Source organism: Bufo gargarizans, chromosome 4, assembly GCF_014858855.1.
Source record: "Bufo gargarizans isolate SCDJY-AF-19 chromosome 4, ASM1485885v1, whole genome shotgun sequence".
In the NCBI taxonomy this organism is placed as follows: domain Eukaryota; kingdom Metazoa; phylum Chordata; class Amphibia; order Anura; family Bufonidae; genus Bufo; species Bufo gargarizans.
This window is the reverse complement of record NC_058083.1, coordinates 83,447,037-83,591,215: the sequence shown is the minus strand read 5'-3', so window position 1 is coordinate 83,591,215 and position 144,179 is coordinate 83,447,037. Positions and strand designations below refer to the sequence as shown.

Here is a 144,179-nt window from a genome sequence, read left to right as displayed (position 1 = left end):
CAGAGGGCATTACTAATGTGAAGGGGGCACAATGGGCATTTCTACTATGGAGGGGGCACAGAGCCAGAGGGCATTAATACAATGAAAGGGGCACAGTGGGCATTATTACTGTGAAGGGGGCACAGTGGGCATTATTACTGTGAAGGGGGCACAATGGGTATTTCTACTATGAAGGGGGCACAATGGGAATTATTACTTTGAAGGGGGCACAATGGGGATTATTTCTGTGAAGGGGGCACAGTGGGGATTATTACTGTGAAGGGGGCACAGATAGGTTATTACAACTGTGAAAGGGGCACAGGGAGGGCATAACTACTGTGAGGGGGCACACATCTGTACAAAACTACTGTGAAGGTTGTACAATGAGAGCAATACTACAGTGAGGGGGTACAACTTTTTTTAAGTTTTGAGGGGGTGCCAGAGAAAGGACCCGCCCCGTGTGCCAAACACCATAGGCACGCCACTGAAGCAGGGAACTAATTGCTCCCCGCTCCACCATTGAGCCGCCAGTGCTCCACAGCAGCAGCACGATGTCCTCACCTCTGCTCCTCCTACACAGCAGCGTGAGGTGTCACAGTATCCTGCTGCTGATCATGATGGGGAGCGCAGATCATGGGAGGAGCCAGGTGACTGAGGCCAGGGGTATTTATTGTTTGTTTTTATCACTTTCTGTGAAGGGGGCACATCTGGGCATAACCACTGTGAAGGGGGAACTGGACACATATCTTGGCATATCCACCGTAAGAGGGCACATATCTTGGCATATCTACTGTGAAGGGGGCACACATTTTGGCATATCTACTGTGAAGGGGGCACATATCTTGGCATATCTACTGTGAGGGGGCACATACCTTGGCATATCTACTATGAAAGGGGCATATCTTGGCATATCTACTTTGAGGGGGCACATATCTTGGCATATCTACTGTGAGGGGGAACATATCTGTGAGGAGACCTGAGGGACTGAAACACTGGGTAGAAAATAAAAGTAGTCACATAAGGACTGATACACATATCTCCGCTCTGTAGCAGGCTCTGTGTAAGGTATTTAATCTATAATACATGCAGTTTCATTGCTGTAAGCGCCGTGCAAAATGCCACAAGGGGGCCCACTGAGACGTTATCACCCAAGGGCCCACATGAACCTGGAGGCGGCCCTGTAGGGGGGCATTTTTTGTACTGTCACATTATAAGAAGAATTATTACTACTGGGGTCTATGAGGAACATGATTACTAGTATGGTCACTATGGGAGCATAATTACTTCTGGGGCACAGTGGGGACATGTTGGGGCACTATTACTACCATGTGTTCTCTAGCAGAGCGTTATTACACTTGGTGGGACTTTCGGGAGCACTATTACTGTGGGGGCACCATGGCACAGTATCAGCTTACCACAATTATTTTTGGGGGACATTATGTTTACACTATTAGTGTCAGGGGCACTATTTGCTGGGTGCAGTTATTTTAGGGCACTGTGGGCCAATAATTATTCAAGGGGGCATTATCTGTGTGGTAATAGTATTATCAGGGGATTTATCTGTTTCTGCAGTATAAGAGGCACAGTATTGGGGGTGGTAGGATGATTTGTCCAGAAGATGAGAGGATGATGGAAAAGTAGTAAACAAAGATTTTTTTTTTGTCAAACTGCAGAGACGAGAAATGGCTGAAAAATGGTGTCTGGTCTGAAGGTCTGAAAGGAGAAGATGAGGAAAGAGAACAAAGGAGACGTCACTGGATGTCAGAGGTATGTGCGCTGTATTACCCTGTATGTTCTGTAGAGATGGGAGGGTGGATATAGAATTTGGCCCACACTGTAGCAGCCTGGCCCCAGACTTCAGGTCACACTGTACGTGTTCTGAATTCTGGGGGCTCACACCCATCTACTACATTATCTGTATTCAGAGTTATTACTGTGTTATCTGTGGTGTTACATAGGACTGCAGGTGACATGTACTGCATTAGCTGTACTCAGAGAGTTATCACTGTGTTATATGAGGTGTTACATAGGACTGCAGGTGAATCTACTACATTATCTGTACACAGAGAGTTATCACTGTGTTATCTGTCGTGTTACATAGGACTGCAGGTGATATCTACTACATTATCTGTAAAAAAAAAAAAAAAGGGGGGGGGTGGCCACAGGTTGGGGGGGCGTGGCCACAGGTTGGGGGGGGGGGCAATACTTGGCTTGCCCCGTGTGCTGGCAACCCACGCTACGCCACTGACGGAGGGGACAGGTTGTGGACGGCCAGATACATTTGCAGAACACAGGGAGACATCCATCAAACCCAAAAGTGCACTGCAAGTCATCACTGCCCATTAGGCCTCATGCACACGACCACGTGCCCGCTGTCTGCAGACGTGGACCCATTCACTTGAATCCGACGGTCCACACTCCTTTTTTTGCAGTGTGGAGCCATGGACAGAAAAACCACGGAAGCACACTGTAGTGTTTCCATGGGCTTCTGATTCGTGCCTCCGTTCCGCACCTTATCTTGTATATTGCGGTCCCCTGTTTGCAGGTCGCAATACATGCACGGGCTGCCTACGGTCGTCTGCATGAGGCCTTACTGTGCCGCCATATCATCAATAGTGGAAAGTTAATGAATTGCATTGATTTCCATCATGCACTTCATGACTTGAGAGAAGCAGCAGAGTATTATCTCACCAGGGTATGGTCAGATCTTCTAGGACAGTGATGGCTAACCTTGGCTCTCCAGCTGTGGTGAAACTACCACTCCCAGCATGCTCCATTTATTTCTATAGAGTTCTGAGAGCAGCCAAGCAAGCGGGGCATCTTGGGAGTTGTAGTTTTACCACAGCTGGAGTGCCAAGGTTAGCCATCACTGTTCTAGGACAAGCGACCTAGACAATGTAAACCCAAGGCTCCTGCCATAAGGGCCTGTAATGCAGCGCGAAGGGCCCTATTATAATACATAATAGGGCAGATGTTACTCTATCGCGGCGGGATAACGCAGGGCACTATTGGCTATGCTGCTTTCTTAGAATGTGCTGAGGGCTACAGCGGGATCAATGTAGAAATGACTACCTGAGGGTAGCGAGAAATCCTGGAACCCGCTGCTCCTGGTCATTAGCAGGTAATCTCCACAGAGGCATCATAGTCTTCATATTCTCATTAGTCACTGATGATTTTCACTTTGATGGGACCTGTCACGGCGCGCACATTTAGCATTATAAGGCGGCCTTCACACGCAGCAGATTTTGCATTCGCCTGAATGGAACTTGCAGAAATCCATGTGCTCCCTGCCAAAACAACCCCATTCAGATGAATGGAAACTGATTTTCAGTGGCAGAAATTTCTGCAACTAAATCTGCCGGCTGTGACAGCCCCCCGGGGGTCTGCCTGCCACACTACATATTGGCTTGTAAAAAACGCCTTGAAATTCATGATTTTTTTTTACACGACAATACCAGCTGTGTGAACCGTCTACAATTCTACATCCCTAAGACTATCGCGCATAGCTCAGTGTCTATTGCTTTCAAAGAAACTGATATATTGTAACCACCTGATGACACAGTCCAACCAGAGTCCCCTGTAGACACTCATGTAACACCACTGCCACCTTGTGGTGAAAAGTGCAGATACAATGCATTTTAGGGTCCATTCACACGTCCGTACTGTATTGCGGATCCGCAATACACCCAGCCGGCACCCCCATAGAACTGCCTATTCTTGTCCTCAATTCGCTCTCCCGAAATGGCTCCGGATTCGTTCTGCAACTTTGTGGAACGGATCCAGACCCATTCTATGGACGTGTGAATGGACCCTTAATGTGTGTTTTTCATTTGTTAAAGGCTACATGCACACAACCGTATGTGTTTTGCGGTCCGCAAAAAAAAAAAAAAACTATGACATCCGTATGCCATCCATTTTTATTTTTTTGGCGGATCCATTGTAACAATGCCTAAAACGGACAAGAATAGGACATGTTCTGTTTTTTTTGCGGGGCTACGGAACGGACATACTGATGAGGATAGCACACGGTGTGCTGTCTGCATTTTTTGCGGACCCATTGATATAAATAGGTCCGCATCCTATCCGCAAAAAAAACTGAATGAGGCCAAACCATGTAGTGATTTACACAGAATAGGGGTTTTTTTTCCCCCACCTGCAGTTTTAAAAACAACAGCATGAAAAAAAGTCCTTCTTGGTGCAGATTCCACACTGAAACAGGCAGAATTGAAAATAGCATCAAAAGTTAACCCAAAAACCACTCTGATTTTAAAAGCAGATTCTTTAAGCACAGAAGAAAACTGTGTGTGAACAGCCCTAGCCAGAAGAGGATCCAGCAGCAAGAAGTCCTTCCTTTATATTTCCAAATCCTTTTAAACACAACTTAAAAAACTGCCACAAAAACTGCATGTTTGATTCCAGCCTCTAAGCAATAATTTCTGCCAGGACAGCCTGGAGAGCCTTACAAGTCCACAAACACAGATTTTGTGGCAGACTGGAAATAATTTCCATTAATTTAAATGGGGCAGCGCACACACGCATTTCTGCAAGCCCCATTAAGGCTACATGCACACGATCGTATGTATTTTGCGGATCCATTGTAACAAAGGCTGGGGGCACATATCTGGGCATAATTACTGTGAGAGGGCACATATCTGGTATAACTACTGTGACGGGGCACATATCTACATATCTGGGCACAATTACTGTGAGGGGGCACATATCTGGCATAACTACTGTGAGAGGGCATGTATCTGGCCATAACTACTGTGAAGGGCACACAGTTTAGGCAATAACTACTGTGAGGGGCCCAATGTGGGCATAACTACTTTTGAGGGGCACAGTGTTGGCATAACTACTGTATGCTGGCAGAAAGGGGGAATAATTACTATGCTGGGGCGGATTGTAATATGCACTCTGTAAGTAATCAAAAAATACATCATGAGAGCCATCAACCAGGTCCATGTTTCAGTCCCTTGGGAACACTGGAGCAGTGGGGGGAGTAATGCTTAGGCAAGCGAATGGAGACTCCAAGCTGGCCTATAGGCCTAACATTGCCCCTGTAACAGGGAGGTCCCCCTTGATACTACTACTACTACTTATGGACTACATATTTGGAGTGTATATAGTTAAAAATGACTATGCTTTTCTGTGAGAACTGCCATACATGTGAGCCTCTTAGTGACTGCAACTACCAAGTATACTGTACCTTTAAAAGACTGTAAATATGTGGGTTATGTGTCCTACTACCGGCATCCATGGTGTGTGACCACCTTAAAGGTTCTCACTGCCAGCAGGGGGCTTTAAGTTCGCTGCATGTGCATCAAGCCCCTTGTGGCTGTAGGTGTCCACTGTGTAACCCAGGCTTATTTGAGTTGGTCTGGCCTGAATGTGATCTAAGGAGATGGGTGTCTGAGCAGTAGTCCCTCACCTGCAGAAAAGTCTGGATAGCTGTGGTTCCTGGTCACTCTGCTGACTGTAAGGCTCCATTCACACGTCCACAATGTGTTTTGCGGATACACGGAGCCACGGATCCGCAAAACATGGAAAGCGGCAATGTGCGTTCCGCATTTTGCGGACCGCACATTGCCGGCACTAATAGAATATGCCTGTTCTTGTCCGCAATTGCGGACAAGAATAGGACATGTTCTATTTTTTCGCGGAAACGGAAGCACGGATGCGGAAGTGCGGATCCGCAAATGTGGATGCGGACAGCACATTCCGGCCCCATTGAAAATGAATGGGTCTGCACCCGTTCCGCAAAATTGCGGAACGGATGCGGATCCATTTTGCGGACGTGTGAATGGACCCTTATGCTGTAGATTTTCAGAATATCTGTAGTTTTGTTTTTACAGTCTCTCTGGAGTAGCGGTCTTACAGATCAGTTGATGAGTCCTAGCTAAGACTCTCCTCTCCTGCCTGAAAATATGACCAGCCAACTCCTACCAAGAGGGGGGAATGGGTGGTTAGCGCCATTTGTGAGGCCAACCATACCTCCCCTGCTGGTGCACAGTGCAAATATGACATAACATTACAAACCAGACATTTGCAGATACCCCCTATACTGGGGCACTCTACATGCTGCTCACAACTTCACTCTTCTATGAGATACCTTCGTACTTCTTGCATCACACCAAGGAGGTGGCACTTTCCCCATCTCTGCTCTCTCTATAGAGCAGAGCACACCTTATATTTGGGATGCAACATCATCATCTAGTGGTTGAAACTCGGCACTAAAGTACTTATTCATAAATGAAGCCAGCACCGCCTCATGGCATATCATGTTGGAGTGGCTACACCACTTATTACTTTGGGGGAGATGGATGTGCTTCTCCAGTACCTTCTACCTGCATGGACAGCAGTGTGGTGGAGCGTGAGGGGAACCCTGTGTGTGTCAGCATGTCTTCTACAGACAGCATTGCCAAAGCCTCTCCTAATACACTAAGTCGTATTCGCATTACTCTCCCTGGGAGCAGCATGGAGCACCTCAGAACTCTGCATCGTTATTTGGTTATGATTTTTGCAGATAAATTAATCCCAGTATTTTAATAAAGCCGGATTTTATCTGTATGTCACCTCTGATGTGTTATAAAATGTGGTAGCCTGTAACTCAACTTAAAATGAGGCCCCTTTGAGGAGATATAGCCTCAGCCATATCTTGCAGAGAGATGATGACAGACAGCGGCACAAGGAGAGAGCAATGGTGGGAGGAGAGTGCCAGGTGGGATAAGCTGGATCCATGGGAAGAAGAGGCAGCAGGAGAACAGGTTAGTGCTGCCACGTCAAAGAGGACGTCCATGGCAAATACATCAGGCTGTGGGAGCATTGACTCGTAGGGGGTCGGTAGAAGTAAGGAGACTCCCTGTCCGTGCATGGAATATAGAGCGGGTGGAGCTTCAGGAGAGAGAAGGCCCCTGAGCTAAGGTGCTTGAGGCCTCGGGAACATCTGCATTAGGGTGGTCCCTCTTGGGACATATGGACATGACTGTATATACTTAGAAGGACTGTCCTTTTAAGAGACTGTAAATACATTGTGAGAAACCATTAAGCATGTGAACTGCAAATGTGTTATAGATGCAAAGTTCAAAGAGGTTCTTTGGTACTTAGATACTGATGACCTATCCTCAGGACAGGTCATCGATATCAGGTTGGCCTGACTTCCAGTACCCCCACCAGGAACTGCCAAGAGAAACTGTACAGTGGATGGAATGGGAAGCACAAGGTTCCATCCACTGTGTCGGGGGACTGCAACTCAGCTCCCAATCGGCATGCTATTAATGAGTAGTGTTGGGCGCGAATATTCAAATAGCAAATATTAATCGCGAATATCGGCACTTTGAGAATTTGCAAACAGGGCCGCCATCAGGGGGGTACAGCTGATACCCCAGTAAGGGGCCTGGACCCCTGGGGGGCCCGGCCAGTCCTGATTTTTTTTTATTTATTTTTTTGTCATTTGTCAAAATTGTCAGTGACTTTACTCATTTACTCACTTGATAGTCCGCGTCGCTACATAGTCTGCCCCGGTCGACAACCCCCCCCCCCCCGCTGATTCCCGAACTGCTGGCGGCGCTGCATTTCCCTTTAAAACGCTGGCGCTGCACATCAGCCGCTGGCCACTGCCTCATGCCGTCTTCAGATTAGCGCGTCGCCGCCTGCCACTGCCAAACAGTCAATTCTGGTTTGCAGGCTTGCAGCCAGGTGCGGCGGTGGGAACTTCTGGTCTCTGGAACATTTGTGGAAGCCTGCCCTAGTGCCCTCTTAGCCAGCCCAGGAAGGGGTCAGTGCCGGCTCCATGCTCCAGCCTCCACTGTCTCCATCACATGTTGGACGGTTCAGACCCCACTGATTTATTAAGGTGACAGTCCATTAGGTTGTTTCCATGATGTTATCATTACATTAGACAACATAAGGATCAATCTGAAAATAAATAATTTGGAGCCTTTGAAATAGCTCAGCTCAGTATGCCACCATTACCAGTAAAATGATAAGTTATCATCTTACTGTTAGTGGTGGCATACTGAGCTGAGCTATTTCAAAGGCTCCAAATTATTTATTTTCATATTGATCCTTATGTTGTCTAGGCAGCTCTATGTTGTGTGGTCTTTGCTCGGGGGTAAAAGGCAAAGCTGTTTTCTGGATTATTGGATTATCCCACAGGGCCATGATCCCCCATCACTTATTGTTATTAACCCCTCCCTTGCCAGCCCACCTATCCCCATTTAGCTGCGTGTTCTGCTTTGAAATAAAAAAAATTAGGTCATGAAGGGGTTAATTAAGTGTTGGATGGGGTGGGGGTGTTATTGTGCATATTGTGTTTGGGAGCCATTTAACAAGTTTGACCAGTTGGGTTTGAGAGTGGTTGAGTGTCATCCACAGATCCCCCATAAAAGTGTCATCCACAGATCCCCCATAAAAGTATCATCCACAGATGCCCACATACCAGTGTGTCATCCACAGATCCCCCATAACAGTGTGTCATCCACAGATCCCCCATAACAGTGTGTCATCCACAGATCCCCCATAACAGTGTCATCCACAGATCCCCCATAACAGTGTTCGTCATCCACAGATCCCCCATAACAGTGTGTCATCCACAGATCCCCCATAAAAGTGTCATCCACAGATCCCCCATAAAAGTATAATCCACAGATCCCCCATAAAAGTATCATCCACAGATGCCCACATACCAGTGTGTCATCCACAGATCCCCCATAACAGTGTCATCCACAGATCCCCCATAACAGTGTTCGTCATCCACAGATCCCCCATAACAGTGTGTCATCCACAGATCCCCCATAAAAGTGTCATCCACAGATCCCCCATAAAAGTATAATCCACAGATCCCCCATAAAAGTGTCATCCACAGATGCCCACATACCAGTGTGTCATCCACAGATCCCCCATAACACTGCGTCATCCACAGATACTCCCATACCAGTGTGTCATCCACAGATCCCCCATAACAGTGTGCGTCATTCACAGATCCCTCATAACAGTGTGTCATCCACAGATCTCCCATAACAGTGTCATCCACAGATCCCCCATAACAGTGTGTCATCCACAGATCCCCCATAACAGTGCGTCATCCACAGATACTCCCATACCAGTGTGTCATCCACAGATCCCCCATAACAGTGTTCGTCATTCACAGATCCCCCATAACAGTGCGTCATTCACAGATCCCCATAACAGTGTGTCATCCACAGATCCCCATAACAGTGTGTCATCCACAGATCCCCATAACAGTGTGTCATCCACAGATCCCCCATAACAGTGTGTCATCCACAGATCCCCCATAACAGTGTGTCATCCACAGATCCCCCATAACAGTGTGTCATCCACTGATCCCCCATAACAGTGTGTCATCCACAGATCCCCCATAACAGTGTGTCATCCACAGATCCCCCATACCAGTGTGTCATCCACAGATCCCTCATACCAGTGTGTCATCCACAGATCCCTCATAACAGTGTGTCATCCACAGATCCCCCATAACAGTGCGCCTGTGCACTGAGGAAGAGAGAGAAAGGAGGGGAAAGAATCCGCAAAAGCAAGCAGAGGACGGCACAGCAGACGACTGAATAGCTTCTTTTGTAAGTAAATTGCTTTATTATAAATGCAGTTTAATGTCTGTTTTTGACTTTTATTATATTCTGGCTTTTGCTTAAAGGGACAGTAAAAAAAGTTTTTTTTCAGTTATGTAAGATGTAGTTAGTGTAGGGTCCGTCTCAAAAGAGTACCTTGTGTATTGTAGGAGTTTTGTTTATTTCTTAGATGATTTGTTAGGGGAGATATAACAAAGAGTAAAAGAGTTAGGGCTGTTTTACACGAGCGGATGCCGTGCGTGACATCCGCTCCATGAATGACAGCCAAGACCCGATGCGGACAGCAGAAGCACGGAGCAGTAACATGACTGATAATGCTCCGTGCCTCTCTGTGACCTCTTTACTACGAAATCACAGTGAGATAAAGTTGTCACTGTGATTTCGTAGTAAAGAGATCACAGAGAGGCACGGAGCATTATCAGTCATGTTACTGGTCCGTGCCTCTGCAGTCTGCATCAGGTCTTGGCTGTCATTCACGGAGCAGATGTCAAGCACGGCATCCGCTCGTGTGAAACGGCCCTTAACCTTATGTTTTTAAAGTGTTTTTTCTTAAATGTGCAAGGGGAAATCAGTGATTATCACTTTTTACTGTCTTTGCAGTTGTAAAAAAAATAATGAAATTGGTGGTGGATCCTTGGGGGTGGAGGGGGGCCGGGAGGCGGAGTCAGGATGGATTCTAAAGGGACGGGGTAGGAGGGGGGCCAGGCCTTGAGCTGTGTAAGGGACCCCAAAATTTCTGATGGCAGCCCTGTTTGCAAATATTTTGAATATAGTGATATGTATTCGTATTTTCGAATATTCTAGATTATTTTTTCATCAGTAACCTCCCTTTTTGCTTGTGGGCCAATGAGAAGGCTGCAATGTCTATTTCTGAGCTTAGCAACATCCCTAGCAACCAATAGGAAAATTGCCTCACCCCTTACTATATAAGAACCGCCCCAGCAGCCATTTTCTGTAGTTTTATGAAGTTCTGAGAGAGAGACAGCAGTGTCATTGCTGTGCTCTGTGCTTTCCACACTACAGTAGATAGTTAGATAGCTTATATATATAATACAGATAGTGGGAGATAGTCAGTGTAGGTTATATCCTGATATAGTGTAGCTGTTGCAGTGCAGTGTTAGGTAGTGGGATAGGTTCTGCTGTCCATACATACAGGCAGACCTGCTAAAATGTGAAGTTTTTACGTATTGCGCCAAAATATTCACATCATTAGTGCTGATTAGTGCAATCGCGAATATATTGGAGCACTCTAACTACATATAAAGCCATTTTTTAATGTTCTGCCGTGCCAACCATTTTCTCCAGTCTCAGGAAACTTCTAGCAGCTTGGAAAATGTAGCAAAAGTGCCCCACGCCTGTATTGCGTGCGCTTTACGCGAATATTAAATATTGCCCCTGCCGCTAATCACTATTAATCAGGTTATAAATGGTTGTGTGAGGAATGTTCTGCCACACTAAATGCACTTGGGCACAGAAATCATCAAGATCCACTGCTGGCAGCTCCTTTTGAAATCACCAACCGATGAGGTCACAGATGGGCTTAACGGGAGACAAGTCCGGAGACGATGCAGGCCATGGTAGCACATATAGGCCATGCAGGCTGCTCAGAGTAGCACAAGCCTGCCATTGCCCTGTTGAAAAACAGCTCCTGAGACACTTTGGAGAAATGGCCATACCACTTGTTCCACCACCAAATCAATGTAACGTCGAGCTGTTAGTGTACATGAAATTAAGACTAGAGGGATCCAGCTACCATACATTATGCCACCCCACACCATAATCCCGGGAATAGGACCTTTTCATGGCGTTGTCCATGTGATCTCCAGACTAATCTCCGGCTATGATTGCATCCGAGACAAAAGCAGGAATCATTGCTGAAGAGGACAGAACTCCATTTTGTGTTCCATGACAGCCTTTGAGAGTGGTGGTATGAGGTCAGTGGAACACCTGTAGCTCGACATCTGAATTGTAGCCTAATCTCGTGCAAACGTCTTCTGGTGGCTTGTGTAGACACTGTTTGCCTCCCTAGGCTTGGGATGTGATGTCCAATTTCACTTGTAGTACATAATGAATCACTACATGCCATTCTTCTCAGATGGTCCATGTGTGCAGAGGTTCACCTCGGTGCCCCTCTTGCTGTCATTCCAGTTTGTTGCTCTCTCAAACACCGAACACACAATGTTGAACACTGCTGACATCTCAGCCTAGGAGCATAGCCATCGATGGAGTGATGAACCAAGGCCTCTCCGTTCAAAGATTCTGTCCCTCTCAGTTTGTGACAAGTGGTGATAACTGGTATGTCAATGATCAGGAGCAGGGGTGTAGCTAAAGTCTCATGGGCCCTGGTGCAAGAGTTCAGCTTAGGCCCCCCCCCCTCAACGCTGGTGCACCTAGCTTTTCTGCTGCTCAAGGCAAATATTGAAATGCCCCCCCCCCCCCTTCCCTCCAGTCCTACTGTTAAAAGGATTGTTCTCTTTGTACTACTGATGACCTGTCCTCTGGATAGGTCATAAATATAGATCAGCCGGGTCCTCCGGAACCCCCGACGATCAGCTGTTTTATAGAGAGGGCAGCGCTCATATGAGAGCTGCTTTCTCTGTTCTGTTCCCCTGCTCATTTATCTCTAGACCCCCTATCAGACCCGCATTAGACCCCCAGTCAGACCTCTCCAGACCCTCCAGTCAGACCTCCAGACCCCCCCCCCTCCCTGCATTAGACCACTTCAGACCCCCAGTCAGACCTCCAGACCCCCCCATAGACCACCCCCCCCCCCCCCCATTAGACCTCTCCAGACCCCCCCATTAGACCTCCATATCATACCTTAGATCAGACTGTAAAATAATAAAGTACCTTACCTCTCCTGTCGCCACTCTCCGTGTCCTGGCTGTCTTCTCTTCTCAGGGCCAGCGCTGCAGTCACCTGACCTCCTGCACTGTCAGGTCACAGTGCGCTCTGTACGTCCTAACGCTGCAGGCAGCCAGGACACAGCAGCGCGGGCCCTGAGAAGAGCGAGCAGGAGGAGGGGTAAGTACTGGACAGCGCTCACAGCTCTTCTCTCCCCCTCCTGAGCACTTCCATTATGGAAGCGCTCGCTAGTATTCCCTTTATAAAATGCACTGGCAAAGGGTGAAGGCAACCAAGACCCCATGCATATGGCCACCAAGTGTGGTACTCATTTCCTTGTACTGACTGTATACTTTGTAATTGTTTTTCATGACTGATAGCTGATTTGTATCTGCTAAGGTATAAATGATTACTGTGGATATTACATTTATCGCACCCTGCCTTATTCTCTTTTCTGATTACATGCGTTATCAGGGGCGTGCACATTGTAGTGGTGCCCGCCATAACGGTTACTTTGGTACTATGTAATATCACACAGTGTCTCCCGCCTGTTGTAATCGCATTACACAGTGTGAACCGCCGTGTTATCTGCTGCACGTAAAATTGTTTGTGACCTTGGAAGCAATATTGGCTTTAACAGTGACTTTTTGTGTCATCCATCAAAATCACATATAAAAAGTAACAAGACTCGGCCACGCGTTTCATTATCTAAGCATCTGGTCAGCAATTACATTAGAACGGCAGCGAAGATTGCGCGGTATCTTGTTACAATTATCTCAGAACAATAATGAAGCTAAATGGTCCTGCACCCGCCTCTATAGAACAAGATTTTACAGGAAATGGGTGCATTGATTTTCTGATAGATCGGCCCCAAAATTAATTAATATTCGCCATGTACATTATTATATTGTGTATTGATGGGATTTTCATTTAATGCACTTTTCAAAGAACCAGGGCCAATCTAAGGCCACATAGAAATGAGATCTTTTTTTTTTTTAATTAGAAGGAAAAGCAATATTTTAATACAATGGATGCAATGTAATGTTATTATGGCGGTACATTTCATTCATTTAGTAAAGAAAGCCTTTCAGAGGAGGATAAAAGGGAAGCGCCGCATTACTGTGTCACAACAGAGATTTATGACTCTTACAGTGATCATTCCTCCCATATTGTCCTCCTAAAGGAGAATGACTAAAAGCTGTTTCCCACGAACGATACGGATTGGCTCTGGATGCGTTCAGTGAAACTCGCACCACTTTGCACGCAAGTTCAGTCTGTTTTGTCTGCGATTGCGTTCAGTTTAGATTTTTCTGCGCGGGTACAATGTGTTTTGATGCATTTTTCATACGAAAAAAAAATTAAGGTTTGCAAACAATATCTCTTAGAAACCATCAGTGAAAAACGCATCGCACCCGGACTGCATCCAGGTTACATCCGGATGAGATGAGTTTTTCACTGAAGCCGCATTCACTTATAGGAGGCCAGGGCTGCGTGAAAAACGCAGAATATAGAACATGCTGCAATTCTCACGCAACGCAGAACTAATGTGTGCAGAAAACTCGCTCGTGTGAAAGGGGCCTTACTTACAACCACTTAAGGACTACAGGTGTATACCCCCCCTAGTGACCAGGCCCCCGGTTTATTGCTCGGTCATGCAACTTGGCACCAAAATGAATTTTACCTCCTTTTCTTCTCACAAATACAGCTTTCTTTTGGTGGTATTTGATTGCTGCTGAGATTTTTCATTTTTCCGATATTAATCAAAATAGACCGCAATTTTCTCCAAAAAATTGTATTTTTAACTTTCTCTGGTTAAATTGTTCAAATATAATTACATTTCTATACAAGTTTGTGTCAGAATTTATTGTGCTACATGTCTTTGATAAAAAAAAATCCAATAAGTGTATATTTATTGGTTTGCGCAAAAGTTATAGCGTTTACAAACTATGGTACAAAAATGTGAATTTCCGCATTTTGAAGCAGCTCTGACTTTCTGAGCACCTGTCATGTTTCTTGAGGTGCCAGAATGCCAGGATAGTATTAATACCCCCCAAATGACCCCATTTTGGAAAGAAGACACCCCAAAGTATTCGCGGAGGGGCATGGTGAGTTCATGTATGATTTAATTTTTTTTCACAAGTTAGCGGAAAATGACACTTTCTGAGAAAAATAAATAAAAAATAAAGTTTCCATTTCTGCTTACTTCTGGCAAAAAAAAAAAAATCTTCCACGGACTCACTATGCCCCTCAGTGAATACCTTGAGGTGTCTACTTTCCGAAATGGGGTCATCTGTGGGGTGTGTTTACTGTTCTGGCATTTTGGGCGGGGCTAAATTGTGAGCAACCCTGTAAATCCTAAAGGTACTCGTTGGACTTTCGGCCCCTTTACGCACCTAGGCTGCAAAAAAGTGTCACACATGTGGTATCGCCGTACTCAGAAGAAGTAGGGCAATGTGTTTTGGGGTGTAATTTTACATATACCCATGCTGGGTGAGAGAAATATTTCTGTAAATTGACAATTTTGTATAATTTTTTTTTTAAAGTTGTCATTTACAGAGATATTTCTCTCACCCAGCATGGGTATATGTAAAAATACACCCCAAAACACATTGCCCTACTTCTTCTGAGTACGGCGATACCACATGTGTGACACTTTTTTGCAGCCTCAAAAGTGATCTTTATAGCGGCGCAGCGATTTTACAGTGTTTTTGCAGTGATCAGAAAAAACAATTCTGTCACTGCGGTGGGGCGGACTGAACGCAAGTGTGCGCACAAGATCAGGCCTGATTGGGCGAACACAGCGTTTTTTGTAGAGCCTAAGGTGACCTTAATGTACTTATATAGATCTGATTGCGATCAGATCTTGATCACTTACAGATACTATATAGTACTATGCGATGACGCTAATCAGCGACTAATCAGTGACTGCGGTGCGGTGCGGTGCGGTGCGGTGGGCTGGGCGCTAACTACCTAGCAAGTAGCTAACTACCTGGCGGTGATGAGGGACCCTTACAGGGGGGTGATCAATGACAGGGGGTGATCAGGGAGTCTATATGGGGTGATCAGGGGTTAATAAGGGGTTAATAAGTGACAGGGGGGGGTGTAGTGTATGTGTGGTGATTGGTGCTACTTACAGAGCTACCTGTGTCCTCTGCAGAGGCGGCTCTTCCATTAGGCCACTTAGGCCGCCGCCTAAGGCCTCACGCTGGTGGGGGCCTCGCTCTGGCTCCCACCCGACACCGCCACAAGTACAAATTGTACTTGCGGCGGTGTCGGGTGGGAGCATCCTTAAGTCAAAACATTAAGTCAAAACATTCGGGGCTTGAGCTCCAGTGCCCCGAATGCTTTTCTTCTCCACCCCCCCCCCCCCCCCCCCGGTACTTGTCCACTGATCGGCCACTTCAGAGCGCTGCGCAACCCTCTGTCCTGCAGCGCATAATCCCGCGAGACCCGCTGCGGGAGGTCACAGGTCTCGCAGGATTACGCGCAGCAGGTTGCGCTCTAAAGTTTCACTTTAACGACTTGCAGACCACCGGATGACTTAAAACATCCAGCAGGTCCAGATGTATCTCTGCCATGTCCCTGGATGTTCCTGGATGTCCTTGCCAAGTACAAGGTGGGCGGCAAATTACATAATATGAGGCACTAGTGTGTGGGCAAATTTGTGAGGCAGTGTGGGGGGCAAATTGCATGATGGGGGCAATGTGGCGGACAAATTACTTAATGGGGGCAGTGTGGCGGACAAATTACTTAATGGGGCAGTGTGGCGGACAAATTACTTAATGGGGCAGTGTGGCGGACAAATTACTTAATGGGGCAGTGTGGCGGACAAATTACTTAATGGGGCAGTGTGGCGGACAAATTACTTAATGGGGGCAGTGTGGCGGACAAATTACTTAATGGGGGCAGTGTGGGGGGCAAATTACATGATGGGGGCAGTGTGGCGAACAAATTACTTAATTGGGGCAGTGTGGCGGACAAATTACTTAATGGGGGCAGTGTGGGGGGCAAATTACATGATGAGGGCAGACAGTGTGGGGGGAAAATTACTTAATGGGGGCAGTGTGGGGGGGGCAAATTACTTAATGGGGCAGTGTGGCGGACAAATTACTTAATGGGGCAGTGTGGCGGACAAATTACTTAATGGGGCAGTGTGGCGGACAAATTACTTAATGGGGCAGTGTGGCGGACAAATTACTTAATGGGGGCAGTGTGGGGGGCAAATTACATGATGGGGGCAGTGTGGCGAACAAATTACTTAATTGGGGCAGTGTGGCGGACAAATTACTTAATGGGGGCAGTGTGGGGGGCAAATTACATGATGAGGGCAGACAGTGTGGGGGGAAAATTACTTAATGGGGCAGTGTGGGGGGGCAAATTACTTAATGGGGGCAGTGTGGGGGCAAATTACTTAATGGGGGCAGTGTGGGGGCAAATTACTTAATGGGGGCAGTGTGGGGGCAAATTACTTAATGGGGGCAGTGTGGGGGCAAATTACTTAATGGGGGCAGTGTGGGGGCAAATTACTTAATGGGGGCAGTGTTGGAGGCAAATTACATGATGGGGCAGTGTTGGAGGCAAATTACTTAATGGGGGCAGTGTGGCGGACAAATTACTTAATGGGGCAGTGTGGGGGCAAATTACTTAATGGGGGCAGTGTGGGGGCAAATTACATGATGAGGGCAGTGTGGCGGACAAATTACTTAATGGGGACAGTGTGGGGGACAAATTACATGATGAGGGCAGACAGTGTGGGGGGCAAATGACAATGGGGGCAGTGTGGGGGGCAAATGACAATGGGGGCAGTGTGGGGGGCAAATGACTTAATGGGGGCAGTGTTGGAGGCAAATTACATGATGGGGCAGTGTTGGAGGCAAATTACTTAATGGGGGCAGTGTGGCGGACAAATTACTTAATAGGGCAGTGGGGGGGGGGGCAAATTACATGATGGGGCAGTGTGGGGGGCAAATTACTTAATGGGGGCAGTGTGGGGGGCAAATTACTTAATGGGGCAGTGTGGGGGGAAAATTACATGATGGGGCAGTGTGGCGGGCAACTTACTTAATGGGGGCAGTGTGGGGGGCAAATTACTTAATGGGGGCACTGTAGGGGGCAGTGTTACTAATGAGGGCATTCTAGAAGGGAATTACTATTGGTGGGACTATGAGGAGCACTATTACTATGGGAGCACTAATATTTCTTCAGGATAGTATTTGGGGGTATTGGGGGGCACAGCGAGCAGCAGGATAACACTGTGGGGACTCCAGGTTGGGGCATGATGATAGAAATGTGAGGAAGCTAAGATGTCTGTGTGTCACACTGTGCAGAGACGAGGCCGCTGAGAGAAGTGTCCGGACTGAATAGAGAAGATGATGACAGAGAAGATCTACATCAGAGGAGACGTCACCTGGGAGGCCCTGGATGTGACAGGTATGTGCTGCTGTATAGCGAGTACAGCAAAATGCGGTGTGTGGGGGGAGGGTCAATTTAGAGAACTGGGCCAGGGTTAATGCAAAGTGTTAATATGCACTGTGAATAGAAGCCCTGTACTGTGTTGTCACTGTGCATATTAACCCTTTACTGAGATGTCACTGCATATTAAAGGGGTACTCCGGGATAGGAAAATAAATCCCCTATTCAAAGGATAGGAGATAAGTGTCTGATCGGGGGGGGGGGGGGGGTCTGGCCGTTGGGATCCCCCACGATCTCCTCTATGGTACTCCGAATCTCCTTGTGACCGGAGCGGTGGTCAACACTCCCCCTCCATGTATCTATGGGAGAGCCGCAGATACAGCACTTGCGTATCTCCGAGTCTTCCATAGAGATACATGGAGGGGGAGTGCTGACCTCCCTCGTGGGGGCCTCATGTTTGAGTTTCGCCTAAGGCCTCACAAAGTCTAGAGCCGCCTCTGGTCCTCTGGTGGTCAATCCAAGCAAAGGGGACCACCAGAGGACCAGGTAGCAGGTATGTCAGACGCTATTTACAAAATAGCGTCTGACATACCTGTTTGATTGGATCTTTTAAAAATCTACAGCCTGCCAGCCAATGATCGCTGCCGGCAGGCTGTAGTTGAACTTCTGAACTGCGCGATCCTGTGAACGTGTGCTCCTGTGAGCACGCGTTCACAGGAAATCTCGGGTCTCACGAGATGACGCCTATTCGCGTCACTGAGATATTTCATGAATTTTTCGCATAATATTCACAGTAAATTTGCAAATTCTAGAATTCGTCATTATTTTCGCAATTGCACAAATTGGCACTAATGATGCGCATATTTTTGGCGAAATAGATGCAGCTTCACATTTTATCAGGTCTCAGTAGATATTACTGATTGGTGCACTAAGTTTTGTTGTAACATAACAGCACTATGTCTGTAGCTTATACAGTGCTGCCCATAATTATTCATACCCCTGGAAAATTTTGACTTAAAGTTACTTTTTTTCAACCAGCAAGTAATTTTTTGAAGGGAAATTACATAGGTGTCTTCCAAAAGATAAAAGACGTACAAGAGGCATTATTGTGGGGGGAAAAAAACACATTTCTCAGCTTTTATTTACATTTGAGCAAAAAGTGTCCAGTCCCAAATTATTCATACCCTTCTCAAACTGTCACAGTCTGTGGGAAAATTGCATGATTTTCCTATTCTATGACGTAAAGTCATGATTTTATTAAAGACACGGAGGCGAGTATTGCATAACTCTTTCTTTACTCAAAACCACAGCAGCAAAGAATTTACATAAAAAATTAAGGACAACCCCCCAGTAGAACCCCTCCCATTGGATAGTCCATAAATAGGCTCTCCTCATCCATATCATCCTCTTTCTTTGATGTGATCAGCCGAACCATACACGAACACTGGAACCAACTCCCACCATCACGGAACAAACTCCAAACCGGAACCACGAACCGGACTCTAGAACCCGAGCTCAACCGGAGCAGATGACAACCGAAAACGAAAAGGCATGGGAAGGACACCTCCAACCTAGAGTGCATTCAGGAACACCGGACCAGGAATCAACCTACGAGAAGAGAAAACAGGAGAGTACGGGTAATACATAGGACTCGAAAAACCATCAAAGTAGCTGAAAATAGGAAAGAACAAATTCAGCAAGCATAAATATTATCATATAATGCGGAAGCAACATATACAAATCAACATATATACTCTCGAGTACCTAGAACTGGTCAATAAAAGGGAGGGAGAAGAAAAAAGGGGGGGGCAATACTCGCCTCCGTGTCTTTAATAAAATCATGACTTTACGTCATAGAATAGGAAAATCATGCAATTTTATAACAAGACACGGAGGCTTCGTATTGCAAGTTTAAAGTGACGAAATAACTGAAGAAAAAGCATGACGGGGAGGTCTGAAATAAAACTCCCTAAAAGTGGAGGCTCTAGACCAATCAGCTAACCGCAGCACATCCTCCAGGCGGGCCCCTGCGACAGTCATGGAGGTAGCGGAAGCTCCCCTAACCGAATGCGCCGTGAATACCGAAGTATCCACACCGGCCAAGGACAGAACCCACTTCACCCAACGGGATAAGGTGACAGCAGCAACCGGAAGAAACGGCCTGCGGAAGGAAATGAACAATTGAAAAGCGGAACGCAGAGAGGACGTACGTTCCAAATATTCTTTCAAACATTCCACCGGGCAAAGAGCCGGATTATCTGGGAATGCTGGATAGGACACCGACCGGATACTAGTCTTCGTGCGGCGAGAGATGTTAAAGGACACACCATCTGGGGTAAAAGATAGTGCATCAAAATCCAAGGCTCGAACATCTGAAACCCTCTTGCAGGATATCAGACACAGCAAGGTGACCAGCTTAGCAGAAAGCTGGCGCAGAGACAAGTCCGAATTGCGAGGCCAACCAGAGAAAAACTGCAGAACCAAAAGCACGTCCCAAGTGCTAGTAAAACGGGGTCTCGGAGGACGAGACAAACGTGACCCCTTGAGAAGTCGACACACCAGGGGATGCTGGCCCGCTGGACAGCCCGCAAAACCCAAGTGACGAGAAGAGATGGCTGACCTAAAAAGGTTTATAGACCGATAAGCCTTGCCCTCATCAAACAGAGAGGACAAGAAATCGAGCAGGTCGTTCACAGGAGCCGAAAGGGGATCCAAACCCCGTCCCACGCACCAGTCAGCCCAACGTCGCCAGGCTGAAAGGTATGCTCTCCTGGTGCCGGGGGCCCATGCGCTCTCCAAGAGGACACGAGTCGTACACGATACGCCTGCGACATCCCAGCGTTCCCCGAGATTCTGCACGCCAATAGGCGGAGCGAACCGTCTGTTACCAGCGGATGACGCTGGCCCATTGGTCCGCCGAGGAGGTCCGGAAAAGTTGGAAGGAGACGGGGATCGTCCATAAGGAGTTCCAGAAGATGAGGGAACCATGATTGGGCTTGCCAAAACGGAACCACCAGAACCAACTCTGCCACCTGTAGGCGAACTTGAGACAGCACCCGAGGTATGAGTGAAAAAGGAGGAAAAGCATAGGCCAGCTGACCCGACCAATCCTGAAGTAGGGCGTCCACAGCCTCCGACAGAGGGTCCGGCCTCCAACTGTAAAAACGTGGAAGCTGGGCGTTCCAACGGGAGGCGAAGAGATCCATAGAGAGGGAACCCCAGATCGATGCGATGGAAGAGAAAACCGCCGGATCTAACTTCCAATCGCTGAAGTCCGAAGAGTGACGAGAACTCCAATCTGCGAATGTGTTGCGGAGGCCCGGAAGATATTCCGCAACCACCGTGAAACCCCTGTCCAAGCAGAAGGACCAAAACTCCTTCGCTAAGTGGGAGAGGACCGAAGAGTGAGTGCCGCCCATGGCATTGACATACCGCACGGCTGCCACATTGTCCATCCGGAGCTTGATACACGCCGATATCCTGTGGCTGGTGAAGCTGCGGATGGCGAAGGATCCTGCCAGTAATTCCAGGGCGTTTATGTGGAGATGAGATTCGCCGTCTGACCAGGGTCCTCCGGTGGAAATCCCGTCGCAGTAAGCGCCCCAACCGAGGAGGCTGGCATCCGACTCCACGATCAGGTCCGGTTGGGGTCCCACGATGGCCTTGCCATTCCATGCGTCGAGGTTGGCGATCCACCACAATATCTCGTCTCTCGTCTCGAGATCCAGATCCACCTCGTCCGCGTAGGACGCTCCCGCTTGAAGGTGTGCGATCTTCAACCGTTGCAACGCCCGATAATGAAGAGGTGCAGGAAAAATCGCTTGTATGGAGGAAGAGAGGAGACCGATGATGCGTGCCAGGTGACGCAAAGAAATCCGAGGGAGCCTCAGGACCTGACGCAACTCTTTGCGGATGGCTTTGATCTTGGAGCCCGGAAGGTACAGGGTCTGATCTATGGAGTTCACCACAAACCCCAGGAATTCCATCGATCTTGAAGGTTGAAGACATGACTTCTCGGCGTTGATGACAAACCCGAGCCCGGTAAGAAGGCACAACGCCGATCGCAGGTGGAGAAGAAGCTCCGACGGAGAGCGAGCCATGAAGAGGATATCGTCCAGATAGATCACCAGACGAATACCCTGGCAGCGAAGCCACGCTACTACGGGCCTCAACAACTTGGTAAAACACCAAGGGGCAGATGAGAGGCCAAACGGCAGGCACGTGAATTGCCAAAGATGGCCGTGCCAACGAAACTGGAGGAGGCGTCGGGACTGGGGAGCTACAGGCACCGTCAGGTAGGCATCCTTCAGGTCCAACTTTACCATCCAGTCCCCCGGGAGCAGAAGGTCTCGCAGTAAATGGATACCCTCCATTTTGAAATGACGGTATCGAACGAACCTGTTTAGGTTCCTCAAATTTATCACTGGTCGGAACTGGCCTCCTTTCTTTTCCACCAGGAATATGTTGCTGACCACTCCTAGTGAGAGTGGGGGGGCCCTCTCTATTGCCTCCTTGACCAAAAGGGACCGAAGTTCCAGGTTCATACAGGCCCGGGCAGGCCCTGACAGCACTAAGGGCGGGGCCTCCGGCAGGGATAGACGGGCGTCCGTCAGATCTATCTGAAAGCCTTGAACCGTGGCCAGCACCCACGGATCGGAGGTGACTCGATTCCAAGCAGGTAAAAAATGTCGGAGTCTGCCCCCTATGCAAAGGTTGGAAGAAGACAGTGGATTTATGAGACTTACCAAGGGGACGCCTAGATCCCGAGTTGCCTCTGAATCCCCTGGAGCGAAAAGGTGTGCCTCTGGACGGGAAGAAAGAGGACTGTTGTCTCTGGTCCTGGAACGAGGAGTGTTGATGAAAGGGACCTCGACCGTTTCCACGGGTCTGGAATTGGGCACGGCCGGACAGACGGCCCCTGAAGCTGCCGGCCCTAGAAGAGACACGCCCTCGGAACACTTTGCGCATCGATGTCTGGGCTTTGTCCAGCGCAGTAAAGGCTCCTACGAATTTGCCTAAATCCTTTATAAAACCGTCCCCAAAAAGGAGACCCTGGGCCTCTTTACCCATCTCAGTCAGCGCCATGTTTGACAGCTTGGGTTCTATTTTCATGAGGAGCGCCTTCCTCCGTTCGATAGAGAGGGAGGAATTGACATTCCCCACTAGGCAAATAGCGCGCTGGGCCCAGCCGCTGAGCTCCTCCGGGTCAATGGACGTGCCCTCCGTCCTGGCTGACTCAGCCAATTCAAAAATTTTTTTGTAAGAGGCCCCAGACTGTCTAACAGCTTGTCTTGACAAGCCCGTAGTGCGGAATCTAGGCCCTTGCGGGGGTTAAACCCCGTCTTAGATAAGAATTGCACCATCTTGGGGTCTACATTAGGCGTTTCACATACCTTATTTGGTATCAAGGGGCGGGGACATTCCGCCTTCAATTTGTTCCGGGTCTCTTTAGACAGTGGCTTCCTGACCCTATCCTCTAGATAGCGGGCCACATGCGGAATGGGGAGCCACTCAGCCGACCGAGGATGGTGCAGGCTGTCTGGGTCAAACAGGGGGTCGCCCTGTGGGTCAACAAGGGAGCTAGGTCCCGGGGCATTGGTCTCCTGAGCCGCAGAAGAAGCGGGTTGGGAGACCCCTTCCAACGCATCAGCTACTTGGATCCCATCCAGATCCACCTCTGAATCATAGTGACCCTCATCAAAAACCTCCTCATTAGACTCTATATCTGAGTCAGACCTGGGCTCGGGCTGAGCTCGAGCGGATTTCCAGGAGCGCGATTTTTCCGCCTGGCGCTGACAGGCTCTTTTGCGTGACCTTGGCACGCCGTCTTTTGATAGAACTATGCTATCCGCATTAAGTGTTCTGGAGGTATCAGAGACCGGAATTGCAGCCGGAGTAGTAACCGGGGCTTGCGCTCTGAGCGCTTGGGTGATAGACTGGCTAATCATAGATGACATATTGCCCATGGCATTAGCAATAGCCGTCGAGATTGACAGTTGCAGATCCCCAACCTGGGGCTCATTCAGGCATTGAGCAACAGGGACTGGAGCAGAACTAGTGGTGGGGTCAGAAGGGGCATCGCTAGGCAGGGACATAGTTGCAGGAGTAGTCACTCCAGAGCAAGCAGGGTCAGATCGGACTGAAAAACTGTAACTTAGCTGGGAAGCTGGCAGTCAGGTACCGCTGTCCGGCGAAGAGAAAAGGCGCCGACAGTGACCGGAAGGGGCGGGGCAAGCTAAGACGCCCCTCTCCCCAACAGGTGTACCAAGATGGCGCCCGAGATCCCAGTCTCAGGCGCTTACGTTCCCCGCATTAGAAAACAAAATGGCGCCCGAGATTCTCGCACCGGGCCGAAATCCCGCGAATCACGAGACTTCGGCCGGCACAGAGCGCGCGAAAACAGATAGGGGAAGACGCGAAGATGGCGCCGGTCTAAAGATAAGGTAAGGGGTAGGGAGAGAGCGGACCGGACGGAGGAGGGGGACGCAACCAATATAGGTATATAACAGGGACCGGGACAAACGCAGGCAGGCTGACTCAATGGCAAGGGACAATAGAATGAGTGACCCCAACAACGCGGAAAAATTAACAATTATAATAATATCTCAAGAACCGGTCAAAACGAAAGACATGCGAAAAAATAATATAAATATCGAATATTCATAAACTGGACAGTAATAAGCCCCACAAGGAAAATACTAATTGTACAAGAACACTGCACAATGTAAATACAAGTACTTATCTGCTGGGCAGCAGCAAAGAAAGAGGATGATATGGATGAGGAGAGCCTATTTATGGACTATCCAATGGGAGGGGTTCTACTGGGGGGTTGTCCTTAATTTTTTATGTAAATTCTTTGCTGCTGTGGTTTTGAGTAAAGAAAGAGTTATGCAATACGAAGCCTCCGTGTCTTGTTATAAAATCTAAAGTTCTATAGTCTATACCAGTGATGGTTAACCTTGGCACTCCAGCTGTGTTAAAACTACAACTCCCAAGATGCCCCCTTTGCTTGGCTGCTCTCATAACGCTATAGAAATACATGGAGCATGCTGGGAGTTGTAGTTTCACCACAGCTGGAGTGCCAAGATTAGCCATCACTGGTCTATACCATTCCAAATAGTCCAAGCTGTTTTAAAGCATCCTAATTACCCTGATTAATTGGGAACAGCTGTTTTAATCAACTCAACCGGTGAAAAACAGCAGCTCTCTGCAGTTGGTTTGTGGACAGTCATGACTAAGACAAAGGAGCTCAGTAAGGACCTGCGGCTGCGCATTGTGGCTGCTCACAAGTCAGGAAAGGGCTACAAGGCCATTTCTAAATGTTTTCAAGTTCCAGTGGCTACAGTGCAAAGTATTATTAAAAAATACAAGATGTCCCGCACTGTGGAAAATCTCAGAGGACGTGGTCGGAAGCCAAAAATGACACCTGTGCTGGCCAGGAGGATAGTTAGAGAGGTGAAAAATAATCCAAGTATCACCACCAAGGACATCCTGGTGAATCTGGGCTCTGCTGGTGGCACAGTCTCAAGGCAGACAATCCAACGGACATTGCACACTGCTGCGTTCCACGGATGCAGACCAAGGACGACGCCACTTCTCCAGACCAGGCACACAAAAGCTTGCTTGGTCTTTGCAAAAGTTCATCTGGACAAAAGAAGACGACTTCTGGCCTTCTGTGTTATGGTCAGATGAAACAAAAATGTTATTGTTTGGTCACAATGATGTTTCCTTCATTTGGTGTAAAAAGGGAGAAGCCTTCAACCCAAAGAACACCATCCCCACTGTCAAACATGGTGGTGGGAACCTAATGCTTTGGGGGTGTTTTTCAGCCAATGGACCAGGGAACCTAATTACAGTAAACGGCACAATGAAAAAAGAGCAATACATGAGGATTCTCAATGACAACATCAGGCAGTCTGCAGAGAAACTTGGCCTTGGGCACCAGTGGACATTTCAGCATGACAATGACCAAAACACACAGCAAAAGTGGTGAAGAAATGGTTAGCAGACAACAACATTAACGTTTTGGAGTGGCCCAGCCAGAGTCCAGACTTGAATCCAATTGAGAATCTGTGGAGGGAACTAAAGATCAGGGTGATGGCAAGAAGACCCTCCAACCTGAAAGATTTGGAGCTCATTGCTAAAGATGAATGGGCAAAAATACCTGTGGAGACATGCAAATATCTGGTCTGCAATTATAGGAAGCGTTTGATTGCCGTAATAGCCAATAAAGGCTTTTCTATTGATTATTGGGAAGGGTATGAATAATTTTGGACTGGACACTTTTTTGCTCAAATGTAAATAAAAGCTGAGAAATGATTTTTTTTCCCCCACAATAATGCCTCTTGTACATTGTCTTTTTATTTTTTGGGAGATACCTATGTCATTTCCCGTCAAAAAAATACTTGCTTGTTGAATAAAAGTAACTTTAAGGGTCCATTCACACGTCTGTGTGTTTTTTCTTTTTTGGATCCGCAAAACACTGACATTGCTGGCACTTAATTGAAAATACCTATTCTTGTCCGCAATTGCGGACAAGAATAGGACATGTTCTATTTTTTTCAGGAACAGAATTGCGGACCCAGAAGTGCGGGTCCACAACTCCGTATCCGGGCAGCACATAGTGCTGCCCTATAGAAATGAATGGGTCGGCAATTCTGTTCCGCAAAATGTGGAACGAAATTGCAGACGTGTGAATAGACCCTAAGTCAAAATTTGCCAGGGGTATGAATAATTATGGGCAGCACTGTATGTATGGACAGCAGAGAAACCGTAATTCCTATCACACTACCTAACACCCTGCACTGGAACCTATCAGCTACACTATATCACTATCTAACCTACAATGACTATCTCCCACTAAGTATCTGCATTATATATATGAGCTATCTATCTAATGTAATTGGATAAGGAATAGGATCCAGATGAAAGCACAGAACACAGCAATGACACTGCTCTCTCTCAGAACTGCAAAAAAACAGCAGAAAATGGCTGCTGGGGAGGTTCTTATATACAAACCGGATTCCAAAAAAGTTGGGACACTATATAAATCGTGAATAAATACTGAATGCAATGATGTGGAGGTGCCAACTTCTAATATTTTATTCAGAATAGAACATAAATCACGGAACAAAAGTTTAAACTGAGAAAATGTACCATTTTAAGGGAAAAATATGTTGAATCAGAATTTCATGGTGTCAACAAATCCCCAAAAAGTTGGGACAAGGCCATTTTCACCACTGTGTGGCATCTCCCCTTCTTCTTACAACACTCAACAGACGTCTGGGGACCGAGGAGACCAGTTTCTCAAGTTTAGAAATAGGAATGCTCTCCCATTCTTGTCTAATACAGGCCTCTAACGGTTCAATCGTCTCGGGCCTTCTTTGTTGCACCTTCCTCTTTATGATGCGCCAAATGTTCTCTATAGGTGAAAGATCTGGACTGCAGACTGGCCATTTCAGTACCCAGATCCTTCTCCTACGCAGCCATGATGTTGTGATTGATGCAGAATGTGGTCTGGCATTATCTTGTTGAAAAATGCAGGGTCTTTCCTGAAAGAGATGACGTCTGGATGAGAGCATATGTTGTTCTAGAACCTGAATATATTTTTCTGCATTGATGGTGCCTTTCCAGACATGCAAGCTGCCCATGCCACACGCACTCATGCAATCCCATACCATCAGAGATGCAGGCTTCTGAACTGAGCGTTGATAACAACTTGGGTTGTCCTTGTCCTCTTTGGTCCGGGTGACATGACGTCCCAGATTTCCAGAAAGAACTTCGAATCGTGACTCGTCTGACCACAGAACAGTCTTCCATTTTGCCACACTCCATTTTAAATGATCCCTGGCCCAGTGAAAACGCCTGAGCTTGTGGATCTTGCTTAGAAATGGCTTCTTCTTTGCACTGTAGAGTTTCAGCTGGCAACGGCGGATGGCACGGTGGATTGTGTTCACTGACAATGGTTTCTGGAAGTATTCCTGAGCCCATTCTGTGATTTCCTTTACAGTAGCATTCCTGTTTGTGTTGCAGTGTCGTTTAAGGGCCCGGAGATCACGGGCATCCAGTATGGTTTTACGGCCTTGACCCTTACGCACAGAGATTGTTCCAGATTCTCTGAATCTTCAGATGATGTTATGCACAGTTGATGATGATAGATGCAAAGTCTTTGCAATTTTTCGCTGGGTAACACCTTTCTGATATTGCTCCACTATCTTTCTGCGCAACATTGTGGGAATTGGTGATCCTCTACCCATCTTGGCTTCTGAGAGACACTGCCACTCTGAGAAGCTCTTTTTATACCCAATCATGTTGCCAATTGACCTAATTAGTGTTAATTGGTCTTCCAGCTCTTCGTTATGCTAAAATTGACTTTTTCCAGCCTCTTATTGCTACTTGTCCCAACTTTTTGGGGATTTGTTGACACCGTGAAAATTTGAATCAACGTATTTTTCCTTTTAAAATGATACATTTACTCGGATTAAACATTTGATCCGTCATCTACTTTCGATTACAAATAAAATATTGACATTTGCCATCTCCACATCATTGCATTCAGTTTTTATTCACAATTTGTTTAGTGTCCCAACTTTTTTGGAATCCGGTTTGTAGTAAGGGGTAGGCAACTTTCCTATTGGTTGCTAGGGATGTTGCTAAGCTCAGACAAAGTCATTGCAGCCTTCTCATTGGCCCACAAGCAAGAAGGGCACTGATGAAAAAATAAATCTAGAATATTCGCGATTATGAATATATAGCACTATATTCTACATCTTCGCGAATTCTGAAAGTGCCGATATTCGCGATAAAAAATTGCGATTAGAATATTTGCAATCAACATTAGTGTTATTCTAGCCTGTGCTTAGTACTGACACATCCTGAACTCAAATATATGGGCACGCCCCTACAGGGCAAGTGCCCCTTGTTTTGTTGATCATCTAGGTCATGATGGTTGGATCCCCACTGATCACAAAGTGCTGGTCTATATTAACCTCCTCAGGATCGCCGTACGCAGGATTGCGTCCTGGCGGCGGCCCTGCTATTCTGGGTGGACGCATATACGCGTCCTCTCGCGAGAGGCGAGATTTCCTGTGAACGCGTGCACACAGGCACGCACGTTCACAGGATCGGAAGGTAAGCGAGTGGATCTCCAGCCTGCCAGCGCCGATCGTTCGCTGGCAGGCTGGAGATGCGATTTTTTTTAACCCTTAACAGGTATATTAGACTCTGTTTTGATAACAGCGTCTAATATACCTGCTACCTGGTCCTCTGGTGGTCCCTTTTGTTTGGATCGACCACCAGAGGACACAGGTAGCTGTGTAAAGTAGCACCAACCACCACTACACTACACCCCCCCTGTCACTTATTAACCCCTTATTCACCCCTGATCACCCCCCTGTCATTGATCACCCCCCTGTAAGGCTCCATTCAGACGTCCGTATGTTTTTTACGGATACATGGATCGGATCCGCAAAACACATACGGACGTCTGAATGGAGCCTTACAGGGGGGTGATCAATGACAGGGGGGTGATCACCTCATATACACTCCCTGATCACCCCCTGTCATTGATCACCCCCCTGTAAGGCTCCATTCAGACGTCCGTATGATTTTTACGGATCCACGGATACATGGATCAGATCCGCAAAACACATACAGACGTCTGAATGGAGCCTTACAGGGGGGTGATCAATGACAGGGGGGTGATCACCTCATATACACTCCCTGATCACCCCCTGTCATTGATCACCCCCTGTCATTGATCACCCCCCTGTCATTGATCACCCCCCTGTAAGGCTCCATTCAGACGTCCGTATGATTTTTACAGATCCATGGATCGGATCCGCAAAACACATACGGACGTCTGAATGGAGCCTTGCAGGGGGGTAATCAATGACAGGGGGGTGATCAGGGAGTCTATATGGGGTGATCACCCCCCTGTAAGGCTCCATTCAGACGTCCATATGTGTTTTGTGGATCCGATCCATGTATCCGTGGATCCGTACAAATCATACGGACGTCTGAATGGAGCCTTACAGGGGGGTGATCAATGACAGGGGGGGGGGTGATCAGGGAGTCTATATGGGTGATCACCCCCCTGTAAGGCTCCATTCAGACGTCCGTATGATTTTTACGGATCCACGGATACATGGATCGGATCCACAAAACACATACGGACGTCTGAATGGAGCCTTACAGGGGGGTGATCACCAAGTTAGCGGGAATTTTTATATTTTTTATTTTTTCTTACAAAGTCTCATATTCCACTAACTTGTGTCAAAAATAAAATCTCACATGAACTCACCATACCCCTCACGGAATCCAAATGCGTAATTTTTTTTTGACATTTATATTCCAGACTTCTTCTCACGCTTTAGGGCCCCTAAAATGCCAGGGCAGTATAAATACCCCACATGTGACCTCATTTCGGAAAGAAGACACCCCAAGGTATTCCGTGAGGGGCATATTGAGTCCATGAAAGATTGAAATTTTTGTCCCAAGTTAGCGGAAAGGGAGACTTTGTGAGAAAATACAAAAAAAAATCAATTTCCGCTAACTTGTGCCAAAAAAAAAATATTCTATGAACTCGCCATGCCCCTCATTGAATACCTTGGGGTGTCTTCTTTCCAAAATGGGGTCACATGTGGGGTATTTATACTGCCCTGGCATTTTAGGGGCCCAAAAGCGTGAGAAGAAGTCTGGGATCCAAATGTCTAAAAATGCCCTCCTAAAAGGAATTTGGGCCGCTTTGCGCTTCTAGGCTGCAAAAAAGTGTCACGCGTGGTATCGCCGTACTCAGGAGAAGTTGGGGAATGTGTTTTGGGGTGTCATTTTACATATACCCATGCTGGGTGAGATAAATATCTTGGTCAAATGCCAACTTTGTATAAAAAAATGGGAAAAGTTGTCTTTTGCCAAGATATTTCTCTCACCCAGCATGGGTATATGTAAAATGACACCCCAAAACACATTCCCCAACTTCTCCTGAGTACGGCGATACCAGATGTGTGACACTTTTTTGCAGCCTAGGCGGGCAAAGGGGCACACATTCCAAAGAGCACCTTTCAGATTTCACCGGTCATTTTTTACAGATTTTGATTTTAAACTACTTCTCACGCATTTGGGCCCCTAAAATGCCAGGGCAGCATAACTACCCCACAAGTGACCCCATTATGGAAAGAAGACACCTCAAGGTATTTTGTGATGGGCATAGTGAGTTCATGGAAGTTTTTATTTTTTGTCACAAGTTAGTGTAATATAAGACTTTGTAAGAAAGAAAAAAAAAAAGAAAAAAATCATCATTTTCCGCTAACTTGTGACCAAAAATAAAAAGTTCTATGAACTCACTTTGCCCATCAGTGAATACCTTAGGGTGTCTTCTTTCCGAAATGGGGTCATTTGTGGGGTGTTTGTACTGTCTGGGCATTGTAGAACCTCAGGAAACATGACAGGTGCTCAGAAAGTCTGAGCTGCTTCAAAAAGCGGAAATTCACATTTTTGTACCATAGTTTGTAAACGCTATAACTTTTACCCAAACCATTTTTTTTTTTACCCAAACATTTTTTTTTTAATCAAAGACATGTAGAACAATAAATTTAGCGCTTTTTGAAGGAGTGGGAAAGCTGGGTGAACCCCTCCCCCTGCCTTTCCATGTTCTTATTATCTGCATTTATGCCTTGCAGGATAGCAGGAAATCTGAGTGACATTACATGATGTAATAGCACCCAGCTTTTCTGCTGTCCTGCATGGCACATGTGGAGCGACATGAGAATAGTCTGAGAAAGCTGAGTAACACAACTCCCACCTACCCTCATATCTTCTCCTGCCTCTGCACTTGTGCCATGCAGGACATCAGGAAAGCTGAGTCACATTACATAATAGCACCCAGCTTTCCCCCTGTTCTGAATGGCATATGTGCGGAGGAATAGCCTGGGAAAGCTGAGTGACAGACCCCCCCCCCCTCCTCCTCCACACACATACACCTCTGCACTGTACTCACGTCACTTACTTCTTTACTGGCAGGGTTGTGGCAATCCAGAGGAATCAGACATGATGGAGCTAACAGGCAGGAGGCGGAGTTAGCAGGCAGAAGGCGGGCCTAGGAGGCTGGAGGCGGAGCTAGCAGACGGGAAACAGTTAGGAAGATAGATGGGGGCGGGGACTCTGCTCCACTGTGGGCCCCCCTTCCTCACGGGCCCCATAGCAGCTGCGTGGTCTGCCTATATGGTAGGTACGCCACTGTTTGTGGTGCACCTTTTGCAGTGATTTATTACATAAAAACCAAATAAAATGCATTTAAGTTTGTGGGTGTAACGTGAAAAAACTTGGAAAAGTTCACGAGCTATGAATACTTTTTCAAGGCACTTTATATGGTTATATCAATTAACTATAATAAGACAAGGGTATTGAAGTACAATAAAGCATCCTTCTTCCAGTAAGCCCTTCCCTGTATTCCTAAGGTGCAGAAACATTGTTACACACCCCCCCCCCCCCCCCCCCCCCCCCCGATACCTAACGGCACATTACACTTTACAGAAGATCTCTTTATGGCCACATTACTTGTTAAATGATCAGGAAAGCACCCAGGAGAAGATATCAATTACCGGCAGAGACACAGATGGATCCTGGTTACTACTAAATTATATCAGTTTGATCCGCACGATTAAGAAACGTCCCCGGGGAAACCTTAACCCACAGCACCATTTCCATTTGATATAAACTTTAAATTACGGATGACACCTCCCAGCTGCAGGCTGACCTTCCCTTACAGTCCTCAGCCGAAGAGGACGCAGAAGCAAATGGGCCGTAATTAAGGAAAATACAAAGCAAGGAGACAACAGAAGCAGAACACCAGGTAATTATGAACAACCAGGCTGATTATGATGCAATTTAGAACCGCAAACAAAGGAAAGGATCTGGGAAAACAAAATCTGAAATTATGTGTATGTTATTGAAGGGAATTTCCACGTGTGGGCTCCCTACTACCCTCATCTCGGGCAGGGCCCACACTGTATGACATCCTTTGTGGTATCTTCTGTTGGGTCTCCATATGGGGACATACTGTTCCTAATAATAAGCCCCATAAACAGGAGCGTAGCTATAGTAGACGCAGGGGAAGCAGCTGCTATGGGGCCCAAACTCAGAAGGGGCCCATCCAGGAGGAGGACTGAAAGATTTTTTGGTCAGGGGCCCCCCAATAGTATTATACAATGACAGTATATACAGTGACATGACATACATTATATACGTGTAGGAAACAGACAGAGTGGCTTACCTGGGAGGAGAGGGTGGGGGAGGGTGGGGGGGGGTGCTGTTCAAAAATTTTCTATAGGGCCAAGTCAGTTTTAGTTACCCCACCACCCAGAGAGAATAGTGCCCGAATAACCGTGCCATAGGTAGACCAAATAGCAGTTTCTTAGGCCCCTTTTACACGGGCGAGTTTTCCGTGCGGGTGCGATGCGTGAGGTGAACGTATTGCACCCGCACTGAATCCTGACCAATTCATTTCTATGGGGCTGTGCACATGAGCAGTGATTTTCACGCATCACTTGTGCGTTGAGTGAAAATCGCAGCATGTTCTATATTCTGCGTTTTTCACGTAACGCAGGCCCCATAAAAATGAATGGGGTTGCGTGAAAATCGCGTAGCATCCGCAAGCAAGTGCGGATGCGGTGCGATTTTCACGCATGGTTGCTAGGTGACCGTCTATTCACTGTATTATTTGGTGACAGTCTATATTATTTGGTGACAGTCTATTCACTGTATAATGGAAGGAGGGACTAGAACAGTTCTGAAGGAAAGGTGTAGAGTAAAAAATATACATAAACCTCTCAAATGTATGTATACTAATGCCAGAAGCCTGACTAATAAAACTGGGGAGCTGGAATTAGTGATGTGTGAGGAGGACTATGACATAGTGAGAATAACTGAGACATGGCTGGATGATAGCTATGACTGGGCAGTTAATGTACAGAGTTATAGTATGTTTAGAAAGGATCGTCAAAACTGAAGAGGGGGAGGGGGCTGTCTGTTATGTAAAGTCCTGTCTAAAGCCCACACTCCGGGAAGATATAAGTGAGGGACATGAACATGTGGAGTCACTGTGGGTAGAGATACATGGCGCGAAAAACAATAATAAATTACTAATAGGAGTTTACTATAAACCACAGAAAATCTACTACTAAACGAGATAGACGAGGCGGCAAATCATAATGAGGTGGTTATTATGGGGGACTTCAACTACCCAGATATAGACTGGGAAACTGAAACTTGTATATCTCTTAAAGGAAACAGGTTCTTGGCAATAACCAAAGACAATTACCTCTCCCAACTGATTCAGGACCCAACTAGAGCGACGGCCATACTGGACTTGGTATTAACCAATAGGCCTGACAGAACAACAGACGTGCAGGTTGGGGGACACCTGGGAAATAGTGACCACAAAGTAATAACCTTCCAATTATCATTCAAAAGAGCGTTTCTACAGGGAAGAACAAAAATACCAAACTTCAAAAAAGCTAAATTTAGCCAACTAAGAGAGGCCATAGGCCTAACTAACTGGGACAAAGTCCTCACAAATAAAAATACAGCCACAAAATCTCATTGTGAGAGGTACATACCTTATGGGAATAAAAGGTTAAGGAACAAAAAGAAACCAATGTGAATAAACAGAACTGTAAAGAAAGCAATAATGGACAAAAAGAAAGCATATAAAACACTAAAACAGGAAGGTAGCACGGAAGCACTGAAAAACTATAAGGAAAAAATAGAACATGTAAAAAACAAATAAAAGCGGCCAAACTAGAGACCGAGAGATTAATTGCCAAAGAGAGTAAAACTAACCCTATAATGTTCTTCAATTATATAAATGTTAAAAAGTATAAATCTGAAGGTGTCGGCCCTTTAAAGAGTAATGAGGGGGGAGTCGCAGAGAGCGATGAGGAGAAAGCAAAGCTGTTAAATATTTTTTTCTCCAATGTATTCACTGAGGAAAATAAACTATCAGATGACATGCAGAATGTAAAAATAAATTCCCCATTAAAAGTGTCCTGTCTGACCCAGGAAGAAGTACAACAGCGACTTAAAAAGATTAAAATAGACAAATCGCCAGGACCGGATGGCATACACCCCCGTATCCTAAGGGAATTAAGTAATATCATAGCCAGACCCTTATTTCTGATATTTGCAGACTCTATACTGACAGGAAATGTCTCACAGGATTGGCGCATGGCAAATGTGGTGCCAATATTCAAAAAGGGTCCAAAAACAGAGCCTGGAAACTATAGGCCGGTAAGTTTAACATCTGTTGTGGGTAAACTGTTTGAAGGTTTTCTGAGGGATGCTATCTTAGAGCATCTGAACGGAAATAAGCAAATAACGCCATATCAGCATGGCTTTGTGAGGGATCGGTCATGTCAAACTAATTTAATCAGTTTCTATGAGGAGGTAAGTTCTAGACTTGACAGCGGCGAATCAATGGATGTCGTATATCTGGACTTCTCCAAAGCATTTGACACTGTACCACATAAAAGGTTAGTATATAAAATGAGAATGCTCGGACTGGGAGAAAACATCTGTATGTGGGTAAGTAACTGGCTCAGTGATAGAAAACAGAGGGTGGTTATTAACGGTACATACTCAGATTGGGTTACTGTCACTAGTGGGGTACCTCAGGGGTCAGTATTGGGCCCTATTCTCTTCAATATATTTATTAATGATCTTGTAGAAGGCTTGCATAGTAAAATATCAATTTTCGCAGATGACACTAAACTGTGTAAAGTAATTAACACTGAAGAGGACAGTATACTACTACAGAGCGATCTGGATAGATTGGAGGCTTGGGCAGATAAGTGGCAGATGAGGTTTAACACTGACAAATGTAAAGTTATGCACATGGGAAGGAATAATGCAAGTCACCCGTACTTATTAAATGGTAAAACACTCGGTAACACTGACATGGAAAAAGATCTAGGAATTTTAATAAACAGCAAACTAAGCTGCAAAAAACAGTGTCAGGCAGCTGCTGCCAAGGCCAATAAGATAATGGGCTGCATCAAAAGGGGCATAGATGCCTGTGATGAGAACATAGTCCTACCACTTTACAAATCATTAGTCAGACCACACATGGAGTACTGTGTACAGTTCTGGGCTCCTGTAAACAAGGCAGACATAGCAGAGCTGGAGAGGGTCCAGAGGAGGGCAACTAAAGTAATAACTGGAATGGGGCAACTACAGTACTCTGAAAGATTATCAAAATTAGGGTTATTCAATTTAGAAAAAAGACGACAGAGGAGATCTAATTAATATGTATAAATATATCAGGGGTCAGTACAGAGATCTATCCCATCATCTATTCATTCCCAGGACGGTGACTGTGACGAGGGGACATCCTCTGCGTCTGGAGGAAAGGTTTGTACACAAACATAGAAGAGGATTCTTTACGGTAAGAGCAGTGAGACTATGGAACTCTATGCCTGAGGAGGTGGTGATGGTGAGTACAATAAAGGAATTCAAGAGGGGCCTGGATGTATTTCTGTAGCGTAATAATATTACAGGCTATAGCTACTAGAGAGAGATCATTGATCCAGGGAGTTATTCTGATTGCCTGATTGGAGTCGGGAAGGAATTTTTATTCCCCTAAAGTGAGGAAAATTGGCTTCTACCTCACAGTTTTTTTTTGCCTTCCTCTGGATCAACTTGCAGGATGACAGGCCGAACTGGATGGACAAATGTCTTTTTTCGGCCTTATGTACTATGTTACTAACATGGTTATAAGGGAAAATAATAGCATTCTGAATACAGAATGCATAGTATAATAGTGCTGGAGGGGGTTAAAAAAAAAAAAAAGTTAACTCACCTTATCCTCTTGTTCGTTCCCGGTCTGTTCTTTGCTAGCTGTGGGCTTGGGCTAAAGGACCTGTGGTGACGTCAGATCACATGCTCCATCACCACGGTGATGGACCATGTGATTGGAGCATGTGATCTGACGTCACCACAGGTCATTTAGCCCACAGCTCCTCATTCAAGAAGTAAAGAAGAGACCGGGAACTAAGCGATCAAGAGGAGAAGGTGAGTTAACTTTTTTATTTATTTTTTAACCCCTCCAGCACTTTTATACTATACATTCTGTATTCAGAATGCTATTAATTTCCCTTATATCCATGTTATAAGGGAAAATAATACAATCTTCAGAACATCAATCCCAAGCCTGAACTTCTGTGAAGAAGTTCGGGTTTGGATACCAAACATGCGTGATTTTTGTTACGCGAGTGCAAAACGCATTACAATGTTTTGCACTCGCGCGGAAAAATCGTGCATTTTCCCGCAACGCACCCGCCTCTTATCCGGGCCAAAAATAAGACGCCCGTGTAAAAAGAGGCCTTAGAGTTGCATAAATAAAAATGCTATACCGTGTTGAAACCACCACGGACAGCAAAAACAATATACTGCCAGTGCCTACATAGCAGTGCCACAGAAGGTAAATAACACCATACAGCGCTAATATAAGACCGTCATACAGTGTTAGTACTGTATAATATTGCCACGCTGTGCGAAATTAATACCACCATACCCTGGCCACTATACAGTGCTAATATAAGACCATACAGCGCTAAAAAAATACCACCATACCAAGGAAATATAACATCACCATACAGCGGTAAAATAACACCATATAGTGCTAAAATAATACTACCAAACAGTATTAATATAAGACAATCATACAGTGATAATACTGTAGAATACCGCCACACTTTTTTAAATTAATACCACCATATCCTGACCTGATGACAAGCCCACACATAATAACAGCTAAAACAACTATACAACACAGCTAATACAGTATCTATAGAAAATTGCTGTATAATTATAGCTGAAATTCATGGTCGTCATAAGTCTTGGGGCATCTGCAGCACCCCCTTCATCAGGCGTTGCTGATGAGTGCTGTGTAACCTGCACAGAACATACACACCAAAGGCTGGTCCTGAAGTATCCGTAGTACCTTTGAGAAGGTGGAAACCCTATCAAAACAACCCTCAGTATGATACACCTCACAGCCCCAGCTCTATGAGGTTGTTTAAAATAGTATTTTTTAAAGCAGGGTATTTGATAGGAATGGTATGTACCCCAATTGCTGGGTATCTGTGCCCCAAGTAAAGGAAATGCGATATACAACCTGATTAAGGCCTCACACACAAGCGTGTCTGGGATCTGGATAACATGAATCCTAAAGATGGTGCATTTCATGCAGTGTCCCATCGCAAGCCAAACAACGGACCTAATTCTCCTCTAGAAGCAGTGAATTAATAATATAGGTGCATCTGTGCTTACTACCGGTGCGGAAGATGTAGCAGTGCCAGTCTCTGTAATGACGGCCATTTTGGATGGTACTTAGATTACTCAGAAACAGAGTAAAAGAAATCCTGAATAGAATTGGTAATAATCTGACCGATCATTTTTTCTAATATTATACAACCCCTATAACTCTTAAATTATTAATATAGAAAAAGGCTCTGAATGTATCAATAAATACCCCACAAGTGCCGGGTTTTGGCCTGATGCTCATTTTCCTTTTATATTACCTTTGAGTCAATTCCTCACCCTCATCTTAGTTAAAGGGATAGCTTATACAGTATGGGAATATTCTATGTATTTTTTAAAATAATTTTTTAGATATAATTTTTGAAGTCACTCCCTGTGTCCTACTTCCTGTCCTGGCTCTAACTTCCTCCCTTAGCACAGCAGACCGCCTCATTGACCTTCTCAGCCAGACCATTCGGGACTACATTACAGCATCACACTGATCAGTGCGGTGCTCTTCTGTAGACATCTTTATCTAGGCCTATGAAGAGAACATTACAGCTGTCATCCCAATTCCACAATCTACTATTGTACTAGTAGATAACATAATTCCCTCACAGCAATAGTAAACTGACCATGGGTTTATCTATATAGCAGCTTTATCTCAATACTTTGCGTTTAATTTTAAAAAGTTTGAATTGTATAGTACTGCCAAAATGAAAAAAAAGAACAGCTAAATATTCTTAGAAAAAATTGTTTTCTGTGAATATTGGTTGCGAGGTGCTGTAGTTCCATATTCTCCTTATGTTTCCATCTATTTTAAGGCTTATGCAGCAATCCACATCGAGCAACTTTGATTTAGCTGTGTGCACCGCTCAGGATCCATTGTTTGAGAAGTTTCTTAGTCTATAATTTTCTCCTCATCCATGAAATACAGTTATTTTGCACTTCAGCTCGCGAATTAACGTTAAATGCACATATATTACATTCATTAGGTGAATGTCAGCCATTTGGTATCTGCCGCCTGTTATTGTGTGAGCTCGGCTGCACATGCAGGGAGTAATTGTCCTGTCATGTCACCCTCACCTGAACACAATGCACAAGACACTGGACGCCGGCTTTCGTGTTAACGCTACCTTAATCCTAAATCGGAATCGCAGCCGGCAGCAGTCTGAGGCTTTGTGATTTCTCATTAAAAACGCAGTGGTAGCGATACATAAACTTTTACACCTTTGTTGGCCGCCGCCTGCTGTATGTCACAGTGGAAATATAATAATCTGCTGTTATATAATCAGCAAGCAATGGAGATGTGCGGTTTTAAAAATGTCATAGCATAGGTACTGTTGACATACAGCTCCCATTATACACCATGGACTGATATCACCATTCAAATCACTAGAAACTCAGAAAACTGAAAGGTGGTCCTACAAAATATTGACTCGGGGGGGGGGGGGGGCTGGGGAGATACAAATGCACGCCACACTTTTTTGATTTTTATTTACTACAAATTTCGAAAACCATGTATCATTTTTATTTCACTTCAAACATACTTGCTACTTTGTGTTGGTCTATCACATAAAATCCCAATTAAAGAGAACCCGTAATCAACTTTATGCTGACCGTACTGAGGGCAGTATAAAGTAGTAACAGAAATGCTGATCTCAGCGGTCTGTCACTCATGAGCTAAAAGTAGGTGGTTGCTGAGAACCAGCATCATAATCATTGCAGCCCAGGCCTTGAAAGCAGTCAAATCTACCGTAGAAGAGTCATGGTTATACATAGTCTCCTGCTCTTCTGCTGTTGATTGGCAGTTCTCTCCTAGAGAATAAGGGAGAAAACTAGGTAAAAGACTGTCAGTCATCAGCAGGTGGGCAGAAGAGCAGGACTTCATGAATAACCAGGACTCTTCTCAGGTACATTTGACTATTTTCAAGGCCTGGGCTGCAATGATTATGATGCTGGTTCTCAGCAACCACTTACTTTTAGCTCATGAGTGACAGACCGCTGAAATCAACATTTCTGTCACTACTTTATATTGGCCTCAGTGAGATCAGCATAAAGTTGATGACGGGTTCCCTTGAAATTCATGTAAGATTGTGGGTGTCACGTAAAAAAACATTGAAAAGTTCAAGGGGTATGAATACTTTTTCAAGATACTGTATATCCCCACAGATTATAGTTGAGGGTCCAAGCAGCAGGTCTTCCTGTGGCCACCTCATGGTTGGAGAACCCTTTGAAGAAAAAGTATTTGTCCAATGCAGAAAACCCTTTAAAGGGGTTATCCGAGACTAAATCAGATCTCCTGACATAGCCGACCCGCATTGGTGATGATACTCACCTGGTCTCCGACACTGGATTCAGTTTGTGTGGCTGCTGAACTGGCACTTGAGCTCCAGCTCTGCGCCAACATAGGGGGAAGTGACTGCTGCAACCAATCACAAGCCACAGTCTGGACCTGCTCCCCTTGGATCATGTGTGTCCCTCCATCGATAGAGTCCGATATCAGCGCAAAGGGGATTGGAAGCAGCAGTACCGGAGCCACACAGACTGAATCCAGTGGCGTAGATCAGGTATCACCACCACCGCGGGTTGGCTACGCCTGGAGGTCTGGTTTTGTCTTCGATAACCCCTTACACATAAGCTGACTTGTTTTTGTGTCAATTTCTATTCTGCTGTGTTAGCGCAAGTTTTTTTTTTGCCTTCCTCTGGATCAACTTGCAGGATGACAGGCCGAACTGGATGGACAAATGTCTTTTTTCGGCCTTATGTACTATGTTACTATGATATCTGCTTCTGCTCAGTTCTAGGTCTTAGTTGCCTTGAGTGACAACCTTCATCACCCAACTTTCAAAAACTTCTGAACTTGTATATTTCACTAACAGAGACATATCTCTAATGAGCTGCCAACCACTTAGACAAAGACATATATGACAACTACTATCAATAATAACTAATCGAACAAGTCAATGATCTGTAAGTTAATTTATAATAATATGGGCCTAAGTGACTGAATCCTTGTGTAGCTAATGTACAAATAAAATATCAAATGGAAGTGATGAAGCAGAGGCAGAGATAGCAAAAAAAATGTTTTAATCAAATGGAAACATTCTGATTCAGAGCAGTACAAAAATCACATACAATTATAAATCTTCTACACCAGAAACAGGGAGGTATCACTTATCGAAGCCCCAGACTTTGTCCGCAAAGAATTATTTCTGGAGGTGTCATCTGAAGACTGGTCGGCAACCTTACATCTACCCTAAATACCCAGACTTAAAAGTGCAAAGAACTGTAACATGGTGACGTCCTGTATACTGCTGCAGCTGGATGACACAAGAACATTGAGGCCACTGATAGACTGCAATGGTATACAGGAGGTCACAGCTGCAGCCACAACAACAAATCACTTGCTGCAGCCTGGGGAAAAAGAGGACAGGGTGGCGATGCTGGATCGGAGCAGCACAGGAAGTAAAAACACAACTCAGTAGACCCCCTTAACCTATCAGGAGTCCTCTGTTGGTTGATATACGATGGTATACTGCAAAAAAACTAAGTATGGAATGTCAGACTATGCTATCTTAGAGGCATTCCGTTATTCATCCTGTCATAATAGAAGTCTATGGCCTTCATAACAGATTCATCCCGTTTCCATAACGGAAACGGAAGAGGACTCCCCTGCATAATGGAAACAGGACGGATCCGTTTTGCAGCCTATAGACTTCTATTATGACAGAATAAATAAGGGATTGCCTCTAAAGGCTCTCCGTTATGCATTCAGTCATAGAATTGCGTTATGGTCTGTGGTAACGGAATCCATAACGCAATTCAGCTTTTACCACCAAACGAAGCGTGAACGAAAATATGAAATTCGCTCACCTCTAATCACAGGCCTCCGTCAGTGGTATACAGTAGTGTGCAAATGTTCTAGGCGTTTGTGGAACAGTTTTTAAGCAGGGAGGTTGTTCTAAACATCTTGGAGAAATAACTACAGATCTTCTGTGGATGTAGGCTTGCTCAAATTCTTCTGTCTCTTCATGTAATCCCAGTTAGACTTGATGATCTCAAGATCAGGGCTCTGTGGGGGTCATATCATCATTTTCAGGACCCCTTGTTCTTCTTTACGCTGAAGATAGTTCTTAATGACATTGTCTGTATATTTGGGGTTGCAATCCTGTTGCAGAATAAATTTGGAGACAATCAGACGTCTCCCTGATGGTACTGCATGATGGTTAAGTATATGCCTGTATTTGGGCCAAGGAAACTTCATGCAGCAGATGAAAGAGACAGCGTGCTTATTTCCCTTTGAAATCGTAAGCTGTCCAGCAGTGCCATCAGCTCACAGCTGTCAGAAACTAATGGGACCCAGGGACACCCATCTGCCTAGTAGTGGTCTTCAGGTAGAACTGTGGCCCAAAAGCCATACCTTTAATGTGGAAACAAGGCCAAGAGACACAACTATGCACAAAAACATGGGAACTAATGTGCAGAAAAGTGGCAGCAGGTGCTCTTGACTGAGGAGTCAAAAGGTGAAGTATGTGGCTGTAACAGAAAGCAGTTAGTTCTCCGAAGGGCTGAGCAGCCATACAACAATGAGTGTCTGCGGGCAATAGTGAGGCAAGGTGGAGGTTCCTTGCAAGTTTGGGGCTGCATTTCAGCAAATGGAATTGGGGATTTGGTCAAGATTAATGGTGTCCTCAATGCCCAGATACTTATCCATCACGCAATACCATCAGGAATCAGTCTGATTGGCTCCAAATTTATTCTGCAGCAGGACAACGATCCAAAACATACAGCCAACTATCTTCAGTGTAAAGAAGTACAAGGAGTCCTGGAAGTGAAGATATGGCTCCAGAGTGTCCTGATATCAACACTATCAAGTATGTCTGGGATTACATGAAGAGACAGAAGGATTTGATCTGTGGCTAGTTCTCCAAAATGTTTAGAACAACCTCCTTGCAGAGTTCCTTCAACAAATGTATGCAAGTGTACCTACCGTAGAAGAAGTTATGTTGTTCTGAAGGCAAAGGTGGTCACAGCAAATCTTGATTTGATTTACATTTCTCTTTTGTTCATTCACATTGCATTTTATTAATTGGTCAAAAATAAGCTATTAACATAACTGTTTTTGAAAGCAATCTTACTTTGAGCTTTTCTCAGCATATATGTGAAATGGAGGCCATTATTGTGATGTGAACAGAGCCTAATCGTTAGGCCATTTCCGCCCTGTAACGCGTTGTTCGCATGTTTCTACAATACAGAGTATCCCTGTATACCTACCTACTTCTGCCATATCTCTCCCCTGCATCAGGCAGTGCTGCCTATTCTATCACCGTATTTTCTAGATTGTCTACAGACCACTAAAAGCCATCTCTTTTACTACAGCTCACATTATTGGAAATGTTCACATTGCTTCTTGTACTGATACCCAATCCACGATAGCCACGTCTTGTATATAAGCAATAGGTACAGTACAGTGAATAGCGTGGGAGAGACACACATGATAAATTATGAACGGGCTTTTTAGAAAATTCATCAAATATTCTGAGTGAGTTACAAATGCAATATAAAATACATCATCTGAGATCATAAAAAAGGGTCTGCAATTCTCGTAAATAGGACTGAGCTGCACTACCAGACACAGCCCATGGTCACGAGTGGTAATGTAAAGCGTTCTTCTAATCCTGGACAACCCCTTTAAGTTCATGTATGTGGCCCCAATTAGACATGAGAATAAAATGAAAATATAGCGACTTACTGAAGATCTATATATACACACTCATACATACAGTATCCCTTTGGTGACCTCCTTACACTGCTTTTCCAGTATGGTGGAATTAGAAAAGACCATGACAATCCTAGACAATATATGGAATCCCTTTGTAAAAGGCTACAAAATCCTGGCCAAAAGTACAACATTTCTTCCAGTATGACAATGCCGAAAGCTACTTATATATAGTTATGCTTCATAGGGTGGAGACAGGAATTAGGGGACCCCAAAAATATGCATGAGAGCACAACCAAGGAATCCGCTTGGAACATCTGACATCATCCCTCAGAGTGACGCCCATTATCAGCATTCAATCTTACATTCTGGGGTCCATACTACTGAGCATCACTGACAACAGTGCTGAGGCCGCTCAGTCTTGACACTGGTGGTGACCAAGCTGCCAGATGTCCACCTCATTATTGAAGGCTATCTTGCCCTTTAAAACCAATTTATTTTACGGTTAAAGGGAATCTAAAACGAAAAAGAAGCATGTGTGCAAATAGTATTGATATAAAAGAAATTCTACCGTTTTGTGTCTACAGCTCCGATGCAGATCTTGGTGTCTCTGTGGTTATAAACTACCAGCAAACTCTGCTTAGTCCTATCCTGCAGTCTTGCTGCATTTCATCTGATCCCTAACTCTTAAGGTGCATTTACGCAGCCCGAGAATCGGCCAGATTTTCGGGAACGACCCTTCGTTCCCGACAACCTGCCCATGTGAATGTGCCGCCGATCACCTGATGAACGAACAAAACTCTTGTTCACCAGGTGATCCGGTCATTGATGCAGGCACCACCAATCATGGCTTGTGGGCAGAAGATTGTGCAGTCTAAACAGCAATCTGATGCTCAGAAACAATGATTCTGTATGAGGATGACGGATCGCAATAGCCCTCATCCTCATACAGTGAAGGAGATCGCTGCATATAAATGCGTGGTCTCCTTCACTCAACGAGCAGCCGACTGTCAAGAAGCAACACTTCCTTCCTGAAAATCAGCTGCTCAGTCGGCCCGTGTAAATCCAGCTTTAGACAGTAGTAGTGGATGGGTGGCGAGAATACTGCAGGAACCGACTACACAAGGTTTGTTTGTAGTCTGTTACCATGGTGACACAGATATGTAAACAGGAGTTGTAAATACAAAAATATATTTTTAATTAAGACTACATGCATAGATTGTTTCTTCAGTTTGTGTTTCAGATGCATTGAAGCAATAAAATAAATGCCTATGACGGTGGACACAGCGAATATTCTTCACATTTGATACCCTCACCATTAGGGCCCATATAACACAGAGCCGCAAAACACGGACACTGGCCACACCCTGCATCGCACTGCGGACCCATTGACTTCAATGGGTCAACGATCTGCATGTTGTAGACCCGGAAGCACACAGAAGCCCTTCATGTCCCCAACATGCGGATCATGGACCTATTACAGTCAATGGTTGCACACGGCTGCAAAATGGGCATGGTCATGTGAATGGACCCATAAGCTGCCTTTACATCTGCTTTGAACATACGGGAGGATATTTAATTTCCCTGCACATGTAGATAAAGGAGTTCATGTAAACACATTGTAACAGGTTTTAGTGGTTTAATTACTTAGTGGGTTCTGGGGAACAACTTTTGGTTTCCAACTATTTTTGGTTGTTTTTGTTTCCATCTTGTAGCATCTTTCAAACAAGGGTAAAAAAAAAAAAGACGGCAGTTTCCCCCAAGCAAAAAAATTGATAACCCAAAATATAAATACCCCAATACCACAAACCATTCAGCAGTTTCGCAGACATTCTGTAAAATCAATAAATGTAAAATTCCCAATAATCTCTCAATTTTTGTTTAAAAAAAATAGAAAAAAATCTTTTTGAGTCCATTTTCCTGCAGACATCTGTGAATCATAAATCATCATGGGGCTTGTGATCTGTAAAAACAAAAATATATAATATGAATATAAAATGTGACTGCAGTCTTTTACTTTATTGTAACCTAGGGAGACGTCACTGAATTGGCCGATGGGGTTGTGGCCAGGATCCCACTCGTGTTCCTGCTGCAGGATTTTCTCCTTTATTTTTACTGGTGTCCATTCTTTTCTCTCACCTTCATCTATTAATTCTCCTTTGCCAAATACAGTTACCTCGAAAATCCCTATGCATGCTGACATGCCAGGACGCAGTGCAGGGCTGGCACCAAGACACAGTGGTGGAGCCTACGCCTGGGGGTTGTATCTGGGGTCTGTATTAATTTGGGCCTGATCTGGGCATGTATAAATTTGTGGTCTGATCTGGGGTATGTATGAATTAGGAGGCTGATCTAGGCTCTGTATAAATTTGGAGTCTCTTCTGGGGGTCTGTATAAATTTCAGGGCTAATTCGGGGCTCTGTATAAATTTGGGGTCTGATCTGAGGTCTGTACAAATTTGGGGACTCACTTGGGGTTTAATCTGGCGTCTGTATGAATTTGTGGACTGATCTGAGGTCGGTATTAATTTTAGGGTCCGGGAGTCTGTATTAGTTTTGGGGTATCATCTTGGGTCTGCATTAGGAAGTGGTTGACCAGGCATGTGAAATTTATTTTTAAAAACTTGTTAGAATGCCACAAAAAAAAAAAAAAAGGACTAGGGGAGCTCTTGACGTTATTCCCGGTAGTGGCCGGCTGAGATGAAGGTCGGGCTGATGAGTGTGGTACACAAGTATTGTATCATATTTTAAATGCACGTCGCCCATAAACTGGAAATTGTTTCTATGTGTGCCCCATATTCCCAACAGAGTTTGAGAGCCCTGATGTAGCACATGGTCAGCCATTCATTTGAATACGCTGTAAAGTTTTGGTAGCAGCAGCTTTCCTCAATGATAATGGCTGGTCAACAGGAGTTTCTTACGCCAGACCCCAAAGTCGTCAGCATAGCAAAGCCCCCCCCCCCCTTTTTTTTCGTCTTCCCCCCTCCTTTTCTCTAACCCCCTTCCTCCCTTCTTCCCTCATTCTGAGGCTTTACTTCTCTTCTTCACTCTTCTTCTTTCCTCTTTCCTTCCTTCTTTTTTTCTTTTCTTTGGTCCATCTCCCCCATAATATAACATAACAATATTCTCAATATTTCCTCTCTCCCTTATCGTACATATTCCCTGTAACTCTAAAATATTTATTTCTTTATTATTATCAATACACCCAGCACCTCTAATTAATATACTTCCATTTAATATATTCACCAACAGTGGGGTCCCGTCACATCGCTTTACTATACACTTTAGCAGCGCCCATAGAGAAGGGCATAGTCTCTGCCCTTCTCTGTCCTCATATTATGCTATGCGCATGCGCCCGTTCTTAGACAATACAGACGCATGACATCAGATATCCCGTCCCTCAGTAATCGAATTGAACGATCGCGCGCTTGCGCATTGTCAGCTGACGTCAGACGTAGGCGCCACCTCATGTGAGACGCTACACTCTACATCGCTATATAATGGCCGCAATAGCGTACGGACACATACCTCCAGAGCAGACCGTTTATATCCAAAGTCACAGGTAAGGTCCCCCTGGTAGATCCTTGCTACATTAGCACATTAGTAACACCCCTGTAAACTTTGATGACCGTATCATTCCGGTTACTTTATACTTTCTTTACACTGTCTCTTCATCAACTCCTCTGGGTGCCATGTCATTGTACCCCTCGATATCCTAGCCTACTTTTTTGTATAATGATTCATTCTCCGTGTCTATCAAACCCCCCCCCCCCATACCCATTAATGCTCCCCACCTCCCAATATGGTCTCTTACTCCGTATATATGCTTCCTATAGCCATTACTAATACCTACTATCTAAATGCAATGTTTTTGAGTATTCATCTATGCATCAAGGTAATAACAGTGTGTTTCACATCCTAGCATTGTACAAGTTGCATATATTTGCTACTTTCCAGCTCTTTTACTCCTGTTCTGCAATGTTCATTTCCCTCATCTTTTTCCTTTCCGCCCTGGATCACTGAGCGGAAGCTGCTTGTAGACTCAGATTTCAATTCTTAAACTATAAGATGACACATCTCATAGCGATATATATTGTCTAGTTCATTCCTAACCTCTAGTGTTGCATCACTGTTCCGTCCGTAATACTTATCATTTTTACTATATATTCTTTACAGATCCCTTGATAAAGGTCGACACCGACCGAAACGTTGGGGTTGTATTACTTAACTAATTATATTGCTCGAACAAATTGCTCTGGATAAAACACAAAAATGATGTATAGAATACTATGAATTAAAAACGATTAATTGATGTAATGCATATGGTGTGCCGTGGATTTCTCCTGTGAATCTATTTGACGTCTGTCCTCTACGAGCACCCACCATCTAGGGTGTGCAGATCTCATATTTTTCCAGTGTTCCCTAGGCCAGTGACATCGGTCACGTGGTCTAGGAATAGCTTAGCCCCATTTAAGTGAATGAGGCTGAGCTGCGATACCAAGCACAGCTGCTATACAATATACAGTGCTGTGCTTGGTAAGCATGGAGAAAGCCGCGGCACTCACCGGTGCCTTGAAGAAAATGCTTAATATTTATGAGCAATAAAAAAATGATTTGATTTAAAAAAAATCTTGAAAAATAGGATTTTCTGTGCTTACCTGTAAAATCCTTTTCTCGCTGAGTTCATTAGGGGACACAGGAGACCATGGGTATAGTTACTGCTGCCACTAGGAGGCGACACTAAGCAAAAAAGTGTTAGGTCTTCCTCTCAGCTATATCCCTCCTGCAGACACTGAGCTAATCAGTTTGTACAAAAGCAGTAGGAGCAGCCAGGAGAAGCCAACAGAAACCAATTGTATGAAAGAGAGCTGGAGATGAGTCAGAACCAAAAACAGGTGGGACCCACCAAAAAGAACCAGCAATGAACTTACTGGGTGGGTGCTGTGTCTCTCACTGAACTCAGCAAGAAAAGGATTTTACAGGAAAGCGCAAAAAATCCTATTTTCTCGCTCATATCATTGGGGGACACAGAAGACCATAGGACGTTAAATAGAAGTACCATGGGGAGGGAACAAGAACACAACGAATCCAAGGCCGGTCATAATACCCCGCACAGAATTGCGGGGGAAGGACTTACCCGGAACCCTGAAAAGGGACAGGAAGAATCATTCCCAGGAAGGCCAGCCAGAGAGCGGCTGAACACGCAGAGGCTCCGGCTGGGCAGAAGAACAACAGTCCAGAGAATATAAGTCACGGTTTAGGAGACTGCAGAAGATACAGGAGAGAGAGACCTAGTCTGGATTCAGAAGACTTCTGAGGAAGTGATATCCATGGGTGGGAACCCCAGGAAAAAAACACGCTAGAGCCATCAACAGGCACAACTTGGTGTGAGAAGAAAAAAGGGAACCGCTCAATGGAAAACTGATTAGAAGAAGACAAACTAAAAATGGCCTCTGCATATTAAGGGACAGAGAAGTGCAGCTGTGACAAAAATTTTGCACCCCCGAAGAAAGGGTGCCAGAAGGCAAGCCCCAAAACCATAAGAGGCTACCAGAAGAGAAAACCACTCCAGCGGGACCTTGACAAACAAGGCAGGGCTAGAGAACTTGGATGACAGGCATGAAAATGTGAAGAAAGTCAATGGGACCAAGGCAGTGAAACTGACCCAAACCACAAAAAAGGAGGGGAGTAACCTGGCAGGAAAAAAAGTGTCCTCTGGAAGCAAAAACGTCCGCTTCAGACCTATGGCCAAGTGGTTTGCTGCATAAGAGTGTTCCCCAAGGGGAACGCCAAAGTGATAAGTAGAGGTAGGCAGAGGAGGAACTTAAATTCCAGAACAAGAGAGGAGAGAAGCCGTCAGATACGCCATGGAAAGCTGCCTGAACTGGCAGACCTAACAGGAAGCTGAAGAAAAAAAACACCTAGGCCAAAGGGACGAAAATAAGAAGGTTGTGTAAACTCATCAGACACTGTTGACCGCCACTGCGGAACAAGCCCGCCTAAAAAAGAAAAGAATGGGGTTATTCTAGGAATGCACAAAACGGGCTAAAAGGAACCAGAGATGGCATAAATACTGCGCCAGGAAGGGAGTGTCGACACCGAACTCCACAAGTCCCAGAAAAAAACTGGTAACAGAACCAATACCACCAGCGCAGGCACTCTACAGCAGAAAGGGGGCATACGAGAACTCAATGGCTATGGAAACTGGCCGAGCAGGCAGAAACAGCATCTGGAGAAAGTGCAACTACTCGCCCTGCGGAAGTGGAGAAGTAGAAGAGACTGATGCGGCTCAGTAGGGAACCAGATTTAGGGGTGACAACAAGGACAGTACGACCTCTCTACCCGGTGAGGGGAGCAATGCAGACAACTCACATAAGCAAAATGAATAAGTGCATACCCAAACTCCACCAGGAGGTAAGGCTGGTGCTGTCACCGTAGCAGATGGTAGAGACAATGCACTACATGTGAAGGGAACAAGGCGCTAAGCCAGCGCCATAGAAATCGGCAGGTTATACCAGGCACAGAAAACCGTACTGATACCCACAAGAAGTGAGCAAACAGGCTGTACAGTATCCAGTCCAAGTGCAATTACTCTGCCTATGTAAGGAGGGTAATGCTACAGGCTGTACAGTATCCAATGCAAGTGCAATTACTCCGCCTATGGAAGGAGGGTAATGCTACAGGCTGTACAGTATCCAGTGCAAGTGCAATTACTCCGCCTATGGAAGGAGGGTAATGCTACAGGCTGTACAGTATCCAGTGCAAGTGCAATTACTCCGCCTATGGAAGGAGGGTAATGCTACAGGCTGTACAGTATCCAGTGTAAGCGCACATATTCCGCCTAAGGAAGGAGAGGAATGTGACAGGACCTAAAGAATCCAGTAGTAGTGAAACGACTTTGCCTATGGAACTACATGGAATGCGGTATCCCACGGTAGTGCAAGACTGACGCTTATGGAAGGAAAGTAGCGCTACCAGACGTATGTATCCAGCGGTAGTGCGAGCATCCAGCTGTAGTAACTCTGACTACGGAATGGCGGTGGGAACTAGGTCCAGAACAGGACCAGATAGCTAGGTAATATATATAGTTTTTAATTACATACAGCTCAAATCTAAACCCCCAGCTGTCTCAAGTCCAGGAAGCATTTTGCCCAGCGCAGCAGTACTGAAGGCAAGGAAAGGGTTAAGCCCATGGGGCGGAGCTTATTGGCGACTGGTTGGGGCAGCAATGCAGGGAGGGAGCAGGAAGGCAAACCTGCGACATACCCCAGCCAGACATTATGTCGGCCTGGAGCTAAAGAAATGCCATGGGGAGCCAGATAGGGGGTAGGCCGCAGAGAAGCCGGGGCCTCGATTACCAGCGGCCCCGGCGGAAGACATGGACCGGAACGCTAGGAATAAGCAGAACATGACCTGACATAAAGTCTCCCCTCCCCCCAACCCTAACCCTCTCCCCCACCCCCTGCGCAGGGAAGGGACGCCTGCCAAAACTGAGGCCTCAGGGGAAGGTGAGCAGGCCTCGGTGGGGGATATTTACATGGAAAAACCTGAGAAGGGGGAGGGAGGAGGAATGGGCCTTGGGGACTGAAAGAATACTCACCCATATGGCGTTTTCTGCCCCCCTGGCTCCAGCCGGGTCACCAGGTTTGGTGTGTTACCCCTTGGTGAGGGTAGCTTCACCGGTAACAGAGTGGACTTAGCGGAGACCGTACCTGATGAACTCAAAGCTGGCGGAATACAGGGGCTTTAGGAACGTTTGGTCCTCCTTCCCGGAGACCGGGAACGAGCAGCGGGTTTGGGAACCCCCTGGACTCCAGTCTGTTGGGTGGGAACGCAGGCAGCTTGGAGTTTGCCAGCAGCCCAGCTAAAGCAAGAAAAAGAGAAAAAAAAAAATCAGCAGACCTGCAAAGCAGGGAGGTCTGCCTCCTACGGACACTAAGCTAAAACTGATTAACTCAGTGTCTGCAGGAGGGGTATAGCTGAGGTGAGGAGCTAACACTTTTTTTTGTCGCCTCCTAGTGGCAGCAGCTATACCCATGGTCTTCTGTGTCCCCCAATGGTACGAGTGAGAAAATTCTTCTATAATTCTTTAATAAAATATATTTAACCATTTTATTGCCATTTTACTAATAAGTCAAACACTGTTTCTCACTGGAAGGAAATCACGTCTTTGTGATTTTTAGGTGCTCGTGTCTTGGATGCCCTCTAACGTGGTTCCACGAGTGATACAATAATTGCCTTTCAGTCATTGTGGTCTCTATTTCTGAATGTACATATTATGTTGTGACTTTAAATGCTAACCGCAGGTAGACTATGAGGTCTAGAGGTTAGATTTTGGCATCATGTTATGTCCCAGGATCTTTCAAAAGATGCCATTGGCTCAATATTCAGGGCGCAGGGTGGGTGTGTGGGTCTGTAGGGGAGTGGTAGCAGGGGGAAAGCTGATATCAGGAAGAAAGAATGCAGCCTGTTACAGTCACCTCTCCCATCTGGTCTGGGATTTTTTACATTTACAATGAAGGTTTTTAGTTGTGTCAAGTGTGTTAAAATTGTCCTGGGAGTGAAAGGGTTAAAAGGGAAATCCAATGAAACCTTACGTTTTGACAGAAGATCACACGATTGACTACGTAGACGTATACATCTGCTGATTTCTAAAACTACTACCGTTTCTCTATGGTAGCAATGTCTGACCCAACAATTAAAACTAACCCAAAGGGTATGTCCATATGTACCAAAAACTGTAGCGGAAAAGTCTGCAGAAGTTTTTGCTACGGAAAGCCCAGAGGACTTCACGCTCCAAAGCAAAAGGTGAAATCCGCTGGGGAGAACCACAGCATAAAAGTCACATGCTGCCGATTTCAAATCTGCACCGCAGGTCAATTTACTCTGCATGTTTTGTACGCGGTGTGTAGATGAGATTTCTTAAAGGGGTTTTCTGAGATTTTTTGAACTGAAGACCCATCTCCTCTGATTAGATCATCAGTATCTGATCAGTGGGGGTCCGACACCCAGGACCATGCTGTTTGAGTAGGCAGCAGTGCTCACAGTAGCGTCACAGCCTTCTCCAGCTTTGCCTAGGCCAGTGACGTCACATTCATCAGTCACGGGGCCTAGACACAGCTCAGCCCCATTCAAGTGAATGGGGCTGAGCTGTGATACCAAACACAGTCGCTATACAATGTATGGTGCTGTGCTTGGTGAGCTGAGAGAAGGCCGTGATGCTCACAGGAATGCTGCTGTCTTCTCGAACCGCTGATCAGCAGGGGTCCCGGGTGTTGGAGCCCCACCGATCAGATACTGATGACCTTTGCATAGGTCATCAGTTAAATCGTGGAAAAGGCCTTTAAAATCTCATTCACTTTGCTGGTACTATACTACGCTGCGGATTTGTTGCTCAAAAATCCACAACAGCAAATCCGCAGCTATTCAGTCAAGTGTGAGCCCAGCCTGAAGGTCACATCAGTGATACTTAAATCTGGCACTGAATTGGTTACAGTAATGTTATCATCTGCCATATCTCTGCCATCAAATGTTCAATTTGGGATGGATTTCCCCATTAAAAACTAATTGTGCTCTACACAGGATACACTATTGTTTTTGGTGGCTATGTAATACAATTTTAGTCCTATAGAATGATCACACTGACATCCCACCATTGTCATAATCACTAAAATAGAAAAACTATTCAAAGGAGGAAATTAAAAATACATGATGCTACGCTTTCCTTTATAAATAACATACTATACAGCAAGTTACCTTGTGTATTTGGCTGCCTAATGACATCAGGCTGATCTTCTACAGTACCAGAAGTCACCTCCAGAATACGACTTTGCAGTCTCTTGATTTCTTGGTCGTAGTCTTGCCATTCTGGGACAATACGTACTGCAGCTTCTAACTTTGGCTCCTTGGTCTTTGGGTTGTTGCACTATAAATGAGAAGATATCATAAAATAGCTGAAGAAGCACCTAACCAATGTTGCGTACTTGGCACACAACGGAAAATCCACTCGCTAAGAGACCACGTCTTTAAACATCTAACATGAATCCACCTTCAATCCAGTCAAAATCCACTCACCAGGTCTATAGTCTTGGCTTTTTTCTTAGATGCCTCATCGCACCACGTCTCGCACCACAGCCACTCCTGTGGCAGCGATTTGATAGGCACTTGGTGAATCATATTATTTGGCAAATCCTGTAGAAAGAGAATAGAAATGGAACAAAAAAAAATGTACAAAAACGTGAACTTTGTTAAACTGCTTCATGTAGATATTTAAAACAGACAGCCCCTTTAATATGCGGTCCGGCTCTCAGCAAGCTAATTAGGCTGGAAAAGAAACAGCCAGACAGACATTTCCTCTGCTTCTTTCACATCTGCATTAGAGTTCTCTGGATCCGGGACAGCCGGATGTTACCACATGCCCGCCAGCCTCATTGACAATAATGGGATCCAGAGAGCTACAGCAGGCTGTTCTCTGCTGGAACAGCCTGCTGGAGATCTCTACTACGAGTGTGAAACTAGCCTAATACATGGACACGTCAAGTCTGCCAGAGTGAAACCTACTGCTTGCTCAGCTCATACAGGGGTGTCCTGACCCTGATGGGACAACCACTTTAAGATCTGTTTACTGTTGTTGGATAGGAACACTCATCTTTACATCCAAAGGCTGCAAACTTGTGTACACATTGTACTCATCCACAATTATATCCAGCCTAGACAATCCCCGAGATCTAACTACATCTCCTGCACAGATCTATCTACTCTACCAATTGTTTGCCATCAGTGACGGCACCAGGCACTTGGTGAATCATATTATTTGGAGAAACATGAGTAATAAAGAACAAACCTATGCAAAAAATAAAATATCCGAACCAAGGGAACACAACTCAACAAGGATCACAGTGTGCTGTGCAGATAACAGAATATACAAGACGAGTAGGTGCTGTATCCCCAACTGAAAGAGACAAGAAAGGGATTTTGCAGGTAACAAGAAATCCAATTTTCTCCTCCAGGTCATTGGGGTACACAGCAAAGAACCTGGGACGTTATAGGACAGTCCCTATGGGTGGGAAGACAAAGAAATAACTTGAGTAGCATGAGTGCTGTCGATGCACTGCCTCTTGTAGCATCCTGTGACCAAGAGTCGCATCGAAGGATGCAAAAGTATGCACCCTATAGAACTTCATGAAAGCTTGCAGGGAGGACCACGTAGCTGCCCTGCAAACTTGCAAAGGGGAGGTCCTGTGCCATACTGTTCAAGAGGCACCAACTGCTCTGGCGAAATGGGCTCTCACCCGAAGGGGCAGCGCTCTGTACTTGTAATGACAAGCCTTGCCGATGTACGACCTGATCCAACAACTGATAGTGAACTCGGCGGCCGCCAGAAATCTCAGTGGCTCATCAGGGACTTGCAAAAGGACACCGTCCTATTTAGATAGATCTTGGATTGCCCGGACCATGTCTAAGGGATGGGCTGGACAGAAGGACGGGAGGACTATCTCCTCATTCAAATGGAATGAGAAGACCACCTTCGGCAGAAAGGAGGAAATTAGTCTCAGGATGACTTTGTCCTGATGCAAAACCAGAAATGGGGATTTAGCAGAGAGTGCAACGAGGTCAGACACTCTCTGAGTCGACATGATGGCCACAAGAAAAGCGACTTTCCAAGAGAGCAGGTGGAGAGGAATCTAAATTCAAAAGAGGACAGCTGCAGAGCGTCCACAACTAAGTTGAGGTCGCATGGAGGGGTAGGCTGATGGTATGGGGATACCAGATACGTAACCCCCTGAATAAAGATATGGACTGCCAAGATGGAAGCCAAGGGGCATTGATGGAGAGGGCTGACAGCTGGCCTTTGAGTGAGCTGAGGGCCAACCCCAAATCGAGGCCTTCCTGGAGAAAAGTGACAATACTTGTAATGTATTGAAAGAAAGACCTCCATGTGCGATAGTATACCTTCGAGGACATCAGCTTCCTAGCCCTTAGAATTGTTTGGATCACCAGATCCAAAAACCCACAATCCTTTAAGATGGTGGTATCAACCACCATGCCGTCAAACTAAGAGTGTCTGAATGTGGGTGGAAGATCGGACCTTATAAGAGAAGATCTTCTCTGGGAGGTAGTGACTATGGTGTGTCCGCCAACAGAGCTACCAGATTGGCGTACCTACTGCCTGGGCCAATAAGTGCGATCATGATGATTGCCAGTATGCCTTCTGCTTTGAGCTTCTTGAGGACCCTGGGAAGTAGCGGCAGGAAGGGAAATATGTACAAGAGCTGTAACTTGTGCCAAGGATGCACCAGTGTGGCCATTGCTGCCGCTCGGGGGTTCCGGGATCGGGCTACGAAGTATGGCACCTTGTTGTTCAGCCTGGAAGCCATTAAGTCGGTGTCCAGTGTCTCCCATCTGGTGCAGAGTATATCAGGATGGGGGTCCATTCTCCAGGTCTACGCGTTCCCTGCTTAGGAAGACGGCTATCCAGTTGTCCACTCCTGGGATGTGGACTGCTGACAAAGCTGGAACCATCTTCTCCACCCACTTGAAGATCTTTGCTGTCTGCCATCGCTGCCAGTTCTTCCTTGGTGGTTTAGGTAGGCCACCACAGTTGCATTGTTGGATTGAAACCTGATTGGGAGGCTCATTACCATCCAAGTCCAGTGTCTGAGAGCTAGCAGAATCTCTCGGAGCAGCCCTGTCTCTAGGTGGGACCATCGGCTATGGACTATGTGGTTTAGGAAGACCACTCCATAGCCACTTAGCTTTGTGTCTGTGGTGAGGGCTGACAAATTGAGAGGAAGGAAGGATCTGCCTTTGGACAGGTTGGAGACACCAGTGGAGTGAGTGGCGAACTGCAGCTGAGAAAAACATGGGATGGTTCAGGGAGGCCACGGTTTTGTCCCAAAATCGGAGATTGCCACGTGAAGCGAGTGTGGAACTGTGTGAAGGGCACAACCTCCATCGATGCCACCATGAGGCCTAGAGTTCGCATACACTTGGGAATCAGGATTGCGTGGTGAGGTAGAAGTGCCTTGACTGCTTTCCGGAGGGATCGTTGTTTCTCCAGGGGAATAAGTATCTTTGCTGTCTGCGTGTCCACAGTCATCCCCAGAAAGGTGATCGAGGTGGATGGATGGAGAAACGACTTCTTGTGGTTGACAATCCAACCAAAGTGGGCTACATGTGCAACACAATTTGGGTGCTCTCCGAGTTGGCCTCCTGGGTGGGCGCCTTGATTAAGATATCATCGAGGTAAGGGGTTGGCCGTTATCCCCCTGGAATGGAGGATAGCCATGACTGGAACCTTCGTGAAGACCCTGGGAGTCGTCGCCAGGCCAAATGAGAATCTCACATACTCACCAAATTCCCGTTCACTGAAGGATGGTGCCTTGTCCGGCCTTGGCTTCAGCAGGGTCCTTCAGCTGCCCAAGTCGCTCACTTTGGTGGGGAGGAATGGTGCTAGGGGTAGTGAAGGCCCAAGGCTGGCGGGTGGTGGAGGATTTGGTGGTCCTCCAAGGCACTTTTTCTTCTGTCCTGGCTGCTGGGGAGGGTAGGGAGCATCCCGCTTTGCTGCCAGGTGGGTAACCGGGGGATAATTCCACCCTGGGCCCAAGTCAGTTTTTTTTTTTAAATGCATGATGCAGGGCAGACGTCTGCCTCCTACAGACACAAAGCTAAACGTGATTAAGTGATTAGCTCAGTGGCACAAGAGGGGTATAGTTGGTGGGAGGAGTTAACACTTTTTGCTTTGTGTCTGTCTCCTAGTGGCAGCAGCTATACCAAAGATCTTTGCTGTGTCCCCCAATGATACAGACGAGTAAAGAATTTTACAGGCGAGTCCCAAAAATTCTATTGTCTTTTGAGGCCCATATCATTGTATCATTGGGGGACACAGAAGAGCATGGGACATTCCAAAAGCAGTCCCAGGGGACATAAAGCTCTGCGATCTGCAGTGTTGCCTCCCACTGAAAAGAATGAGAGGGAAAAAGCATGTGGCCACCGGACAAATTTTAGTGCAGTGTCCAGACCAAAATTCCGCCAGAAAAAAACACTGTGTCAACGGCTTCTCAATGATTCAAGACTGACAGATACAGCAGGTAGTGATAATATAAGGATTCCGCCTAATAAGGGTGGAAAGGCAACAATCTGTGAAAATGACAGAGCTGTGCAGGATTGCCAGATAAGAGTGTCTTGCAACAGCACAATCACTCCAGCAAAATAAAGAAGAAATGCATCTGCCTGGTAGACCACAGAATTATATCATGTCAGATACAGAATTCGGAGGAAGTGTGAATTCTCCACAGGACTACGAAGGTCTGTCATATACAGGAGCTAGTGATAGTGCAAGTATTTCACTAACTCAAGGCAGCAAAGCTAATTGTCCAGTAAAATCAGAATTGTGCAGGCTTACAGAATCTAGTGATAGTGTGAGTACTGCACCTTTGAAGAGAGTAATAGACCTGACTGGAGTACCTCAGAGCTGCATCGGAGGTCCAGTACCACAGCAGGTGACAGTGCCAATGCTCAAGGGTGAGATAAGGCTGCCTGATATACAACAGAACTGCTAATGCATACCAAGTACGTCAGGAAGCAACAGAGCAAGGAGAGTAATGAGGACGTTTGGTATAATAAAGGTGGTAATGCAGGTACCCGGTGCACCATGAACTGCATAGCCTTGCCAAAGAATGGAGTGTGCTAATGCGTGGAGTATGCTTTTCCCAAGCAAAGAAAACATGCCATGAGGCTATGGTACCATAGGAAAACATGCCATGAGGCTATGGTACCATAGGAAAACATGCCATGAGGCTATGGTACCATAGGAAAACAAGAGGGCCTGGCCAGTACACAGAGCCCCTTGCCCTCATAGCTTTGAAGTGGTTAATTATGGCCCTAAGGTGAGGTAAAGTTGGGTTCAAAGTGGTGAGGGAGACACAGCAGTTGAGCTCCAGTACCAGACCAGTCACCACTGGTGGTACCACTGGACATGCGGCCTCGTAGGCCGCAGAAGAAGTGGGCTAAATTAAGACATCGGAAAAAGCACAGCCAAAATGCTGGCATCCTAGATGAGATCCCTCTGGCACACTGGAAGAATCCTGGTTGGAATGCTCTCCTCTACACCAGCTAGCTGCAGAGGTAGCCAAGAACTGGCCCCTACAATGGAGGAAAACAAAAGCTTTGTAACACAGAAGAAGCAGAGAGTGGTGCACTGGGGTGGCATTAGCCTTCTAAGTTGAGGCCTAGGCCAGGGCAAAGCAGGGGACTAAATTAGAGAGGATCCACTGAGCCCTCTGGTGAAAAAAAGAGAAGGATCTGGGAGGATGAATGGTTATTCTCCCCCAGAGTGGTGCAAAAAGGCCCGAACTGCACAAGACTGTGTCTGGGCAGGCAATCAAGAGGGGAGCCAGGGCCTGGAACAAGGTGGCAGGCCAGGACACTAGAGATTCCCCGGGTGTAGGGTCGAGATGAGCGGGGAGGCCAGAAGTAGAGGGAATTCCATCTTAGTACGCTGGAAGACTGTCCCGGGATTTGGCGAGAACTAGGGGAAAGTAGGGGTCACAGACCGGCTGTGGGGAACTAGCTCGCTGTATCCATAAAGGGATTAAACAATCAGTGACCCAACTATTGGGACAAGAAGGAGAAGGCACCAGTTCTGATCAGAGCACAGTGGACAGTTAGACAGTATCCATGGGAGAAATTAAGTTGTGGTGGGGAAAAACGAGATTTTTGTATAACTTACCAGTAAAATCTCTTTCTCGCTCTTTCCTTGGGGGACACAGAAGACCTTGGGTATAGCTCATCTCCATAGGAGGCGTGACACTAAGTGAAAACTGTTAAGCCCCTCCTCCACAGCTATACCCTCAGCCTGGAGAGAGAGGCTGCCAGTTGCGTGTCCAAGTAGTGAAAAAAAGGCAAAGTCCAAAAGTGGAACCAACAAGCCAACTACCCAACGGGTAAAACAACTCGGAAACCGTGTAGAGAAAAAACAAAGAATGGGTGGGTGCTGTGTCCCCCAAGGAAAGAGCGAGAAAGAGATTTTACTGGTAAGTTATACAAAAATCTCGTTTTCTCGCCCAGTTTCCTTGGGGGACACAGAAGACCTTGGGACGTTCAAAAGCAGTCCAAAAGGGGGAGGGACCACAGCACCAAGGCGAATCACCCGAAGGCATCAAGAAACCGCCGCCCGCAGACCAGGCGGCCCAAGGCAGCATCTGCCGAAGCCAGAGTATGCACCCTGTAGAACGCTGTAAGGCAGACCAGTGACCGCCGCGCACAGACGCATGGCCGAAACCAAACGCCACCGGCCCAGGAGGCACCGACCGCTCCGGTGAAACGAACGGTGACACCAAAAGCAGAACCCCGCCCTTGGTGCGGTAACCACAGCAACAACCACTGTGAGAAAGCGGAGGAAAGCCACCCCGGAGGCCACCAACCCGTTGCGCGGACCTCCTGGAAAACCAAGAGACCGAACGTCGACAAGAGTCGGAGATCTCCAAGTAAAAACCGCAAGGCCCAAACAACTCCCAAATCGGTGAAGTGTCCGTTCCCGGGGGTGGGAAGGGGAGGACGAAAGCCCCGTTAAAATGAAAGACAAACACCACCTTCAGAAGGAAGGAAGAGACGGGATGGAGAACAGCCCTGTCCCGAGGAAAGAGAAGGCTCGGAACAAGAAGGGCCGCCACCCAGGCACCCGCCAGAGACACGACGGCTACGGAAACATAACCGTACAGGACAGAAGGAGTAGAGAGAACTCCTGTAACGGCTCCAAGGGAAAGATTGGAGCGCCAAGAGCCCAGTATGCAATGCCCAGGGCGGTACCCAGGGGCAGTACGAGGGAACCCCAAAGCCGCTCCACGGAAAAGGGCCCTGACAGGCCCAGAGGGCCGGGGAACGCCGAAAGGGGAAGGACAGCGCTGACACTTGACACTTCAAGCAACAGAGTCCCAGTCCCAGATCCAGGTCGGACTGGAGAAAGACAGAACCATGGAGAGAGAAAGGCAGAGTGGGGGAACGCCCAGCTTCCCACAGAACCCCCGGTAAAACCCCTAAGTCCTACAACAGATCCTGGACAAAACACGGCCAGGAGCGAACACTAGCGAGCCCGCTAGAGTCGCCTGGGCAAGCGGGTGAAACCCAATGTGAACAGGCGCAGACCAGTAACACCGGCAGAACGGTCGGCAAAAACTGGTCCGGTCGGCCCCCGAGCAACGTAGTCCTGTAACCACCCGGAGTGGGGGAGCAGAAGGACAGACGGAAGGAACCGAAGGGTCCGCCCAGCAACCGCCAGGACAAGACAGGCTAAAGTCCATGCTGATGTAGCCACCACAGGAAGACGTCCTACAGTCCCGGTGTGGGAGATCTAATGACAATCTCGACCGAATGGGGGTCCTCCCAAGTTACAGCCAGAGTGAACAAGGGAGACAGCACGAGGCCAAGAGGAACATCAGAACCATCCACATGAACAACCAAGCTCTCCCCAGAGGGGAGGGCAGCGAAGGAACAGCCACTGAAGCGCGGCCGGGCAAAAGCCACATCGGAGGGAGCCGAGCCAAACCGAGTGGGAGCCAAGCAGAGCCGGCGAAAAAAGGCAGTCGAGACAGAGGCCGGCATAACACCCTACAACTGAAAGGAGGAGTGGGCAACAGGGAAGCCATAGGACAGCTCAAAGGCAGAACCCCGCTCACCGAGACGCCCGGTTCACTGCCACGCAGAAGGCGAGTACCCTGAAGAACCCAAGGTGGAGGTCCTACGGACCTGGGTAAGTGAGCACCCAAGAGCAGCTGGGTGACCATCCCGAGAAAAGCGGCCCGAACCCGGTAGCGGACCAGCCTAAAGCGCAGAGGGGGCGCCAAAAGAAAAAACTCATACTGCACGACACCCGAAGAGGAGGAAAAAACAGTAGCAGGCGAGGGAACAGCAGTCCCGCCAGAGCTAACGCAGAAATCGAGTGGCACTGCAAACGGCACTCTCGACCCAGTGACCACTTGCGCCGGGAAGCGAGTGCACGGGAGAACGAAAGGGTACGTATCAAAGAACCACGAACACTCCCCAGGTGGAAAGGCCAACGGACATGGTGGATGCCGAAACAACGGGACCACAATATACAGGCCAAACCAGAAAAAACGAGCACCACCCAGCTCGGCGAAGTAGAGAGCAAGTAGAGCCCATCTACTCATATCTAAAGAATACACCTTTGAATACAGCGGCATACTTGTAATGCTTGTATGACAGCACCCAAGGGTTATACAGGTGGACAGAATGATCTCTTTAGAGAAGAGTGCAAGGCCCGTGACAGCACCACATCCCAAGAGAAAAAAGGGTATGTCGCAGGAGGAAGTGAGGCATACGTACGAACAGCCCCGCAAGCAGTGAGAAGGCCAACCCACCTATGGGAGAAGGCATACACGGCCCAAACAACGGACAGAGCGCACCAGAAAATTCCGCTCACTGCAAAAAAATAGTCACCCAGTGAAGGGGATCAGCCACAGAGCCCAACAGTATCAACGGAAGTGCAAAGTGCAACCTGAAAGGGAGTGATGCACAAGACATCAGTATGGCATGCGATGGGAACGCAGGCAGGCCCCCCAGAAAAGGGGGAAATGCACCTGGCAACACTGCAGCTGGTAAGAATGCAAAGGCCCGTCCCAAAGGGGGGTTGCCCAAGGCCAGTAACAACTTCAGAGAAGTAGAACATACCATAGTTCGCCCAGAAGGTGACTAATCACATGGCCGCACAGTACCCAGCGGGAACGCAGGAGGTCCGCCCAGAGAAAGGGGGACATGCACGGGGTTATCTTACCATAAAGCGAGTGCGCAATAACCCACCTAACACCGAATACTGTGAGAGTGCAACTACTCCACAACGAAGGAGAACAAGCAAGAATCCCGCACAGCATTTCAAGGACAGCCATGGGTCACGTGAGGGTGCAAATTCTTGCCCATGGATGAGGTGGGCCGTGTATGGCCCGCAACATATCCGGCGAAAGAGCAGTATTCCACCCAGAAAGGGGCGGGTAATGCACACGGCCGTCATCGCATCCAGCAAAAATGCAAGCACCCCGCCAAGGATGCGGGACATGCACATGGCCAGCAACGCACTGGCGAGAAAACAACCACAGTCAGTGGCGTTGTGCATATGCCGCCTGAGGAAAGGATACATGCTCATTGCTGGCAGCGATTCCAGTGAGTGCAGCACACCACCCAAGGAAGGTGTCGTGCACATGGCCGGCAGCGAATCCAGTGATAGTGCAGCAAACCACCTATGGAAGGAGTTCATGCACATGGCCGGCAGCAGATCCAGAGAGAGTGCAGCAGTCCGCCTATGGACGGAGGTCATGCGTATGGCCGGCAGCGAATCCAGAAAGTGCAGCATTCCGCCTATGGAAGGAGGCAATGCACATGGCCGGCTCATGCATATGGCCGGCAGCGAATCCAGCGAGAGTGCAGCGTTCTGCCCATGGACGGAGGTCATGCATATGGCCGGCAGCGAATCCAGAGAGAGGGAGCGCAGCAGCCCTCCTTTGGACGGAGGTCATGCGTATGACCAGCAGCGAAGCCAGAGAGAGTGCAACATTCCACCTATGGAAGGAGGTCATGCATAAGGCCGTAGCGAACCCAGCGAGAGTACAGCATTCCGCCTATGGAAGGAGGTCATGCATATGGCCGTAGCGAACCCAGCGAGAGTGCAGCGTTCGGCCTATGGAAGGAGGTCATGCATATGGCCGTAGCGAATCCAGCGAGAGTGCAGCGTCCCGTCTATGGAAGGGGGTCACGCATATGGCCGTAGCAAACCCAGCGAGAGTGCAGCGTTCCGCCTATGGAAGGGGGTCGTGCACATGGTCAGCATCGTATGCGGTAAAAGGGCAGTATTCCGCCTACAGAAGGGGGTCATGCACAAGGCCAGCCCGCAGCCAGAGAGAGTGCAGTATGCCGCCTATAATGGGGGGTCATGCACATGGCCAGTACCGTGACTGGAGAAGGCGACTAATTCTGCCTATAGAAAAGGGCGGCCTGCACCTGGCCAGCGCCGTATCCCAGGAGAGGGCAAGGGTCCGCCTAGAAGGGGAACATGTATACCTGGCCAGTGCCACGGAGCGCAACATGCCGCCTATGGAATAGGGGCAGGCATACGGCCAGCGCTCTAAGGTCAGGCTGCAGCATCCTGCGCAGCCAACAAAAAAATACAGATACCTCATATATATATATATACACACATACTGTTAATTCTTTTTTTTTTTTTTTTTTTTTTTTTTTATTTATTTATTATTCTAAAACACAGCCTCTTTGAGGCAGGAAGGGGCCACCATATAAGGGCACAGCCTCTTTGAGAGGCTAGCCATCCTAGGGTCTCCTCCAGATGGGAGCCGTCGGCATCCAAGAGGTTAACAGGGATCCGACCTGAGAGCGGTGCAGCGATGCCCTGGGGGCGGGGGGACCTCCGGCGGGAAGAATTCGCGCCTGGAGAGTGCCCGCCCCCTCCAATCGAGGCCGGAAATTTGCGGCCTACTAGGCCGCGAAGCCGGGGCCTAAATTTTCGCGGCCGCGAAGCCGGGGCCTAAATTTTCGCGGTGCCCGGAGGTACCGGCAAGGACCTGGAGGGAGCGGAGCGGCGCGTGCATAATACCGGCCGCGGGAGCCCACCCCGCGGGCCGGAACAGTCAGGGGGCCCGAATCTTTCTGCGGCCCCCGGCCGACCGGAAAGACAGCCTCTGAGAGCAGCAGTGGTCGCCAGGGTCTGCTGGGACACCGCACCAGTCATGCCGGCCGCGGGTGCCCACCCCGCGGACCGGAAACAAGGGCCCTACGCTGCAGCCGTCAGGAGAGGGCCTCTGGCCCTGAGCAGCGCACCGGTAAGGCGATAGGGGGGGGGGGGGGGGGGGGAACCCTGTGACCGGGTGCCCGTATAGAGGCAGCTCCCTGGGCGGCATGATAGGGACGCCAGCATAACCCCTCAGTGGGCACCTATTGTGGAGGGGAGGAGAGGGAGCTAATAAAACAAGCTAGGATGGGGCCAGCCTAGGACCAGCAGGGACCAATATGGGGGTCAGTCACGCAGGAGACCTGGGTGGGGGGAGGGGGTCGTAGGGCTGGAGAAGCCACTCTCTCACCACAGCCGTCTTCACCCTCGGTCCGTTCCAGCAGGGTCGCCCCCTCAGCTACTGGCACCGTAGTGGCAGGACGCTGGAAGAGGGGCTTGGCGTGCGGGCGACCCTTGCGCTGGCGGGATGCAGGGGAGCTGGGCTGCCCTGGTCCACCTTGCCTTCTGTGGGGGAGGCAGCAGTGCGGATGACCGGCACTGGCGCAGCTCAACCCCGGGAGAAACAGAGAGGTCTAGTGCGACTCTGTTGTCCCGTAATGTCTGGAACAAAAAGAAAAGAAAAAGTAAAAATCAAAATTAAAAACAAAGGAGAAAACAGCCCTGCAGTAGCAGGGAGTGTCTTGCCTCCTTGGACACTAAGCAAAAACTGGCAGCCTCTCTCTCCAGGCTGAGGGTATAGCTGTGGAGGAGGGGCTTAACAGTTTTCACTTAGTGTCACGCCTCCTATGGAGATGAGCTATACCCAAGGTCTTCTGTGTCCCCCAAGGAAACTGGGCGAGAAAGCAATACTTACCTTTCGGCCTCTTTCTGTGCCTCTGTCATGTCCAGATGAGTAACCTTCGTCGACGTGCTGCCCCTTTGGGATGGAAGCTACTCTGGAAAAACTGGTGGACTTGACGGATAAGGTGACTCCATTGCTAGCGGATGCTGGTGGATTTGTGATCGACCATGCCTCGTTATCTTCCACAAGTAGGGAATGAGCAGCAGGCTTGGTGACCCGCTGGTCCCCCTCATTAAAGGGATTCTGTCACCTCCCCTAAGCCAAAAAACGATTTTAAAGCAGCCATGAAGCACAGCTTACCTGGATTAGGCTGTGCTCTTTGATCTTGAAATCCGTCCAGCAGTTACTGCAAAAAACGACTTTGATTGATATGTAAATGTGTCCTGAAGGTGCCCAGAGGGGCGTTTTTTTCTTCTTAGAGAGCCCAGTACCGCCCCTCTTTCAGTGCCCAGCCCGCCTTCCTTGTACTGTCTAACCGCCGCCTCCAGCCTGCCACAGCCTCTCCTCCCCCTCCCTCACGCCGAACGAACTTTCGCACAGGCGCAGTACCCACTGAGGGCTGCGCCTGTGCGATCAGCAGGAGACTGAGGGCAGGAGCTTCATCCTCGTCACTGGGCATGCGCTGAGCCCAGTGACGTCCGATGCTCGCTCTTCCCTGCTGACTGAGGGAAGAGCGAGCATCGGACGTCACTGGGCTCGGCGCATGCCCAGTGACGAAGATGAAGCTGCCGCCCTCAGTCTCCTGCTGATCGCACAGGCGCAGCCCTCAGTGGATACTGCGCCTGTGCGAGAGTTCGTTCGGCGTGAGGGAGGGGGAGGAGAGGCTGTGGCAGGCTGGAGGCGGCGGTTAGACAGTACAAGGAAGGCGGGCTGGGCACTGTAAGAGGGGCGGTACTGGGCTCTCTAAGAAGAAAAAAACGCCCCTCTGGGCACCTTCAGGACACATTTACATATCAATCAAAGTCGTGACAGAATCCCTTTAAGTGTGGGGTAGTAGGTTAGAAAACTGTATAAAATACTAAATATCAGCAGACCTGCAAGCAGGCAAGTCTGCCTTTTACAGACACAAAGCTAAAAAAAACTGATTAGCTCAGTGGTGCAGGGGGGTTATACTGTGGTCGCCTAGTGGCAGCAGCTATCCCTGCGGTCTTCTGTGTCCTCCAATGACACAAGCGTGAAGGAAATATCTTCAAGACAGAGATACTTAAAGGGACTCTGTCACCAGTTTCTAACCCCCCCTTTTAAAACTATTGTTCTCTCCATGGTGCCCTTGTCATTACAAAGCTGTTGTTATAAGATAAATCCGCCGTCTAGTTTTGATAAAAATCGCTTTTATCTAACCTGTCAATCTTCAGGATAAGGTGCCCAGGGCGTTTCTGAAGGTCTGAATCTGCCGCTCTCCGCCGCCGCCGTTGGTGCCCAGCTCCTCCCATGATCCTTTCAGCGCCACCTGGATGTAATGAAATCCGCCTCCGGCTCTCCTCAGTGCCCCCTCCTCCTTTTCGCGCTTCGCTCAACGAGGCAGAATCTAAAAGTCCGCACGGGCGCATCAGGCACAGGCCTGTGCGCACGCGCGGGATCTTTGAAAAGGAGGAGGGGGCACTGAGGAGAGCCGGAGGCGGATTTCTTTTACATTCAGGCGGCGCTGAAAGGATCAGGGGAGGAGCTGGGCACCAACGGCGGCGGCGGCGAGCGGCAGATTCAGACCTTCAGAAACGCCCTGGGCACCTTATCCAGAAGATTGACAGGTTAGATAAAAGCGATTTTTATCAAAACTAGACGGTGGATTTATCTTATAACAACAGCTTTGTAATGACAAGGGCACCATGGAGAGAACAATAGTTTTAAAAGGGGGGGTTAGAAACTGGTGACAGAGTCCCTTTAACCATTTTGCATAATGGCCCATGCTAGCTGTGAATGGCTGAGAAGGCTTGCTGTCAGGTGGACATGCTATCTGCATATATTGTGCACTACAAGTATTCCCTTGTCATTTATAAAGTGAGCATACACCCGCACAATTATCTGTATAGGATACTTTAAAGGGGGGTTGTCCCATTACAAAAATATATCCCCTAACCACAGGATAGAGGATAAGAGTCTAATTGCCAGGAGGGCCCCCCACTGAGCACTAGAATAGGGGCTCATGTCCCATATTTGAATAAGAGTGGTCCCACAAGGGCGCTGCTGCTCTGTTCAACTCTATGGGTCTGCTGGAGACAGCTGAGCGCTTGCACTGTTATCTCCCACAATCCCACAGAGTTGAAAGGGAACAGCAGCACACATGCATGTCTGCAGCTTCATTCAAATGGGGGAACATGGACCCTCATTCTGGTGTTTGACCAGTAGTTGTAATGGGATAACCCCTTTTGCAAAGCCATCATTTAAAAAGGTTTTTCATAGTAACAGATGAACCCATCACTAAAATGTGTAGTATTAATACTCTACTACTGCACAAACCTGGTCAAGATTGGAAAGACTGTTGGGATCTTGGCTGAGTCCCTGATACTGTCCTCTTAGTCGATCTCCTGCAGCTATTTTTCTAAACTTCTTTAAGTCCACTACATATAAAGCACTAGGAAGAAGACGGGAACAGTAAGGTAAATTTTACATTTGTTACATTGCAGGTTCTATATCAGTCATACAGCTCTACGGATATAAAAGTCATGGGAATTGTTACCTAATGTGGTACTTGCGTCCAGCCAAGTGACTGGCCCAGTAACCAGACCTCCAGAAGCGATAGCCATCCATCTCCTTTCGGCTCTCACAGAATGGAGTGTATCCGTATGGGGCACCGTCTAAGTTGAAGTCTCGCAAGTCTTTTAAGTCTGTGCGCACAATCTAAAATGAAGAGAAAACGAGATTTTTGTATTACTTACCAGTAAAATCTCTTTCTCGCTCTTTCCTTGGGGGACACAGAAGACCTTGGGTATAGCTCATCTCCCTAGGAGGCGTGACACTAAGAAAAAACTGTTAAGCCCCTCCTCCACAGCTATACCCTCAGCCTGGAGAGAGAGGCTGCCAGTTGCGTGTCCAAGTAGTGAAAAAAGGCAAAGTCCAAAAGTGGAACCAACAAGCCAACTACCCAACGGGTAAAACAACTCGGAAACCGTGCAGAGAAAACCAAAGAATGGGTGGGTGCTGTGTCCCCCAAGGAAAGAGCGAGAAAGAGATTTTACTGGTAAGTAATACAAAAATCTCGTTTTCTCGCCCAGTTTCCTTGGGGGACACAGAAGACCTTGGGACGTTCAAAAGCAGTCCAAGAGGGGAGGGACCACAGCACCAAGGCGAAGCACCCGAAGGCAGCAAGGAAATGCCGCCTGCAAAAACCAGGCGGCCCAAGGCAGCAGCCGCCGCCGAAGCCAGAGTACGCACTCAGGAGAACCTGGTAAAGAGTGCAAGGAAGACCGTGGCCACCCTGCACAATGACATGGCTGAAGCCCAAGGCCTCCGGCCCCGGAGGCACCAACCGCTCTGGTGAAATGAACGGTGACACCAAAAAAACAGAACCCTGCCCTTGAGCAGTAACCACAGCAATAGCCATTTGGTTAAAGCGGAGGAAAGCACCCAGGAGCCGTTAACCTTGGCGCGGACCTCCTGGAAACAAGAGACGAGCGTCGACAAGAGTCGGAGACGTCCAAACAAAAAACCGCAGACACTTCAAGTAACAGAGTCCCAGTCGCAGGTCCAGGCCAGACTGGAGAAGACCGAATCATGGGAAGAGAAAGGCAGAATTGGGTGAATGACCAGCTTCCTAAAGAACCCCAGGGAAGACCCTAAGTCAGACAACAGAACCTGGACGAAGCACGGCCGGGAGCTAACACTAGTGTGCTCGCTGGACTCGTCTGGGCAGACGGGAGGAAACCCAATGCGAGTAAGCGCAAATCAGTGACACGGGCAAAAAGGTCGGGAAAACTGGTCCCGTCGGCCCCCGAGCAACGCCGTCCCGAATCCACGCGGAGTGGGGGAGCAGATGGACAAACGGAAGGAACCGAAAGGGACCCGGCCAGTATCCAACAGACTCCAGGACAAGTCAGGCTAAAGTCCTTGTCGTTGTAGCCACCACAAGAAGGTGGTGTTCTACAGTCCCGGTGTGGGGGCCTGAAGGGTAATCTTGACAGAAGAAAGTAGGCCCGCCAGGTTACCGAGAAGGTAAAGTCCAAGTAGGACCATCGCCCAGAAAGGTAAAAGTAATCTGCACCCAGCGGGAGGACAGAATGCGGCAAACCCGGTAATAGGCACACAGCTAGTACAGCCAGTGTGAACCATGGAGACAGTACGAGGTCATAAGGAACACCGGGACCATCCATATGAACAACCATGGTCTCCCCAGGGGGGAGGGCAGTGAAGGAACAGCCCCTGAAGCCTGGCCGGGGCAGAAGCCACATCGGAGTAAAACTGACCCCGGAGAAGCCAAAACAGAGCCGTCGAGAGAAAAATAGCCGAGAAGACGGATGACAGCCTCCAACCGCAAGGAGGAGCGGGCAACAGGGAAGCCACAGGACCGCTCAAAAGCAGAACTCCGCTACTCCGAGATGTCCGGCTCACCAATTCGCAGAAGGCGAATACCCTAACGAATCGAAAGTGGAGGTCCCTGAGACCTGGGTAATCGAGCAACCAAGAGAAGTTGGGCGACCTGCTCGAAAAGAGCGGCTAGAACCTGGTAGCAAAACAAACTGAAGCACGGAGGGTGCCAACAGGAAGGACTCAAACCAAAACGCATCCAAGAGGAGGAAAGGCAACAGGCGAGGGAACCGTAATCCCGCCAGAGCCAACGTAGACTGCGAGGGACGCTGGAGACAGCACTCTCGACCATGTGACCGCTTGCGCTGGGAAGCAATGCCACAGGTTAACTAATGGGTACACATCTAGGAACCACAAACACTCCCCAGGCGGAAGGGCCAACGAATATGGTGGATACCGTCACAACGGAAACACCAAATATACCCTCTGAACAGAGAATGGATACCACCCAGCTCGCTGCAGTAGAGAGCAATAGAGCCCGTCCAGGCCAGGTGAACAGAAAGATCTCTTCAGAGAAGAATGCCAGGCCGGCGGCAATCACCGTATCCCAAGAGAAAAACGTCAAGTCGCAGGAAGAATGGAGGCATACGTACAAGCAGCCCCATAAGCAGTGAGAAAGCCAACCCACCTACGGAAGGAGAAGGCATACACGGCCCAACAACGCACAGAGTGCCCAAGAGCGTCCGCCCACTGCGAAATAGTCAAACAGCAAGGAGGGCCAGCCACAGAGTCCCACAGAATCCACGGAAGTGCAAAGTGCAACCGGAAGGGGGGACATACACAAAGGACTAGTATGGCATGCGACGGAACGCAAGCAGTCCGCCCAGAAGAGAGGGCAATGTACTTGGCAAACATTGCGGGCAGCAAGCATGCAAAGCCCGCCCCACAAGGGGGTGATGCCCAAGACCAGCACCTACTTCAGAGAAGTAAGACATACCATATTCCGCCCAGAAGAGGGCCATGCACATGGCCACACCGCATCCAGCAGGACGTCCACCTAGTGAAAAGTGGACATGCACAGGGTAATCCTAGCATTAAGTGAGTGTGCAATAATCCACCAAACACCGAATTTTGTGAGAGTACAACTACTCCGCCAATGAATGGGGACAAGTACAAGTCCAGCACAGCATATACAAGGACAGTTGTGAGTCCTGTGAGCGCACAAAAAGTCCACCCATGGAATGAGGGGTGGTCACGCACAAGGCCAGCACCGTATCCAATGGGAGTGCAAGCATTCCACCCATCTTAGAGGCCAGCAACGTATCTGGTGAGAGTGCAGTATGCTGCCCAGAAGGGGGAGCCATGCCCATGGCCAGTATTGCAACCAGGGAGAATGCGAGCACCCCGCCATGGATGGGGGTCAGGCACCTGGCCAGCAGCACACTGGCGAGAGAACAAATACAGTCAGTGAGAGTGTGTGTATGTTGCCTGAGGAAAGGAGACATGCCCATGGCCGGCAGCGAATCCAGAAAGAGTGCCGTACACCGCCCACGGAAGGGGGAACATGTATATGGCCGGCAGTGGATTTAGTGAGTTGCAAGCATCCCACCATGGAAGGGGGTCATGCACGCGGCCAGCAACTTACCAGCGAGAGAACGACCCCAGTCAGTGAGGGCGTATGCATGGCGCTTGAGGGACGAAGGCATGCCCAAGGCCGGCAGCGAATCCAATGAGAATGCAGCATACCGCCTATGGAAGGGGGTTATGCACATGGCCGGCTGCCCAGCACCATAACCAATGAAGTGCAGTATTCCGCCTAAGGAAGGGGGTCATGCACAAGACCGGCAGCGAATCCAGTGAGTGCAGCATTCCCCCCCTGGAAGGGGGTCATGCACAAGACCGGCAGCAATCCAGTGAGTGCAGCATTCCGCCTATGGAAGGGGGTCATGCACAAGACCGGCAGCGAATCCAGTGAGTGCAGCATTCCGCCTATGGAAGGGGGTCATGCACAAGACCGTCAGCGAATCCAGTGAGTGCAGCATTCCGCCTACGGAAGGGGGTCATGCACATGGCCGGTATCAAATCCAGTGAGTGCAGCGTTTCGCCTATGGAAAGGAATCACGCACATGGCCGGCAGTGAATCCAGTGAAAGTGCAGCGTTCCCCTATGGAAGGGGGTCGTGCACCAGACTAACACCGTATCTGGTGAGAGTGCAGATTCCACCTATGGAAGGAGGACATGCACAAGACCGGCAACGAATCCAATGAGTGCAGCATTCCGCCTATGGAAGGGGGTTGTGCACATGGCCTGCAGCGAATCCAATGAGTGCAGAGTTCTCGTGCACATGGCCAACACCGTATTCGGTGAGAGTGCAGTATTCCACCTAAGCGGGGGGTCATGCACCAGGCAAGCCTGCAACCCGAGAGAGTGCAGTATCCCGCCTAGGAAGGGGTTGTCTGCACATGGCAGGCACCATAGCTGGAGGGTGACGAACTCTGCCTACAGAAAAAAAGAGAGCGCATGCACTTGGCCAGCGCTGTATCCCGGAGAGGGCAAGAACCACTTAGAAGGGAAACATGCACCAGCCGGGGAGTGCGACACAATGCCGCTCATGGAAGGAGCACGCATACAGGCGGCGCTACCGAGATAAGGCTGCAGCGTCCTGCGCAGCGCACAAGATATCCATTAGTTAACCATTTTATGCATTTCTAAATAAAAAATAGCCTCACTGAGGCAGAAAGAAGTGCCACCATACAGGTGCCCAGCATAGAAGTAGAGGGGGGAGGGGCGCCAGCCATATAGGCCCATCGGGAGCCGCCGGTACCCGAAGGGTTAACAGCCAACCAACCTGGAAGGGAGGAGGAGGCGGCGCCGTGATCCCCTGGGGGCGGGGAACCTCCAGGCGGGAAGGATTCGCGCCCGGAGAAGTTCCCGCCCCCTCAACAGAGGCCGGAAGATTGCGGCCTAGCAGGCCGTGAAGCCGGGGCCTAAATTTTCTGCGGCACCCGGCTGACCGGGGCCGCACAGGAAACCGGAGCGGACTGCCCGGACAAACCGGCCGCGGAAGCCCACCCCGCGGACCGGAAGTCAGGGGCCCGGGTGGAGCGCCGGAATGCGGCCCAGTAGGCCCGAAGCCTGGGCCAAAATTTGCGGCGCCCGGCCGACCGGAAGTCGCCGACGGCCGGCCGGAATCGTTGGAGCATCGTGCTCAGCCAGATGCCGGCCGCGGGAGTCTACCCCGCAGGCCAGAACAGTCGGGGGCCGGGAAGGAGTGCCGGAGTGCGGCCCAGCTCGGAGGTGCGGCCCAGCAGGCCGGGAAGAAGCGCCGGAGGTGCGGCCGAGCAGGCCGGGAAGTAAAAAACCCAAGCAGCACTGCCGTCAGGAAAAAGCCCCCGGTCCAGAGCAGCGCATCGGTGAGGGGATGGGGGGACCCTGAGACTGGGTGCCCGTGAGGATGCGAGCACAGCGTTCCCAGGAGGGACGCTGATAAGTGAATGCCTATTCTCAGCATTCTGCTGCTAAAACGTCCCATGAGGGCCAGAAGGGAGGAGAGGGAGCAGGAGTAGAATGTCGCCCCGCAGCACCCCAGGGGCCAGCCTAGGTCCAGCAGTGACCGAAGGGTCCAGAGGCCCAGTATGGGGGGTCAGGCACGCAGGAGACCAGGGTGGGGGGTGGGGGACGTAGGGCTGGAGAAGCCACTCTCTCACCATAGTCGTCTTCACCCTCGGTCCATTCCAGCAGGGTCGCCCCTTCAGCTACTGGCACCGTAGTGGCAGGACGCTGGAAGAGGGACTTGGCGTGCGGGCGACCCTTGCGCTGGCGGGATGTAGGGGAGCTGGGCTGCCCTGATCCACCTTGTCTTCTGTGGGGGAGGCAGCAGTGCGGATGACCGGCACTGGCGCAGCTCAACCCCGGGAGAAACAGAGAGGTCTAGTGCGTCTCTGTTGTCCCTGATGATCTGGAACAAAAAGAAAAGAAAAAAGTAAAAATCAAAATTTAAACAAGGAGAAAACAGCCCTGCAGTAGCAGGGAGTGTCTTGCCTCCTTGGACACTAAGCTAAAACTGGCAGCCTCTCTCTCCAGGCTGAGGGTATAGCTGTGGAGGAGGGGCTTAACAGTTTTTTCTTAGTGTCACGCCTCCTAGGGAGATGAGCTATACCCAAGGTCTTCTGTGTCCCCCAAGGAAACTGGGCGAGAAATTACTGCTTTCTATGTATTGCAAATTACACCACAGTAATGTCATTTCTGGTTTGTTGGGCAGGACCTAGGTTTAGGATTAGGGTTACAAGAGTGGTGGGAAAATTACTGTAAAGAAGACAGAGTAACAACACCTCTGTCATTCTTGTCATTAATGTCACTTTCAGATGATCCCATAATTATATGAGATGGTGGAGATTCCTCCTCTGGGAGCCCAAACAACTGACAGAACAGGTTCTCCTGACCACCATCAAGGTGGCGACATACAGGAGATGACATGTGTGCACTTGTTCCATTAAAGTCTATGGGAGTTATTGTAACACATGAGCGCACTTTCCACTTCGCTTGGACTCTCCCAGTAGGTGAGGATCCCGGATTACATTGTATGTAGTGTGTGTAGAACGAGCCATGTGAAAAGCTCCAGCATACCTCCAGTTATAAAACAACTTTCCATAAATGAACAGTACAGGAAAATATAAGAATCCTTGTAATATATCTTATTAAAGAAAAATGCTTCTATCTCTTTTAATCAGACTGCTTTGCTCTTTCATGCTTTTAACATTGAAGTCTATGGACAGAGAAGGGGGAGGAGGAGGATGCTGGACTGCAGTTTATTAGAGCTGCTACACTTTTGACTTTTTACTATATCTAGTAAGATAAGGCTCTACAACTGTTCAGAGTGAGGTATTAGCTGGCAGCAGCCTCCTCCTCTCTCCATAGACTGAGGCTGGAGACCTAGTGCTAATAAAGATAAGAGGCTGAGTGAAGAGAAAGATGCAGAAAGAGCCCAAGAAGCCCAGCATAATTCATAATGCATAATTCTTTAATAAGATATATTACACAGTTTCTTATATTCACCTGTACTATACATTTCTGAAAACGTGTTTATAACTGAAGAACACTTTAAAACTACTAAAAAGATTCTTCAAATACACAATTAGAATTCTTCACCTAGCTGAGTTAAATGATGCAGTGTTATGTTACATGATCTGAATGGTCACAAAGAAGGGGCCCACAGCCTCTTCCAAGAGTCATGTTCCTTTGACTATTATCTTGGAAACCATTTTGGAAGAAGCCAAAAAGACACTCTTTTGCCCTTCATTGATTACACATGTTTGGTGTATACGACGAGAAATTTTCCCAGTGTATGTACAAATCATAGGGCTCTAATGTAATGTGAACAGGGTCGGACAGTAGTAAGGGGCGTGTGATTTCCAGAATAAACCATTTATGAAGTTACAGCTACCTGTCACTTCATGTCATTTTGGCATACCTGGTCAGCATCTACAAAGAGGATTTTATCCACAACCAGTGGGAAAAGTACATCCAGAAAGAGGATTTTGTACCCCCATATTATCCTCTGCTTCTCGGTCTGCTGGTGCAGCCATCTGGGCCACTTGTACTGGACCAATTCATACTGGAAGTTATATTTCTTCGCCATGTAAGGGATAAAGTTCTGCAAGAGTTAAAACATATGGTGGATTAGTGGTAAATTGTACACAGAAATCCTATAATTACAGCCCCAGTGGGGGGCACAAAACCTGCAAGGAATAATTACAACGTATGCCACTTGGGAGCAGAAAGCAGCTCGGAAGGTTGTGATATTTAAGAAAAAGCTTAGCTCAGAGAACAGAGTTTCCCCGGCAATGTCCACAACTGGGGTGTTTCATGTAGCTTTGGTCTGTCCATCAGCAATGATGCACCCTATTTGTCTACTAGAGTAATTTAGCAGAATAACAGGAAACGAGACATTAAAACGGTTGTATAATAATAAAGAAAGGCTCTATTTACTGCTAAACAGATCAGCAGAATATTCCTGGAAATTCTGTACATGGAAAACTTTACTGCGTATCTGTGCGACGGATCTGGCAGACGCTGTCCTTTATTGGTGGGCTCAGATTTTTAAGATTAAAGGGGTTCTTTGGGATTTACATAGAACCCCTCAAGATAGGTAATCAATATGAGATCAGTGGAGGTCCAACTTCCAGCACCCCCACTAATCAGCTGTTTGAGATGGCCGCTGCGTTCCTCACAACTTATCAAGCAGAACGCCATACATTGTATAGCGGCTGTGCTTGGTATTGCACTCAGCACCATTCACTTGTGTAAGGTCACATTCACACATACATGGATTTTCACGGACCACGGTCCTGCTGAGTGCACCGCGTCACTGGTTGCTATGACACCGTGCGCTTCCTGCCACTGCCGCTGTACAGTAATACACTCGCATAGTGAGTATTACTGTACAGATGCAGCGGCACGAACCAATGATGCCGTCAACAGGACGGGTTTTAACAGACCGTAGTCCGTTAAAATCCACGTATGTGTGAATGCGGCCTAAGACTGAGCTGCACCTAGGCCATGTGACCGATGAACCTAGGAAGAGGCCTAAGCATTCGCGGAGCACCATGTCCTCTTAGTACAGTTGACTGCCGAAGACCGCCGCTAATCTCATACTGATGACCCCTCAAATGTGTTTTCCGAGATTCTGATACTAATGACGTATCCTCAGGAGAGGTCATCAAAATCAGATCAGTGGGGGCCTCCTTGCAGCTTGCAAACCACGCACCATCCACTGGATAGTGGCCTACCTTGGTATTGCAGCTCAGCTCCATTTATTTAAATGAAACTGAGTTGCGCTTAGGTGACGTGACGTCACAGGCCTAAGGAGAGGCTGCGGCGCTCACTGGATCACAGCGGCCTTTACAAACAGCTGACAGGCGGGGACCCCAGGTTTCAGACCCCTTTCCATCTAACACTGATGATGACACACACAGGGATATGGTCACTATAAATAATATTTGTAGGAGCATCACATTGTGATATCAGAGGCGCTACACAGGCACTGCTCATCTCTTTTGCAGATGTGCTTTCTCAAAAATCGCTTTTGTAGGAAGTTCCTTCTTCTGTGTCCTCCAATGAGCGAGTCCCACAGTCTATAAAGAGTTTCTGCAGCAGCTGAATTGTAGTATACAGTTTTATTCTCCAGGGGGTAAAAAACAGGACCTCTTTCTCCCCAAAATGAGGTTCTGCAGCAGATGAGGTGTTTATTATATGGAATAATGTTCCCTGTTCTACAAACTAAGACTATTAGGATTTCGTGACCTATAGGACTGTTTATGGGCTACAGTGTTGAACTTTTATATGGGGATTATTCATACTCTTATAAATGATATCAGACATATTATCAATCTTAGGCTACTTTCACACTAGCGTTTCTATTTTCCGGTATTGAGATCCATCATAGGGTCTCAATACCGGAAAAAAACGCTTCAGTTTTCTCCCCACTCATTGTCAATGGGGACAAAACGTAACTGAACAGAAGGGAATACTCCAGAATGCATTCTGTTCAGTTCGCATCCCGGAGATCAAACTGCAGCATGCTTTCCGTCCTGGAATGCGGAGTAAGACGGATCCGGCATGACCCCCAATGCAAGTCAATGGGGACGGATCAGTTTTCTCTGACACGATAGAAAACAGATCTGTCCCCTATTGACTTCCAATGGAGTTAATGACGGATAGGTCTTGGCTGTTACAGATAATACAACCGGATCCGTTCATAATGGATGCAGATGGTTGTATTATCAGTAACGGAAGCGTTTTTGCTGAACTCTGCTGGATCCAGTAAAAACCCTAGTGTGAAAGTAGCCATAGCCATACCCAGTGCAGATCTCTGTGCGGTGTGGAAGACCACAGGTTCTTGATTTTTGAGATATAGACTGAGTCGTTTTCACCGTGAACTAACCACCACCCAAAACATACAAACCTTAAAAGTAGGGGACAGGTAGTTCTTCAGAAACCAAAACTTCACCGGTGTCTTTGTATTCTTCAGTACAGATAACATCATTATTCTGTGGGTAAGAAAACGGATCTCAAGAAGCCAAACACAACTCCACGGTCTCTTCCCATTTATGAATGTGCTGTTATCATGCGGTCCCTGGACAGACAGTTTCATGGGATGCATTGGGAGATACAAGTTGCTATCATCTCTTTCTTACCTTCACGCTGTCTTATTGCAGTCTCAGTACAAAATAAGCTCACTGAACCTAAAAGGATTATTTCCTTTACATCAGTTAGAAAAATTGTTCTGGGGATCAGAGGAATGTAAAGAGGAACCCTGTAAAGGTTGTATTTGTCCGGATAAACAGCGCAGAATAATTAGTATTTCGAGGGGGTTCTGCGGGGACAGATTCCCTTTAAGGTCTATTCACAGGAAGACTTCCTGACGTATGTCTCCAACATACACCACTGTATAGCCATGGTCTATAGGCTCCTATGTTAAAGGGGTTTTCCAGACTTTTAATATTGCTGACCTATCCCCAGGATAGGTCATCAATATCAGATTGGTGAGGGTCCGACCACTAGCAGCTGTATGAAGAGAAGGCACGCAATGTAACTAGTTTCACTTCCTGCTCGCTGCTGCTATCTCTATGGCAAGCAGAAAATGAGACAGGAGACGGCTGGGGGTGCCATGAGTCGGACCCTCGCCGATCTGAAATGGATGAACTATCCCTGAGGATAGGTCATCGATATCAGATCGCCGAGGGTCCGGCCACTAGCACCCCCGCCGATCAGCTGTATGAAGAGAAGGCACGCAATGTCTCCTGTTTCACTGTATCGCTGCTGCTATCTCTATGGCAAGCAGGAAGAGAGACAGGAGACGGCCCGCGCAGTGCGTACCATCTCTTCAAACAGGTGATTGCTGGGGGTGCCATGAGTCGGACCCTCGCCGATCTGAAATGGATGAACTATCCCTTGGATAGGTCATCAATATTGAAAGCCTGGAGAACCCCTATACCATGCAATATCTGTCATTTTGCAAGCTGCCTATACACAGCGCTAATCCACAAAATCCTAAAAGTTGTACCCACATATACCAGTCCAAAGGAGGCCAAAAGCACACTCTTTTGGGATCCAGTGGGTGACTGAAAGATTTCCTGGTATATACTGCAAGCAGTGTGCACTCAGCCCAGCCCTATAGACTCACCTTAGAAAGCGCTCATACAAGTGTCCGGAGGCCAGGGAGAAAATATTAAGGACATCTTCTTTTTCTTGTTTCACCTCCTCCTGCTTCTGCCCTCCTGACAGCCCCCTGATGAGAAAGAGCAGACGAATAGTCACATTTCTCACTCAATACCAAGTAACAAACTTGTAAAGTGGCATTAAAGGTGTTTCTAAACAAACAAAAAACCTACATTTTCATACCCCCTATCAGAGAATATGGATTAATAGTGGGGCTACTCAGTTCGTGACCCTTTTGTCTTGCCCCAAAGTGGAGAGTGATTACAAAGTGCGCCTCTTGCTTTGGAGGAACTATCCTGTCCTTTATTACACAAATAACCCATGGATTAGAATGGACACTGTGTAATACTTCATTGACAGATTTATCCACAGATTGCAGCTGAATGCTAGGGGTCCCAGCAAGAGGGCACTTTGTGAATAGGTAACTATCGAGGTACCCGTCTAACAGGGACCGTTCCAAGCTAGAACTCCCTCGATGCAGGTTAGTACCTGGGGAAGGCACCTGTCTATTACTTTATGCACGTGTGATATTGGACTGACTGCATTAGAAGCATCTTGTCACAACTAATACATATGGAGAGGTGTAGTCGCATAATATAAAGACTACACAAGACACAATACGTCTCAAATTTTAATCAGACGTCTTTTGGGAAAATAGAAAAAAAATAAAAAATTGTCAGGGGGACTAAGACCCAGTCCAAACATACCATGTAAGCGAGTCCCAGAAGCCCGATTCATTCTCAGGTGTCCCCTCACTGAGAAGATCTTCATTCATCTTGTCTGGCTTTTTCTGAACCTATTGAAACCACAGACATACAATGGAAGTACCAAACATATAAGACATTAACACCAGAGCCATCATCCTCTTCAGACAGTGCTGACACGGGTGTCAAGTCCTAATAGATACCGTGTTTAGATCTGTCAGTCCCTCATCCCTCTGCAGCAGTCTATTCACCCTGTCAAACATACAGTACCTCATTCTAGCTTCGTATTTCTAAAGACTTCCCTGGAGGTGGCCATATTGGATAGACAGAGTGCAGCAGCAATGAATGGAGGCTAACACAGTCTCCAGAAATGGAGAACAGGCCCTCGCCCCAGAGACCAAAGACTAACAAGGTGCTTCATACCCAGCCTTATTAGTGTGTGTACAGCTACCCCTCTGCCTCGGCTATGCCTACAGCAGTACAACACAGATGTCTAATGACAGAGCCCGCTTCATACCCAGCCTTATTTGTGTGTGTACAGCTACCCCTCTGCCTCGGCTATGCCCACAGCAGTACAACTCAGATGTCTAATGACAGGGCCCGCTTTATACCCAGCCTTATTAGTGTATGTACAGCTACCCCTCTGCCTAGTCTATGCCTACGGCAGTACAACACAGATGTCTAATGACAGAGCCCGCTTCATACCCAGCCTTATTTGTGTGTGTACAGCTACCCCTCTGCCTCGGCTATGCCCACAGCAGTACAACTCAGATGTCTAATGACAGGGCCCGCTTTATACCCAGCCTTATTAGTGTGTGTACAGCTACCCCTCTGCCTCGGCTATGCCTTCAGCAGTACAACACAGATGTCTAATGACAGAGCCCGCTTCATACCCAGCCTTATTAGTGTGTGTACAGCTACCCCTCTGCCTCGGCTATGCCTACAGCAGTACAACACAGATGTCTAATGACAGGGCCCGCTTATGATGATGAAAGTGCTCATACTATCCCAATCTATACAGCAAAGCAGGAAATGTCGCCCCATTGTGCCTACTGCACTGGTCAGCCTAACATATTCAGGAAATGCTAGACTGATGGTGTTAGATGTGTCACTGTATGGGATGGGGATGGTTGGAAACTGTAATGTTCCCATTAACTGTGCCACGTATAATTATAGGAATGCTGGTGAGAGCCAAAATGTGGTTTTTTAGCCACTCCAAGGATGCTTTGTAATAATTCAGCTAAAAAAGAAACATCTAAACAGGGCAAGGAATAATTTAATGGACCCTTGTGTATATGTTGGTCTTAATAGAACAAGTATGGCATGGAACTTACTTTGACTTTGATGGTTTTGCTCCTGAAATCATTAAGGACAACAACTACTTCTTTATCTTCAGGGGCAGAATCTGTTCCATCATGGCTGCGAGAGAACGGTGTCCGAGACATTGATAGAGGTTAATACTGCTATACAGCTCCACCAAACTTACAGTAGGTCATTATTTCCAGAGAGGATTCAGCTAATCCTGCACTGGCATTCATTCCATGTTTTACCTGTATATGTTATAAATGTCCTCGGAACGGCCTTTCCTGAGCCGAAGAACCCACGCACCAGGATTCGCTTTTAACTGGAAATAACCCTATGGGAGGAAAACACAAGTACAAGTCGGTGGTGCTCATTCTTCATGACTATGCTGTGGAAAGGCTAATCATACAGTATTGTAGTCCTAGGATGTAGTATGTCAGTCATTTCACAAAATCCTCTGCATCCCTGGTGCCACCGCCATTTCATGGCAAGGGTTGGCAGAGGTTAGTCCCGCACAAATCATAAACTGATGGCAAATCTTAGTGACTTAGCAAATCCATTTTATTGTTAGGTTCTCTGACAGTGATGGTCAACAACCATTACCACTACGGTGGCCTCACAAGTGGTGACTGACAATGCACACCGTCCACCCATTTGCAGCAGAGAGATGCCCATGCTCTCCATTATGCCAAGCCTGCAGTGCACTGTAACAATTCTTTACCTAGCATCTCAAGGGCCTTTCACCTCCTTACTTTTACCCTCATAGAGCAAAATCTAGATGGTGTGGTGATAACCACAACCCCCCCAAATACAGATCCAGAAGCATGCGTCTCCGAGTGTAGCCACAGGTTCCTCATATCCTCCTAATAGGAGTCCAAGGCCATCTGTCAGCAGATTTGTACCCATGAGGCTGGCTGACCTGTGCTGACCAGCTGAAGGCACCTGTGTTGGTCCCATGTTCATATGTGCCCGCATTGCTGAGAAAAATTATGTTTAACTAAATGCAAATGAGTCTCTAAGAGCAACAGGGGCGTTGGCATTACACCTAGAGGCTCTGCTCTCTCTGGCACACCCGCACTCTGGCAGGGCCAGGCACGTTTATGTTTACACTGCCTGGTCCTGTCAATCAAAGTGCAGCTGAGCCTCTTGGAGTAACGGTAGTGCCCTTGTGGGGCAGAAGAAGGTGCAGTTCAGTGAATGCTCACAGGTCACAGCCGCACGCATAAAGGAGATGTGCGCCTGCATGAGATCTGCAGCCGCATCATGGCGACGTCACCAAGGCTTGGAGGTGGCGCGAAGAGCGAAGAAGAGGAGGGGAGGACTGGGGCTCCGTTCTGATGGTCTAGAAGCGAGAACTGCAGCCCCTCTGGCTCATTTAACCTCATGAGCATAAAAATATTATATATATATATATATATATATATATATATATATATATAAACTAGACTTATCAGGACATATACAGGTCCTTCAAAAAAAATTAGCATATTGTGATAAAGTTCATTATTTTCTGTAATGTACTGATAAATATTAGACTTTCATATATTTTAGATTCATTACACACAACTGAAGTAGTTCAAGCCTTTTATCGTTTTAATATTGATGATTTTGGCATACAGCTCATGAAAACCCCAAATTCCTATATATAAAAAATTAGCATATCATGAAAAGGTTCTCTAAATGAGCTATTAACCTAATCATCTGAATCAACTAATTAACTCTAAACACCTGCAAAAGATTCCTGAGGCTTTTAAAAACTCCCAGCCTGGTTCATTACTCAAAACCGCAATCATGGGTAAGACTGCCGACCTGACTGCTGTCCAGAAGGCCATCATTGACACCCTCAAGCAAGAGGGTAAGACACAGAAAGAAATGTCTGAATAAATAGGCTGTTCCCAGAGTGCTGTATCAAGGCACCTCAGTGGGAAGTCTGTGGGAAGGAAAAAGTGTGGCAGAAAACGCTGCACAACGAGAAGAGGTGACCGGACCCTGAGGAAGATTGTGGAGAAGGACCGATTCCAGACCTTGGGGGACCTGCGGAAGCAGTGGACTGAGTCTGGAGTAGAAACATCCAGAGCCACCGTGTACAGGCGTGTGCAGGAAATGGGCTACAGGTGCCGCATTCCCCAGGTCAAGCCACTTTTGAACCAGAAACAGCGGCAGAAGCGCCTGACCTGGGCTACAGAGAAGCAGCACTGGACTGTTGCATGTCATTCGGAAATCAAGGTGCCAGAGTCTGGAGGAAGACTGGGGAGAGGGAAATGCCAAAATGCCTGAAGTCCAGTGTCAAGTACCCACAGTCAGTGATGGTCTGGGGTGCCATGTCAGCTGCTGGTGTTGGTCCACTGTGTTTTATCAAGGGCAGGGTCAATGCAGCTAGCTATCAGGAGATTTTGGAGCACTTCATGCTTCCATCTGCTGAAAAGCTTTATGGAGATGAAGATTTCATTTTTCAGCACGACCTGGCACCTGCTCACAGTGCCAAAACCACTGGTAAATGGTTTACTGACCATGGTATTACTGTGCTCAATTGGCCTGCCAACTCTCCTGACCTAACCCCATAGAGAATCTGTGGGATATTGGGAAGAGAAAGTTGAGAGACGCAAGACCCAACACTCTGGATGAGCTTAAGGCCGCTATCGAAGCATCCTGGGCCTCCATAACACCTCAGCAGTGCCACGCCGCATTAAAGCAGTCATTTCTGCAAAAGGATTCCCGACCAAGTATTGAGAGCATAACTGAACATAATTATTTGAAGGTTGACTTTTTTTGTATTAAAAACACTTTTCTTTTATTGGTCACATGAAATATGCTAATTTTTTGAGATAGGAATTTAGAGTTTTCATGAGCTGTATGCCAAAATCATCAATATCAAAACAATAAAAGGCTTGAACTACTTCAGTTGTGTGTAATGAATCTAAAATATATGAAAGTCTAATGTTTATCAGTACATTACAGAAGATAATGAACTTTATCACAACATGCTAATTTTTTTAGAAGGACCTGTAAGTATATTTGAAAAGGAGAGCAACAGTGCCACGCAATCTGCTAAACAGGGACCAGGGTGGTGACAGACTCCCTTTAACATAAAATCAGGATTTAGGGTCCATTCACACGTCCACAATTTCGTTCCACATTTTGCGGAATGGAATTGCGGACCTATTCATGTCTATGGGGCAGCACAATGTGCTGCCCGGTTCCGGAATTGTGGATCCGCACTTCCGGGTCTGCAATTCTGATCCCCAAAAAATAGAATATGTCCTACTCTTGTCCGCAATTGCGGAGGACAAGAAAAGGCATTTTCTATTAGGTGCCGGCGATGTGCGGTCCGGAAAATGAGGAACGCACATCACCAATGTCCATGTTTTGCGGATCCACAGATCTGTAGATCCGCAAAAAACATACGGACGTGTGAATGGACCCTTAAACAATAGGTCGTTTTCTGATGACATTCCCTTTACAGGAGGCTGTGTCACTATGGGATGCTGCCACCTGCTGGCCAAAAGATGCATGTCTTTTCTAACAGGTCCTTTATATTACTACCCTCTGTGAGGACAGCATAGTGTAGTGACAGACACGCCGATTTCAGGGGTCTGTCACTTATGTAAATTTATGCATTGTTTTTTAAGCACTTACAGAGGAGTGTGATGATACCCATCAGTAATATTCGCCGATTGACAGGCTTTTGTTTTTAAAATTAGATTTTTTTTTTTTTATTAAACTTTTTTCAATCGTGTGACTTTGCATACAGAGAAAGCTGTCAATCAGGAGTGGGAGGGAGGAGGAAGCGCACATCTCAGAAATATGTAGCAGACTCCGTGATGGGCGCTGACTGCAGAGTATAACATCTAGATTACTAGAAACCACCTTATAAACCCACTAAAATCAGGGCGTCTGTCACTACACTGCACTCCGGAAGGTTATGCTTGCACACTATATATATGGAATGCAGGGTGGTCGTAACCCCTAAAAACAAGCAGTGTATAAATGTGATGAAAAAATGAATCCAGACAGCAAAGGAGGCAATATGGACAATCACAATACATTAGTAAGTGGCTTTTATAACTTTCTGTACATGATAAATGCCATTTACTGAAGTGAGACAACCCCTTTAAAAGGGCATCTGTCAGCAGATCTGTACCTATGACACCGGCTGACCAGTTACATGTGCGCTTGGCAGCTGAAGACATCTGTGTTGGTCCTATGTTCATACGTGCCCACATTGCTGAGAAAAATTATGTTTTAATATATGCAAGAGAGCCTCTAGGAGCAACAGGGGCGTTACCATTACACCTAGAGGCTCTGCTTTCTCTGCAACTGCTGAGCCCTCTGCACTTTGACAGGGCCGGGCAGTGTAAAGGTGATCATGCCTGACCCTATCAAAATGCAGAGGGTACGGCAGTTGCAGAGAGAGCCGAGCCTCTAGGTGTAATAGCAACGCCCCCGTTGCTCCTAGAGGCTCATTTGCATATATTTTTTCTCAGGAATGCGGGCAAATATGAATATAGGACCAACACAGATGCCTTCAGCTTCCCATGCAACAGGTCAGCCAGTGTCATAGGTCCAAATCTGCTGACAGATGCCCTTTAAGAACACCAAATACATCAGTAGTAATAGATGCCCAGTGTCCTCTTTCTAATGTCATTTATTTTCCTTCTCTTCTTTTAGAAATGTATCGAATGACTTTTTACATTACTGTGCACTCGTGTCACTGTTAGCTAAGAAAGAACTGCGAATACCTCAGTGGTCTTATAAAGGCAGACTACTCCTTACATCCTGCAACTTACAAGGTTAGCCATGACAATGGTGTCCACAATCACAGGATGGGTGGCTGTCCCCAAAGTAAACTGCAGTCCACGAGGTGGTTGTCCAGTCGAGACGTCGAAACAATGGCCCTCCAGTAAGAGATACTCCAGCTCAAACTCTGCCGCTACAACGCTGTCCACCTACAGCCAGATACCGCACAAAGTGGTAAATCACACACATAATGCAAGCATAGAAATCAAAGAAAAAGACAGAAAACACTGTTATGGGCTCATTCAGACTGCCGTATGCTGTCCGCAAAAATGCGGATCTGTTCTTTTGTGTATAGTTTAGCATGTCCGCCAAAAAAACGGATAGCATTCAGTTTTGTTTGCTGATCCATAGACTTCAATAGGGCCATGTCCTGATTTTCCCTGACAAGTATAGGACATGTTTCGTTTTTTTTTTTGCTGAGCCGTGCAATGGAAGAAAAGGGCCCCATAGAAGTAAATGGGGCAGCATCTAATCCACAAAAAAACGGATCTGCATTTTTGCCGACAGCATACGGCCGTCTCAATGAGGCCTTCGACTGAGTATTACTTTATTATCACACCAGCGATGCCTGACGTGTGACTGGATGCGAGTAGATGAGAAGAAACCCAAATTGGCCAAACATGGCCGACTCATAGAAAAATCACAGAAACGTCTGCTTTATTAAATCATTTTTCCCTAAAATAATTCTGGAGCATTTTTCTCAGCACTCTACGTTGGACCTCTGTTATTCCTCCTGGGATCACACAGATAAATTGATAACTTGTAGTTACCATTCCCCTTGCCAACAGGACGAGTCCTTGCACGTCTGGCACTGGCAGCAATGACTGAACAACGCCAGAGCATTTAGGGAAACTGCCCAATTACAGGAGGAATGGTAACACCCAGTTATCATGTAAGGATACCTTTCCAGGAGGAATAGCAGGACAGCACAACACAGAGTTAAAAAAAAATGCTCCAGAATTGTTATATTATGTGGAACACAATTACTTAAACAAGCGGGTATACTTGGAGAACTTTATGGACATATTCTAGATCTTACACTATTATTATAAAGGTGGTAATCAATGTTTCCTAGGAGATCACCATGGAAAACTAAGCAGTAACGAGCGCTGTAATCTCATGCATCACAGTGTTATCAGGTCACTCCACATACCGGGCTAGAGAAAACAGCCATGTCTAGTGCACAGAGGAAAGCTTTACCTCCTCCAAGTAGATATTATCCAGATCATACGGCGTCCGCACCGACTCCACCATCCAGCTGTCCGGAGTATTCAGGTTCAGGGTGAAGAGGGGAGACTGCGGCATATCTAAGAACTTGGCGATGGGACCAGGTGATAAGTTATGGTCGGAGGAGAAGACAACCTCTGGTTCCAACACATACCGGTAAAAGCTAAAAAAAAAAAAAAAAAAAAAAAGAAAAACCCAGAAAGGTGGAGTTACAGTCACACACTGTCCCAGTGCAAACCAGTAATCACCCCATTGAAAGCTCCAATCCCGGTTAGAATCATTTCGGTTACTGCGATGTGATGTTTTGCCATCTAGCTGTGGATTTACTTTTCCATAGACAGCAGGAGTTGGGTGAGGGTCGCACTTGATGTATAGAAGCACAATAACATCATCTATCCGCCAAGAACAGTGATGCTTTACGGCACGTCCCCGTGCGGACAGGGATTACAGTAATCGTGTTCACAGTACACTGGTTGGGTTCATCTGCATGTACTGGCAATCTGCTGCTGGGAGGAAGCTCCAGAAAATGCCAGCGCCAACAGGTGCAAGATGCCAAGGCAAACCGCCGCAGCATGGAAATACACACTGTTCTGTGTAAATGCAAACCTCTGGAGAACAGTACTGGGGCTTGTGAATCCTATTTTCTTCAGCCGCTCACAATGTGATAAGACACAGATCCCCTGTAAGCGAGCGCACGCGATGGTGCATTGGCAGGACTGTAACCAGTTCCTAGTAGTTCATACATTTTATCACAATAGCATTAATTAGGGATGAGCGGATCGACTTTGGCCACTTCATCCGAAGTCGATTCGATAAAAACTTTGTTGTAATACTGCACGGAGTTCCCGTACCGTACAGTATTAGAATGTATTGGCTCGGATGAGCCGAAGTTATAATTTCGTGAAGTTTTGCGAGACTTCCTGTAATAACTTCGGAAATTAATTATTACTGTAAAAAACGTTGATACCAAACTCAGGTTCGGTTCCAAAATACCACTCGGAACCGAACCCGAGTTCAGTACCAAGGTTTTTTACAGTAATAATTTAATCCCGAAGTTATTACACAAAGTCTCGCGAAACTTAAAGTAATAACTTCAGCTCACCGGAGCCAATACATTCTAATACTGTACAGAACTCCCGCTCCGTACAGTATTAGAACAAAGTTTGTAGCAAATTCGCTCATCTTTAGAATGAATGTGTCCACGCTGACCTGTCTTTATTCTGCATCTGATACACGCCCAAACAGTTCTGCGGTCTGTAAATTACAGATCCGCAAAACACGGAAACCGGTACTGTGCGGAACAAAAAGGCCGGCCCATAACAGAACAGTCATATACTTGTCTGTAATATGGACAATAATAGGATATGTTCTATTTTTTTGCGGAATGGACATGTAGACATAGACACCAAATGCACATTGAGTCAATTCCTTTTTTTTTTTGTGGCCCCAATAAAGTTAATGGTTCCGAATACGGGCCGCAAAAAAAAACCAGGATGTACAAAAAGTATGTTTGTGGGTTTGAGCCCTGAAAGGTTTGTATAATGTAGACAGCACCGGCCTGCCCCAATGATCAGCTGCTACCTGCCGGTGAGGTACAATGTCGGGCTCATCGACATCACATGGCGTCCTTAGTGTTTACTGGTTTGAGTAGGTGGGGGCTCCCATAACTTTTTCAAACATTCTTAAAGGGCTTGTCTCACCTCAGACGTTGGTTGCATATAGCTAGGACCCACCTACCTCGGGGAGCCACACCAATCTCTAGAACAGAGGCCCCCCCCCCCCAGAGTGAAAGAGTATTTATGCATGCACAGCCACCCTCTACTTTTATAGGAGTTCTGAAAATAGCCAAGTGCATGCGCAGCTATTTCCGGAAGTCCCACAGAAGTGAATGGTGCAATGCACACTCTATTCATATCTATGGGACTACCACAAATAGCTGAACACGCTTGCTTGGCTATTTTTGGAACTCCCATAGAAGTGAATGGGGAGCACACTCTGCATGCGCAGTGTGCGCTCGGTCACTTTGGGGGCCCTATTCTAGAAACGGGTGTGGATCCCAGTGGAGGGACTTGGGCCTATCTGAGGGCTTAACCCCTGACACACAGCATCCAAGATTTAGACCACTGAGGAAGGCCGTGAAAGGCCGAAACGTCTGGTCGTTTATCTTCTACCTGCATTGCTGTGAATGTTGCACCGGAACTTTAATCATGTTTAAAAAAAATGTGAAAAGATAAAAATGTGAAATTAAAACTTAATAGCAACAAGAAAAACTGTGTGCTGCAACCTCCTTATTATTATAGTGCGACTGAAGAAGTCCTTGCAGGCACCAGTGACCCCATACAGGTGTGCGGTACTCCAAAACTCAACACTATCTGACATTGGTGGCATATCCTAGCGATATGCCACCAATGTCTAAGGGTCCATTCACACGTCCGTTTTTTCTTTCCTGATCTGTTCCGTTTTTTCAGGAACAGATCAGGACCAGATCTGGACCCATTCATTTTCAATGGGTCCTGGAAAAAATCGGACAGCACAATGTGTGCTGTCCGTTTCCGTTGTTCCATTCCGCATGTCCGTTTAAATATAAAACATGTCCTATTCTTGTCCTGAAAAATCGGATCCTGGTACAATACAAAGTCAATGGATCCGCAAAAAACGGATGACATTCCGTATGTCATCCGTTTTTTGCGGATTCCGTTCCTGGAAACACATAACAATTTTTATTTTATTTTTTTCAATTTTTTTTCAAAGAAATCCAAACAACTTTATTTGATTATTGAAATGTATACATGTTTCCGTTTTTTGCGGATCCGCAAAAAACGGATGACATACGGAAACATTTTCAGGAACAACGGATCCGCAAAAAAAACGGACCGTTTTTCAGGATGAAAAAAAACAGGACGTGTGAATGGACCCTAAGGCGAGTCCACCCCTTGAAAAGCAGCCAGCAAGGAGACCCTTTAATACAGCGTACCCAGCTACATACTTGCTTTGTAGCTATAGTCAGACGCAAAAAGTCAACCTGCTGAAAAGCCATGAATTAGCACATCCGTACCTCTTGAGGGGCATTTCTGATAACTTGGACTGGCAGTTCATAAAGACTCGGAGGTTCATATTTACGATCTGATTCATAACCTGGAAGGACAGAAAACAAGGATTACATTCACGGTCAGGGGTCCATGTTACTTCTTATCAACTTTCAAGTATCAGGACTCTGAGAAACCTACCAAGAGTAAAGGTGCCATTCTTTGTGCTGCTTTTGTCACAGGGTCCACAATGGCCATCACCTCAAAGTACATCATACCTTCTTTAGGTCTTATCTTAATGGCACTGAAGAAACAGAAATGCATGAGAAACATCAGGAAATACATAACACATGGGCAGAAAGCGTCACCTCACTAAACTCGCCCCTCTCCAATCCCAAAGGCGGCAGCCAGGCTCATCTTTCTTCTCACCCACACGGCTCTCCATGGTTCTGCACCCCCTACATCTCCTGCCTACATCGGCTCTATATCCTGCCAATCATCAAAGACGAACAGGCTCCATAATACAAACTTCTCACTCCCGCCTCCAAAACTTATGTTGAGCTGCACCAATTCTCTGGAATGCGCCACCCTGGACAATCAGTTTGATTCCCAACATCCACAATATGTCCTTACCACATCTTTTTAGGCACGAGTGTCACATTCTGACACCTTCTTTTATCAGTAGTCCTCTTCATCCATCAGTATCCCCCACACATCATATCTGGTGACCTGATCAAGCAGCTTTACATCTACTACACTAAAAGAGGACCTCAGTTCTGGACTCTTCTGTTAATCTGCAATGTCTGATTTTGTATGTACTCTCTGAATTGTAACATGCCACCGAGTATGCTGGCATTATAATAAGTGGTCAGACCACTGGGACCCCCATCACACCACAACGGCTGCAGTGAGGAAGAGTCGGAGGGCACGGTGGCCGAACATTTGCTCCTCCACCCATAGTCCACTATGAGGAAAGAGCGGAGAACTCTGCCACATCGTCAGGTTTCCGGATGCAGTTTTGGAAGCCAAAACAAGGGGTGGGTCATAAAAGGAGAGAAGGTATGAAGGACAGCGACGACTTGTCTGCTTTTTTGGATTTACTTATGGTTTGGGCTTCCAAAACTGCAGGCAGAAACCTGACCGTGTGGCCGTACCCTAAGGAATCAATGTTAGGTTCCATCCCACACTTTATACCTGGGACTATTACTGCCTTTTCAGGTGACCGATTTAGAAAAATGGCGCCTTGTCACTCCATGGATATAGCATAAATGTCTGTTCTCAGAAACCCCCTTTATGGCTAGTTCATACCGTGTTTTTTGACATGGAAAACACATCGGAAGCAGCAAGAAAAACCCCTTAAATTTTCCTTCCATTTTCAATGGGAGGCAGTGACCAGCATTTTTTTTGTGGTTTTTCTGGAAACAGGGCTGAAATCGTGGTGAATGGGATAAGCAGCGTGCGCAACCAGAAACGTGGGGCTCAGTCTCGGCTTTCTGCTGCAGGTTGCACAGGCAAAATAATATTTGGTGCATTTTTCCAACCAGTATTTTGCCAGCGTGAACTAGCCCTTTAAGGAGACCTTATATGCTCCTATAAGTAGGACAGAAGGGGAGACGTTAAGGTGGTGCACCAAAAACTGAAGTTCTTGCACAAGTGCCATTTTTCGCAAGAATGTGCGACTTTTTGCCACTTTTATGCCACGCTCACCACCTTTGGAAATTGTGGGTGGTGTGGAGCAGGAGGGGCATGTCCTCCCATAGCCTGACCGCTCGTAACTTCCACAGATTTGCTATTCCTGCACAAGTCCAGAAGACATGAAGTCCAGAATATTTTATATTCCTAAGCGCATGTCCCCCTCTAGGCTACGGGAGCATAAGGGGGCTGACAGAGGGGTTGGCCCATCTCAGATATTGATGGCATATCACTAGGATATGCCAATGACAGACAGGTCCCACCTCTGGGATCCGCTGCTATCTTCAGAACGAGGCCCCCGAAGTGAAGAGGAGCACACCATACATGCATATGGCGTGGTTTGCATTCACTGTTATGGGAGTGAGCACGCTCGGCTGTTTTCGGAAGTCCCATAGAGGTGAATGGATGCGCACATGTACGACCACATCCCTACGCACCACTATAGGTTTGCCGGAAATAGTCGAGCCAGCGCTCAGCTATTTTGTTACTCCCAAAGCGGTGAACAGAGGGTGGCCATGCTTGCGTAATGTGCTCTCCTTCGCTTTGGTGGGACCTGCACCTATCTGACATCTAGCGATATGCTATCAATGTCTTAGATGGGAATAACCCTTTAATGGGATTATCTCACTTCAGCAAGTGGCATTTACCATGTAGACAAAGATAATACGAGGCACCTACTAATATACTGTGACTCTCCATATTGCCTCCTTTGCTGGCTGGATTCATTTCTCCATTTGATTATACACTTCTCGTTTCCATGGTTACGACCACCCTGCAATCCAGCAGCTGTGGCCGTGTTTTCACACTATAAGAAAAAGCTCCAGCCTCTCTACTGGCCGTGACAACGTGAGTGCGCATAGACTGGCACTTTTTAATAAAGGGTGCAAGCACGACCACCGCTGCTGGATTGCAGGGTGGTCGTATCTATGGAAACGAGCAGTGTATAATGTGATTGAAAAATAAATCCAGCCAGAAAAGGAGGCAATATGGACAATCACAATACATTAGTAAGTGCCTTGTAGTAACTTTCTCTACATGATAAATGACATTTGCTGAAGCGAGACAACCCCTTTAAGTTAAAGGGCTTCTGCCACCCCCCATTGTGCAATTTTCATTAGCCGACATTATCTATTTGCTAATGTCAGCTGAGTGCAATCATACATGTCCTACCTTTGTCTGTGGCTTATTTCTTGTAAAAATCATACTTTTATCATATGCAAATTTCTTCATTACCAGCAAGTTGGGCGTGTACTTGCTGGTAGCCGCCGCATCTGCCGCTTCTAGACACGCCCCATCTCCTCTTGATAGACAGGGCCAGCGAGCACTATGCTCCTCCCGTTGGCCCCGTCTGCTGCTGAATTCCCGCGCCTGCGCCGCAACGTTCCTCGATCGACGCAGGCGTACTGAGTGAAGGACGCTCGCTTGCCAGCTCCTTTCTCAGTGCGCCTGCACCGATTACGTCACTCTACCCCCGGAAGAGAAGACTGACGATTATCGCTGATGCCGGCAGTCTTCTCTTCCGGGTGTAGTGTGACGTAATCGCCGCAGGCGCACTGAGGAAGGAGCTGGCAAGCGAGCCTCCTCCTCTCAAGGTGCCTGCGCCAAATGAGAACCGGTACGGCACAGGCGCGGGATTTTATGGGCAGAGAGGGCCAGCGGGAGGAGGAGAGCGCTCGCTGGCCCTGTCAATCAAGTGTAGGAGGGGGGGTGTTTATAGTCCTAGGATGCGGCGGCTACCAGCAAGTGACCGCCCAACTTGCTGGTAATGAAGTAATTAGCATATTATAAAAGTACGATTTTTTAAGAAATTACAGCACAGAGAGAGGTAAGAGTGATATATAGCTAATGTCCGATACTGAAAATTGCTAAATGGGGGGTGACAGAAGCCCTTCAACAGTGAAGCGGTGTCTTTGTATAAATGTAAAAAAAATTCCTGCATTCTTTGAATCACAAAAATGTAGGCAATATCCACGAGTAACAGATCCTGGAAGTAATGATGGAATAACATCTCACCTGTGCTGATCTTCAGTAAGCAGGTAGTCAATTCTTCCTTCTCCTTTCGGTTGGGAGGACACAAGACCATCCACTCTCATGACCAGATCGCTGGCACTGCGGACAGTAAAGCATATAATCATTCCGGGACTGTCTGGAGGAATACTTCTCATCTGACACCGATCAGTGCAGATGTGATACTAGAAGAGAACGTACTGATCTTCTTCCACTCCAAGCTTCTGGATGTGTGACTTGATCTTCTGTGCAGAAGTCTTCAGAATTAGGTTCTCCAAAAGGTGGAAATCATCTTGATTAAATATTTCACCGTCTCTCAGAGGTCCAATAATCTACAGAAAGCAAAGGGTAAAGGGGTCAGAAAACAACATCCTAAACCATTCTAACAGGAGGTCTGCGGACATGAACCTCTCTGCTGTCCTAATATGTCCGTTTTGGTGTCCGCCTCCAAAGCGGAATGGAGACGGATCGCAGGCAAACTGATGCATTCTGAGCGGAGCCTTTTCCATTCAGAATGCATTAGTGAAAAACTGATCCGTTTCGGACCGCTTATGAGAGCCCATGAAGCATCTCACAAACGGAAAGCCAAAACGCCAGTGTGAAAGTAGCCTAAAACATATTTTTTAGAACGCTTGGTCATTTCTTTTTAATTTTCCATGTCACTATCTATGCTTGAAATATCCCCCAAAATTGCAGTTTTATACAGTATTGGCCACTGGGCCTAATGATATGTCAAGAAATCCAGTTTTTTGAGAACAGATACATGGGCCATAGACACAATAGACTAGAACTGACCTCACTAACTTCTATGGTAGAGCTTTCTGTGCAGAAGTCACTGTGCAGGGAGGGGGTGTAGATAAGATGTAATAATCACCTATATTAAATAGTGGATCCTGTGATATCTGTCATTGTAATTCTGCCTGTGATGATAATAAAATGACTGCTGAAAAGTGATCTCTACAGAACAGGAGGTTTTGACATATTATTAGGCCAGTGTACTTAAAAATACAAACATTCCCTTTAAGCATGGGCCTCCCAAACAGGAGCCTCTGATACCAGCAGGAAAAACCGGTCATTGAACAAGTGTCTGCTATCATGCGGAAACACTCACCCTTCCATTGCCAATAACGGCTCTCTCTCCTTGCTTCAGCTTGAGGACATCGCGGCAGTATGCGGCATGGGAGAGTATAAAATCTACCTTAGGAGAGTCGAAAGCTTCACGGAAAAGACTGACATCCATTCCCTGGTGAAAAAGCGGAGAATGCAGAGGCATGAGGTAACGCAGCATGGGACAGCTGTAGTTCCAGCTAAAATGTATACATGAAATATACTCCCCACGATACTACTGCACAACCTACCCCAACTGCAAACTCTGCAATGTCCTGCCCGGCCTCCAGCGCTCCAGCATTTTCTTCTTTGATGATTTTGGTAATGAAGTTTTTTGCGTTGTTGGAGGTCTGTGTCTGGAGAGCCGCCCAGATGGCCCTGCCAATACGTGTGGTCTCAGAAGACGGGTCCTGGCTGGGATTGTTGATCATGCCGATTCTTACGTTGTTGCTAGTTTTCTAGGAAGGAAAATGTAAAGTATGAATATGTAATCTGTGTATACAGTGAATGGCCACAGACCCAGCTAATTCACCTTAAAGGGGTTGTCTGGTTTCTGATATTGAGGACCTATCCCCAGAATAGGTCATCACTGTCAGATCAGCGGGGGTCCGACTTCCTGTTTGAAGAGACGGCGTTCTCTGTGTTCTTCTAACTGTCCACCTGCTCACCACCGACACTGCAGAAGCGAACAGTGTAATTCCAGCTCCACAGTCCCCATTCACTTTAATGGCAGGGAGCAGATGTATACTATGGAAGTGACAGCTGTCAGACCCCCACCAATCTGATATTGATGGACAACCCCTTTAAAGGATCTCTAAACCTAAAGTATATTGTATTTCTGCATGCAGTGGTCTATTGTTCGGTCGGTGAAAAATGGCAGAAATCTAAACCTGCTGGATTTCGAAGTAACCGCACTCTCTATCATTAGCTGCGATTTAGCAGAATGACATTGCACTCTTTATGCTGCGCAGCCATAAGCGGCAGGGCGGCCGTAGCCTAAGGCTACATTCACATGACCGTAGTTCCGCAATTTGCGGACTGCACATGGCCGCCGCTTCCATAGAAAAATGCTTATTCTTGTCCGCAATTGTTGTCAAGAATAGGACATGCTGTATCTTTTTTGCGGGGCCGCGGAACGGAACTACGGATGTGTGCTGTCCGCTTCTTTTGCAGCTCCATTGAAATTAATGGGTCCGCAACCCTTCCACAAAATTGCGGAACGGATACGGACTCATTCATACGGTCGTGTGAATGTAGCCTAATGCTGTGAAGTTTAGAAGTTACCTGGTGTCTAATTGCATCGTACAACAGCTGACGTCCTGAGGGTTTGTCGAAGTCTCCCACAATCCAAAATGTCACAGGTCGGACAAAAGAGTCATCTGCACCAAACAGAGCAAGAGTTAGGACTGTGACATACACAGCGTTCATAGCAAACAGCTAGCTAACCCTACAGAACCAAATGGAATTAAATGGGTTTTCCAGGCTCCTGATATTAATGACCCATCCTCATCGATCCAATCACTGGGGGGCTCGACACCCTGCACCCCCTTTATCAGTTGTTCCCTGCAGTGTCTGGCACTGGAACTGTCACAGCGCTGTTCAAAGTGTAGTGGCCACGTTGGGTTACTACATTCACTTCAATAGGAGCTGAGCTGCAGTAACACAGCACGACCACTACACTTAGAATGGAGCTGTCTGCTTCCTTTTCCAATCAAGAGCTAGTTCTGGCTCCAGAGGCTGCAGGGGACAGCTGGTCGGTGGGGTGCAGGATGTCGGACACACACTAATTAGATATTAAAGGGGTTGTCTCCTGTCAGTAAATGGCATTAATCATGCAGACAAAGTTAATACAAGGCTCTTACTAATGTATTGTTATTATCCATATTGCCTCCTTTGCTGGCTGGATTCATTTTTCCACTGCATTATGCACTTCTTGTTTCCATGGTTATGACCACCCTGCAATCCAGCAGTGGTGGTCGTGCTTGCACACTATAGGAAAAAGCGTCGGCCTCTCTCGTGGGCGGCACCGTGAGAGTGCGCATAGGCTGGCGCTTTTTCCCATAGTGTGCAAGCACGACCACCAGTGATGATTGGAGGAAGGTCATAACCCCAGGAAATGGGCTGCGTATAATGTGATGGAAAAATGAATCAAGCCAACATAGGAGGCAATATGGATAATCATAATACATTAGTAAGTGTCTTGTATTAACTTTCTCTACATGATAAATGTCACAAGCTGGGCGAAAACCAATATGGCTGGCAGTACAGCTTTCACATGGGATATTAGTTTTCCAGACAAACAGAAAACAGTAGAATCAAATAAAAGTGAAATATTTTTAATTCGATGCATTTTATCATGAAAATCCAGTGATTTAAGAAAAAGATGAGAACTCATGCAGGGTGGGGGGTGTGGGGAGAGTAATGTAGAATGACAGGATATTAAATTATGGATCTACAATTGTCCTTTTCCAATATAATTGTCTCCCCCATTACATTACCGCCTGTAATTCGGAAAGCCGTGTCGTGACGTTCTGTCAATGAACACGACCATGTGTCATGTCAGTTTTCCAAGCGGTGGGGCAATGGAAGAGAACTCGTCAGGTCAGTACATACGAAAGACTACTACTCATGTATTTTAGGCCCGTACACCCATTTATTTCATATCCTGAAAAGCTACTTCAACACATAAAGCAACAGGCAAAGTAAACCGTGCAGAGCACTAGAAAATGTCAGCATGCAAAGTGAAGTCAGATTACCATAAATCTCCTTGGAGGACATTCCTGGACCAGACGAGAGACAGAGAAGAAATCAGAGCAAAAAAAACAAAAAAAGTTATAAGTGTAAAGAGAACCACCCCGACCCGCAGATACAAACACGAGACCGTACAACGTAGAGAAGCTCATGGAAGAACTGGAGGAGATACTTACTGGCCAAGTCCTGCAATGTGTATGGGTTTAATGCCGTAACTAAGAACCTTAAAGGGGTTATCCAAGCTATAAAACATGCCCCCCAATGCCCAGGCCCTCATATAGATTACACTTACCCCGCTCCCCACATGGTCCCCACATGGCCATCGCTGCATCTCCCCATCGCGCGGATCAAAATATCCAGCGATGGGGGGATTGCAAATAGCAGGCCGTGACGGGGACGAGCCTCTCTGGCATAGCGCGTGACACTAGGGAGGCTCGTCCCAGTCACGGCCTGTATTGGCTGCCCCCTCCCGTCGCCCCACGGCCGTGCGGGAACCAGGAGTGACACGGGTCCCGGGCAGGAGGGGGGGGGGGGGGCAGTATCGTATACCCTCTGATGTGCCGATAGCAGCTGGTATTGAACTGGCGCTTCTTACCTTTCTTAGTGAGGTAGTTCATGCTGTTGGCCACTGCTGCGCTCTTAGCGCTGGAGTCGAGCACGCTAAATCTGGCATAATCATCCACAAAGAAGTTATCTGCAAGGAACAGAACTCACAGTCAGACATGCAGAATCAGAAGGAACACTTACACCGACATAAATTAGTACATAGTGCATGCGTGTCTGAAAGGATTCAAAAAAGAAAAAAAAACTGTGGAAGATATCAAATTAAGGGTACTTTCACACTAGCGTTAAAGTTTTCCGGTATGGAGTTCCGTTCTAGGGTCTCAATACTGTAAAAAAAACACTTCAGTTTTATCCTAATGCATTCTGAATGGAAAGCAATCCGTTCAGGATGCATCAGGATGTCTACAGTTCCATAACTTTTACGGTATTTGGCCTGAGAAAATACTGCAGCATGGAAATCTGATGGGGCTTGGGGGTCTGATCAGAGGTCTGACGGAGCTCGGGGGTCTGTTCAGAGGTCTGACCGAGCTCGGGGGTCTGATCAGAGGTCTGACCGAGCTCGGGGGTCTGATAAGAGGTCTAAATGAAAAAAAATGTCTTACTTTCCTCCTCTATATCCTAGGTGCGTCTTTTAGTTAGGAAAATACGGTAAGTGTTGTACCATCCTAAGAGATACTGCAGTAACATACATACAGTAATACGTAATGTATGGACATCTTCACCCACTGCCCTGAAAATTGAATATCGGTAAAATATGCCTTTTTTCATAAAGGTGAATAATGCACACGATTTAAATCAGTAATCCAGGCCTAAGAATCATCAACATAAACAAATGTGTCAAGGCAATGGGATTCTATGATGGCTGCTTCTCCTCTGCAATAGTTTTAAGGACTGGAACCTACTGGAAGATGACAATGTGTGTAAAGATCCAGGTAGTGACTTACTGGTGGCAGTGAGGTCCAGGTACTGACGTTCCACTTCAAGGATCCGCAGGTTAATCCGGGGAACGACATTAGGTTGAGTCATGATGTAATCCACAACATCGTGATCATTTGTGATCTCGCCCTGTATAAAGAAAAAAAAATCCATAAAGTTTGTGCATCACCATGGTGGTTAAAGGTATGATTGACAGAGGAGGATGAGAGTCGTCACTAATCTAGGATGGAGGTAAAACCAGGCGCTTGTCCATGCCTATACACTAGTAGCAAATGTATAGTCAGAAAAATACCTTTCAACTTAAAGAGGACCTTTCATCACTCCTGACGTCTCTTAATAGCTTCATACATTTCCCACCTACTAGCAATTCTGGAGCATCTATTCTTATGTCTGTATGTTGTACCATTCCTCTATTATTTCTACTAAAGGTTATGAATAATTGCTAGCAGTCTGCAGTAAGGGTACAGAGGGGAGGTAACCAGTTGGGGGGGTGTACCTGCACTGATTGGATAGAGTGAGTCTGTGCAGGGACACACCCCCAACTGGTTACCTCCCCTCTGTACCCTTACTGCAGACTGCTAGCAATTCATTCATAACTTTTAGTAGAAATAATAGAGGAATGGTACAACATACAGACATAAGAATAGATGTTACAGAATTGTTATTACATGGGGAATGCATGTAGCTAATAAACCAGGAGCGGTGACAGGTCCTCTTTAAAGGGGTTGTCTCACTTCAGGAAATGGCATTTATCAGGTACATACAGTTAATACAAGGCACTTACTAATGTATTGTGATTGTCCATAATGCCTCCATTGCTGGCTTGATTTATTTCTCCATCCAAAAATGTTTTTGTTTTTTTTACATCACTATTCTGACCCCATAACTTTTTTATAGTTACATCTACTGAGCTGTGTGGGACAATCTGTACCATTTTGGAGTGTGTGTGACTTTTTGATCACATTTTATTACTTTTTTTGTGGTAAGAGAAGCAATGAAAAAATGGCAAATTAGCCATATTAACCCTTTTTTCCGTTACACGATTAGCCAGATTGGAAAAATATTTTTACATTTTAATAGTACAGACGTTTTCGGACACGGTGATGCCCATGAGGTTTATATTTTTTGTTATTTAGGTTTTTGTTTTGTTTTTTACGGAAAGGAGGGGGGGGGATTTAAACTTCTATATTTATTTTTATTTTTTTACAAATATTTTTAACAGTTTAGTTTTTTACTTATTTTATGATTTTGAAGCTCATATTTGAGCCTACACACCAGAAAAGTGTTTTGAATGTCAAAATAGGTGGGGCTACCAAATTGGCGTATATTACGCCTCCTTGATCAACTTATGTTCAGCTGAAAAAAATGGCGCCAAATGTAGTGGTAGATTAAGCCTGCCTCTGTGATAGTGAAATTTGCTAAATAGGCCCATAGCAGGTCAGACAGATGTGACTTTTAATCGCTAAAATGGTGACTTTTTGAATAAATGTCACACATTGGCCACATGTTCAGAATCAGTTCAGCACAGATGCATTGTCGCAAATACAAATCCAAATTTATAAAATGACGGATTATTAGCCTACAATTACAAAAGACACATTTCATCTGAATGCGCCCTTAAGCTGTACCCAATATTTTAGGTTCCCAACTGAAAGACAGTGAAAGACTGACTGCAACTGTGTGATGTCCAGTCAATCTGGGATGTGCCCTAATTAATGCAAGGTGTGCACTACTATACCCTCCTCCAGGGGGTGCTATGGCCCCTTGTGATTCACCATAGTGATGACTGAAGACAGCAAGTGAAGGTCACTGGACTCACAGACTTGTATCACATCCTCGGCACAAGTTTCTATAGTCAGGTGAAAAAGTTAGGATTGCATGTCTCACCAGATACACAGCTTTCTGGAAAAACGTGGTTGTCTCAAGGATCTTGTGCATAGTGGCGGTCTCCAGTTCATCTGGATCTAGCTGGTCTTTTGGAAATGGTATCCCATTGAAGAGGACCACGGGGAGCGGCGACAGTCCAGTCTGCAGGAAGTACTCCTTCCCCTCCTGAAAAATAATAGGAGAGGGTCAGATATTATTATGTTACAGATAAATGACAACTGATTTCAACTTAAAAGGGTTATCCGAATATTCGTAACTGATGACCAACCCTCTGGATAGGTCATCAGTATCTGATCGGTGGGATCCAACACCCAGCTTTTTGAGAAAGCCCAGCGCTCGCAGTTTACCCTAGTCCAGTGATGTCACATCCATCAGTCACAAGGCCTAAGTGTAGCTCTGCCCCATTCAATTCATTTCTGCGCAGCCCCATTCAAGTCAGAGTCAGGCCATCAGTCACGTGGCTGGGCAGAAATGAATTGAATGGGGCACCTAGGCCACGTGACCAATGGTTGTTACGTCACTGGCCTAGGGTTACCAGCGAGAAGGCCTTCTCAAACAGCTGATCGGCGGGGGTCCCATGTGTCGGACCCCACCAATCAGTTGCTAGACGCCAAAGGATAGGTCATCAATTACAAATAGTTGGATAAACCCTTTAAAAGCAATATCACCTGGGATAGCTATACATGAGTAGATAACCATCCAATCAGGGGGGTTTAATCGCACCCTCAAATTGTTCATAGTCACCAAATTCAGGAAAACATTACAATGTATTCAGACGTTTCCTACATCCGCCATGTTCTTCACCTTCACATACTGCAGTTTTAACATACACAAGTACAAAGGTTTTACTTCACTTTCTTACACACCCCTATATAACGGCTGAACGATCATACTAAACTGAGCGTATAATTCTAAGGGCTCATGTACACGTCCGTATGTATTTTGCGGTCCACAAAACTGGGGGGGGGGCGGCTGACATCTGTGTTAGGGCTCATGCACACGACAGTATGCCCTCCGAGACATTAGGTCTGTTAGCGGGCCATATGTCCTTGTCCACAAAAAGGACAAGAATAGGACATGTTTTATTCTTTTGTGAAAGGACTTGCGGACATACGGATACGGAATGCACACAGAGTCATTTATGGTTTTTTTTGCGGCCCCATTGAAATGAATGGTTCCGCATAAGGGCTGTGAAAAAAAACAGAACGGACAAAAAACGAGATTTTTGTATAACTTACCAGTAAAATCTCTTTCTCACTCTTCCTTGGGGGACACAGGAACTCTTGGGTATAGCTTATCTCCATAGGAGGCGTGACACTAAGTAAAAGACTGTTAAGCCCCTCCTCCAGCAGCTATACCCTCAGCCTGGAGAGAGAGACTTCCAGTTATGTGCCCAAGTAGTGAAAGACAAAGGCAAGGAGTAACCAAACCAATACCAACAAGTCAGAAAAAAACACCCGTAGGGCAAGCAAAAAACAATGGGTGGGCGCTGTGTCCCCCAAGGAAGAGCGAGAAAGAGATTTTACTGGTAAGTTATACAAAAATCTCGTTTTCTCGCCCAATTCCTTGGGGGACACAGGAACTCTTGGGGCGTTCAAAAGCAGTCCACAAACAGGGAGGGACCACAATCCAAGGCGAACCAAGCACCCTAGACATTAAGGCACCGCCGCCTGCAAGACCAAGCGGCCCAAAGCAGCATCCGCCGAGGCATAAGTGTTCACCCTGTAAAACTTGGTGAACGTGTGCAAAGAAGACCAGGTGGCCGCCTTGCACAGCTGTTCAGCCGAGGCACGATTACGCTGAGCCCAGGAAGCCCCGACCGCTCTGGTAGAATGAGCGGTAACACCAAAGGGCGGTTCCCTGCCCCGAGCACGGTAAGCCTCAACGATAGCCATCTTGAGGAAGCGGGCAACAACCACCTTAGACGCCGCCAGCCCCCTGCGCGGACCCTCCGGAATCACAAACAGAGAATCCGAGCGTCGAAAGGGTCTGGTCACATCCAGGTAGATCCTGAGAGACCGAACAACATCCAGACAGTGAAGTTCCCGCTCCCGGGGATGCGACGGGGACGGACACAGAGAAGGAAGGACAATATCTTCATTCAGGTGAAAGGCGGACACCACCTTTGGAAGAAAATCCGGAACTGGGCGGAGAACCACCTTGTCCTGGTGAAAAACCAAGAAGGGCTCCACGCAAGAAAGAGCCGCCAACTCAGACACACGCCGAAGAGACGTGATAGCGACGAGAAAGAAAACTTTGCAAGACAACAAGCGAGGGGAAACCTTGCGCAGAGGCTCGAAAGGGGAAGATTGGAGAGCCGTCAGTACAACGTTAAGATCCCAAGCAGGAACGGAAGGGCGATAGGGGGGAGCACAGTGAGCAACCCCCTGAAGAAAGGTCTTAACTGGACAGAGCGGAGCCAGAAGGCGCTGAAAAAGGACCGAAAGAGCCGAAATCTGACCCTTCAGGGTACTGAGACCCAAGCCCAGATCCAGACCAGACTGCAAAAAGGATAAAACCGCAGGAAGGGAAAACCGCAGAGGAGGAATCCCCAAGGCCTCGCAGAAGGCCAAATAGGCCCGCCAGGTACGGTAATAAATCCTGGACGAGGCCGGTTTACGCGCACGAATCATGGTACGGACCACGTCAGCAGAAAACCCCCGCCGCGTCAGGACCGCGGTTTCAATAGCCACGCCGCTAAACGTAGCCACCCTAAATGCTGGTGGAAGATCGGCCCCTGAGAGAGGAGGTCTTCTCTGAGAGGCAGAGGCAAGGGAGCGTCTGCCAGAAGCAACATAAGGTCGGCGTACCAAGGACGACGCGGCCAGTCCGGGGCTATCAGGATTGCTGGCGTGCCCTCCGCCGCAATCTTCCGAAGGACCCGTGGAAGAAGAGGCAGGGGCGGAAACACGTAGAGGAGCGAAAACTCCGTCCAGGGGAGGACGAGCGCGTCCGTGCCGTAAGCGTCCGGATCCTTGGCCCTGGCCACGTAGGTGGGAAGTTTGTGGTTGAATCTGGAGGCCATGAGATCCACGTCCGGACGACCCCAACGGAGACAAAGAGACTCTAAGACGTCGGGGTGCAGAGACCACTCCCCCGGGTCGATCGTCGTCCGGCTGAGGAAATCCGCCGCCCAATTGTCCACCCCCGGGATGTAAATGGCCGAAAGGGCAGGAACATGAACCTCCGCCCAGCGAAGGATCAGAGACACCTCCCTCATCGCCGCCGCGCTGCGAGTGCCCCCCTGGTGATTTATGTACGCCACAGCTGTGGCATTGTCCGATTGGACCCGAACAGGGCGACCCTGAAGCAACGAAGTCCAGTGTCGGAGCGAGAGGAGGATGGCCCTCAGCTCCAGAACATTGATCGGCAGTCTGGACTCCGATGGAGACCAAGTGCCCTGGACGGACCGAGGAGGAAACACTCCCCCCCAACCCCGCAGACTGGCATCGGTGGTAATCACCAGCCAAGTCATTGGCAGGAAAGACTTCCCCTGGAGAGGGGTCCGCAGCCACCAGAGGAGAGAGGAACGAACCTGGGGGGAAAGGGGAAAATGCCGATCCAGACTCTCCTGGGACTTGTCCCAGGCGGACAGAATGGCCGTCTGAAAGGTGCGGGAGTGGTACTGTGCGTAAGGAATCGCCTCGAAGCAGGACACCATCTGTCCCAGGACCCGCATGCTGAACCGGAAAGAAGGACGGCGGTGGGACAGAAGGCTCTGAACCGACCGATGGAGGAGCTGGCGCTTTTCCAACGGAAGCCGAACCACCGCTGAATCCGTATCCAGCAGCATCCCCAGAAAGACCAATTGCCGGGAAGGAACAAGAGAGGATTTGGGTAGGTTGATAACCCAACCGAACCGGCGCAAGGTTTGCAGCGAGAGATCCACAATGGCGGAAGTCAGTGACAGAGAAGGCGCCTTGATTAGGAGGTCGTCCAGATACGGAAGTAGAAAAACTCCCCTGGAACGAAGTAAGGCGAGGACCGGGGCAAGGACCTTTGTGAAAACACGAGGGGCCGTCGCCAGCCCGAAGGGAAGGGCAACGAACTGGTAGTGGTCGGACCCCACTGCAAAACGCAGAAAGCACTGATGACACCGTGCGATTGGAATATGAAGGTAGGCGTCCGGATGTCGATGGAGGCCAGGAACTCCCCCTGTTCCAGAGAGGCCACCACCGACCTGAGAGACTCCATCCGGAATCGCTGAAGACGAAGGAAGCGGTTCAGTCGTTTTAGATCCAGAATGGGACGCACCGAACCTTCCTTCTTGGGGACCACAAAAAGGTTCGAATAGAACCCCTTGAACCTGTCTCCCATAGGAACCGGGGCGATGACTCCTTTGTCCAGAAGGGTGTGAACGGCAGCAAAGAAATCGGCCGCCCCTCGGGAATCCTGGGGAACCCGGGAACGAAAGAACCGAACTGGGGGAAGGGATGCAAACTCGAGTTTGTACCCGGAAGACACAACCTCGAGGGCCCAGGCGTCTGAGACGTGCGCCTGCCAGAAGTCCCTGAACAGGAGGAGACGTCCCCCCACCCGGGTGGGTGGGGGCGCACCTTCAGGCGGGGGCCTGCTTGGTCGCGGGAGCGCGAGCAGGTTGTGATTTGCGCCAGGAGGGCTGGGTCCGAAAAAAGGTTTTTTTACGCCTGTCCTGGACAGGGTTAGCGGATGGACCCGAAGCGGTGCGAGGAGCGGGAGCCCTACGAGAAGACCTGAAGCGGGAGAAGGTGGGACGACCACGAGTGGAGCTCCTAGCCTTAGATTGGGGAAGATGGGTACTCTTCCCCCCCGTGGCTTCAGAGATGATTTCATCCAAACGGGTCCCGAACAAACGAGAACCAGAGAAGGGAAGGCTAGTAAGAGACCGCTTTGACGCGGCGTCCGCCGACCAAACCTTTAACCAAAGCTCCCTCCTAGCCGAAACGGCCAGGGCAGACGAACGGGCAATGAGAGCCCCCGCATCCAGGGATGCTTCACATACAAATTTACCAGCCTGAACGATAAGTTGAGCCAGAGCACGGAGGTCTTGAATAGGGACGTCGGATTCAAGCTCCAGATCCAGCTGAGACGCCCACTCTGAAACCGCTTTTCCAGCCCAAGCGGAGGCAAAGACTGGCCTAAGAGCGGACCCGGAGGCCGAAAAGATACCCTTTGTAAGGGCCTCTATACGGCGATCCTCAGTGGATTGTAAGGAAGAACCATCTGCGACGTAAGAACCCGTGCTCTTGGACAAACGGGCCCCAGGGGGGTCGACCTTAGGAGGTGACGCCCAGTTTGTAATTCAATCCGCCGGGAAAGGATAACAAACATCTAACTTTTTTGGCGGGGTAAAACGTGCATCAGGACGGGCCCAGGCCTTAGAAACCACTGACGAAAAGTCAGCATGGAGGGGAAAAACCGCAGACGCCTGCTTCTGGCGAAAAAAGGAAACACTGTTTTTTTCAGGATCAGGAGGATCATCGTGAATCTTAAAGGTATCACGGATATTGTTTATAAGATGGCCCACGGCGGAAGCCAGCTTTGAAGGCAGTGCCGAATCCATATCCCAATCGGAATCAACCAGCTCCCCTTCAGAGGGCAAATCCTGCAATGAGGAAGGACCCGACTGAGAGCGCACCCTTGGGGGGGATACCGAAGCATCCGAGGATGACCGGTGATCCGCCCTTGACCGCTTCTGGGATTGAAGGGCTCTGGAGGAGTCGCCTGCAGAGAGAGACTCAGACGGGTCGGCTAAGACAGCGGACCCGGAGGGCCCAGCAGGGGAATCATCCGGCTGCGACAAGGGCAACACATCTGCAAGTCGGCCCACAACGCTAGTGAGACTAACCACAGCCTGGGAGAGGGATCTAGCCCAGTCAGGGGGATCCAAGAAGCCAGGGGGTGACACAACAGATGGCGGACCCTGCGATGGGTCTTTGCAAAGCGAGCAATGCGGGTCAGACTGCCCTTGAGGAAGGGGCGCCTTACATGCGGTGCAGGTATGATACCAAGGTCCCACAGGCACTAAGGGGTCAGACATGTTGGTAGGAGCAATATAAAAAAACTGCGTCCAGGCCAGGGGGCTGCAGTGGAGGAAAGGGTCAACAGTCCTACCAGGTCACAGAGGAAGCAGGCGGCAGCGGCAGCAGCAGAAGAACGGCGGCGGCAACCAGAGCAATGATCCGTCCTGCAGTGAGAATCACAGTAGCACGCAGGCACGAGAGGAGGCGGGACTAGTGAGGCGCGGGAAGAAGGACGTCCGGCCCCTGACTGAAGACCAAGCAGGACGCGGCAACGAAAACTCCGCCCCCCGCCGAAAAACATTTTCGCGCGCGCGCGCGATTCAAATCCCGCATCCGAACCACCACATGTCTCACAATGTCCCCCGCCGCAGCGGAAGCGAAAGGTAGGAAGCCGAAAGGAGGACAGGGGTAGGCGTCCTGTAAGAAACAACGGCCCTGCGCGAACCAGGGGTCGCATATACCCGGCCGCTCCTAAACAACCCTCCCCCATGAGCGCCGCTCAGTACTGACAGGGCGCCAGGCCTGCCCCCGAATCGGAGCAACGGAGGCCAGCAGAAAACGGGGGAGCACAGCCACCTCACCATGCGATGTCTTCACCCTCTTGTCCATCCAGCTGGGGACGCCCCTTCAGCCACTGGCACAGAAGTGACAGTAGCTGGAGAGGGGCTTGCAGGTGGGCGACCCAGTGCTGGCGGGATGCAGGGGAGCATGAGCTGCCCTGGTCCTCCTTTTCTTCTGTGGGGGAGGCAGCAGGGCGGATAACCGGCCCTGGCGCAGCTCAACCCCGGGAAAACAGAGAAGTCTACTGCGACTCTGTTGTCCCTGTGGAAAAAAATCAAGTGGAAAAAATAAAAAAAAAATTAAAAAAAAAATTAAAATCTTCTCAAAGACAACTCTGCAGTAGCAGAGAGTGTCTTGCCTCCTTGACACTAAGCAAAAAACTGGAAGTCTCTCTCTCCAGGCTGAGGGTATAGCTGCTGGAGGAGGGGCTTAACAGTCTTTTACTTAGTGTCACGCCTCCTATGGAGATAAGCTATACCCAAGAGTTCCTGTGTCCCCCAAGGAATTGGGCGAGAAAATAAGTTTGTGTGCATGAGCCATAATATACAGTATAATTATATACAGCCAGTGATCAAACAGATGACATTTTATACATTTCTGATTGTTCCGTACCATTCAAGGCCATTTCACAGGATAGGTGAGAAAAGTATGACCTCTGGGGGTCCTGTTGGGACCCCCAACAATCACAAGAATGGGGTTCCCAATTCCTCTGTGTGAATGGAGCAGCAGTGCACATGTAGGAGCAGCGCTCCATTCACTTATACGGGACTGCCTTTAGTCTGACAGAAGTGAATGGAGCTGTGGTCACACACGTGCACTAGTGCTCCATTCACACGGAGTACTCTATGACCTGCTTTCTCGCCAGTGGTCGGACCCCCAGTGATCATGTGGACAGGTGATAAATGCTGTATATGTACAGCGCTATGGAATGAATGGCGCTTTAATAATAAATAATAATAAATAGGAATGCTCTTTTTTACACGGAGACTATTGAGGATACTGTTACCTTCCTATTCTGGTCATACGCAGAGTCTCGCCCCAAAATACTGCTGAGCTCCACATATCGGTACTTCTGCTCCAGGACACTGGTGATATGTTTCACTGTCAGCTTCTCGCCAGTCGGCACCTTGTTGTAGATCTACAGAGATAAGAAACAATGAAGACATTGCCTGATGAGTGAAGTGTATAGAAGCGATCCGTACCATTGAAATGAATGGGGCGACTTGGGTGTAATTACACCTGCTCACCGCTGCACATGCAATGGCTAGAAGGTAAACAGTGAAGAGAAGGCAGCGCTGGCACGGCACGGCCTTGTCTTCAAACAGCTGATCGGCAGGGGTGGCGGGTGGCGGACCCCAGCCGATCTGATATTGATGACCTATCCTGAGGATAGGTCATCAATAAATATACCTAGGACAACCCCTTTAATGACTCACTGGCTTGAATATACAGCAGCTGCAGGAGCGGATCTCAGGTGTCAGTGGTGGTCCGTCCCTGCGGTTATTACTGCTTCTGCTTTCTGGGACACTAAACTATCCATGTACACACTAAACAGCCATGGCGAACCAAGTTAAAGGCTAGATTTTGGAGGAAAATTCAGTAACATACTTTGATAAGAGCACAAATTAAAATAAATGTGTCATGTGTCATGGGGTCGAGTGGTAATATGCTGATACAACACCTACCGATACAATCATCTGAAACGCATCATAATTGTCCTCCTCGTCAGCCACGTAGTTGAAAGTCCTCAGAAGAGCAACACCCGCATCCTCGAAACCATCAACCTCTTCATCATCATTCACAACAAACACCAAACCAATCCTGCAAGGAAAAGCAAACGTCATAACTCATGTCAAATAAAGTGCCCCCTAGTGGTGGTAGTACAAATTACTGTTGTCGTATGGAGAGTCCACAAAAAATAAAAATTTATAAACTTTGCAAGAAATTCCATCAGCCCCATGCCATTTGCCATCAGTCAGCGTCAGCCCCATGGCATTTGCCATCATCAGACATGTCCCCCAGAGCCAGTACCATCAGCCCCGTGGCATTTGCCATCATCTATCAGACTGTCTGATGATGGCAAATGCCATGGGGCGCTGATCTGATGGCACTGGCTCACTGTGTCCCCCAGCAGTGAGCCAGTACCATCAGATCAGCCCCATGTGGCATATGCCATCATCAGACATGTGTCCCCCAGCAGTGAGCCAGTGCCATCAGATCAGCCCCATGTGGCATATGCCATCATCAGACATGTGTCCCCCAGCAGTGAGCCAGTGCCATCAGATCAGCCAGATGTGGCATTTGGCATCATCAGACTCCATGTGTCCCCCAGCAGTGAGCCAGTGCCATCAGATCAGAGCCCCATGGCATTTGCCATCAGACTCCATGTGTCCCCCAGCAGTGAGCCAGTGCCATCAGATCAGAGCCCCATGGCATTTGCCATCATCAGACTCCATGTGTCCCCCAGCAGTGAGCCAGTGCCATTAGATCAGCCTCATGTGGAATTTGCCATCATCAGACTCCATGTGTCCCCCAGCAGTGAGCCAGTGCCATCAGCTCAGCCCCATGTGGCATTTGCCATCAGACTCCATGTGTGTCCCCTGCTATATATTCAGACAGAGCAGCCGGTCTCAGTGCCATCAGATGATGATCAGGTTCTGGCCATCCTTTGCAAAATAATCCTTTCCTTATCCACTCCTCCCCCCCAACCCCAATCCTCCAGGAAGAGTCCCCGTCCCCCCACAAGAGTCGCCGTTATTATACTTACCTTTCCTGCAGGGTGCTCGGCAGCGGGCGGCTAATGGAGTCTGCAGATGTGGCGTCTTCTTCAAGCACTGGGCGGGACCTGACTGACGCCACATACAGCGTCAGCAAAGCGGGCTGACGCTGTGTGCACGCCGGCCTGGCCAGTACAGCACGGTGCGGAGTCAGGAGGCCAAGGAGCGGTGAGCCAGAAGCTTCTGCGCAATCATTCACTACCGCTCCGTGGTCATATCGGGGGGCGGCGCTATAGGCGATATACACAAAATCCATATCGTGGCACACCCCTAGTTTCTGTCCTCAGAAAAATCGTTATGTAGCTGGCTGACCTTAGCTATGTGCTAATGTCAGCAGAACATAACTGTATGACTTATATCTCCCTGCCTGCCGCCGTTCGCGATAAATAATGACTTTTATCATATGCAAATGAGTCTCTAGGCGCTGCAGCAACGCCCCACTAGCACCTAGAGGCTCCGTCCTCTCACCGTTTGGCAAGCCCTTGTAAAGGTGATTGACATCCTTAGTCTCCTCCATGCCTTGTAAATCCCACGCTTGCGCCATCCATTTTAGTATTAGGTGCAGGCGCAGTGAGTGAAGGACGGCAGCAGACAGCCCTCACTGACCTCCACATTATCTACTACGGCAGATGGGACCACCTCTGGGGTAGATTTTTTTTCCTGGTGTTTTGCAGTTTATGGTGGCTGGCATTTTTTGCAGCACTTTTTAGGCAAAAAAAAAAAAACAGCTAAAAGATATTGCATACAAGTCTATGGGAAATGGTAAACGCTAGACTAAGGGATACCGGCCGTGTGCCTTCGGCATTTTGCAGAACGGGACGTCCAGCCTATACTAGAACACTCCTATCCTTTTCCGTAATGTGGACAAGAATATGACATGTTCTATATTTTTAAGGGTGCCATGGAATGGACAAACGGATGCGGATAGCACACAGAGTGCTGTCCGCATCTTTTGCAGCACCAATGAAGTGAATGGGTCGGTATCCGACCCACAAAAAATGCGGATTGGGTGTGGACAAAAAATATGTTTGTGTGCATAAACTCCTAAACATCAGACAATAATCCTCATTACTGCAAAAGAGCTAGTGAAAGCAGTTACCTTAAAGGTATGTGATTGCTGAGGAACATCTCTGCCACATTTATCAGCTCAGAGGTAGACTCCTGCTCCGGGTCAATGAAAAGAACCTGGGGAGAAACACAAGATTAACGCAGGGACGACGGCAGTAAAAAACCAAGGCCGTGTACATAACCTCATCCTCTGTAATGGACAGCAATCACTAATTCTCAGCTACAATGGCACAGGGGACGGGGCATTAGACATTTCCAGCATTCAGACCACCCAGATCAGACATTTATAGTTAATCAATATTCCATATATATCTATATAGTGGGATGGTCAATTCAGTACAGTAGGTGATGCCCAACTTAATACACTGAAAATCACAGCGGGCGCCATGAATAGGACTTAGTAAAAAAAAAAGGCAACAGGTGCTACAGAGCCTTTAATTTGAGGGATCGGTGGAGGCCGCAGCTCGCACTGCCCCACAGATACAACGTTTTACAACTCTCCTTATGTTACAATTTGCTATAACCTGTCCTTGTAAATTCTTTAAAAAAAAAATTATACTACTCATTATTGTGCTATGTGCTTAATTATAATTTAGTCCCCACAGTCTGTCCAAAAAATGATTAAAGTCACTTACAAAGTTGTGGAAATTCTTGCGTATCTGTCGAATGACTCCAGGAAAGGTCGGCCGGAGCAGCTCTTGAACGTTGTATGGCCAGGAGTTGTACCTTCCATCCAGTTCTAGGTTGTTCACCCACTACAAAGCAAACAGAGAAGAAGAATGGGCGACTGAATGGCTCCAGAAAGGGAGAAAACCCTGACAATCTTATGTGCTGCATCAGTGATTCCCAACCCCACTACAGCAGAGGACCCCCTGGAAATGGTTTCCATTACTGGGGAACCCCTAACTAGAAGCTTAGTGTCTGGGTATCTATCATTCTTGTCCAGTGCTATAACTGGGCTCAAAGCATCTCTGAAGTCAGCTTGCCTTACCTACTGAATAACTGACAAGTCTTGTTACTGTGTTCTAAGGGACCCCTAATCCAGTGACCCCGGGACTGGCAAAATTAACAATATAAATGACAACGTCTTGTATTTCCACATATTATCCACCTTACTATTTTAGGATGGACTTTCCTTTAAAGTATGAGGAGTCAGTTACCGAAATAGCAGGACTGCGGATATCCACAGCATAGTCCGAGGTAGATGGCTGGATGTTGAGCTTGAGAACATTATGGAGAGCTGAGCCTTCAATGCCCAAGCGGTGGAGACCTTCCATCACCCGAGCCTCATTACGCAATACATCAAACAAGCTGCAATAAAGAAAAGAAATAGGAAATCTTGAGGTGCCCGTAGCACTGATCAGCTCCAGTTATATAACATGGAGTAGTTCTGATGAGCCGGTGCTATTCATCTGCAGGGGTTGTGCCAAGTTTTAATGTTATCCCCTGTCCACAGGATGGAGCATAACAAGATCCGTGTGTGAGAGGCATTACCCGGCCTGAACACTGCGCCAGAGAAGTGAACTCCCAACATTATAATGATTTATGATGTTGTGAATTCCAGTCTCAACACCGATCTACTGAACTGTAGTCATGGCATTATATGATAACAGTTTAGTAGATCAACGGTGAAACAGGAACTCACAACATCATAAATGAAGTTCACTCCACTGGAGCAGTGTTTAGGATGGAAAATGCTGCTCACCCACAGAGCCGTTTCCGGGAATGAAACCGGCCTAACTGATCAGCAGGGGTCCAACAGCTAGGATCCCCACCAATCCTGAAACGGGGACAACGATGCATTCACACCACTGTATTTTCAGTTTGCGTCTGATCCACATTTGTTCTGCTGATCCACACACAATGCAGATAGTCCTCATCTATGAAGCCAAGCCACAAGTTATAGAACATATAGCAGACAAGAATAGGAATTCTTTCAATGGTGCCCGCAAAAAAGGTGGGATGCACACGGACCGCAGGCATATTTTGAGGATCTGCAATCTGCGGACTGCAAAATGGATATGGCTGTGTGAATGCACATACCCTGTCCTTGATACAGAAGAGTGTTTCTAACATTACCTGAAGATATCCTGACTGTCTAGGTCAATGTGCAGTCCATTAATGAATAGACCGGAGTCTCCAGGCTGTAGCCCCAAGGTTCCCTTAAAGTACTGCATAAAAGAAACAAAACAATGCCGAAAATAATATCAGAAATGGTATAAAGAAGAAGTTACAAAAAGCGTCCAGTACAAGCGTAGTAACTGTGTAACAATATTCCCTTCAGTGGACACTACTTCTCTGGGAATCATACACTCTCCAACTAGAAACCCAGAATAATGGAGCTGAACTGCATTTCTACTTCAGCATCACATCAGGTCCTACATCAATCAACCATAAACCAGACTCTGGCAAAATCCAAAGCAGTATTTTTTAGGGGTGCACCGAAATTCCGGCGGCCGAAAATATGGGCCGAAAATATGGGCCTAATCCATTTCGGCCGATATTGGTACATATCGGCAGAAAATAGCGGGGAGGGACTGGGAGGAGGAGCTGGGGGCCGGTGCGTTCACTGTGCTCCGGCCCCCAGCTCCAGTAGTTATAAAATGTGTACAATTAATAAGGATTCTATTCATGAGGCCCCCTCTGCAGTAGAACATTCAATATAGCCACATCCTACTCACAGGGCTGTTATCTTAATGCTGGTCGGCCGGGCAGACGAGCGGCAGCGTCACGACTGACGTCATGTGCCCGGCCTACTTTCTGAATGAAGGAGGCGGCGCAGGCATGTGACGTCAGTCGTGACGCTGCCGCTCGTGGGTGGGGGGTCTGTGGATGGCACTGTTATGAGGTGGGGGGTCTGTGGATGGCACTGTTATGGGGTGGGGGGGGTCTGTGGATGGCACTGTTATGGGGTGGGGGGTCTGTGGATGGCACTGTTATGGGGTGGGTGGGGGTCTGTGGATGGCACTGTTATGAGGTGGGGGGGGGTCTGTGGATGGCACTGTTATGAGGTGGGGGGGGGTCTGTGGATGGCACTGTTATGAGGTGGGGGGGTCTGTGGATGGCACTGTTATAAATATCATTTAAAAAAAAAGTATTTTAAAAGTATTTGGGCAAAAAGGCAGTTTCGGTTTCGGTTTTCGGTCAAGGGCATCCTGAATTTTCGGTTTCGGACCAGAATTTTCGGTGCACCCCTAGTATTTTTGTGAAATGCATTTTGTTAGTGGGGTTTTCGGAAGTACAATATTAATGACCTATCCTCAGGATGACCTGTCAGTGGAGGTCCGATCCCCTGCACCAATACCGATCATCTGTTTGTAGAGGCCACAGCACTTCGGTGAGCACTGTGGCCTCCTTGCAGCACACCAAGCACAGCGCCTTACACTGTATACGGCTGTGCTTGGTACTGCAGCCCAGTTCCATTTACTTATTATTAATTATAAACCCCTTCAAGCGACAGCCGGTTTGGACCAAATGCCGGAGACCCATTTTACAAATTTATCTGGTTATAACTTTGGAACGCTTTTATTTATCCAGCCATTCTGAGATTGATGATTGCTATTTTCAAAATTGCTTTTAAGACAGATAGCAATACTTCATAAAATAGTTATTACATTCCCCATAGGTCTACTTTACATTTGCATCATTTTGCAAATGTCATTTTATTTTTTTTAGGAAGTTAGAAGGCTTAGAAGTTTAGAAGCCAATTTTAAAAAATTTTAATACACTGAATCTCTCTGAAGAGACCCAGGGTATTGAAGCTGCAATTGATATTTCGGCAAACATAAGAAATTAGCAATTGTGTATCAATATAGATATATAAAAAAAATAATGGTACAGAATAAAAAAAATACTGTTCTGTAGCCTCAAACACGAGCTACAAAACCATAAAAAAAAAGTTTACAAAAAATTTAAATATATAAAATAATTAAAAAATATAAGTTTAAATCATGTGGGGGGTTCAGCCCGCACAACCCAGTATGCAGGTGCAGATTGCTATGGCGAAATACAGATACAAACGCAAAAACACAAATGCAATAGCACTCTGCAAACCAGCACTCTGCGCTGTGCCTGCGCTCCCTGGACTTTGTGTGGCTGTCATGGCCCATAACAGGTAGGAACTAGTGTTAGGGACCACTCATAGAGGTGACCTTGACGTGGTGAGTGGCTTATTACGCTTTGGCCAAAATGTACACCAATGCCTTATTCAACATCCAGCATAAAGGCAGGGCAGAGTGCTGGTTGCAGAGTGCGATTGCATTTGTGTTTTTGCGTTTATAAGTTTAAATCACCCTTCTTTCCATAGAATTTAAAAAAAATACATAAATAACAAAAAATATAAACATCATAGGCATCACCACTTCCGAAAATGCTCGTACTATTAAAATTAAATTTGCGTAATCAAATGTGATCAAAAAGTCACGCACACTCCAAAATGGTATAAAAAAAAAATACAGATCGTCCCGCAAAAATTGAGACCCCACACAGCTCAGTAGATAAAATGGGGGTCAGAATATGTGTAAAGAATAAAAAATTTTAAAAAGTTTTATTTTTACACTATTTAGACATAAAAAAACAATACATATGTGGTATTGTTGTCATCGTACTGACCCAGAGAATGAACGGCACAGGTCAAGTTTTGCCGCAAAAGTAACGCCATGGGAACAAAACCTGTAAAACTGTGGAGGAATTGCTTTTCTTTTCCCACTTCCCACTAAATTGTATGCCATATTATATGGTGACAATAGAAAGTACAACTTGTCCCACAAAAAATAAGCCCTCACATGGATAACTAAACAGAAAAATAAAAAAAGTTACGGCTAAAGGAAGACGGGGAAGAAAAATGAAAACGCAAAAACCTCAGATATCCTAAGGGTTAAACAAGTAGATGGGCAATGTGCATCGGTTAGAAACAAATGTTAGAAATGCAAAAATGTATTTTAAAAAATGATATTAGTTTGCATCAATTTTTTTTAATCAATTACCAACTACACTAAAGGGGTTTTCTCAGTACAGACATTGATGGCACAGTGGTAGGATATGCCATCAATATCTGATCTGTGTGACTTGCCACAGGGCTAGGGACGGCTGTGCTGCAAAAATAATAATGCCTCCAATCAGCCCCAGAACAGAAGACATCAACATCAGGCAGGTAAAACAAAGTTTGTAGTTATAGTCTAAAAAATAGGAACAGGCTAAATAAGAGCTTAGAAAGACAATTCATACTAATACTGTACCCGTATACTGAACCTAAATGTACAACCACAGATGAGCAGAAACTGACCTTTTGGTTCTCCTCTACTTCCATACGAATTGCTGCGTCCACTACAGTCCTGGTTAAAGTCCTATTTACGATACACAGAAATAAGGAAATCTTTCTTGTAGACATTAAAGGGGTTGGCCTCTATATATTACTAGTTGCACATATGCAGGTCCGCTCACCTGCCTGCCGGAGCTGCGCTCTGAGAACTACCAGTGATTAGGCATTCTGTCCATCAGCCGCCTCCATTCATTTACACAGGGGATGGGCTGCACATGTGCTAGTCTCCATGCCAGTCCCCGGTGTAAGCAAATGGTGCCACTGATGAAAAGAACCCTTTCTGAGCACAGCGCAGGCGAGCGCATGTAAACTTGAATGAGTCAAATTAAACCATCGGACATTGGCACCAATGGTCTAATAATGCACATAACTAGCTGCAGGCATCTGATGTTCCCAGGACATGTGCTGCTAGTATCAGATACTGGCCAAACACATTAACCTCAGGGTCCCAAATTTTGGGGGAAAGATATTTATCATTACACGTGAATGTCGTCTTACAATGGTTAGATGACAATACATTACCTGGCTTTAGTAGGGAAGTTCTGGCTCAGATCTTTCATTACCAGGAGAGCTTCAGAAGAAGGGGCCGCTAGGATCCGAGCAGCAGTCTGGAAACTGAGATCTTAAAAGCATAAAAATAAATAATTAGGAAAGAAGTGTTTGCTGGAATCAAGGTATTAGGTGTAATAAAAAAAATATATAAAGATGACAGGTCCTCTAATACCGTAACAGGATTTAGTTTCATATACCTTGCAGTTCCCAGACTTTCAGTGGTGCCATCTCATTGGTGCTTTCCACCAAATGTTTCCTCAGCTCCTTCAGCTGCTCTTGTAGCTCTGGATACAACTGCCTGCAAGGCAAAGAATAGTTAATGGCTTTATATTTCCACATTTAAAAGCTATGTACACCTTCAGAGGCAATTTTTTTTTTTAAACGATTGCATGTTAGTCATTTTTTGGCTAAAATTTTCTCACTGAGTTCATTGGGGGACACAGAAGACCACGGGTATAGCTGCTGCTGCCACTAAGCAAAAAAACATGGGGAGGGAACAAAACCAGAACGAATCCAAAACCTGTCATTAGGCCCCACACAAAATTTCAGGGGGAAGGACACAAAAAAAAACTGAAAAAATGGTCAGGAAGAGCCATTCCCAGGAAGGCCAGCCAGAGAGCGGCTGAATACACTGAGGCCCCGGCTGGGCAGAAGAAGAACAGCACAGGGGACATAAGCCACGGCTTCAGAAGAAGTGGAGAGCATACAGAATATCTACAGATGGACCAGAAAGAAAACAAGTCAGTCACCAGAACAAACGGAGCAACTGCTGGAATACCGGAGAGAGAAAACAAAACCTGGGCCCAGAAACTTCTAAAGATATTATACCCAAGGATCAGTAACCCCAGGGAAAAAAAAAACACACTAGAGTGATCAACAGACACAACATGGCATGAGAAAAAAAAAAAAAGAACTTTGTCTGAAACCGAGGGACAAAGAACTGCAGATGTGACGAATCTTGACGAACACAAAAAATGAGGGATTAACCTGGTAGGAAAAGAGTGTCCTCCAAGATAAAAAAAAGTATGTAGAGGACCTTAAGCTCTGTAACAAGAGAGGAGAGGAGCCGTCTGATACCTATGGAAGGCTGCCTGGACTGGCAGACCTAACCGGAAACTAAAGAAAAAAAATTACCTAGTCCAAGGGAACAGGTAGAATCAACGTTGATGTCTGAAAACATGAAGGTTGTGTAAACCCATCAGACACTAACGACCGCCACCGCGGAACCTCTCCACCAAAAGAAGAAGAGGAATGTACAAAATGGCCAGACAGGAACCAGAAATGGTAGAAAATATTGTGCCAGGAAGGGAGTGTGGACATCGAATGCCACAAAATCCCAGAAAAAACTGTGAAAGGAACCAATACTACCAGCGCAGGCACTCCACAGCAGAAAAGGGGGCATATGATAACCCAATGGCTATGGAAACTGGCCAAGAAGGCAGAAACAGCATCTGGGGGAAGTGCAACTACTCGCCCTGCGGAAGGGGAGAAGTAGAAGAGGCTGATGCAGCTCAGTAGAGAACCAGTATTAGTGGTGACAGTACGATCGCTCTACCCAGCGAGGGAAGAAATGCAGACAACTGACATATGCCACCGGATAAGTGCATACCCAAACTCCACCAAAAGGTAACGCTGGTGCTGTCACCGTAGCAGATGGTAGAGGCGATGCACTACATGTGAAGAGAACAAGGCGCTAAGCCAGTGCCATAGAAATCGGTAGGTTATACCAGGTACAGAAAACTGTACTAATGCCCACGAGGAGTGAACAAACCCATCACCTGCAGCATGGCTTGGTATGGGCATTTGACCAGCGCCATAAGGAATAAGTGTACCTCGCAGCCCCCGTCTCAGGAACACCATATATACCATGCTTGGTGGAGCTACCGCACCCAGTGATGGCAGACAGGAGCACAGTGCCAACTGTGGGAGAAGGAAAAGTAGACACAAGCACAGCTACAATGAGCGAAAAAATTCCACCCTCAAAAGGAGCTACACGAAAAGCTAGGGCAGATACTCCATATGGAGGAAGGGGGTGTGGCAAAAACCCCCAGTGCCGCGCCCACTGACAATGAGTCCTGTAGCCAGAACACAGTAACTGCCGCCATTTGAAGAAGGGGGTCACACAGTAGCCCAAAAATCTACGGCCAGCCCAAGACTGCCTCATAGGGGGAGGCCATACCAACACCCGTGGCCTCACCAGAGGAAGGACTCCACTTGAAAATGAGGTCAAACAGCAGTAGCCACCATAAATTGGTGCTAGCGTATACTCCACCTGCGAAGGAAGAAAACTGGCACCCAGTGCAGACGTTTCACCTACTGCAGGAGTGTAGAGGCCGAGCGTGCCAAGAAACAGCAACAAAATTAGAATGCTCCCCATAGGGACTCATGGTACGAGGAAAGGTATGTCATGGGTCAACACCCTGGGAAGACAGAGGCTGCCACGCAGACGCCCGACACCAATCCGTACAATGACTACCTGAGGAAGGGAATAGTGTGAAAGTATTCACAGTATGCAGTGGTAGTGCCAAAATACCACGTAAGACGAGGGATAAGGCAATTGTAGGAACCGTGTCCCGCAAATAGATCACCCCTGGAACGGGATGCAATGCGACAAGAGAGAAGTGAGAGTAGTGCCAGCAATCACTCCACCTAAGAAATACGGATAATGCGATAGAGCGGAAGCTTCCAGAGGTAGGGCAATTACCCCATCTATTGAAAGAGGGGGGCCCCGACATGATGTACAGTATCCACTGGTAGTGCGAGTACTACTGGTTGTGCAACTACTCCATCGACGGAAGGAGGGTAATGCTACAGGAACTACAGTAAGCAGTTGTAGTGCTCTGCTCCACCTATAGAAGGGGGAAAACCAACAGGACAGATGATATCCAGTATTAGTGTAATTACTCCGCCTGCGGAAGGAGTCATGCGACAAAACATATGGTATCACGCGGAAGGAAGGAGGGTAATTTCAACAGTCTGAAAAGGATCCAGTGGTAGTACAAATACTATAAGGATAAGGATAATGCTACAGACTGTATAGCACCTCAAGGAAGAGCAAATACACCCACTATGGAAGGGGCAATGCTACTGGAAGTATAGGATTCAGAGGTAGTGCCAATACTCCGCCTGTGGAAGGCAGGTAATGGTACTGGATGTGGAGCATCCCGTGGTATTGCTAATACTCCACCTATGAAAAGGAGAGTAAAACTAAAGCTAAAACTGATTAGCTCAGTGTCTGCAGGAGGGGTATAGGTGAGAGGAGGAGCTAGCACTTTTTTGCATAGTGTCGCCTCCTAGTGGCAACAGCTATACCCATAGTCTCCTGTGTCACCCAATGATACGAGCAAGAAAATCCAAAGGGTGCTACTGGAGCATGTCAAGCTCTGTACCGAAAAAAAAGGCATCATATTTTTAATAAAGACTAATTCAAAATATTATTTTTAGCTCAAAATGCAATAACAAAACAAATTGCCCCCAAAGTTGTACATAGCCTTTAAAGTTAAAGGCCAAATATGAGAAACTCTGCAGAATACATTAGGGAGTCACACCATAATTAAGCTGGATTTATAGTGGTTGACTTCTAAATCACTACACTGGGACCCTTGAGACTTTTTCCTCAGCTAATTGGATATTACTGACTTCTAGTAGGAAACCAGTAGATAGATATAGTGCAGGTATAGAAAACCAATAACCAAAACATCAGGCTGATATAAGCTCGTAGAGTGCAGGGCACAGGTGAAGGCACCAACATAAACCCACAATAAAAGCAGAAACTACTCCTGGAAGACATTTTGGATTTACAGTTCATCAAGTTTTTCAAGGACTTTCGTCTCCAATCATGCTCTGAGCAGAAACCGAACGGACCCCATTATAGTCTATGGAGTCTTTAGGCTCCGTTACGCTCAGTTAGGTCGCAGTTATCTGCAGAATCCATCCTTTCCATTCTCCTGCTCCTCAACGGAGCCGGAGAACGGAAAGGAGAAACGGTGATGTGAAAGGAGCCTTATTGTTAGGTCATAGGTGCGGGAAGAGTTTTGGCCTATTCCAGTTGAAAAAGGCTGGGACTGTCGAAACACATCCTGTTCCATGTGTACTATGCCATGATATAATAAAAGAACAGCAGCCTGGATTTTCTGTACTATTATACTGGTCAGGACCGCGTCCCGCACTAGAGCTGTGGGAGTAGACTACACGTGTGAGATCCACAGATAAATATATATCATACTGCAGATGTTCCCTAGAATGAAAAAAAAAGTCTACCTGAGCTTTCCAAAGAGAAAGCCTTGAACCTCGTCCACTGAGTCATTGTCCCCGACCACGGTGGCATTCACATTGTTACCTGGAATAGAGAGTAAATGCAGAAATGGGCACGCTGTAATGATGACGATCAGCCACATATCAACTAACATAACAGGTGCTTATGTCCATATACAAGTAAAGAAAAATGACAACGCAAAAATATCCTTCTATAGTAATGGTGTCCAGCTCTCAGGTGGAAGGTCATCTGACCCACTCAGGACGGATCGGGGATGTGTTCACGCCCTTCGAACATGCAGGAAAAAAAAAAAAAAAAAAAAAAAAAGAGTTAGATCCGACGAGTAAAATCCACAAAGTCTTTATTTCTTCATATCAAAATATTAAAAAACAATATCCATCCTTTGAAAAAATCTGACGCATTTCAATCGATTCAGGCATTGGTCATATTATTTTTTCAAAGGAGGGATATTGTTTTTTAATATTTTGATATCAAGAAATAAAGACTTTGTGGATTTTACTCGCTGGATCAAACTCTTTTTTCTCCTTGGAGGAACACCTCAACCCGGTAAGGACAGGTTACAATGAACCATTGTTACTACAGAAAGCTCTATGTCGAAGTATTACGCAGTCCATTAAAATTTATAGGCATGCATTGATTTTTACAAAAAGGTAGAGAAGAGAGCTGACCATGATGTCCCAAAAGGATGCTCTGTACCAACCAAGCCCTGAAAGACCTCTTGCAGCCACTCTCATCCTCCTCATCGCTGTAGCAGTGACATCCCATGTACTCTAGACAGTCAATTGGTCTGAAAAGTGCACAGCACAAGATCACTAAGGTCGGCTGCAGCGGTCATGTGCGGTATATGAGCACATCATCGCTGCAGCCAAACAAGGTAAGTGCAGCCGGGAAGCGGTGCAGGGGAAATAAGTCGGAATTTCCTAATGGGAATCTATATGGAACTTGCCTACTTTAAACAGGATCGTGTCAGGCTTCACTGTTACCTTTCACTTGTGTGTCGTCCTTTGCTTTATATTCTGTACTTTTAATGGCCAATTCCACTCCATAGCCTGAGAGGAATACCTTTTCTGCTCTTGGATTCTAGGGAAACAAATTGGAGAATTATACATTACACAACAGAAATGTTCCCCGTCTTCTGAACCATCAAAAGTTCAACGTTAATATCTAATAAATTATTAATTTCGGCATTGGGTGGATAGTACCTATTGGGTGAAGTCTAGTCTGGTGGCACTAAAGCACAAAGATTACTTAAAGGGAGTGAAAAATCGAGCCCAGGGGAGGAAATGTAAATTTATGGTTAGGCGCAATGACTGCAGCAAGATGCGCCTAATTTAAGATAAGGCCTGCACCTCGTCATAGATTAGGCAAATCCTCCAAAAGCACAGGGAATATCAAGTTCGGCGCAGAAAGGGCCATTCTTGATAGATCTTCCTCTAAGGGTGCTTTCACATTAGCGGCAGGGGAGTCCGGCAGGCTGTTCCGGCGGGTGAACAGCCTGTCGGATCCATCCTGCCAGTAGTTCACGTGTGCCCCCGGACTGCCGCTCCATACCCATTGACTATAATTGGGGTGGGGGGCGGAGTTCCGGCGGCAGCACATGGCGAGAGGCAGCCAGACTAAAAGTACTTTTACTTTTTAGTCCGGCTTCCTCTCGCCGTGCTGCCGCCGGAACACCGCCCCTATTATAGTCAATGGGGACGGAGCGGCAGTCCAGGGGCACACATGAACTAGAACCTTATAGCACCTCCGTCCTAATTGTGTCTATAGCCCTAGTTGATATTGTCTGTAGTCCCCTGATGATGCTGCTGGTGCAGGAAAACGTGGCGGGCGGGCAGTAGCTTATCAATTGCTATTTTAATAGCACTGTGTCCTACTGTTGCTCCGGAGCCTAGCTGTATGAATATGTCAGATAGAGACAGCTAGTGAGGCAAACAAGTAGTAGCCTCTAACCTACTGAATACTATTTCGTTTTTTGGGGGGTTTTCGTTTAATTTAATACAATCAAATAAAGGTTAAGTTTTAAAGGGCCTAATCGTCTGGTGGCAGTTCAGCGAAATTCTACCATGGCTATGCCCATAATGTAACTAATAGTCAATAAATGCTGAGTATCAATTATTACTCCTGATCATGATGAAAGATTGCTAGTGGATGCTAGTGGATGCTAGTGGTAGTGGATGCATGGAATAGCCTTCCTGCAGAAGTGGTAGCTGCAAATACAGTGAAGGAGTTTAAGCATGCATGGGATAGGCATAAGGCCATCCTTCATATAAGATAGGGCCGGGGCTATTCATAGGATTCAGATATATTGGGCAGACTAGATGGGCCAAATGGTTCTTATCTGCCGACACATTCTATGTTTCTATGTTTCTATTTAACACCGTCCTATACAGAATAGATAATCAGGAAATCAATTGACTAGAATCTAAGGGATGTATTACACTGCCTGATCTTCGAGGTAATGTGAGTGCCGATGAATGATAATCATCCATCGGCGCTCGTTTGCACTGGCCTGATTACAGGGGCCGATGCAGACTTTGAATGAGAGGGGAACGATTGCTCCGACAGTCATCCTCCCTCCTTTTCTATAGATGATCAGCAGCAGATCTTTGATTACACAGGGAGATGTGCTGCCGATAATCAAGTATCATTCATGCTGACAAAAGATGCCAGTCAGCCAGTGAATGAGCTGTTCGATTATAGGGTTACGAGTGTTCGTCCCTGACTACTGGCCCAAAATGGTGCTGTCACGGCCTCTGTTGTGGGCGCCGTGACACGGTTTCCGTGCATGCTGTTGCAGGAGGTGGCTTCTCCTTTCCCCTGGGTCCTTCCCTGTCTGGTGCCAGAGGGGTTAATTATTCGGCTGGTGTGCTTTGGGCGTGGCCTCTTGGCTCTTTATATGTTGTGTTGTGAGCTTGAGGTCAGTGGCCCTTCAGCCTTTGTGAGAGCTCCTAGCTAGACATCAATGTCACCTTGATGTCTCCCCTATGTTCCCATTGTCTTTACCGTCCCTTGTATCTATGTTTTGTGTGGGTTATGTGCGGGGTCTGTTGTATGTCTAGTTGTTATTACATGTCTGGCATGTGGCGTCTGTCTTCCAGCATGTTTGCTAGACATTTTCCCCTGTGAGTCGCATAACCTCCGGAAAGGGGTGTAAGGGCTCCCCGGAGGGGGAATCACAACTTGGTTAACAGTTCTGCCTGGGGCCCCCATGCTTCTGGTTTGCTTGGGGGTCCGGTCGTCATTGGGGCCGTGGGAGGTAAGTGCATGTTGTTCCTGGGCTCTTGCATGCCGATCCAGTGGCTGTTCACTGGTTGTCCTTTTCCTTGTAGCTAGGTTGGTGAAGTCTCCTGTTCATCCGCGTCTGGGGTGAAGAGGTCGTCTCCTGCTCCTAACCTCATTGCAGGGATCTTCAGGCGACTCAGGGTCCGAGGTACCTACCATCTGGGTCTGCCCATACGGTTAGGAGTCAGGGCCAGGATTAGGGTGGCATTAGGAGGAGACCTGCTCCCTCTTCCTGGTGTCCAGGCCTAGCTGCTTCCCCGTTCTCCTCACTGTACGGTGGGGAGTTCCCCCCACTCCCCACCGTGACAGATGCAGTCTAATAGGGCCTGAACGTGTTAAGGCTTTATCTTAGGCTCTGTTCACATCTGCAGTAGGGATTTCCATTGTTCTGCTCAGTTCTAGAAGCAGAACAATGTAAATAACAAAAGTACTAGTTCCGTGTTATCATTCACAGACCGGGCCCGGTGGGTTTCCATCAATGAGCCCAGTAATTTACTGGACAATACGGCTCGGCATGCTGCACTATTGTGATCAGATCTGTGATGAAGGACTCCGATGGAGATGGGGACAGAGCTTCACTGGGAGGACAACTAATCCCTGTGTTTAATGTCAAGAAAAAAAAGTATGTACATGTACCATCTTTATATCAACAGGATGTTACAATCACATGGGAACAATGGGGGAGATTTACTTATCCTGCAGATGGTGCAATCTTATGACCTATAGATCTGCACCAGATTTATCACAGGGGCTCAGGCTGAGGATAAAGGGGGAACAGGGAGAGACTCGTTTGCCTAACTTTACACCAACTATTGGTTGGCTTAGGCTGCTTTCACACTAGCGTTCGGGTTTCCGTTCGTGAGCTCCGTTTGAAGGAGCTCACGAGCGGACCCGAACGCAGCCGTCCAGCCCTGATGCAGTCTGAATGGAGGCGGATCCGCTCAGACTGCATCAGTCTGGCGGCGTTCAGCCTCCGCTCCGCTCGCCTCCGCACGGACAGGCGGACAGCTGAACGCTGCTTGCAGCGTTCGGGTGTCCGCCTGGCCGTGCGGAGGCGTGCGGATCCGTCCAGACTTACAATGTAAGTCAATGGGGACGGATCCGTTTGAAGATGCCACAATGTGGCTCAATCTTCAAGCGGATCCGTCCCCCATTGACTTTACATTGAAAGTCTGGACGGATCCGTCCCAGGCTATTTTCACACTTAGCTTTTTTTAGCTAATATAATGCAGACGGATCCGTTCTGAACGGAGCCTCCGTCTGCATTATTATGGGCGGATCCGTTCAGAACGGATCCGCCCGAACGCTAGTGTGAAAGTAGCCTTACTTTGATAAAAAAAATATGGTAGGATTGTGGCAAAATTTTGTCACTAAAAGAAGCATATTATGCCATGCTTCCTTCCCCACAATGCCAAGGCCTGTTTTCTAGTAAACCCCAACCCTTCGTCAAGCTAGGAGGATTTCACAAGAAACAGATGAGCCAGATTTACGACCGTGTCTAGGTGCACTGACAGTAGACGTCGTAGTAGTCTTTCACCGGAATCAGCCTGGACCAGTTTTGCTGAAGTATATAACAGTAGTACCACACATAAGCTAGACAGACCAGGGGTCAGAAACCTTTGGCACTCCAGCTGTGGTGAAACTACAATTCCAGCATGCTCCATTCATTTCTATGAGAGTTCGGATAAGAGCAGAGCAAGTATGAATGCTAGGCGTTGTAGTTTCAAAACAGCTGGAGTGCCGGATGTTGCCTACCCCTCAGATAGACAATGGCTCTGGAAGCATAAAATCTGGTAGCAGATGAACAACAGTCAAACAATAAAATGCAGTGGATGGATCTAATGAAAAATTCACATTTACAATCAACACAATTGAGGCTGGGTACAGATCACGTTTTTTCCCATCCATTTAACATATACAAAAAACGCATATGTTAAAAGGATGCCTCAGATGCCATACAGTGGCATCCATTGTTAAAAAAATATATATATACTTTTTTTTTTTTTTTTTTTTTTTTTTTACTGGACTGTGCAGGATACAAGAGAGACATAAAACATGATGTGAACCCACCGTGAAAAAGACGTTTTGTAATATTAATGAAAAGCTTTAAAGAGGACCTGTCACCAAAAAATGCAATGCAATCTGAAAGCACCGTATTATAGAGCAGGAGAAGCAGAGCGGATTGATATGTATTTCTGTGAGAAAAGGTTCAGTAAAACGTGCAACTTTTACATTTACATCAGCGGCGCTGTGAGCAGCTATGGGTCCAGGAGGAGGGGTCATCAGTGGCTGACATTTATACACACAGTGCTATCAATCACTGGTAACCCCTCCCACCTGTACCGATAGCTGTCCACAGGAGGTGGAAAAAGCATGAGATATAAATGTGTAAATTACTAGTTTTACTGAATCTTTTCCCACAAAACTATATATCAGTCTGCTCGGCTTCTCCTGCTCTATAACATGGTGCTGTCAGATTGCACTGCATTTTTGGGGGACAGGTCCTCTTTAATAGGGAAGTCAGTCAGTAAGATTGAAGAGCACAAAGATCCTTACCGCCACATAGTGCCGTAGTACATATACGATCGCGCCTAGCTCTGGCCTTTTCTGACAGATGTTGGTGGAACCTTGAAAATTCTTTGGTGCCAATTTCTCCGTATAGTATGACGACCGGACTGTCAGGGGATGTTCCTGGATACTGGTGATCTCCCTTAAACAGGAAAGGCTTCGGCCTGTCCAAACCACAATACGTATTATGTCAATCACAGGTTATTCTTATTTATTCAAGACTAACAGAAGGGAAATTAAAGCCGTTCTCAGGGGCTTTGATATTAATGGCACAGCCTTAGGATTGGCCCCCTATATCTGATCGGTAAGGGTCTCACTCCCTGCACCCCCACCAATCCGCTGTCTGAAGGGGCTGAGGAGAGCACTGCATCTTCTCCATTGTATACCAGGCACAATGACATACATTCTGCAGAAGTGGTGCCTGCTGCTACTTACTGCAACACTTGCAATTCAAGTGAATGGAGTTACGCGTACTGCCATGCAAAGCCACTGCAGAATGAATGGCACAATGCCTGTAATGAAGCGGCTGCAACCCCTTCAACCAGCCAACTGTTGGGAGATCAATGGCTTGCACAATATTAAAGTCCTATATCACCAGGAAATCAATGGTAAAGCAGTCACATTGCCCTGTAGAGCTAGCTCAGCTGAATGTAAGGATACCTTTCATTTTGGGATCTATTGCTTCATTCTGGAGAAAAAAAAAGTACTTTTAATCCATTTTTAAATGAGCAGTTAAGTGCACTGAGGGCGGGCCCAAGCCACTATGTGCACCCTTGCCCCTCCTGCTTCCTCTGCAAGCCTTTCCCTTCCCTTGATTTGACAGGGCCATTCTATCAGTGGGGGCCACCCTATAAGGCAAGACCATAATTAGACTAGGGCTAATACTGATGAAAGGTCCTCTTTAAAACCCTGCAGTTTTCACATTGGCCACTAGGCGTAACGATATGTCAAAATATCCTGTTCCTATAGAGCCGCCACATGGGCCATAGACACAATAGACTGGAGCTGCCCCGATTCACTTCTATGGGAGAGTGACCTGTGCGGAGGTCAGGAGGGAGAAGATAAGCTGTGGTATCACCTATTGTGAATGGTGGATCCTGTGTCATCTACATAGAAGTTGCATCTGTCACTGTAATTCTGCCTGTGATCATAATTCAATGTCTACTGTAAAATTACCTATACAGGACAGACAGTGTAGGATTTTAGCTTTTTTTCCCCAAATATAGTAACATGGAAAATGAAAACAAAAATCATTCTAAAAAAATATGTTTAACAAAAAAATGTAATTTACAGATAATTTTTGGAAGACACATTCCCTTTCAAAGCATGTTGCAGGAGAATAAGACCAATTAGAGATTCGTTAGACAATATCAGATAAAAGCATATCTCCGCATGACATTTGCTTCAACAGACTTACTGTGACCTAGATTCAACCTTAATAATCTAAATGCATTCAGAAGATGATTCACTAACGGACAAAAGATATCTCCCGTGAGAGTGCATCAATTTACTCATTAAAAATATAAAAAACCACTATTGACATAGAAGACGCTTCTTCCTAATGTACAGACATCATATCAGCATTTTTCACCATGGGCTATGTGCTGCATTGCTGTTACATATGTACCATCTGTAAATGTGTTTTGTACGTTTTCACTGAATATTATGGTGCTACGTCAATAAATAAGAACAGAACAATAGGGAACCAAACTCGGCATTGCAGTTTTATGTTACTTAAAGAGGCTCTGTCACCAGGATCAACCCTAATAAACTACTGCCCAGTAGGGCGCATCATGCAGATTAAAACTATACCTTTCTTTTGTCTGTATGCTAAACAGCTGCAGAGATATCCGTGTTTTAATTCATATGCAAATGAGCAATTGGAGCACCAGGAGGCGGGCTGAATCATTTAAGCATCGCCTTGTAACATCCCCTGTGCTCTGCACACTCCCCTTCCCCTTGATTGACAGGGCAAGACACCAGGCTGAGGGCAGAGCCGAGTCCTAGCATCTACATATCATATACACTATGTACTATAGCTTCACCACACTGCTCAGAAAGCCAATCTGCATATTACTGCTTTATCCACAAGCACAATATATGATTATAAAGACACCAGTAATGTCTGTTAGCTTATAAGCATAGAAAATACATGCATCACTGTGTGGTAATGCTATAGATTAATGGTAAACATTTGGTTTTGCGTGTAGAGATCCCAGGTTTGATTCTTGGGACAGACTAAGGGTTCATTCACATGTCCGTTGTTTGTTTCCTGATCTGTTCCGTTTTTTGCTGAACAGATCTGGACCAGATCTGGACCCATTCTTTTTCAATGGGTCCTGAAAAAAAACGGACAGCACAATGTCAGATTTTTTTTCAGGACCCATTGAAAATGAATGGGTCCAGATCTGGTCCAGATCTGTTCAGCAAAAAACGGAACAGATCAGGAAAGAAACAACGGACGTGTGAATGTACCCTAAAAGGTTTTTTTTCTTCAACCTTCATAAAAGTCTATGGGCCAGATTTATCATGACTCTGACAGCTCACTCCACTTTCACATATGACTAAAGTAAGTTTTAGCCAAGTCAGATTTATGATCGGCCCTTTAAGACTGTAATAAATGTGGTTTGACGGTAGCAGTTTATCCGTCAGTAAGCAGCTTTACAAAAGTCGCACATCTTTACAAAAAAGTCGCACGTCTTTACGAAAAAGTTGCATGTTCTATTAAAAAGTCTCATAAGATAAGCATGGTCCTCACTGGAGTGAAATTGCGCAATTTTATGCAACTTTTTGAATAGTCCCAATAGTAAATCTGTCTAGAGATTAATTTACATAAGAGAACACGCCCACTTTCAGAAAACTGGTGAGCATAGTGCAGAGCAGAAAAAAGTCGCAAATTTTTGCGCAGTTTTAGTGATTGCGCAAAAATGTGCGACTTTTTCACTCCATTATTCTGACTTGAGCTAATGATAAATCTGGCCCTATATTCTTATCATATTGAGAATAATGGAGGTCATTTATTAAGTTGAAATACAGCTAGGTGCCCCGCAATCTGCGACTTCTACTCCCAGGTCCAAATAAGTGGGCGTGGCATGGGCGGGGAAGGGGCGGCAGGCCCGTCTCATTTACCATTTATTACATCTGTTTCAGGCGTAGAAAAAGGACTAAATGTAAGACAGCTCGGAAGCGGTCTTACCTTTAGAACTGGCAGAGGATATGCCGAAGTTATGAAGAGGCCGCCAGCTTAGGGGTTTATTAAGACCGGCGTCTAAAGAGGTGGTCTTAATAAATGTGCCCGAATGTTTTTTAGAAAGCTAATAAATATTAGTGGTTTATAACCATATTGTCTGTGAATAAACCAGTAATCGGTATCAGGACTAAATCGAGTAATTCCAGGATTCGTTTGTGTCACGTGACCAGGGAGCGGGAGTGAAACACTTGCCATTACTCCTGCTCCATGGTCTCCTGCTGCGCTCGGAATACTCACCTTTCCAGCAGGGGGCCTCCGGACACTCCACAGCACGTCCATGGTCCCGCGCTGCACTCACCTTCTGACATACGCACGCCGTGACCTGACGCGCTGTGTGACGTCAGGAGCAGAGCAGCACGGAACGATGGAGGGTCGGCGGCGCCCCTGCTGGAAAGATAAGTTGGTGCGACTAAAGCCGGGCGCCCGGAGTGCACAGCGTCATAGCAACCAATGACACTGTGCACTCTGGGTGTCAGGAGGAGTAGGAGGGGAGAGCTGCTGGCACTGGGGTGGGGGAGAGCTGCTGGCACTGGGGTGGGGGAGAGCTGCTGGCACTGGGGTGGGGAGAGCTGCTGGCACTGGGGTGGGGGAGAGCTGCTGGCACTGGGGTGGGGGAGAGCTGCTGGCACTGGGGTGGGGGAGAGCTGCTGGCACTGGGGTGGGGGAGAGCTGCTGGCACTGGGGTGGGGGAGAGCTGATGGTACTTGGGCTAATCGCACAGGGGGGAACGAGATGATGGTAGGGGGTCTGATGAGTTTTTATAAAGGAAAACAGTCTATTAATTCATTTTTTTCTTATTAGAGTACTCTATTAATTGTAAAAAATAATCAATAGAATACTCGATTTCTAAAATAATCATTTACTGCAGCCCTAGTTTCAGGTTTCTAAGAAAAAAAATAAAAAACACGTCTCAATATAGTAAGGCCTTTTTATTATTACTACATAATTATTTATTATAATATAGCCTTTTATTATATGTTAAATAAAAGAGAAAACAAATGAAAGGAAAAAAAGTTTATTTTAGTCTACTTTCACACTGGCATTTTGGCTTTCAGTTTGTGAGCGGCTCCAAAACGGATCAGTTTGCATTCTAATGCATTTTGAATGGAAAAGGATCCGCTCAGAATGCATTAGTTTGCATCAGTTCAGTCTCCATTCCGCTTTGGAGACGGACACCAAAACGCTGCCTGCAGCGTCCGTCTGACGAAACTGAGCCAAAGGGATCCGTTTTCGCTGACACAATCTTGGCTATGTTAAAGATAATACAAACGGACCCGTGCTGGACGGATGCACACGGTTGTATTATCAGTAACAGTACCGTTCATGACGCATCCGCACAAAACGTGAGTGTGAAAGTAGCCTGTCTGTCCTGGTACTTGAACTTATGGCCTCTTTCACACGAGCGAGATTTCAACGCGGGTGCAATGCGTGAGGTGAACGCATTGCACCTGCACCGACTCCGGACCCATTCATTTCTATGGGGCTGTGCACATGAGCTGTGATTTTCACACATCACTTGTGCGTTGGGTGAAAATCGCAGCATGCTCTATTTTGTGTGTTTTTGACGCAAAGAAGGCGCCATAGAAGTGAATGGGGCTGCGTGAAAATCGCAAGCAAGGGGTTGCTAGGAAACAATCGGGATGGGGACCCGATCATTATTATTTTCCCTTATAACATGGTTATAAGAGAAAATAATAGCATTCTGAATACAGAGTGCATAGTAAAATAGTGATGGAGGGGTTAAATGGATCATGTGACGGTCAATGTGATGAGCGCAATGACAACACCACAGGTCCTTTTCCTCAAAGAAGAAGACAGAAGAGATGCCGGGCTGCATGAACAAGTGGATTAAGGTGAGTTAAATTATTATTATTATTTTTTTACCCCTCCATCACTATTTTACTATGCATTTTGTATTCAGAATGCTATTATTTTCCCTTATAATGATGTTATAAGGGAAAATATTAAAATCTACACCTAACCCAAACCCGAACTTCTGTGAAGAGTTCAAACCCGAACTTCTGCGCGAGTTCAAAACATTGTAATGCGTTTTGCACGTGCGCGAGAAAAATCGGCATGTTTGGTACCCAAACCCGAACTTCTTCACAGAAGATGCTAGGACTACAGCTCTGCCCTCAGCCTGGTGTCTTGCCCTGTCAATCAAGGGGAAGGGGAGTGTGCAGAGCACAGGGGATGTTACAAGGCGATGCTTAAAGGATTCAGCCCGCCTCCTGGTGCTCCAATTGATAATTTGCATATAAATAAAAACACAGATATCTCTGCAGTTGTTTGCATACAGACAAATGAAAGGTAGAGTTGTAATCAGCATGATGAGCCCTACTGGGCAGTATGTCTAGTTTAATAGGGTTGATTCTGATGACAGAGGCTCTTTAAAGGGGTTGTCCAGGATTTGTATATTGATGGCCTATTCTCAGGATAAGCCATCAATCTCAGATCAGTGGGGTCTGACACCCTATACTCTCATGGAACTACACAGCCCCATCCATTGTGTCGTGCACTGCTCTCCTTCACTTTAATGGCAGAAGAGTGGACGGATCCGTGTGGTTCCAGCATCTATTTAGAGAAGGGGTTGCACTAAACAGGCAAACCCCTTAAATTTCATAAAGATCGTCCCCAGAACAAGTCATCAATTTAGACTCATACCTTTCCAGAGCTCCAGTGAGAAGTGATGGTAACTTGTCAAGATCACAGGTCTTCTCCCCATGAACCACTATAAAAGCTTTGCAGCCTGCAGGGGGCGACTCATCTGATGCTATCTGAAATCAAAGGTTATTTGTTATAGGTATCTAACCATAAAAAAGAGAGATCTGAACTTGCACATTTCCGGTCTACTCCTGTCACTCTTTAACTGAAAAGTAGGACAAAGGCAAGGACTTTATATTACAATGAGCAACAAAAAGCAATGATAATAGCATAGAAATGGAAAATTGTTCTGACCATAAACCACGCAAGGCCTTATGTTTTCCACTTCTATAAAGCGCTTTTTGAGCTCTTTTTTCTATACGATTTTTACCCAGCTTTCCCAGTGTCCTGAATAGTAAACTGCACTGTTCTGTAGAGATTGCTGAGCTCCGGTCCCCCCCATGTGTAAGTCCTAGATACTAACCTGCTGGAAGGTCTGGACGGTGGCTGAGTAAGAGCGGAGAGACAGCGCGAACTTCATCAGGTTCTGCTGGACGGGGGACAGGAGGCGGCCGGCACTTTTCAGCAACAGATTGTATTTGTCAGAATCCGAACCTAACGATAAATGTAAAGGATTAGACATTCTGTGCTGTAATTATACGTGATATCGATAGAGTGAATCTTACACACAAACATACATTCACAGTAATCTCACATAAGCATCAATAAGGAAAATGCTAAAGAAAATACAGCACCAAAAAATGGAAAGCCCTCATACCCAGTGATAACACACGGTTACTGGACCAGCTCCTGGTTTAAAGGGATTGTCCGGGTTCAGAGCTGAACCCGGACATACCCATATTTTTACCCAGGCAGCCCCCCTGATGCTAGCATCGGAGCATCTCATGCTCCGATGCGCTCCCTTGCCCTGCAGTAGAGAAGGCTTCCGCCCGGCAGTGTGATCGGTGATGTCACCGGCTGAGATGGGCGTGCTTTAGCGTGGCCCTAGCCGTTTTACTGGCTAGCAGCGCTGAAGCCCGCCCATCAGTGCCGGTGACGTCACCGGGCTTCCTGGCAGCCCAATGGAGAGCCTGGTTCGTCACTGGACCTCCTGAAAATGCCTTAGCCCTGCGCGATTTAGCGCAGGGCAAAGGAGAGCATCGATGTATGAACTGCTCCGATGCTCAAGTCAGGGGGGCTACCTGGGTGAAAATGGAGATATGTCCGGGTTCAGCTCTGAACCCGGACAACCCCTTTAAGGTTCTCTGGGAATTAAGAAAATTAAAGGACTTAAATATTACTTTATTAGAAATATTTTCCCAAATACCTTTCATTAGTTAGAATGGTTCGGTTTGTCTAGGGAGCAATCATTAGGAGAACTAAAATGGCTGCCGTCCTATTAGTACACACAAAATATGTCCTAATCACACAGCCGGACAAGTTACTTCATAAGGGTCCATTCACACGTTTGCAATTTCGTTCTGCATTTTGTGGAACGGAATTGCGGACCCATTAATTTCTATGGGGCACTTCCGGGTCCGCAATTCCGTTCACGAAAAAAATAGAACATGTCCTATTCTTGTCCGCAATTGCAGACAAGAATAGGCATATTCTATTAGTGCCGGCAATGTCTGTGTTTTGCAGATCCGCAAAACACGTTGCAGACATGTGAATGGACCCCAAGACTGAGCTAAAGATCTGCCTCATCCTCCTCTCTGCTCCGCTTGTCAGGGATTATGATCCTGAATACAGCTGATAAGATCTTCAGCCGAATATCTGTAGGAATGGAATTCATGAGGAGACATGAAGAGGATGGACAGGACAAACTGTGGTAATGTGGGGTTGTGGTAATGGAGACTGCATACAAGAGCTGCTGCTCATCAGCCACATTCCCACCTCCTCTCTGTACTTCATGTCTCCTCATGAACTCCATTCCCACAGAGGTTCAGCTGAAGAACATATTAAACTGTATTCAGTATCATAATCCCTAACAGGCAGAGCAGAGAGGAGGATGAGGCAGCTCTTTAGCTCTATGTTGTAAAGTGACTTGTCCTCCTGTGTAATTAGGACAGGTTTTGTGTGGACTAATAGGACGGCGGCCATTTTATTTCTCCTAATGATTTCTCCCCAGACAAAAAGAGCCATTATAACTAATGAAATGTATTTGGGAATATATTATAAAGTAAGTTCCAGAGAACCCCTTTAAAAAGATGTTATCCTTGTCAAGAATACCTTGTTATAGATCACTACCATTATAACTGCAAAGGGCTAAAACGTACAAGCAACAAGCAGGCTTTTTTCAAATAGCTACCTTGTTCATCCACTTGTTGGTTTTGATCTACAAACGTCCAAAACTTCTCCAGCCCATCTTCAGCCAGAAATTCACTACAAAAGAAAACCCAGGTGAGGGTGACGGACACAAAGACATACATGGTGCAAACTCAAATTTTTTTGGTTCAAAAGATTATATGTGATCACAAGTGTGACTGCACACTGAAAAATAATGTGCATCAGCACCTGCAGGGGGTGTTCACCTGCTCATTAGGGCATAGCGATGATATGTGACTACAAGACTGCCACAGTGCCTGGTCTGAGTCACACCCCCTGTCTCATCATCAGTTGAACCAATGAAGAGAAGGGGGTGTGTCTCAGACTCCAGGCAGACACTGCCGCTAATCTGTAGTCACACATCTAGTTGAAGTATTCTGATTTTAATGATTACATTTATTTATTTTGAGAATGGGAGGTTGAACTATTTTTTTTAACATACATCTATTTAAAATTTCCCTCGCAGACCTTTATTATATCCATACAGTAGCCTCTCCCTTAGGGTCCATTCACACGTCAGTGAATGTGTCCGCACCCGTTCCGCAATTCTGCGGAACGGGTGCGGACCTATTCATTCTCTATGGGGCAGGAACGGATGCGGACAGCACACAGTGTGCTGTTAGCATCCGCATTTCCGGAGCGAGCCCCCGATCTTCCGGTCCGCGGCTCCGGAAAAAAATAGAACATGTCCTATTCTTGTCCGCAATTGTGGACAAGAATAGGCAGTTCTATGGGGGTGCCGGCCGGGTGTATTGCGGATCAGCAATACACTACGGATGTGTGAATGGACCCTAAAGAAAAAAAAAAATGGTGGGGCCCATTTTAGGGTACTTTGACACTAGCGTTAAAGTTTTCCGGTATTGAGTTCCGTCACAGGGGCTCAATACCAGGAAAAAAAACGCTTCAGTTTTATCCTAATGCATTCTGAATAGAAAGCATTCCGTTCCGTATGCATCAGGATGTCTTCAGTTCAGTCCCTCTTACGGTATTAATGCCGGATCAGATTCCGAAAAAACGGATCAGGTTTCCCGTTCTGCGCATGCACAGACCTTTAAAAATGCGAAAAAAATTAATCCCGGATCCGTTTTTCCGGATGAAACCGGAGAGACGGATCCGGTATTTCAAAGCATTTGTCAAACAGATCTGCATACGGATTTCCGGATCCGGCAGGCAGTTCTGGCAATGGAACTGCCTGCTGGAATCCTCTAACGCAAGTGTAAAAGTACCCTTAGTCGTGTAAAATGCATCTGTCGGAGAGCTGGATAGGACTAAACATGGCGTTAGTCATGTGAGTCGTCATGTGACTCTCACAAGTATCATGTGACCCAGCTTTCAGTTTACTGCCCAGGTATCTAACAGGTGAACAGTAGTGTGGAGCAGAACATATACAGTATTACTAGCTGCATCATGTCTGTTAGTGCCTGTGTAGAAAAAGATCTCTGTGCATTTTGCTTGTTTGTTTGTTTTTTACACTAAACTTTATTAACAACCTACAGAAAGGCAGCAATTTTACAACATCAACTAGAGACAGGCGGCCATTTTACAACATCACCTATGGACAGGCAGCCATGTAAACACACATAGTAATGTAAATACTGTAAAACCCACAATAAAAAATGATGCCGCCACTAGGCCTATTTACTAATCACCTGAATGTGTTCAGTGTGCTGACCCAGCACATGTATATCATGTAACACTGCTGCTTACTGAATGTCAGGGATCATATGACATGAAGAGTGTCACATGACTAGCGCCATGTTTCAATTAGGCCATGGATCCGGATACATTACACAGGTCTGATACATTGGCTGTACCATTCTACTGCATATAGGGGTCAGCCGTCTGATATAAAAAAAAAGTATGTATGAATTTTAAATACATGTGTATTAGAAAAATGTATACTTTCCTATTATATAAACAAATGAATTAAAAAATAAGAAGTGGACTATTCCTTTAACTAAAAGAGCAATATGGTTTGCATGAAAAAAAAGTCTCTTCAGCATTGTATTTAGGATCCATCCCAGGCCCATACTGGGTAAAACATGCAACTGTGAAACTGTTTCTGTGGCTAGCCTGTGTTTTTGTAAGGCTAGGTTCACACTAACATTAGTGGATCCGTTCGGAGCCTCCATCAGCAGGATAGAACAGAATAACATAGTGACAATATAATGGAACCCCACTGTAGGCCAATGGGGTGGGCTCGGCGCTGTTGGGGTCTGCTGTGTGATGGACCTGGCAGTGTCCTTCACCACTGGTGCGAGTCAGTATATGACGTGTATATAGGATATGGTCTGGAGACACAGGACGCAGGAGGTTCTCTAAGGCTTGGCTCCATGAGGAAAGACATTAGACCAGGAAACACAGGAAGCTGCAGAACTAGATTCCCCTCCAGACAGCGTCCTTCTCAGTACAGTGGCAATTCTGAGGGTTAGGGCTCTTTCACACGAGCGGATGCCGTGCGGGTAAACCGCTACGTGAATGAGGGCCAAGCCACGCTCCGGACAGCAGAGACAAGGAGCAGTAACATGACTGATAATGCTCCGTGCCTCTCTGTGACCTTTTTACTACAACATCACAGTGAGATAAAGTTGTCACCGTGATTTTGTAGTAAAAAGATCACAGAGGGGCACAGAGCATTATCAGTCATGTTACTGCTCCTTGTCTCTGCTGTCCGGAGCGCGGCTTGGCCCTCATTCACGTAGCGGATTACCCGCACGGCATCCCCTCGTGTGAAAGAGTCCTTATACTGCACGGCCAGGAGAAACTGACAAGCGAGAACGCTTTTTAATAGTCATTTCCATAATGATAGAGCCCACACAAAGGTCTATGGTGACCCCCTTTAGTCCTTACCTGGCTTCCAGCAGCAGTGATGTAGAAGGCCACTTTGTGGTGAGGGACATGGTGACTGCCTTTGAATCTGCGCTCACAATGGAGAAACAGAGGCAAGCGGCCAGGACGAAGGACGCGGCCTCCATATTGCTGCAGGAGAGGATAAAGGACTGTTACTAACAGCAAATACTGAACCCCGAGATCAGGGATCAAACTGTACTCCGACCTACCACTGCACAGAGCTCCAGCCCTGGAGGACTTACTACATGGCCGCCCATTCACTTATGTAATACTATATTTTCTGTATAAGGGCTCATGCATGCGGCCGCACCCGTTTTGGCGCTGCAGAAAACACAGATACCGGCCATGTGCGTCCCGCATTTTGAGGAACGGTACGTCCTGCCGTCTGTAGAGCTGTCCTATCCTTGTCCATAAATTGTTTTTTTTTTTTTTTTTTAGCGGGGAAGCGGAACGGACATATGGATGCGGACAGCACGCGGTGTGCTATCCGCAACTTTTGCAGCCCCATTGAAGTGAACGGGTCCACATCGGATCCGCAAAAAATGTTCAGGTATTATTTCCCCCTATAAAGAAGTGTGTGAAAAAAACGCTTGTAAAAAATGCCAATAGCCAGAGCATGGCAGGCACACAAAAACCTCACAACTGAAAAAACGTAACCTATGATGATGTGCGCACTCGTTTGCACGATGTATGCGGCTCCGGGACATATGCCCGCTCACGTACCGTATGTCTCAGAGGGCATATGATCATGTGCATGAGTCCTCACTGATTAAACACTGATGTGTGAAAACGGCCTTAGGCTTCAGGCACACAAACGTATTTTGTTTCCGTGTCCGTTCCGTTTTTTTTTGTTCATTCATTTTAACCGGTCCGCATCCGTATGTCCGTTCCACAGCCCCGCAAAAAAGATGGAACACGTCCTATTCTTGTCCGTTATGGGGACAAGGATAGGCATTGTTACAAAAGATCCGCAAAACAAAAAAATAAACTGATGCAATACGGATGCCAAATGGACGTCATCCATATTTTATGCGGATTCCGTGTTTTGCACATACGGTCGTGTGAATGTAGCCTAAGACACAAGCGGTTTTTCTGACAGCTGTTTGAGCCAAAGTGGATCCAGCAGGAAAGAGAAGAATAAGTCCTTCCGTTATATTTCCCATTTATTTTGGAATCACTTCTGACTTTGGCTCCAAAAACTGCATCAAAAACTACCTGTGTGATTCCAGTCCGGTAACTGGGCCACGTTTTACTGAAGATAATGTACCACGGCTGCTCTGCAGTGCTTCAGCTATGTCTGGTGTGTGCAGACAACAGTCCTCGGTGAGGCCTCGTGCACACGACCGGTGCTTTAGTCCATGTCCCATCCATATTTTTTGCTGATTGCACGCGGAACTATTCAGTTCTATGGGTCTATAAAAATGCTGCATCTGTGCGTCCGCTCTGCGAATAATACCACATGTCCTATTCGTGTCCATTTTGCGGAGAATAGGCATTTGTTGTACTGTTGGGAGTCCGAAAACTGCGGAATACACACGAGCGGTATGCGAGATTTGCAGAACCACATAACGTCTAGGGTGGTCTGCATGAGGTCTAAGGCTGGGGCCATACAGCGACTATGTCCACGACTAAGGGTGGCTGTGCAGCACTCCAGCCCCAGAATGGCAAAACATCCATGCATCTCCCCAGAGATAGGCTGACCGCCAAGGGCCCAGCTGTGGGAGTCCCCCCATGTTCATCTATTATCCCCCACCGGCCCCTAAACATCCCCATACTGCACAGCGCCCATCAACTACAACCGGCAACCATGAAATACATACTGGTGACCAGAGCTACCTCCCCACTCTAGATGGACACACAGGGCCCCCAGCACTATGTCACATGGTACAACCCAGACTCTCCAGTAATGCCCCCTACCCAAGAAGTGTGTCACATGGTACAACCCGGACTCTCCAGTAATGCCCCCCACCCAAGAAGTGTGTCACATGGTACAACCAGGACTCTCCAGTAATGCCCCCCCACCCAAGAAGTGTGTCACATGGTACAACCCAGACTCTCCAGTAATGCCCCCCTAGTACTGTGTTACATGGTATAAACTGGACTCTCCCGCAATGCACCCCCTGGCACTGTATTACATGGTATAACCCAGACCATACTTCCCAACTTTTGAAAATCTCAGAGGGGCAATATGTGCGGTGCACATCACGGCAGTTCGTTTTTCCTACTAGGCCACACCTCTAACTCCGCCCAAAGCATAGTTACTGACCCCCCATCACAACTGCAGCAGCCGGGGGTCAGTTAGGTGATTGTAAGTTCCTGAGACCATTTTTTTTAATTGCACATCAATATTCACTTAAATATTAGCACAGAAATGATCGGATTATAGATAACTTAAGGGCCAAATTGCACCAAATAATGAAGTCATGGTTTCTACCTAATACACAGGTAGAAACCATACAGAGAGTTTAGTAAGGAGCAATTTAGTTAATTTATTATTATTGCACATTTATGCATTAATTCCCCAGGTCAAAGAGGGACACCTGGGAGCTATGACCCAGGCAATGGTCCTTGTATTATTACTGCAGCCACCGTGATCAGGTATGCGGTTTGTATACTGACTGCAGCAATGGCAGTGAACCAGTTAACTTATCGCCTGGCCAGTGCCCTCATCATCCTCCCCAGTGCACACATCTGTAAGTCAGGAATAACCCACTCACATACTCACGGTTACCGGCTCCACTTCCACTCTGGAAGCGCCCCGCCCCCTCCAAATGATTACTTCCGCTTCGATGTGCACAGGTGACGTCCTCGGTGTAAACCGGCGGCCATGTTGCTTGTGGGCAGATTCGATTTGTGACCCCCCACGGGCAGACTTCCAAACATTTCTCCCTCGGTATACGTAATACTGGCGGTTCTCTGTTGAGAATTATGTTATGTATGAACATCCCGATTGTGAAATGTTTGTTGTCTTAGGGGAAATGTTGCCCTTTTTAAAGATGGCGCTGCGCACTGTTTGGGTGACGAGTCTTAGACAAGGTTGAGTACTAGAGGGAAGAGGTCGTGTTTTCGCTTTGTCTTCACTGTAGTAGACCGGTGACTGTACAGTGTAAATGCTGTTTATGGTCTTCAGTAAAATGTCCGCCCTGCTGAGGCCGGTGTCTCCGTGCAGTGTGACTTGTGGTCGGAAGGCTGCAGTGTGGGGCTGTGTGTGAGGCTCCTGCAGGAAGCACTTTTATTATTTAACCCCTTGTGGACTCAGCCTATTTGGCTTTGAGGACGGACTCCATAACTTTTTCTGACTGTATGAAGTCTTCTTATATTTTTTAAATGACACAATTTTGAGATACATATCATTTATCAATTAATAAACTTTTTTTTTTTTAACAGATAGCATAGCCTTAACATGAAAGCTCCAATGTCAGAGCTGAACCCCCATCTAACCACCTAGATTCCGTGGTTGCTATTGACCGTGGCATGTGAAGAGTGCGCCATCTGGGATTGGAGCGAGCTCCAGTCCCAGCCCATGCAGCGGTATGTTGACCATATTCTATTATTGAAGTCTGAAGAGCGGAGTGCTGCTTGCTGTGTTCTTTGGGAATTACCTTGGTAAAAATTGGTGCTTTGAGTCATCGTGAAACCCATCTACTTCTAATAGGTTATGGTCCCACAACTTTTTTTTTTTTTTTATAGTTCTATTCTCTGACCCATTAGAAAGGTACATAAAGTAATCTGTAGTGGTGACTGTATTTGTGATTTATAACCTCCCTTCTGATCCTCAGCTGTGTCATGTGACCGGCTCTCTGATCTCCAGCTGACACAGGACAGGAAGTCAGTAGTGTTGGGCGAACTTGTGTTTTTAAGTTCGGCGTACAAGGTTTGGCTTATGTAAGAATTCCGTTATGGATTCCGCCACCACAGACCATAAGACCATAAGTTATGGTCCGTGGTAGTGGAACCCATAACGGAATTCTTAGATAACCTGAACCCGAACCTTGTATGCCAAACTTGAACCCACAAGTTCGCCCAACACTAGAAGTCCGTTACTTCTCTCCTATTCCTGATATGACTGACGTTGAAGCTCCTATACAGAGAAACTGACTTCCTGTCCACACATAAGATGCTGTGTTAGGGTCCATTCACACGTCCGTGTTTTTCGGACCCGCAAAATACGGACACCTGCAATGTGCGATCCACAATTTGCGGACCGCACATCACAGACACTATAATAGCAAATGCCTTTTCTGGTCTGCAATTACGGACAAGAATAGGACATGTTCTATATTTTTTTTTTCAGGAACGGAATTGCGGATCCCGAACATGCGGATGCAGATCCCAGAAATGCGGATTTGCGTCCGTTCCAGCCCCATTTAAAGTGAATGGGTCCGCAAATTGCGGAACGAATGCGGACCCAAATTACGGACGTGTGAATGGACCCTTATCTGGAAAGTCAGAGTGCTGGTTACATGACACAGCTGAGGATCAGAAGCAAGTGGATAACTCACAAATAGTAAAGGATGAGAAGATTACCTTCACTGACGTTTACATTATGTATCTTTCTAACAGGCCAGAGAATAAAGATTTTTGTGGAGGTTCTTCTTTAAAAATATTTTATATTTAATGCCATAAACGCTCAAGATGCATAAAATACCCCTTTCAAATTCTATTTCATCCACTTCGTAGTTATATTCTATAAAAATAAGTAATATCCAGTATGTCGGCCAGTACATCCCCAGCACTGGTTGTTACTAAACCTTGCCAGACCTTTGAGCAGGAGGAGCCGAGCGGACGTAAAAAAGATTGCCTGGAAAACTTGAAGCGATTGAGTGGAGATTGACGAAGTATTAACTGCTACAGGTGCTTGGTCAATGATCACACAGAGAAGGTGGGTTCCCTGTTTTTTGGTCCTCCAGCAGGGTATATGATGAGGCTGGGTGGCATCTCCCGTTGGTACACTACAGGCTGCCACTTTGACATGGTAACTGCCATACAGATACTGGATGTCCTCCTGTGTTATGTCATTCCAAGCTCCTTGAGCTTTACCTATAGTTCATCCAAGGTGGTTGTTATGGATGGGAGGTCCGTCACCCCACCCAGACAGTCTCAATGGAGATGAGATCTGCGCCCAATTGGCCAGAGGAGCTGCTGGAGACCCTTTGTTACAGGTAATAGATGTTGAACCAATGCATCACCTTGGTTGTTGGATCACTGACCAAGCACCACTAGCAGTTTATACTTTGTCAATCGCATTAAGTTTTCCAGGTGTTCTGGTCTCATTTTCCGATTGTCTATCTATATACACTATATGACAAACGTATCGGGGCACCTACACGTAACACCTACAGATAGACTGTTTGACATCACATTCTAAATCCATAGGCGTTACTGTGGAGTTGGTCTCCCCTTTGCAGCTATAGCATCTTCCACACTTCTGGGTAGGTTTTCTACAAGATTTTGGAGTGTGTCTCTGGGAAGTTTTGCCCATTCTTCCAGAAGAGCATTTGTGAGGTCAGTCACTGATGTTGGACTAGAGGGCTTGGCTCACAATATCCTTCCTAGCACCAGGGGCAGATTAGGTGGCT

The 144,179-nt window shown here is 46.9% G+C and overlaps 1 protein-coding gene across 1 annotated transcript; it reads right to left on the bottom strand.

The window, feature by feature from the left end:
* Positions 1 to 41,205: 41,205 nt before the first annotated feature.
* Positions 41,206 to 141,350, bottom strand: LOC122936021 (UDP-glucose:glycoprotein glucosyltransferase 1-like). Its single transcript, XM_044292014.1, is given in 42 exon segments — positions 41,206 to 45,817; positions 53,610 to 53,778; positions 53,928 to 54,044; positions 67,901 to 68,015; positions 68,121 to 68,281; positions 75,375 to 75,557; positions 77,868 to 77,952; positions 79,089 to 79,193; positions 79,831 to 79,919; positions 81,162 to 81,246; positions 81,378 to 81,463; positions 85,917 to 86,075; positions 87,127 to 87,316; positions 90,209 to 90,288; positions 90,381 to 90,483; positions 93,885 to 93,980; positions 94,080 to 94,210; positions 94,990 to 95,121; positions 95,237 to 95,443; positions 96,270 to 96,364; positions 97,742 to 97,765; positions 98,332 to 98,430; positions 99,245 to 99,365; positions 101,124 to 101,288; positions 108,693 to 108,824; positions 109,372 to 109,507; positions 111,563 to 111,648; positions 112,167 to 112,286; positions 112,692 to 112,842; positions 113,611 to 113,702; positions 116,816 to 116,876; positions 117,374 to 117,473; positions 117,601 to 117,701; positions 121,664 to 121,742; positions 122,663 to 122,759; positions 127,518 to 127,553; positions 127,555 to 127,693; positions 133,444 to 133,556; positions 133,907 to 134,037; positions 135,734 to 135,807; positions 138,601 to 138,729; positions 141,322 to 141,350. Coding segments are annotated over 41 exon segments (4,596 nt in total). The 5' UTR covers positions 138,726 to 138,729; positions 141,322 to 141,350; the 3' UTR covers positions 41,206 to 45,791.
* Between the last annotated feature and the right edge of the window lie 2,829 nt (positions 141,351 to 144,179).